General features: G+C 45.9%; 4 protein-coding genes, 1 long non-coding RNA gene and 1 pseudogene across 8 annotated transcripts in view; 3 read left to right on the plus strand and 3 right to left on the minus strand.

Annotated features, from left to right (window-relative positions):
* Positions 1-6,723: 6,723 nt before the first annotated feature.
* LOC142578809 (uncharacterized) lies at positions 6,724-88,715 on the minus strand. Its single transcript, XM_075688401.1, has 13 exons — positions 88,307-88,715; positions 75,288-75,562; positions 71,362-71,781; positions 62,524-62,739; positions 61,538-61,834; positions 60,204-60,439; positions 57,157-57,257; positions 55,276-55,346; positions 24,632-24,739; positions 20,074-20,295; positions 18,979-19,143; positions 15,259-15,502; positions 6,724-9,312 (listed from the first exon to the last, which is right to left on the minus strand). Exons 1-13 carry the CDS (start codon positions 88,371-88,373, stop codon positions 8,042-8,044), a joined length of 3,693 nt encoding a protein of 1,230 aa, XP_075544516.1. The 5' UTR covers positions 88,374-88,715; the 3' UTR covers positions 6,724-8,041.
* A 5,685-nt stretch (positions 88,716-94,400) lies between these two features.
* On the minus strand, positions 94,401-96,276 carry LOC142577885 (uncharacterized; annotated as a pseudogene).
* A 5,691-nt stretch (positions 96,277-101,967) lies between these two features.
* Positions 101,968-129,077, plus strand: LOC142578811 (ATPase family gene 2 protein homolog A-like). 3 transcript variants are annotated; one of them, XM_075688402.1, is made up of 14 exons: positions 101,968-102,317; positions 102,544-102,876; positions 104,014-104,520; positions 106,010-106,139; positions 106,256-106,312; positions 106,930-107,050; positions 108,388-108,522; positions 108,872-108,989; positions 111,461-111,615; positions 112,709-112,918; positions 117,857-117,990; positions 122,688-122,814; positions 123,735-123,899; positions 128,069-129,077. In XM_075688402.1, the coding sequence occupies exons 1-14, from the start codon at positions 102,131-102,133 to the stop codon at positions 128,255-128,257; spliced, it is 2,568 nt and encodes an 855-aa protein (XP_075544517.1). In that variant the 5' UTR covers positions 101,968-102,130; the 3' UTR covers positions 128,258-129,077. The 3 variants fall into 3 exon arrangements, with proteins under 3 accessions (XP_075544517.1, XP_075544519.1, XP_075544520.1); XM_075688405.1 differs by lacking the exon at positions 101,968-102,317 and adding an exon at positions 102,358-102,437; XM_075688404.1 differs by lacking the exon at positions 106,256-106,312.
* Positions 124,500-136,419, minus strand: LOC142578812 (xaa-Pro aminopeptidase 3-like). 2 transcript variants are annotated; one of them, XM_075688406.1, is made up of 5 exons: positions 136,049-136,415; positions 134,683-135,633; positions 132,838-133,079; positions 129,586-129,706; positions 124,500-128,448 (listed from the first exon to the last, which is right to left on the minus strand). In XM_075688406.1, the coding sequence occupies exons 1-5, from the start codon at positions 136,077-136,079 to the stop codon at positions 128,267-128,269; spliced, it is 1,527 nt and encodes a 508-aa protein (XP_075544521.1). In that variant the 5' UTR covers positions 136,080-136,415; the 3' UTR covers positions 124,500-128,266. The 2 variants fall into 2 exon arrangements, with proteins under 2 accessions (XP_075544521.1, XP_075544522.1); XM_075688407.1 differs by lacking the exon at positions 129,586-129,706 and having other exon boundaries at positions 136,049-136,419.
* A 48-nt stretch (positions 136,420-136,467) lies between these two features.
* Positions 136,468-144,179, plus strand: part of LOC142578813 (uncharacterized) — an 87,124-nt gene continuing 79,412 nt past the window's right edge. Inside the window, exon 1 of the mRNA XM_075688408.1 lies at positions 136,468-136,752. The gene's annotated coding sequence lies outside the window, so the exon portion shown is untranslated. The remainder of the gene's footprint in view (positions 136,753-144,179) is intronic.
* Positions 141,499-142,815, plus strand: LOC142578810 (uncharacterized). Its single transcript, XR_012827323.1, has 2 exons — positions 141,499-142,111; positions 142,181-142,815. It is a non-coding gene; the product is annotated as an uncharacterized LOC142578810 (long non-coding RNA).

Below are 144,179 nucleotides of genomic sequence, written 5' to 3' on the forward strand. Positions count from 1 at the left end.
TGTCTGTCTGTCTGTCTGTCTGTCTGTCTGTCTGTCTGTCTGTCTGTCTGTCTGTCTGTCTGTCTGTCTGTCTGTCTGTCTGTCTGTCTGTCTGTCTGTCTGTCTGTCTGTCTGTCTGTCTGTCTGTCTGTCTGTCTGTCTGTCTGTCTGTCTGTCTGTCTGTCTGTCTGTCTGTCTGTCTGTCTGTCTGTCTGTCTGTCTGTCTGTCTGTCTGTCTGTCTGTCTGTCTGTCTGTCTGTCTGTCTGTCTGTCTGTCTGTCTGTCTGTCTGTCTGTCTGTCTGTCTGTCTGTCTGTCTGTCTGTCTGTCTGTCTGTCTGTCTGTCTGTCTGTCTGTCTGTCTGTCTGTCTGTCTGTCTGTCTGTCTGTCTGTCTGTCTGTCTGTCTGTCTGTCTGTCTGTCTGTCTGTCTGTCTGTCTGTCTGTCTGTCTGTCTGTCTGTCTGTCTGTCTGTCTGTCTGTCTGTCTGTCTGTCTGTCTGTCTGTCTGTCTGTCTGTCTGTCTGTCTGTCTGTCTGTCTGTCTGTCTGTCTGTCTGTCTGTCTGTCTGTCTGTCTGTCTGTCTGTCTGTCTGTCTGTCTGTCTGTCTGTCTGTCTGTCTGTCTGTCTGTCTGTCTGTCTGTCTGTCTGTCTGTCTGTCTGTCTGTCTGTCTGTCTGTCTGTCTGTCTGTCTGTCTGTCTGTCTGTCTGTCTGTCTGTCTGTCTGTCTGTCTGTCTGTCTGTCTGTCTGTCTGTCTGTCTGTCTGTCTGTCTGTCTGTCTGTCTGTCTGTCTGTCATTAAACGAAAATTATTCCTTTGTCATCTGATCCCTTTCACGACATAAAATTCAGTTGTCTCATGGCGCGGTGCCGCTGCTATTACATTCCCTTCCGCACTTCTGAATCGTTGCCTTCATAGCTGAATCTTACCATTGTCCCTATTTTATCTTTTCGTGCCACATTTGCATTTTCCCATTGCATGACAGCAAACACTACATTACATTCTGGTTACACTCGTTCCAGATTTTTTTTTTAAGTGCGAAATCCTTAAGTGGTTAATGGGTCAAAAAATACGATATCCGGTGTTATCGAAAAATTTGCCGTCCACCGTCATTGCACCAAAATTTATGGGAGTCGAACCCATGACCTTTAGTGCTAATTAAAGCAAAGTTATTTAGGCACAGGGAATTAAGGTAGTTTATTAAGCCACTCAAACCCAGAGCCTTTGTTGGGATCTACTCGAACCCTCGACCTATGGTGGGACCAAAATTCAATGGCACCAAGATTGTCGATGCCACCATTGATGGTCGAACCCACGATCTTTGGTGTTAATTAAGGCAAAGCTAAGTAAAGCACTCGAAGCTACGACCATTGGTGGGACCACCTAAAATTCAATGGCACCTAAAATTATCGTGGCACCATTGATGGGCGAACCCACGACCTTTGGTATAAAATAAGGAAAAGTTAGTTAAGGCCCTCGAATTCCCGACCTTTGGTGCGAGAAAACATGTAATAGGAAGTAAGAACGCATTCGAATGAGAATGTTAAGTAATTTGATGAATGTAGCGCGCAACATTTTGCCTTCATCCTCTTTAGCGTATCCTAAAGCGTTCAACTTTTTTTTTTTTATCATCGCTCTCCGCCTTTTTCTTTTTCTCTTTTAATGTTGGTAAGGCTTGCTAGATGTATAGGCTGGCCCTAAGAGGTCAGAAAATAGTCTGCTTTCATGGAAAATTCTTACGTTCACACATCGTGAGACCGCGGAAAGTATACGAAATAATATTAAATAGAAGTCAATCTGGTGCGTTTATACCAGGCAAGCTTCACTCAGTAAACCCCAGTAATTGTGATTTGATAGTATGGATGAGAGAAGATGAAGAGAGAAGCTTCGAGTGGCGAAGTCTGTAAAAGCGTTGGAAGTGTTGCCTTACAAAAGTTGTACTCTGCAACCAACGGCGAACAAAAATGTTCTAATTATTAATTATTTGTTTATTATATGACTGATGCATTGATCGCTTGATCGATATGCCAACCGACTGATTTACACAATTATGAATGTCTAAGTTGCGTATATGAGAAAATAACTGTGGATCATATAACATAGACGGTAATCGAAGCTTTGACTTTGTACGTCATCAAGAATGAAACAAATTCTGGTGGCGCCCAACTTTCACCTAGTTCAACGTCAGGTTGGACAGGCCTCTCGGTGTCGTTCGCAATTACGGAATTCTGAAATCGCATGGCCTGCTACATTTTTAAGTTTTGACATTTCGAACACTCGTTAACTCAAGTTTCGCAGAAGAAGAGAAAGATAAAAAAATGAGTAATTACATGCGCTTCTTTCGTCATCACTTCGCTCCGGCTTTGCTGTTGCTAAATAAATGAAGCGACTTAGTAGTCGTACTACAGTGATCACCCTGACAACAGCTCAGACATCTTCGTGCTTAGGTATTGCTCCACGACGTTCTGTACGTAATTAGGCTTTAAAAGTGCAGAAACATTATTATTGCAGAGATGGGTCGTGCTCGCTCAGGGGACTTAGAACGTCCTCTTTCCTCATACTGCGCGCCTCTGGATTAGTAACTAAATTTTAAGGTAAAATATTATTTCTTTTTTCCCTGGGACACAAACTGCAGGATACTTAATGAGCCAGAGATGATTAACCTTTGCTCTAGCAATTTTTGGGAAGCGGCATTTTTGGGCATGTGGTTCAGTGAACGTTCAAAAAAAGCGTCTACGGGATTTCCGCATTGAATTCCTTGATGTAACTTCAGAGCACTGCTTTCTGTGCGACTCTAATTGCCTTGTTGGCTTACATAGTCCTTGGAGCGTCACCATGGCTTCAACGGAACGAGAGTGTTAAGTGTAGCGAAGATCAACGAGGAGCCCGTGACAGTGCCTGCTACCGTTCCAGAGAGGCAGCCGTGAACCAGCAGCAAGTTGAAAGATGTTAAGTAAAACCGGCAGGACAAATTGTAATTGGCAGATGTCAAAAGACTGAAGCTAATCAAGATGTTCAGTGCAGGATGTGAACGGGGGAATACTTCTTCAAGCATATATGCAGAGCTGGACTTCAGAGTGACAGTGGTCCGAAAATCGTTCACGCCGCTTCATAGGTTTACGCTTCGTTATGTTGACGATGCAGCGCTCAACTACGTGCCACAATGATCCGGTCACAAAAGACGACGACAACACGCCCAGCACGCTGACGGTGCTCCAGCGGTGGAATCGGCATCATCAGGCTGACTGAGCGGGCTCGGATAAAATATAATTTGTGGGCACCAGGCACCAGCGTCTGTCTGGTTTCTCTTCTCCCAGAAATTGATGACTCCGGACTTCGCGTCATCGCTCTAAGCTCCGGGTGCCTCAGCCGCTTCGCTGGGCCCATAGCCGCAAGGAGCTTGATGCCCCGGTGTCGAATGACGATTCAGACGCGTCGGCCTGAAATTTCGTGTACCTGTAGCTGGTGATAGGGAGAAGTAAAAATGTTTTGCTGCTAGAGAACAGCAACAGGTCGGCGGTGTAGATGTCCAAAAAAACAAGCGGTCTGGTTTCTATCTTTTTTACTTTGTTAGGTCGCCAACTCACAGACACTCGATCACTCCGCATTTTTTCCCTCCAGTGTACGTTGCCCTATCACGACAATTTTCTAGTCAAACGAAGTGATTAAATATTGTCATGTCTAAGTTCAGGCCCTCAGATTGCGCAGTTTAAAGATATGGAGCGGTAAACTAAAAACGGCAAGTTTTGCGCCCTGTCTCATTTAGGCCCGCCTTACCTTATACGCCTTCAAGAGCACAACTCTTTTAATTAGGCGAGGCTTTCTATGCCTTCTTTTCCGGTATATTGCGCGCCTGCTTGGTCAGTTTCTCGAAAAGTAAACAGGGCCAATTCTTGAGATACTGCCGCTCCAACAGACCGTGTAATAAATACTGGGCAAATCCCGAAAACAGTGTTAACCGCGGGCGCGTGGGTCTAATGGGCCACGTGTCTTGCCGTAGAGGCACGTAATCGCTATACTGCAACAACAGAGAGAGAGAGAGAGAGAGAGCGAGCGAGAGAGCGAGAGCGAGAGAGAGAGAGAGAGAGAGAGAGAGAGAGAGAGAGAGAGAGAGAGAGAGAGAGAGAGAGAGGAAATGGGAAAGGCAGGGAGGTTAACCAGAGGGGAAGATCCGGTTTATTACCCTACGCTGGGGAAAGAGGAGAGGGGGAGGTAAAGTGATAACAAAGTAGAGATAAAGAAAGAAAGGAGCACATACACACAATCACAATCGGTCACTGTCACCGCATACTGTCACCGCACAGCACAGTAACACTTGCTGCACTATAAACATCTGGTCAGGCTACAGCCGCTTGTCCAATTCTGTTGCCCTTGAGAACTGCAACAATGCCCTCGTCGCCCTCTGCTGCGATGGCCTTGCGATGACGGCATTTTAAAATAAGTTCCTCTGTTAGAGGTCTTCGGTCAAAGCGCGCTATCGCGGTTGCAAGCGATCGTCTCTGTAAATTACAGCGAGGACAGTCACAGAGAAGGTGTTGAAGAGTCTCCTCGTTACCACAGACATCACACGAGGCGTCGTCGGTCCATCCGATTCGGAAAGCGAAAGACTTAGTGAACGCCACCCCAAGCCATATTCGACAAAGCAGGGTTGCTTCGCGGCGGCAGAATCTAGCTGGAATGCAAAGACGTAGAGAACAGTCTAGATTGTGCAGCTGGTTGTTGTGAAAACTTGCTGCGTTCCACAAGGAGAACGTGATATCACGGCTGAGCATTCGAAGTTTTCCTGCGGCATCTGTCCTTGATAATGGTATCGGCTCCTCTTCGTCGCCTTGAAGAGCCGACCGAGCAGCGTTATCGGCGTGTTCGTTGCCTATGACGCCGCAGTGACTTGGAAGCCACTGAAACGTCACCTGGTGCCCTTTCTCAGTCAAGGTATGAGTTAATTCTCTAATTTCGATTACCAGTTGTTCGCGTGGTCCACGCCGCAGGGCTGATAGCAAAGACTGCAGTGCTGCCTTCGAGTCACTGAATATTGATCATCTTCGAGGTTGTTCTTGGCTGAGTAGACGAAGTGCAGCGCGGAGAGCTGCAAGTTCCGCAGCCATCGGTGTCGGTGGGTGACATGTCTTGAAGCTGATGGTGGTGGCTTTCGCTGGGAAAACCACGGCTCCAGAGGAACACTGGAGAGTTGCCAATCCATCGGTATACATATGTACGTGGATGGCGTACCTGTCGTGCAAAAAGAGCGGTGTTAGTTGTTTAAGAGCAGGTGATCGGTCGTGCCGGAGCCAGCCCTGCCTGCCACTGACGTCGAGTGCACTTGGCCACGTGGTCAAGTGTGCTGCTTGCCCACGGCGCTATGTGGCTGGTTCTCGCGCTAACGCAGACACTTATGGTGCATTTAGGACATTACATGCACTTTCTTTGTTGTGGAAATACCCGGAAATGTTATAATTACCGCAGCGTGAGATACGGAGATGTAATATCTTAACAGTACATGCTATAGAAAAACAACGTAAATAACGGGACATGAAAGAGCGAATCGCAAACCAAGAACATAAAGTTCACTGCTGTAACTGGAAACACTAACTGCCTTAGTCGAGCTATACCACACCTGACCCATAATGATGAGTTTTTGTATTCTGATATAGATACGGATTCACATTCATCTGAAGTCAACTGGGAGTAAGGCTCCTTGCAAGGCGTTCATATAATAGAGTGAAAGAAATTGGTAAACACGTACGATTTGCTACCTTACGCAGGATCGAGGTGTGAAAATAAAGAAAGGAAAGCGAGCGGTTAGGCTGCTTCATCAGGAGGTGAACATGTAGTCGGAACTGCAGTCGATCACTGAGGTCGGCCGACACGAGAAATTGCAGCGATGCACGTGTCGCTTTCTGAGCTTGCGACGCATGTGGCCACGGTTCGAGGACCTTTGTCCCCGATGACGACGTTGAGTCCATGTGATCTAACGCGGTACGGAGATGAAGGCGGGGGTCGTAGTATATAGCGGGAACAGGCGAGAGTGAGATTATGTGTCGCTTGTGGCGGGGTGCACCATCCATAATGGGCTGTACATTCCTCATTAGGATGTACAACAAAGGTCATGGGGTCTAGTGCCTTAATTAACTCAACTTTAACTCAATGGCCTTAATTAAATTCGCTGTAATTAACACCTAAGCTCGTGGGTGCGACTCCCACCAAAGGTCATGGGTTCGAGTGTGTTAATTAACTATATATTTATTACCTAAGCCTTAATTAACTTCGCCTTAATTAACACCAGAGGCCGTGGGTTCGTAGCCTTAATTAACACTAAAGGTAGTGGGTTCGACTTCCATCAAAAATCGAGGGTCCGTAGCCTTTTTGGGCCATTGTATGGTCATTGTATGAGCCATTTAATGCTTTCGCATTAAAATTCATTTCATGATGATGACAGCGGTCGTCGTCGTAACGAAATAGGCAGACAGACATAATAAATGCAGTTCCGAGCTTTTAACTTCCGTCGATGTATTTGATTAAGGGCCACAATTTTTCTTGTATGCATGTTTTTAAGAACCAGAACAAGAGTTGAGACAACGTTACCTGTCACGAGCTTTAAACGCTTGTTTGAGTCAAACTACTTAGGGTGCCAGATGCACTCTTGGGCTCTTTGTTATTTTCGTATTTGTCTGAAAGTGAATCGAAGTTGTCGCAGGGCGAGTGTTTGCACCGTGGTGAACATGCAGTGGCAAAAAAATAGTCCAGAAACAACATGGGATATTTTATTTTGGCACATGTTCAGCATTTTCGCAGCATAAGGCAAATGTGAATGGTTGAGTTCAACTGTCAAACAAATGAACTTGGCACGATGCATTGTTCTTAGTGTATGCGGAATAATCCGGACTAGCTTACACTAATGCAGGTGAAGGACGCATTACATGTCACTTCTGTTACGCAGAGGCTTTCTTATTTCCCCCCTTTATTTCCAGGTAACTTAAGCGTCATAAGAAAAGTAAGAGTCAAGATAGATAATTGATTGTTTAAGTAGTTTCAAAGCTTCTTATAACACAAATTTCATTACTTCATCTATTGCAGACTTCCAGTAGACGTGCTGGAAATGTTTTTGAAGCAACAGAAGCTCCATCTCTGTCGGACGGTGTAAAGAGTATATATTCACCCATTTAGAAAGGTTGGATATATATTATTGCTAAGATACGCCACGAAATTAAGCATAAGTGCTTAGTATAAATATTTGTTCTGACGCTAAAATCAGCGAGCTTAAATGCACTATACGCGAATCGTTATCTTGGCGAGAGAGAGAGAAAGGATGCATAAAAAAACAGGAAGGTTAACCAGAGGTCGTTCCGGTTGGCTGCCCTGCAGTGGGAGAAGGAGTAGGGGGAGATAAAAAGAGAAAGAGAGCGGAAGGGAGACATCTTGGCAAAGTCAGTTCCGCGGCACTAGGTAAGCTGGAGGAATTTTTACGGAAGAAAACATTGTCATTCACTCGAGCTTACCAGGAAAACTCATATGAGTTTCTCAGAAAAAAAAGGAAAGCTTCTCAGTTAAGAAAAGCTCGTTCCAGCTGGGACCAGGACGAAATTTTTTTCAACTGCGAAGGTTTTTTTTTTTTTTTTCATGGGAAAATGACATGGGTGTTTCTTTGCTCTGTCGGGTGGATGACGATTTTACCTTCCATGAATCATCCATTTATTGCTCGCGTAAATGCGACTGGTGTAATCATTTTGTTTTAAAAACTTGGTACATTGTAAATTTGGCTCATGCGCATGCTGTATACAAAGCCTTGGCTCTGTACAAGTCCATTTTCCTTCACTGTTCTCTTGTTCCTCAGACACTCCTTATGGTGCTATATATATAACTGAGCGGTTTGGTTCATTGCTTTTCCTTCTTTTGCCACGAAAAAAGCACCATAGCCACGACAAAAGCGGATGCTTGTCTACGTAAATAACTCTGGTGGCGACGACCAGCACCGGATGATCCTAGCCGATGCTACAGCCCTAGTGTACATACAGATATTAGCAGCGGTGCGAAATAATGCACCGCTGCTCAGTTCATAGGTAATCAATCACAGTGGACTCACGCCCGCCCTTGAACTGCGCCACCGTGAACCTGCTATATGCCGGTTCTCCAACGGTGTCATTGTTCTGGTCGGGCGCTGTCCCACCGATCGGTCGTGAAGCGGCTGTAAAGGTATCCGACGCTGCAGAGCAACGTTTGCAGAGTGTATTCCAAAAAGAGGAGACGGGGGCGTGATCAGCGGTAGGGAGGACCCGAATGGCGGCGACTGCGCGCTTCCATTGACAGCAGGCAACGGTCCCGACCTCGCAGTCCAGGCTGAGGTGGCTCTCATGAAAGGCTTCTCCGATTGAGACACTCTTGAGCCCCTCTTGAGCACGGTGCTTCCGGGCATTGTGGGTATGGCGCTTCGAGGCCAGCCTTCCCTTCTCTCGGGTGTTGTTGTCGAAGGAGACAGGCTGCTTGGAAGAGCCGGCGGAGTCGCTGGCAACGGAGGAGGTGATTGCAAGTTCGCAGTTGACGGCGGAGTTGCTTGAGGCGGCGGTGTCGCCCTGGGAGGGGGTGTCACCCGAGGTGTTGCTACGGAAGTAGGTGCTGTGACCCGGCATGGTGGAGTTAGCCGTGGAGGTGGTGTCACCCGTGGAGGCGGTGACACCCGTGGAGGCGGTGATGTTATTCTAGGCGGTGGTGACGGCAAGCCGTTACTTTGAGGCGGAGTTGTGGGGACCGCGGTAGAAGTGACGCGAGGTGTTGCCGGTGGCGTCGTCAAGATTATGGGTTGAGGGGAGGTCGGCGTAGGCGACGGCAAAGCGCTCCTTCGGGGTGGGCTGCTGCTGTGGACAAAGCTGGCCTGTGCCGTCGGAGTGGCCGTCGGCACTGCGGGAACTGTCGGCATCGACGACGGTGGAGTGATTCTCCGAATATGCGTCGCAGTCCGGCGAGGGAAGTCAACTGGAGTTGTTGCTTCGGGTACGTCGATTGGTGATGCACTGATCGCAGATGTCGGCGCTGGTGGTGGCGACAGTGTTGCGGGCTTGCTTGACGCCTCGCATCGAGATGCACTCTTCGGAAACGCGTTGAACGGCGTCGTTGTCGTCGTGAAGTCTGTAGCCGTTGTGGAAGGGAGCTTGACCAATGTGCGCCTCGGGGCGTACGAGGGCGCGTCGGCAGCCGGGGAAGAGCTGGCAGCCGCGTCGCGAGGCGTTGCGGTCGAAGGCGCGTGCTCTTTCTCTCGCGAAGGCACTCGCTCGCGAGACGTCGAGTCCTCCGAGAGGTCCGCCGCCCAGCGCCGTCTCGCTTCGCGGCGCGATGCCCGTCGCCCTGCACGAAACGTGAGCGCGAAGAAAGCGTTCTCGTAAGTGGCTTCTGGAACTCGCATTATTGCTCGGACACTGACGCGGACCTTATGCATCATGTATAATTCGGATAATACATACAGCCCTACATCTCTTCAACAGAGCGAAGCTGACAACACACAAGGAATGGGACATAGAAACACCACTAACCAACAGTTTACCACGTCGCATTTTTAAAAAAAAGATACAGCGAAAATAAGATCTACAACTTGTGTTCTTTAATATTGATGAGCTTAGGGCGTAGTGGAAAGTACGAAATGTATAGAGATGTGTCTGCTGTTCTCGCCGCCATCGGAACATTTCATTTATCTTTTTATTATCCTGTCGAGAGGACGATCTACATTCATATATCATGAATGCGTGCCGAACGACCACATTTCCTTCTCGAAGTTGACTTTCTGACGCACGTTCTGTAAAAATTAGAGAAAGTATAACTGCAAAAAAAAGTGCTACAGAAAGAGAAGTGACGACGACAGTTGGACATAACCATAAAAGCCAACTGACCTAGCAAGCCGAGCTTTGCGCGCAGATTTCACGGAGAATATAAAAGCGAGGCCGTTAGCGCACAAAAGTGCTACTGAAAAAGAAGTGACGAGGAGACCGTAAAACCCGCCTGCCTAACGTCAAGAGTGACGACTATACACGACGGCCCAGCAGAACGAGCTGTGTATTTGTGATGCCTATTTCTGTATCTTCTTATATGCGTCTTTTGAGATTGCTATATTATTTCGTCCAGTGCGTCTCTTTTAGGTGCACTCTAATTAGCTTGAAGCGGCTCAACATTAGGACGTCATTCAAGCCGGCTGCTTAAAGTGTGGCCAGCGCTGAAACGCGCCGCAATGACACTGTGCTCTGAAATGACGACATTCTTTGCAACGCCAACCTTGCGGCTATAGTAAGGATCTTACGCTTGCAGCGTTTCGGGCTTGCTGATGAGGCTTCATTCATCCGTTGAACTGGCTCGTTATCATCAAGGGTTCTAGAGGTCTCTGTCAGAGTGCGTAACGGAGGGTGGCATCTTGTGAAATGCGCGCTTTGTTTTGTTGTTTGAGAACTGTTCAAGAACTAGAAAGTAGGTTTCGTCGGAACATGCTATCCCAATATACAGTTAAGACACTGAAACTACCGACTTGGTCTTTCTCGAACCGAATTGTGACCAACGTGACCACCTCTTCTAAATTTTCTGCTCAATATTTGTCCTGGTGACTGCTTTCTATGATAGACGATATGTGTTCGCATTCACCAAGCAAGAACACTAAAGGTAAGAAAAATCATGTGAGTGGCTGTGTCACTTCGAATGTGTCGTTAACTTTTGTTGTCTCCAATCACGCCTTCAAAAGTAGCTTTCGGAGAGTACTCCGCCTGACATACATTGGAATACAGCAACATTAAAAGTAATAAGAACGCAAAAGGATGTAGCGAATGACGGAGAAGCTGCAATTCGTCATAGGCAGAACCCTAATGGTTACGGTCTTACGCTTTAAACACTGTAACTCATTTAAAGGGGCGTACATTTTCCTGTTTTAAAGGCAACCAGATCTTTTTTAACTCTATGAAATGATAATACCCGACGAAATATACTTAAGGAGGGAACTCGTAGTTGACAGATTGTATGGTTGGGCCGCATCCTCGCCGAGCAAGTCCTTCTGCATCCCTAAAGGTGCAGAAGAACCTTGTTAGTGCCACACCGTTTTTCACACGGGTGCTGCTTTAGAGAACTGAAGCTGTGTTTAAGAGTATTTCATAGTAACTGGAACGAGAATAAATATTAAATGTCAAACCCGTGGAGCCTTAAAAATAAACGTACTCACTGTTATAACAAGCAGTTAACGGGACAACTTAAACCTCGAGCGCTGCTTCAAGAACACACTCAGGACAACAAAATAGCAATAAAATAAACAGCGCTCTATGTTTAGCGTTTATAATAGCGCCGTCATTAAGAGCTGGCCTCGTTGGTCCATTCTCATTACAATAACGAGGGAACCTAATGCTGCAGTTCCACCGTTGTAACAAAGAGACCCCGTCATAGGCTTATGAGCCTCTGGGCAGAACAAAACATAAGTCGCCTTCATTCATGAATGGAAGGGAGAGGGGCCAAATGAAGTCAGTGGCTAAACGTGCTTCTCTGTATGTGTGTGTGTTCTTTTTTTGCAGCTGTGTATGAATAAACCTTTCCTCGGACAACGCAAATGTGAAAATACTGCGTGCAGTCACGACACTTTCACTATAAGAGACGCTGAGCTAGCTGGTAACGAGTCAAAAGAATGCTGACGGCGAAAACCACGGGGCGAATTCGTACGCAGCCTCCAACACATTCCCAGTTCGGATTTTTACGTTATGACGACAAAACAAGATCAGGAGGAGGAGGAGGAGGAGGAGGAGGAGGAAGAAGGAAAGAAAGAGGAAGATAGGGAGGCTATAGACCGGCTGGCTACCCTGTGTTGTAGTACAGCGGTAAAGGAAATTAAAGATGACATAAACACACACAAGCAAGGGAAAGGCTTGCGTTTGACCTTGAGGATGCTCGTGAACTACGTGCCTGGAGCTGCACGCAGTCTCATGCTTTCTTAAACGCTCAGCAGGTGGCGTTCAGAATGTTCTGACGCCTGCAAGTCTGCTACGAACACTCTTGTATTGCAAATTGCCTTCTCGCCATTATCAATATAGTTGCAATATTTTTTTTGCTACTCCTCACATTACAGTTGGTTTATTTACCAGTATATTAATATGTAGTCTATGTAATAGCATGGTAGGTTTCGACAACTTAAGAGAAACGTTAAAGAAGGGAGAGAGAAAAAGAAACAAAGGCAAGGTAGGGAGGCTAACGTGGGAAAATTTGATTTGATACTCTCACGGGGGAAAAGGGAAAGGGTGGAGAGAATGTCAGGGTGCCTAACGTTCCGCAGAACTATTACGTCAGAGAAAGGGTAGTTAAAAATATAGGAAGCGCGGAAAAAATAGTTTATACACGGGAATTGGTGCACAACATTGAAGCGGCAAACGTCACTATTGCAGTTTATGGCGCAGGCCCTTAGACCGTAGGAAACGTAACAGAACAAATTCACAGTAAATTCTTGGTAAAATATAGCATCGCATCTGCGTGAATTCGCATATACGTGCATGATGTAAGCACGTATAAGCTTCAACCGAAATAACTGCTAGACGCAGTAAATACACTGAAGTCCTTATACAGATAACTGACCGCAACCCGATTTTGAGAGAGAGGTTACTTTGGGCGTTAGTATTTATACGTATACGTGTAGAACGCAGACATGTCTTTAGCTCGGTTTAGCTCTGCTGCAAAATTTGAATTGAATTGACTGCGTTTTAGAGACAGCATTTAAATATTAATAAAAAACGTTTAAATGTTAAGCTCTAGTGATTGCTTGTGCAACCTTCTTTTAAGACATAAAATTTTGGAAAAGGTGACAGCAAATAATGTAATATAAAAATTTGCAAGATTTTACAATAACATTGTGACTCCGTTATAAAAATAAATATGATAATTCTGTAATCCAAGCAGGACAAAATGATCGCACGAAGAGCAATATTTCAAATGATCAACGTTTGCCCCAGCCTGGAGCCAACGTCTCAACGAGGGGTACTTGTCTTGTCCACTTGTCACAAATTTCACAAGTCTCGTTGTCGATGTGTTGTCTGGGGCTTTCCGCACTCGCCCACTGTTTTCTGTGGTTTGCAGAACACATAACGTCCGCAAAGTTGATATTCGTTTCTCTAAAATACAAAATGTTCTGCGCGTAGGACTTCTGAAAAGCTTACTCAAACGTACTGCCTTGAACGATATGACATACACAATAATAATTCTTACGGTCTTAGGCTTTACGATTGCTTTACGAAGGCTTTGCGATTCGCGTTGCTTTACGGTTAGTCGTTTGCTGAAATAGGTGGTAGCGATGATCGCCTCACGCGCTACTCTAAAACCTCGTTTGCGACAAAAGGCGCCTCGACGAACCAGGCCGCGCTGGTTTCAACTGCAGTTGAAAGAAGCCTCGGTGAGCAACGGTATTGATTCTCATTGTTTCAGTTGATGTGTTACTCCACGGTGATTTCCGGGCGCCAACGCTGGCTTGACATTTACCCCGTCAACCTGTTCCCAAGGCTATAATGTGGCAACGGCGAAGTCATAGGTCCGCACTGACACAGCAGGGGGCGTAGAAAACAAATGGAAAAGACAGAGACGTTAATGAGGAAAGCGTCTAGTCGATGACGCTAGGGGAAGGGGAATAGAAAGGTGGCATAGATAGTGAGGAAGGAAAGATGCGGTGAGTTTGTGCACGCCCGAAAACTGTGCCGCGCAGCCAAAGGCGTTCGGATGGATCAGTCGGCCTCGAGAAGCACAAAATTGCCTCCACTGCCGTGTGGGAGTGACGGAGACCACGGTGTACGGGTGGCACCTGCACGAACAGCGGCCCCGATCATCCAGTCAGCGCAAAGCGCTGGAGAGTGTTTGTGTTTGGGATTGAAATCGAGCGCAGGGGCTCAATAAATGTTCGATGTTCTTTTTGCTGCCGCAGGCGTCGGACGCGGCACTGTCAGTCATTCCAATTAAATGCGGAAGGGAAAAATGCATTAGACCAAGACGTTTCTATTGACCATATAGCATCACTTTCTTTTTATCATTTTCGCACAAGTTTACTTGTTCGTACATGTACGTGCACGGACGTGTACATTTACTTAGCATTTATTTTTTTCGTGAAAGTAATACTTTATTTCCTATAGTCTTCTTTCGTTTCTTTTCTTTCTCTTTTTCTCTTCTAATCGTCGTTCTTTGGTGATAGTGTAGAGTGGCCTTCGTATGAAACCGGTATGTGAAACCGGAGCCATTGATCTATTGTACATTTCGGTACTTTATTTTAGAAAGAAAGCGAAGCTTTCTAACGCGACAGCGTTAAGGGCCCCGTGTCGCAGAAGATCCGGTGCCGGCGTCCACAGCGCTCTCCGTTAGAAAAAAACCATCCCGAACCACAACCATACAGACCCTCCGCGTGCCGCATAGGCGTTACTGAACTAATTTATATTTTTCAAAGTAAAATGCGTCAGAAAATTCGTAAAGTCCGACTTACTCACAACCTACAGACATGATCCTACAGAAATAATTTGACTATACGAGAAAACGTAATTCTGTTACGTGGAAACTCAAAAACAAACCAATTTTTCCGTACTTACGATCCCGACAGCCGCCGGGATCGGCCCACTATCGTTTTCTATCGGGCCCCGTGTCGCAGAATATCGGGTGTCGGCGTCGGCGTCAACTGGGCCCGATAACACTATCGCGTTCCACTCTTAAAGGCGAGGTTTAAGCGTCCTTCAAATTTTTTTTTTCTATTCCTTTTACTTATCGAGTAGGCTGGACTGGAGCAAATGGGCTGGGCCGATTCCGAATACAGTTTTATCAAAGGTGGTGACTTGATGGGACGATCCAGATCCCTGTGCATGATATCGCTCCTCGTAAAATTGGTTTGTAACGCGGGCTCCCGGCAGCGTTGTCTGCAGTTCTAACGGAAAGCCATCGTTTGACTTTGACGCTCGTTCGCCAAATTTGTTGCTTCAATATTTTTTTCATTTTCTTTTTTAACCTTCTTAGCTTTGTCAAATTTCGTGTTATGTTTAAGTTGCTCCCGCACTCAATTACCTTTTGATGCATATTTCCGCAGTGATAACCCGCGAACGCTGCGTTCGCACGTAATCGTCCCCCTTAACGCTTGGTCTACACGACAGCAGTATGTTCTACAAAATGAATAATATAGTAACGAACGAAACAAGACCTCCCCCCCCCGGACCCCCACTTCTTGGCATGCTTGACACCAGGACACGCCACAAAATGAATGACACATAATAACAAGCAGAACAAGCGTCCCTGCTACTGTCGCGACCCCGCCACATGGCGTACCGAGCGAGTCTTCCCTGTCCGAGCCGTGACGAAGGAAGTCGAACAGCTGGTCGTCGCTGGCCATCTCGGATGACGAAGGCCGACTGCGGCGGAAGCTGCGGCGCAGGCTGTTCGAGGGGCTCGCGTCCGGGGAGCTGGCGCTAGTCGTGAACCCGCGCTCGTCCGTGGTGCGAAGTCGCGGCAAGTCTCCGAGGCTTCGTGGCTGGCCGCCCTCGGGTTCGGCGATGGAACGCCTGCGGTTCTCCTGCGACAGCAACGCAGCAGTGTACGTGCCAGGAAAAAGCTACGACAACGGCTTTGATGCTGCGCTTTGCCCTCCCTGCGCCACTTCTAAATATGTGGTCGCACTGAGAAAAGGCGATGGGCTGACTTTGATTCTAGAAAGTGAAGACGTCACCCCTGCAGCAGTCCTGGCGTGCGCATTTGCAGTACAGGCACGAAGAATGAACGCATTCGCAGATACATGCGATGTATATACGCCGACTGTCGCACGAACGCAGTAGACATGAATTCATCATTTATTGTCTGTTTTGTAAAATCTATTGCTTGTACTTGTATATTTTAGTTTAGACCCCCTACAAGCATTTGGCTATGGGTCTAACCGCTTTTGCCTATATTTATGTATTGTAATCAAGAACGTGTAATAAAAGAAAAAGGAAACGACGACAGCAACTGACATCGCTAATAAAAATAAATTTAAAAAATAAAACAAGAACAGAACGAACAAAATGTCGACCCAACCGGACTATCAATCGCGCAAGACGGCACGCACCCAAAGAAGGATAAATCTACACCGCCTACGCATGGAACCCATAAAAGAATTGCGCTATCCTCGCTTTGGTGCGCAACGTATTTCATGCGCATGTCATGCTTAGGCTGCGCGACTGCCTGCTGCGAAGAATTCAGCGTCTTCGTTGTTGTTGTTTACACCCATCAGGCAGGTTTTCTTAGCTCACTAGAGGTATGCGTAAGCAGCGCGTATGTGTGAAAATTCCAAACCGCGTTGATTCGAAGCTCTGGAACTAATTCTCACTGTTTGACAACTTGCCAAGCATAGCATGATCGTTAAACGTTTCAATCCGCGCGAATGCTCTGCCTTGAGATTCAGGCTGTTTACAGAAGTGGACGTGCTTTGCCAGAAAGTTGCGAAGGCGGTCTGCCGCATTGTGGTTTCGTTTATTTGCCCTGATTTTGCAGTGAACGTGCAATCACCTTTCACGCGGATCTCGCTCTCCTTTCACTGCTTTACCGCATGCCACTGAATGAGCCAGGAATGCTGGAAATGCCAGAGGAATTTCTGAACATCGCGTACAAGGGTATAATGGCCGTGCGTTCTCTTTACCATTCCACGCATAATATCAGCAAGTAAGAGCGCGATTTTAAATTTTTCGTAGTATTTTCTTTTTCGCGTAAGGCAGCGCATTACCATTCTTAATATGCTACTTCTGTAGGATGCTGCTGTAAAGCAAAAAGTGAACATATGGAGTGATACGGATTTGCACTACAAAGAACAATACAAATATGCAACGACATTCGAACAGTTACAGCTCTAAAAAAATAAGAATTCGTTATATACTTCAGATACGCAGGCAGATGTGACTGTTCTTTTCAGGTGCTGATTGCTATTACAAATAAAACAATCCTAGGACGTATGCAGGTATGGCTAACGCCAGCAGTGTCTGTGAATAAGCGGGAACACCCATAATCGTGTTTGCTCTGCGCGTCATACAGTGATCGACAGTGACATGCAATGCAATTTGAAATTGACGCGATAAGGTCTCTGAAGCAAGACGAGTAGAATTATATACGGAACGAAGAAAATTCCCAGTCGACGCAACATATACGTTTTCGAAATCTGCGCACATTCCAGCACTATAGGTATCCCTCATGTAACGGCTGTGGGCCAAACTTATAAGTTATTCTTTGTATTTTTTCCATACATTTTTCTTTCTACCCGCCGTAGTTGCTCAGTGGCTAAGGTGTTAAGCATGAGGTCGCGAGATCGAATGCCGGCCACGGCGGCCGCATTTCGATGGGGGCGAAATGCGAAAACACCCGTGTACTGAGATTTAGGGGCACGTTAAAGAACCCCAGGTGGTCGAAATTTCCGCAGTACTCCACTACGGCATGCCTCATAATCAGGAAGTGGTTCTGGCACGTAAAATGCCATAATTTAATTTAATTAATACATTTTTCTCTATGTTTCACGTCCCCCGGCCACTGCACCAGGCGCGCTTATATTACATGAATCTATACGGTAACGGGAAACAGTAACGCCCCTTCGCAGTCTGTCTTCGGAATTATTTCCCATGCAAATGCTTTGGTCAGGCATCGCAGCGGTGGCCGAAAGAGCCCCTTTCAGCCGCTGAAGCGCCAAAGACGTACGACTCCTCTGAATGTCACCGGGTTAGTATCCGTTTTTCGAATCGCGTTGCTATGGGCGGTTTTGGTTTTGTTTCTTTGTTTTGTTTTTATGTTGGTTGGTGAAGAAAGAACAGCATGACAAATAATAACCGACAGTATTTGCTGCCCGTTTAGTCTGCGGAAGTGATCCTTCTTGGCGGCATGTAGCGAATACATGCATATGTTTATCTGCCTGCGATACCGTGCATGTGTGTACGCTATAGATGTGTGGCTGCTGGGATACACCAGTGTTAGGGGATACTTCAGAGATACCCGAGCATTTACTTGGCACTGCAATGTGTGTTTACGACTTCTGCTTTACGCCTCCCGCGCTTTTTACTGAGAGGCCGGGCGGAAAGGGTTCGCGTACTTTTTTCTTTAATTGTGTGTGTATATATATATATATATATATATATATATATATATATATATATATATATATATATATATATATATATATATATATATATATATATATATATATATATATATATATATATTTATTTATTTATTTATTTATTTATTTATATCGTATGTTATCACGTACGTAGTAGGCGCACTTTTTATTGTCGCTGAGTCCGCATTAGTTACTCGCACATGCACTTAAGAAGAAGACGTTTTTTTTTTTCTCATTGCCTTCGTTTATAGGGAAAGAGGTGGGTAATAAAACGAATTTATGGCCTTGGAGTACGCTATACGTTGCGGGTCAAACCAAGATAAACGAGTTGAAAGTGCATATTATTACCGAAACCGACAAGTAACAGAAACATGAGTAAATGACTATAGGTGCCTGATCTGTCGTTAAGTTAGAATACAGGGATGCAGACAGATGGGCGAAGTGGATGGATCCCCAAGGCAGACAACGGAAAACATTGGATCAGATTACACGTTAGATTATGTCTGAGTTTATACATTTATGTAGTTATAGTCTGGATTACGTAAATTAGGAACTGATGGGTTAAAATAAATAGCCTAGATTTATTTATATGCCAGTGAATAAACACAAAACGAGAACTAAACCAGCGATGAACGAGTACAGAAGTCCAGGAGCTGGTTGTGGCAAGGTTTCTGCTACGCAAAAGCGCTTCGCAATTGCCCAGTTGCAGGAACGTTGGAGCAAATCGTGTTGACCCCTCTGCGACAACGAGGCGGGATCGGATGGCTATAGCTACGCAGTTTATTACAGGCGGCGTTGCGTGGCAGTCTGGGCCGGCAATTGTTCCAGCTGTCGGTCTCCTTCGCTGTTCGAGAACGCGCCACCGCATTTCTACGAGTTCAGTGTCGCGTCTCTGGCTACAGGCACAGGTGCGCGCATACCTGATCGGCGGCTCTGAAGCTCCTCCAGAAGGTGGCGATGACGCTGCAGCATTCTTCCAGCTGGAAGCTGACCGGATCCTCGCAGAAGAAGGCGGCGAGGTCGTTTCGCGCTTGCTCTAGGGTGCGCAGGCCGCGCCGGAGACGCTCCAGCTCCCGCTGGGCGAGCTGGAAAAAAAATTAAAAAGAAGCACTGGCACGTTTCGATTAGCGCGCGCAGAACCTTTCGGCAGCTGGTTCGTTCGTGATTATCTTATTATATATATATATATATATATATATATATATATATATATATATATATATATATATATATATATATATATATATATATATATATATATATATATATATATATATATATATATATATATGAGTTGTCGCCTTTCGCTGGTGACGGCTACTCTTCTTCAAGTGGTTATCTATATAAGATATGTAGTATTAGTCTTTATATACGAAAAGAAAGAGTCTTAAATTCCTTGCAGTAGGTAATATTTACATAAAACAAGGATATGTATATGTATTGACATTAAAGGTGGAAGCCTCCTCGCAAAGTTTCATCTCAACCAAAGTCCGCGTATGTCTGAGGTGTACACAAGTTCGTTTCAAACACACGAATGAAAAACTCACCATTACACACTGTAATGTGGAGTCGATATTCGTCGCATGTGCCAGCGCCTTCAAAAAAGCGTTCAGGTGCTTTCATTGCTTTGTCATCGCACTACTTTTTTATGGGCACGGACCTTCGCTACTGATAAAGGCCGATGTGAGTCAAGTAAACGAAGTTTTCTCTTCTTTTTTTTTTTTCAAAGCGCGATCTATATGCGTAATGTGCTTGGAACATTTGAGGAGTACGTGGTACACCTCCTCGTCGTCGTGGCCGCACGAACGTGTTGCGGAGCTGATTCAAAACAAAAAGCGCTTGATGTAAGCATATTCCGAGGCGCAGACGACATAAGAGGGTGTCGATGCGTGTTGGTGCCGCGTATCGATTTGACGCGTTAGGTTTCGCTGAGGATACACCCCTATAGGCGAGACGCGGAACTCGCGTATGCGTCACCAAAGGCAACGGTGCTGCCCTCGCGCGCACCCACGCACCTCGAGCAGCGCTCGCGTGCGCGCCAGGAAGGCCTCGTCGCGGGACGAGGGGCGGCCGGCCGCCCTCGACGCGTCCCCCTGCAGCCGGGCCAGGCGCTCGGCGAGCGCCGAAACGTCGGCTCGCACCTGGTCGGCCGACACGCGACTCGCCGCCTCCAGCGACGGCAGCACCGAGTCGAAGCCCTGCTGGCCGCCGCCCAGGACTTGCACGCGCTCGGCCTCCTGCAAGATCGCCGATACGAAATGCGCACTCGCCAAATACAAACAAAATAAAACAACGTCGATTGGTGTTTCGTCGCCCATACGGATCCTTCGTTCGCAATGAGTGTATGTCGCAAAACATATTTTATATCAATGACGTTCCTTCTTCTCCGGACAGGTTTCCATCGAACACAGCACGAGGCTTCCCACAAGAGTCGGGGAAGACACTTCCTATTTCTGTTCGGTGCACGGTCGCGAGTGAAATAGCATAGGGCGCATTCCTTGCAACATTCGTTCTGTAGTTATGTAGACGCTTCCATGTGCTTCACGACGTGGAAACGATCCGGCATGTTCTTTACCAGTGCCCGCAGTACAGTGTGTAGAGACAATCGCTTTTCGTCGTGCTGAACCAGTTGGACGAACAGCCTCTGTCGGAAAAAATAATTCTGAAACATCTACGCGACTTACCACCGCGTCAGATGGCCGTGCAAGCGCTACTGCGCTTCTTTATATCAGCCGGCGCGTCTGAACGCCTGTGATTGTACGCCTTTTCTGTTGTCTATTCCTGGCGTTCTTTTATCTCTCTTTCATTACCCTTTCTCCAACCCCTACATCATCCACCCCGGTCCAGGGTAGCAAACCGGTAACTCGCCTTTGGGTAACCTCCCTGCCTTTCCTCTCTCTCTCTCTATCCATGTACTCCAGCGTTAAAAGAGAGAAAGAGAAGGAATAAGAGTAAGGTATGGAGGTTAACTAGGCTGTGCCCGGTTGGCTACCTTGCATTGTGGAAAGGGAAACTGAACGATGAGAAAAAGAAAAGTTCGCAGTATGCACGGACATACATGCAGTGAAGCGTACCGCTTCTAGTGAACCGAATAACGCATCGTTCAGTTCATCACGAGCGGTCATAATACGCTGGTGCATATCAAGAAACGCGTCAGCGCTTTTACTGCTTCGCAGACGCACGTTTCCACGGTTGCAGGATCTTCTGTATCAAAGAATCTAATTTCCATAATGTTGTTAAAGTGGCAAGCCTCTCATTTTCGCATGATGGGAAGACACACAGAAGGCTGAGGCAACGTTGAAATATATCGGGTGCTTCTGCGAGAACTCTAAAAAATGTTTAAAGATAGCTTGTGGCTGGTAGCGCAATTCCAATACTTGAGCTGATTACTCAAAGGCGGGTATTATTTGCATGTGAAATCAACGTGCTTAATTGACTGATTATTAACATTCCCCAATCATGTTTTAACTAATTTCCTTACTACATATGTTGCAATTTACAAATTGTAGCCGGTGAAATTGCCAGGCATGTCCACTTGCAAAGAATTCTTTGGATGGCAGCGTCTTCCAGATATAAGCCATCAAACTTGCGGTAAAAATGCACTGTCGTTCTATTTGCTTTTTTAACGAAACGCCGTTTTATACATTAAAGTAGAAAAGTGAATAGGCCGCCAATGTATTTCGCAAAGTTCTAGAATTAATATCTGGAAACTGGTGCCATCCTGAGAATTCGCGCCAAGTGGATCCGCCTCGCAATTTCTCTGGCTATCGTTTGTAAGTTGCAAGGAAGGAAGGAAAAAGCGGAGAAGGAAAGGCAGGGAGATTAACCAGTTTAGCTCAACCGGTTTGCTACCCTACACATGAGAGGAGGATGGGGAGATGAAAGATGGGGACGAGAGAGAGAGAGAGCACACAGCACAGCACACAGATCGTCAGTTACAGTCCGTCACTCTTGCGTGGTACGTGACATCACCGTCACAGCCGCTTGTCCAAGCCCGTCTCTTTCAAAAACCGAAGTAGTCCCTTCGCCGCCTTCAGCTGCGATGTCTTCTGTTGGCGATATGTGAAAACAGTTGCAACTGACAATGGTCTATCGTCAATGAGCGCTAGAACGGACGTCAGGGACTGTCTCTGAACATTATATTCAGGACAGTCGCACAGAATGTGTTCCAGCGTCTCCTCGCAAAGACGTGCATTGCAAAGAGCATTGTCGGCCATTCCAAAGCGAAATGAGTAAGATTTCGTGAATGCCATCCTTAGTCATAAGCGATAAAGCAGAGTGACCTGTCTTCGGCAGAGTCCAGATGTGCACAAAGGAAATTAGTTAAAACTTAATTAGTGTTTTCTTGTAAATGGTTAATTACGCATTTCGATTTCTCTCGAAATTAATGTCCGCCTTTTTGAGTAACCTATCTCAAGGACTAGAATTGTGTTATCTGCTACAGGTGATCTTTAAACATATTTTTTTTGCAGTCTTCTGCAGAAACAACTAGTATAATCGAAACATGAGGTAGCTACACTTTCATGTTGACGACAGGAATCGACACCTCCGTTCCGTCTTAGCTCTACGTTCGCAAACCCCGTTGCATCTCGCATTGACACAGCGGACAGTCATCCCTTAGAAGCTTGTAGTTCCGAGGAGGCCATCGCACGTTTTATCAATGACAAGGCCTTTATTTCGCGAATACAGAAAAACGCCCACATTCGCCTACGATAGTCTCGACAAATATCCACTATTTTTCATGCATAATTGTAAGCCCTGGCCTCGATGGACGTTTGTGCAGCAAAAGTCACGTTGTCCTTTATTTAAAGACGACACGCTTACTCGTTTGAGAGGCTGTGAACGCACGCGGGCGTGACTGCCCTTATTTCTTAAGCTTTCTTTTCCTTTACTTTTCTTTTACCGCCTTTACTTCTCCGCGCTTAGGCTTGAGAAGCGGACTAATTCTGTTTGTTCCTTTCTTTTTTTTTCTTTTTACAACGACGTGTTGAGCTGAGATGAGCCGACCTACAACATTAGTTGTGGCGCAAGAATGGTGACGCATAACAAAAATATTTAGTATTAACGTCAGATGTTCGAAAACAATAGAGAAGGGATGTACGGAGATAGATTATCGGAACGCCGGCAAAGAAAGGCAGGCAGGTGCACAAAAGGCCGGAAATTTCCTGACTGAGAAGCCGGCCTTCTTAAAATAATGTGTGCCTACATGCATAAGGTAGCACAGCAAATTTAGCAGATGAAGCGTGAGCACCTAACTTGTTCTACGACGCGAGCGAGTGTGTTTGTGTTCACATTCTCGAACGTCCTGCACACATGCGGTAATTTGTAACGAACCGAGGTTGCTGCATGCAAGAGTGAACAAACCGTTGCCCACCGCGCATGCTTCGTCAGTCTCGCTTGCTCAGTTTTTTTTATTATTTTATGGCCAGCATTTATTCTTGTCCCTGATATTCAAGCTTCCTGTCTTCCTTGATGAAGCTGTCTTATGACAATTGCCTTATTATATATCTCAAAACATGAAAAATACACAGCTTTAAAGTAGAGGTAGAGGAACATCAACATTTTATAATACGAATCGAATATGAATAGCAAGTATGGAAATTCGAATGCTATATAGGACAATCAAGCGTACTCGCCTATATTTACAGCAGGAATATTTATTTCGGTATACTTAGGCACCAGGCCTGTAATAACCAGTGAAAAAAAAAAACCGCGCATGAAAGGCTGACTAGCTAAAAAAAAAGACATTAAAAAACTGCACGAACAGCCTCTCAACAACTTTATAGGCTTGTTGCAAAGCAACTTTGAAAGAAAGAATGGCTACTGTATGACCAGCTTAAAAAAAACGCCAAGTTCAGAAGATCAGAAGCTGTGAAGAAAAAATGAAAAAGAAGTCGCAGAAGGACTTATGTGCCCTGGACACGTGTAGAAAGGTCCCGTTGCAAGGAAAACATCGCAGGTCATAGTGGTAAAGATTACACAGCTACCTGACTAAACAACCAAAAACATAAAATGAGAGAATACAAGCAAAAATCACAAGTTGTCATGTAGGCTTCTCCCGCAAAATCGAAAACAAAGCTTGTATTACCCATTTTGTTTCTGCACTGCTTTAAAAAAAACACCGTAGTTGTTTAGTGGCTCTTCAGACCATTTGTCGCTGTCACACTTCTGATGATTAGCGATACTTTGTTTAAAAGAAGAATAAAAGTAAGTAACTATGCTTTAACATCGGTTATTGCGAAATATTTGGTTAGTTTAAAATATTCGAAAATACTGAATAGTTACTTTTCCAATACGCGTACGAATACGAATAGGTAGTGTGTAATTTGATTTGTAATCGAAACTTCGAATATTTGCTTACCCGTACTTCAAAGGCTTTCGCACTGAACTGATGATCTCCCTCGTCAGCTTCATGAGCACAAATGTCATTCCTGAATTTCACATGAAGCTTTCTTTTTTTTTTCAGTATCTTAATTCACTACTAAGGCCGCCTAGTAACCACGATTGCCTATAACGCAGAATGTGTTCCCGATGAAACACTGCAAGTCTGCTTCTCCCAGAACGGTCGCTCACCTGTGCCACGTAGTGAAGTAGCCCCACGCCTGGTCGGTTGGAGCGCAGCTCGGCCACTTTAAGCAGCGACATCACCTGGAAGCCAGCCGCGTTACCAGCGTATCCTCCCTGCGTTTCACGTACAAAAACCACACATTTGGCAACAGAGTACAGGGCACACGGAAAACCGTCGATGAGCTCAGTCCAGAGCTGCGCGGTAATTGAGCTGTAATCAAAATGTTTCCGCAAATTGTCCCGTCGCCTTCGAACACATAAACGAGCTATTTGCCATCTGTGGAAGTAGCTTAGTGGCTATGGCGTTACGCTGCTAAACTCGAAGCTGCGGGTTTGATCCCCACCACGGCGGCCGCATTTCAATGGGGGCGAAACGCAAAAACACCCATGTACGCAGATTGAGGTGCTCTGTAAGTAACCCCAGAGTGTCAAAATTGATCCCGAGTTCCCCACTACGGCATGCCTCACAATCATGTCGTGCTTTTGGCACGTAAAAGCCCCAGAATTTATTTTAATCTTTCTTTCTTTCACAAGCTATTTGCCGCCGGTGGTCCGTTGTCAGCGTGGTGGAGTCTAATCACACTGGAAGAAAAGTTTGCACCATTTGTATTTATCGTGTCTTCAAACAATAATCACCATCTATCTTACGTGAATTTCCCTTTCTTAATGGTGATGGTGGTGCTTGTGTAGCAGCAGCAGCAGGAGGGGTCAGCCTGGCATGCTAAGCTTGCAATTGCTCCGCCTGAGCATCTCATACATTTTTATCAAGAGTTTAATGCTGCATGCCTGGTACTTCTAAGTCACAAACAGCATACTCCTATCAACGTGACGAAGTGTTTGTGATACGAAAGTTGCAAGTTCACAGTATTAAAGAAAGGAAATACTCCCTATATAGATGAACGTTATTGTTTGGCTACAAAATAAGCCTCAAAAGGTGCAATCTTTATTTAAACCTCCATTTATTCATCTGAATGCGGATTTATTCCAAATGGACCGACAGGCACATTACTGCAACCCACCTGCACAAAGCTCCTGGGCATGACCGGAAGTATCAGCAAAAAAGCACTTCAGTAATGTGACAAACATAATGCAAAATAGTAAATTTTAAAAAAAGAAGGGAGAATAAGAGAGAGAGAGAGAGAGAGAGAGAGAGAAACGAATATTATGAAATTGATCACCTGTGTTGTGCCAAAAAGTATTATTAATATGCCTCTCTGTACTTCACTTATTTTCCAACCTTACTCACATTGTTCGCTCCCCATGCAATAATGCCTAATTGGGCGCTGTAGGTATCTGTATAAGTAAGTAAACAGCAACACACATACCAATGCTAGAAAAAAAGAATTACCATAATCAAGCCAAAGAAATGACATGTTCTCAAGGACGCAAAGACACCAAAGGTAATCTAAAGAACTGTTATGATCAAACGTAATGTGCAATAAAATGAGAGCGGCAGCGGATGGGATTGCAGAAGCGTTAGCTTATCTGCGGAAGTCAATTACCGGCCTTTGTGGCACTCGATTTGAATTATTTTCATTTGGGTTCGTTGTGACGTCCAGTGCCACTCTCCCCGCGCAGCGTTGAGCCGACTACACTTAAGACCGTTTTCCGAAGCCAAGATTCTTGGACCATGGCCGTTCGCGTCGCTGGCGCAGAAGGCAACGAAAGCGTTTTTACACTACTTGAAGTCGACAGGTCTCTGCGTCCGTTTGTTGACTGTCTAAAAAAAAAACATGTCTTTTAGCAAGCACCAACTAGGCCAACAAGCAGTTTTGTTGACTTGGTGTGCTCCTTCGAGTGAGCGCGTGACTGCAGCTGCTCTCTCTCTCTCTCTCTCTCTTTCGTGTAGGAAGTCTCTCTCCATCTCTAATTTTCTTCTTTTTCTCTTTTCTTTCTTTCTTCTTTTTTCACACAGCATATCAATGCATACGTGGTCAGCATACAAAATTTATATGAGCCATTTCATGGGTACCTTAATCTAACCTTTGCATTTATATCCACAAACTTATGTGGCAAGGCGGCAGCCATGGGCAGCAATGTCTGGGAGAGTTCGCAAAGAAAGCTTCGCCTTTAATAATACACAGGCTCCGTCATCTTAGTTGGGGTAAGTGAGATGTGTGGGTAAGCGCGCTTGCAGAATGACTTTTTCTCATGCGAGGCAGGTGCATGCTTAGACTCAGCATCACCTGAGCCAAGCCCGCCTTCCCAGAGTGAATAAGCCCAGTAAGACGCCACACTGAACCTAACCTTCTGCCGCGATAACAAGCCACACGGCCGTGGTTAAAGAAATTGCGGTGAGCGGCGAAGCTGCTTCTGGAAACGTTGCAAAGCAATATCCTGCATAATACATTTCGTGAAGTACGAGTTGAACACGGTGGCCTTTCACGAATCGAGTGGTAGCTTTGGTGTTTGATGTTGGTCTTAAATATTTAGGGCAGACGTAGTGTTCTTGACTACCCTGCACTGCACAAGTGTTATTTTGGTCGCCCGAATGGACGTTCGTCTAACGCCATTTCATTTTGTTCTATTGCAGAAGCTACTACCTTGAGCGTCCCATGCGAGCTTTACGAGCATTTGTGAGAACGTTTGAGTACCGTTAAACAGATAAAGGTATTTCTTTTTTTCGCATAAGTCAATAGCTGCTTCCTTGTATGCTTTGTACTCCTAGAAGGGAGCACTTGAGAAAACGTTAAAGTCATGGATCTCGCAAGCAAAATACAGTGTTAATGAAGCACTCAGATCTCTACTTCAGGAAGATAAGCACAATTCTAGCAAGAAAAGTCGATGTACCGACGCGCCGTGCCAGCGCATCTACCTGTCAGCACTGTACAATAATTTTCCCGCCAGGAATGGCCGCAAAGCCGCGTCTGGGCAATGCGGCAGAACCCCATTGGGCAGAATTTCGCATATATATATATATATATATATATATATATATATATATATATATATATATATATATATATATATATATCCAAAGGCGCGTTCTTACGACGTAAAGTGATTTAGAACAGTTTCTGAATTTTTTAATCGTCATATATACAGTTTCTTTTCTTGCAGTGTTCTGTCGTCGCAATATTTTTTCTCCTTCCTTCGTTCCTTCCTTATTTCCTTCCATTTCCTTCTTTTTTTTTCTTCATTCTCGTGTTGTAGCCGACGATTCAGGGTGAGTCGTGTTCTCCAAGCCGTTTCCAGTGCAGATTTACTCCGTACGTGCAAATAACAGCGTTTTAGATTAGAGGACGTAAGCAGCTTGCGCGGTCAAGAGCCCGAAGTCTTGCGTTTCTTTTTTTTTATTATTAGAAAGCTTGCCTGCGGTACTGACTGTTGCTGTTTCGCTGTACGCGACCCAAGCGGCATGCGTATGTAAGCGGAACTCAAGCCTCTTTTGTCCTCTAAAGTAAAACTCTTTGTGTTCCAGCTTTAGTAAATATATACGTGCCGAATAATTTATTATCCAGCTTGTTGCTTTTTATCTAAACAGCAAAATCTCCACAAAATTAGATCGATGAGAATTAAGAAACTTTCCGGCAGAACGGAGGCGAGCTTTAAGATAACCATGTTTACGCAGTCGCACGGGTCAACCAACATAACGTAATATCGAATGCTTCATGACATTTCATGAACTAACCCGCCGTGGTTGCTCAGTGGCTATGGTGTTGGGCTGCTGAGCACGAGGTCGCGGGATCGAATCCCGGCCACGGCGGCCGCATTTCGATGGGGGCGAAATGCGAAAACACCCGTGTGCTTAGATTTAGGTGCACGTTAAAGAACCCCAGGTGGTCAAAATTTCCGGAGTCCTCCACTACGGCGTGCCTCATAATCAGAAAGTGGTTTTGGCACGTAAAACCCCAAATATTATATTTCATGAACTGTAAGTTTTATTATTTGCATTACATGGAGCGAGAGTGCAATAGATAAAAAGAAAGCAGGGATGTTAACCAGTCAACAGGCCGGTTGGCTTCCCTACGCTGGTGAAAGCGAAAGGGGAATAGAAATAAGGAAGGGAGAGTGGGAAGGAACGGGCTGAGTGTAAGAAAGTGCGTGAACAGCACTACAATAGAAGGAGGTTCTCCTTGAGCCTTTGAACGATTGGCGAATACGAATACCAGCTTTTTTTATTGACTTGATATGAGGAGACGTTGATGCACAATTTAAGGCGCCGGCTACTTCTTAGCTCTTGAATGGGTCTAGCTTACAACATACTGGGTACAAGACTACACATCAAATAACCTTTCCATACAAGCACCAGGACTTGTCAAGCAACGTTTTCACAGTGACACTATGATGTAAGAAACACATGGTACATACAATATACAAGTTAAATGACTCCACGGTTTTGTGAAAAAAAGTCTGAAAAATACAAATTATACTGTCGCCTAATAGCACAGTCTCTAGTCAGCGGGCGGTACTTACATCTTGTAAATTCATTATCACATATAGTCACAACAGGACAGTTAACATAACATAATCCACAGTGCTATTAAAGCGCTCTTCTGCAAGGACGTTGTTGGCCAAGGACCCAAAAGTTTCTTTAAACTGAAAGGTCTGCAGTCTAATGTAATTAGCGTTGATTTAAGTCGGCGTCTTGGTGTGTCGTGGTGTGGGCAATCTAGAGGAACGTGATGCATATCTTCGTCTACAAATCCACAATCACATTCAGGGTTTCCGCACGGCCAATTCTCTGTAAGAAATGTTTTGTGTAGGCAGTGACTAGCCTTAATCGATGAAAAAGGGTTTCCATAGTTCTATCTAATGACAATGAAAATTTGAATTCAATAAACAGATCAATATGATTCAAATCCGAGCTCTTAGAATTCTGGTCAAACCACGTATTTATACACATTTTAAAGACGTTGTCCTTATAATGCAGCGTAATTCATTATTTGATATCAGGAGTGGAACCACAACATCTTTGAGGTGTGCTTGTCGTGCTGCTTCATCGGCTGCTGTGTTTCCAGGAATGTTACAATGCCCTGGTATCCACTGGAATGCTGTTTCATGATTCGCTCGGCTTGCCTTTGTGAGGTCTTTAAGTGTTTCGTATATTATACTGTTCCTGAATGTTTTCCCTTTTCTGCTGCAGAGTGATGTTAAAGCCGCCTGTGAATCGCTGAAAATTACCCATTTTTGCGCCTCTCTTTAATATAAATTTTATCGCACATAGGATTGCGAATAGTTCAGCCGTTGTGGACGAAGTCGCACGAGATAACTTAAGTGATTCTTGCTTATTGAGGTGCTGTATAATGAATGATGACGTTGAAGAGGTTGCTGTAATGGAGCCGTCTGTATAGACGTGTCTGTATCCTGAATACCGCATATATATCTGATAAAGTGCTAGTTGTTGAGCAGCTTGAATGAACGTGTCTCTTTTTCTGAATATCCCATCTACTGACAATTCGATTTATGGAAGTGTAAGCAGCCATGGAGGATATTCGACGTCTGAGTTCCAAAATTAATCGCAATATATGAAGATTTTCTCGAACTTCTTTACGAACATTGCTTCTATCTCGTTTCATTATGTCTAGACACAATGGGTGGGTGGCTTTTATGCTGTGTTTTAAGACGGAAATAATGTCGGCATGTTTCTGTAGTTCTCATAACTAGAAACGGTGATTGGCGAGCCTCAGCTATTACAAGACAGCTAGAAGTCGCTCGTGGAACTCCTAGACATATGTGTATAGTCCTACAGCTAAAAGTCTTTGAAGTCGCTCTTCTGACGTGTCGGAAAGTCCATGTAAGGTGGGCGCGGAATATGCATTTTTTGTCGTATTAATGCACTGTAAATAGTAAGCATGGACGATACTGATCCGCCCCATGATGTACCTGGAAGTCTGCGAAGTAGAGTCGCTATCGCATTGACCTCGTTTTCGAGTTTTTTTTTTTTTTCATGCGGGACGTGCCCAGGATAGCTGCTTATAAAGTATTATGCCTCGAAATCGATGCTGTGTGACAATCATTAGAGGGTGTCCTTCCAGATTAAGAGTGAAACTTTTTAACTGCCTCCGAGTGAAGGGCAATACAGCTGTCTTTGCGTGTGATAGAACCATTCCTCTCTCTCTCTCTCTCTCTCTCTCTCTCTCTCTCTCTCTCTCTCTCTCTCTCTCTCAGAAATGGGTAATGATATTTATGCTGTCTTGCAATGTCATCTGAAGTAGTTGAGCATTAGACCCAGATGTCCAAATACACACATCAACTGCATACAGCGAAAATTTTAACTGTGATGGCAGCCTTCTTGTTAAATCAGCCATGACGCAGTTAAAAAGGAAGGGCCTGAGTACGCTTCCCTGTGTTACTCCCTGTTTGACAACATGTTCAGCACTCTTTCCTTCACCCATCTGAAAGCATATTTTGCGACCTGATAAAAATTCAGAAATCCATCACAAGGACCTGCCAGACAGGCTAAGTTCCAACATGCTTAGCAGAACATGAACGTGACTAACAGTGTCAAATGCCCTCTTGATGTCTTTGAATACTGCTATAGTCATGTTTCCACGTGCACGCTCGTGCTGCACACAGGTTACTTATCTAATATTGCATCCATTGTGCATCTATATTTTCCAAAACCTACTAAGTAGTTGGACAACACATCCGTTCCATTACACCACCATTGAAGTCGTGCGTCAATCATTTTCTCCATTACTTTGCATAAACAACTTGTCAAATTAACTGGGCGGAAGGATTCAAGGCACCAGGGCGTCTTACCCGGTTTTAATATTGGTATGATTCGAGCGACTTTCCAATAGTCTGGTACAGTTTCTTCTATCCATAAGTTATTATAGATGTCTAAGAGAGCATTTGTACCTGTCGGTCCGAGGTTTCTTGGTATATTGTGCGTAATGCCGTCCGGCCCAGCAGCGTACTTTTGGCGACATGATACAATTGCACATTGAAGCTCGTTTAATGTGAAAGTGTGATCTTATTGAGGATTTTGGGCCCAGTAGCACGCAGTAATTTTTTGCTGAGCTAACACTACTGAAATATCAAATTCTGCCCATTGCGATGAAAAAGGAGGTCTGGAAATAAGCTCACAAAATTCATCTGCAACTATTATCTCACACGTTTCCCGAGCTACAGCGAGAGCACGAAACGAGAAGCTCTGTATTACAGGTTCGCTTAAAGAACGAATTACTAGTAAAATTCGCGGGACAGACGTGTGAGGAGACAACGCGCCGCAGAAATCGCGCCAGCGCCGTCTGCCAAAATTTTCCATTCGTCTGCGCATTACATTGTGTATTTTCTGAGCACTTCTGTATGCTTCTAAACTTCCGCTCCATCGGTACGCTCTTTCGGATCCGCGTCGGATGGCTCTTAGGTGCCATACTATCCGTCAACTGCAGCATAATCTTTTGGAATTGGGACCTTCTTTGTGCATATGTTCACATTATTCTTCAAAGATTCAGTGAATCTTTCCACCATTGTATGTTTATTAATTTGATCCGTTAGGCGGTACTGAGAAGCTTCCCAGCTAGTTAGCCTGCTGTAACGCCTGATATCAGTGCACGCTAGGGTGATTTATAAGGATGGGAAAATTATCACTTCCGCGCGTTTCTATATCTGTCGTCCATCCCACACCATTCACTAGATGATGCGAACCCAGTAACATCTATGCAAGTTGAATAATTATATCCATGAAAGATGTTGGCGACCTATCGTTTAATGTAGTCAAGTTGCATTTAGCTATGGCGCACTCAATAACGTTACCACGTGCATCACAATGATCACTGCCCCGGATAATGTTGTGTGCATTGAAGTCTCCACATATAAGTACATTAGAATGAACTAGTTTGAATATATACACTATTCTACTGAAATCTGGCTTGAAGGTTGTAGATATAGATTGATCACTGTTATACAGAGCTTACGAAAGGATACTTTACATGCAATGATTTCCGGAAAGTCTGAATCACTGGACTGAATTCGATAAGATGGTAAGTCCTTTCTGACGCACAGGAGCACACTGCTTACAGCACCTTGACGAGACGTCTTGCATATCACATAATTAGAGAGGCGAAGATCGTCACTGATTCCCGCCTCTTGAATGCAAAGTATTGGAAAGTTATATTGTGCAAGCAGTTCACGAAAGTCAGCACACTTCCTTCATAGACTGTTGGATCCACTGGAGACATTTTTGTAGCGGTTCTTCATGTGCTACTTGCCGCAGTTTTGGCCCGGATCGTTGACACAACAGGGCTTCCAGACGCAACAAGGCTTTCACTTCTGGTAGGTTGTTTGCTTCCGGCAGAGCAGATATATGATCGCCTTAAGAGCTGCGAAGAGTATTGGCAAAATAAATTGCGTCACTGATGAGGTGGTATGGTCGCTATTATCTGGTGTTACTTCTGCAGTAGGTGTGTAAGGTCGCTGAGAATAATGTGTGCGAATATTGGAGCTTTCTGGTGTATTACTTTCTGCTTGTTGTCGTGTAGGTTTCCGTAGCACTGATGCACAAGACTGGGCGTTTGATTGCGATCCTCTTGATTGGTCTCTCGATTGCACTGTTGGCTGTTCTTTTGAGGAGGAATAGATTGTTGGTTCTCTTGGCTGTGGTGGTTCCGGTGCCCACTGAGGTGAGTGACCTTGCACTGGATGAACAATATCTCAAGGTTTGGGGCGGGTTCCTTGCGTCGCGGTTGTCTTCCATGGATAAGTTCATGTCGATGCATTTGTGCAGCTGCCTTGTTCTAAGGGCAGCCTGAGTAGGAGGCGGCATGGTTCCCCCACAGTTCGCACATGTAGGCTGAACGAGTGACTTGCATTCTTTGTGGTCATGATCTTCTGAGCAGAATTTGCATGTACGTGTGCAGCGGCAGTTTTTCGTGATGTGCTCAAACCGCTGGCAATTATAGCAGCGAAGTGCTAGTCCTAGATATTCCTCGACAGGATGACTGCTGAAACCTAAGTAAATTCTTCCTGGAATAGGGCGATCGTCCCTGAAAGTCAGAATTACTGTGTGAAGTGGATGCAACTTTATTGCTCCATCTTCCTGGCGATAATACTTTATCTGTATGCTTGCCGATATAACTCCTGCATCTTTCAAGAAGTCTAGGAGTTGCTCGTTTCACGTGTACGACTCTGGGATGAAGGGCTTGATTTCCAGGCCGCCTACACTTGCGAGCATCAAAAGGCGTCTTGCGGATGCTAAGGAAGCAACGCTGACACTGAAACTTTCATCTCTGGTAGTGCTGAAAGATTGTGCTTTTTCTTTGGCAGCGGAACTATTTCGGCAGACATTCGGTATCGATTCACTTACCAAAAATAGTACCTTCAGTTGTTGGGCGAAAGACAACCGGAATGCCTTCTGCTCGTTTTTTCTTATAGGTGACCAAAGTAAATGGTGCACCTTCACCCATCTCTTCTTCATCACTTAACTCATAATTCGATGTTGCATCATCGCACTTGCTGTCCTCAAGACGAGGTTTCTTGCTCTCGGCTTGACCGTCAGCCATTATTCCTGAAATCGCCGAAGTTTATTCCGAGTTGTGGAGAACCAGACGTGCCGACTTTATGAAGTTTTGTGACGCCTGCAAAGCCCTTGGCTTTTCATTACGGCCTGTAGTACCATTCATAGGGATTGCCACACTTGGACGAGCATAAGGCTGGTGACGATGTCCTCGGCTTCCGACCCCCGTAGTAGCAGGGTAATAGCCAGGTCCTCAAAAAAGAAACGTCTTATCTGCAAGGCGTCCGGCCGGCTAAAACTGCACCCGAAGTCTCGTTAGTCAGTCGTCGTCAATGCTGACCGTAAATGTACAAAAAGTCTCTGATATATATATATATATATATATATATATATATATATATATATATATATAATGCCATGAGGGGGGCATTGGTATTTAGTTTTCACAGAAACCTGATCACATCCTGCTTCAGAAGCTAAGCTTCTAATCTTTCAGATTTTACTCATGTTACCCTTTCTATGTTACAACATGGACAGGTCTTTTGTTACTTTATGTATTTCTTACTTTCTAAAGTGTTTCTTTTCCTGGTGGTTGACGCGTGTTCAGCTGCATAAAAAGAATAACAAAACAAGCTAACCAGCTTCTCGGCAATGACAGGAAAAATCGGAGAAATGCTACATGCCACAGGCACAACATTCGCAGGCGCTAGGTTGCTGAAAACAAAAGCCGTTTCTCTTTACGCCGTTTTGTTTTCTTTCGATAACATACAGTTAAGCCCCTTCGATAGTAACACGTCGGCAATCGATTGCGGATAACGTTGACGAATTACGTTTTGTCAACACAGAGGAGCTCGCTCAACTGTGCGTACAAGGTAGATTGACAAACACAGTGTGTCGAATAAACCAAGAGGTGAGGCTGTTCCTATTCCTGCAGATGACATTGGCTTTTGCACGGCCGTATACGGTCATCCGTCACAGGAGCAGAACGTGCGAATGCAATGGGGTTGAATGAAGCACACTTTCTTTTTCTCTTTGAAAGCCATTCACCACAGAACGGCTAATTAGGTACGCTCAGCGGTACGGTCTGCCATCATTTTCGTTCTTTTGATGATGATGACGATATCCTCATATTATGGTTCATACTCCCACTGGAGGATTGGCCAAGAATTGCTTGCTGAAACGATTACCTATTCGTTTGATGTTTTACACATTCGACGAAAAAAAAAAGAAAAGGAAACATACAAAAACAAACAAATTACAAGAGAACAATCAAAAAGTTATTCGTTTTGTTGATTTTATGTAACCGCAAACGGCATCACACACGTCCCTGTGGCTGACCTCTATAAGTGACGCACCGAAAGATAGTATGATTCTTGATGATAACATTAACGCTAATTTAGCAAGCGGAAGTTCTGGATGTCTTTTTCTTAACATTTTGTATCGCCGACATACCAAAAATATAGTCATCTAGTGAGTCTGTTTCTTGGCAGTATGGACACAGAGGCGATAGCGTCAGACCAGTCCTGTGTAAATATAGGTTTAATGGAGGGACACGGCAGCGTAATCTCTTTCTTTTGCTTTATTTGACTTTGCCGTCTTCACTACCCATCGTGTTCTTCGTTTTTTTTCCACTCATCGCAGCGCAGAGTAGCCAGGTGAAAGATACTGCTTCGGACGACGAACTTTTATTCCTTCTATTACATACAAACGGTTTCTCTCCCTGCCGATATAAAAATATTTTCAAACAAGATTTCTATCTACAGTGTCAACAGGAACCTTCATAATGGGTGTCAGACCACCACGCAACTGACGAAAAATACGCAGGTATAGCACTGCCTCTCGACTTTGTTGGAATTTGTTGTATGGAGTTAGTTTTTCACCGAAGGAAATCGCTAGAGGGCAGTGGTGAGTTTGTTTAACCGGTGGGAGTCACAAGCCGAGAGGTCAGCCGCCGGCCACAGTCGCAGGTAGCGTGAGATCACAACACCGCATTGGTCCCAGCCAACATCTCAAAGTTGGAACTCACAAAATAGCATAAGACCGGACGCTCCATGGCATTCACTTAATTACGAATGTTAATATTGTACATTAAATGGAGGTTCTGCTTAAAACAAATACGAGGTTGGAAGAATAAGTAAAGTCGTGGTGATTAATAGAGAGAGAGAGAGAGAGACAACTTCATGTAGTCGCCTGCAGAACGACACCATGACTAAATGGCGTCGTGACGCGGGCCCTGACGTCTTCTCAGCGGGTGGTCTCTACTCAACTCCAGCGCGTGTTACTCCCGCGTTTGGTCGCCCTGTGGGGCAACGTTCCGTCGGTTTCGCTCGGCCTTTGTCTTTCAAGAGCCGCCGAGACCTGCTGGACGGCCCAGGTTTGGCTTTCGTGGTCGTAGCATTCCGCCGCAGCCGCGAGTCGCGGAGGAATCGTTGTACTTGTGGAAGCCTCATTGGGGAACTTGGTGCAATCCCATAGGATGTGCGTCAGGGTGGCCCTCTCCCGCTGGCACACGCGGCACACATCACTCACATATAATTTAGGGTATAGATGAGTCATTAATACTGGGGTGGGTAAAGAACCAGTTTGCAATTGTCTGAACAGCACCGCCTCCGCTCGGCTCAGCCCCGGGTGCGGGGGTGGGAAAGTCCTTCGAGCCAGGCGGTGGAACTGGGTAAGTTCGTTGAACGTCGTAATGCGGTCCTTCGCACTACACCACGTTGGACGGTCGGTTGCAGCGGCGCGGTTGGTGAGCGCTCGCGCCACTGCGTGTGCCGTCTCGTTGTGGTTATCGTGCTTCTCGGACGCATCGTTGCCCGCGTGCGCCGGGAACCACTTGATTCTAACACACCGATTCTGTCGTTGCAGGTCAGCCGAGCACAGAACGCGCACAGCCTCACCACACACTTTGCCCTTTGCATAATTCCGCACTGCACTTCGGGAATCGCACAACACCGTCTGGCACCCGGGGTCGGCAATGGTCAGGGCAATGGCCACCTCCTCCGCCTGACACGCCTCGCGGACCCGTAATTAATAACATCTTTCAAAAATGATTCGTGCTGCTAGTACCATATTACACAGGGTTATCGGCACACATATATCGAAATATCGTTATTTAGATATTACTTTATAATTGCTGTAGAGAGAGGGAAAGGCAAATGAAAGACAGGGAGGTTAACCAGAGATTATCTCCGGTTGGCTACCCTGCACCGGGGGAGTGGCAAAGGGATGCAATAGGTGAGAGAAAAAGATTACGAAATGAAAAGCAAACGCACGCACGCGCGCGCAAACACGCGCACACGCACGAACGCACGCACACGCACGCACACGCACGCACACGCACACGCACACGCACATGCACACACACGCACACACACGCACACACACGCACACGCGCACGCACACACACGCACGCACGCACACACGCACACACGCACGCACGCACGCACACAGATACGCGCACGCACACACATACGCACACACACAATACAGAACTGTTTGTGTGGGCGCTGTCATGCAGTCTGCGAAGGCGTTACATAGTGTTACAGTGACAAAGTCCAACTGATACACTCTACGTCACACAGAGTACAGTCACAATAAATGCTTAATGCTCCAAGAAACTGACGCGTGGCTTAGAATCTTTCTCGCGCCGCAGGCAATGACCCTTTGAACGTTCCACTCTGATTTACTATGAAATATCGATGCCATAGGTTTGTCAAAAGTTTTGTACTCGACTGCACGTGATGTTTTATTCCTTATACACTTTTTTTTCTGTCTTTGCTGTTTTTATCTTTCGCATTTCTTATTTCCTGGCCTCATTCTCGATGCTTGTGGCACAACCGGCCCCAAGACGGTTATTGCTTTTAGGCTCGTGTAACTTAAGAAACAACCGTAACAGTCTTTTGGTAGTAAGTTGGTGGGAGAACTAAACGTGAAACAAAAAGACGCTAAATTAAATGCTATGGCTGGATTCAATAAAACTTGTTGAGCTAGTCGGCTCAACAGACATCGCAATGCAGACGAAAACCAGAAAGGAGGGGCACAACCAAGAGTTTGGCACAACCAAGAGTTTGGCACAACCAAGAGTTTGGCACAACCAAGAGTTTGGCACAACCATTGAACTAATTAGATTGCTACGAACTATTTGAAGGTAATGATCTGGACACCTGAATTTAGTTGGACGTCCCCATCAGTGGCCTCTGGCTGATCTGAGGACGACAACGTGCCTTGCTTGATGTTGGCTGGCTTCCATGTTGGCCAGTGCTTGCTAATCCTCGTAATCACACCTTGTAAATAGTTTCCCTACTGTGCTTCCACGTAAAGATATTTCTGCCAGAAACCATTAGTTTTAGCATGTTACCACACCTACGCAGTCAGACAAGAAACAATCGCTTCCGAGGGAACGGACACAGAAAAAGAAGTAATAAAACATGGGCAAAATGATTGCGTCATTGCAACATGCCACACAAGAACCTGTCTTCACTATGCCAAACTGATGCCCCTGACACGCGGGCCCTTCAAAGGCATTTGCACTGTGGGGACGCCTAGCGAAGAGGCGTTCACGCGAGATGGCACACGAGAAAGGAGCATATTCTCTTTGTTTTGGGTCCCTTGCAGAAAAGAGGATGTGCGGACTCCTTCACGGGCCTAAAGGGGTAACCTCGTTCACAGCTATTCAACGATAAAAAACGTAACAGAACAAAATAGCGACTTATTAATTATTTAACATTTGCAAAAAAAACAATTTTATATTAGCGGTTCAACCGTTAGTCTTGCAGTGAATTTTTACTGCAACGATAATGTGGAACCGCTGTGGCCGTTGCCACAATTATGATCGCCGCCGTCGCGCATGTGCTGGCTTCTGGCAGTTCCGTCGCTCTGTGGCTTCGTCCCAATCCGGCTCATACGGGACAGCGGGATTCGCACGGTCCCGATTTTGCCAGCGTTTGGAAGCACCGCGTAGCTTAGTGAAGCTGGACGTTTATTCTATTCAGACCAGCATGTGCTGACAGCTTGCGCACAGTTGCATTGCGGCAGCGCTATAGTGCGCGTTCGCGCAGCGCTCCTTCCAATAGCGGAAGGCAGCACTAAGGTTCTCAAATATTGTTTTGCTTCTTTTTTGCTTCTTTTTGCTTTTTTTTAAGTAGCAACAAGCTTTGAAGGGCCGCCGACGAATCTCATTGGGCGGCGCTCATTTCCGGCCGCCGTATTCTACCCATAACGCCCGCAGTCACTCGCACGCTGCTGCGAGCGAACTTCATGGCTTGCAGGCTGGAGACGCATTGTTGTGAGCAGTGTCTCTGTGCGCGTTTAACTTTAAGTATGTTCCTTGTGCAAAGAATTTTCTGCGGTCGGCGCGACCAGTCTCGAAAATGCCGTGTATATAGGTGCGCCTGGAACCTGGTGAGACGCATCACAGCGCCTTATGCTTTCGGTCGTTCGCATTTCCTATACTCAGTTCCGTGCATAGAAGTCAACGCTGTGGAGGATAGAGAGACTTCTTGCAGTGGCTTCGTTCGCACTTGGATATAGTTCGGTGTTTTTTTTTTTTTTACTGCAATTGTGCGCAACTGTTTTTATATAGGCTCAGTATCGAATGAAAGCCTTCATCCTTAGAAACAAACACATGCGCTGTTTTAGATAATTTTTTTGTTGTTGCTCTTTCCGTTTTTTTTTTCAGCCCGTCACGAGGAGCCTGACGTTTATGCTCGCGCGAGGGAACGCTGTTGACGCACAGCGAAGCATGGACGGAACGAGCGGAGTGACGACAACCTTTCTTGAGCAAAGTTCTTGCGTATCTTCCACAGCGTTGACTGCTGCGTATGGAACGTAGTAAGCGCTTCAGTTTTGACACATTTTCAATCGATTTCAATTTCAATTTATTTTCTGACATAAATACACAATGTGAAATATGTCCACGAGGTAAGGCAAAAGGAAACTCCTATTTCTCCTGACGATGCCTTCACGTCAGACTTACATGTATGACGGCAGGCACAAAATCAACAGAAACATATTGGATACAATAATAATTACAGTACTCATTACTCGTGTATGCAATCCAGAATGAACATATGTGAAAACACTGGAACGCGATTATTTGTGAAAAAGGTTGTAGAATCTCTAACACGACATGTAACAATCATTGAACAAGCATTCCACGGAGCAGCAACACATCAAACTAGGCCATTCAATGTGAACCACGAAGGTATTGCTCAGCATCTTATGTGACATCAGGAAAATCTATTGTAGGTTTGAGGGAGACAGGAGAAGTAGCTTTACTCGTGTTCTTTTTTTTTTTTAACGAGACACAGATACGTTTTTATTGGCGAGTTCGATTAAGGATGCATATGCCTTACACAAGAAATTTGATTATCCATAGTTTTAGTACCCCAGTTAGTTCTTGGTCATGTCCCCGTCAGTTAAATAGTGCGTAGGTTGTATGCTACATCTCTATTTTAATGTTTGTTTGAAAAGGCGGCATAATTATGTTTAACTTCGCAGAAAATCAGTGTGGCTAAGCAAAACTTATCCAACTGTGAAAATGGTAATATATTTAGGTTGTCACACAGGGCGTTTGCTTATGAGAACAGATCAGAAGAAATCATTTTTAGGCATCTTTTTTTGTTGAGAGGAAAGACGTTCGGAATCTATCCTGTTGCACGTTCTCCGGACTATGTGGCAGCATGTTAGGTGAGAGTGGATAAATCAAAAATATAGTTGTTTCCTAATACGTAACGGAAAACATATTTTAGTCTGTATAATAACCAAGAGATCTTAATAATTTAACAAGAATATAATTGATATGCTCAGACCAACTGAGGTCAAACTTGAGAAAGACTCCCAGAAATCGACAAGAGTTTACGGGCGTCAATATAATTGGTGACGCTCAACTTTATCTCCTGATGGAGCGGTTTATTTTTCGGACGAACTAATATATACTGTGTTTTCTTTAGGTTTAAGTTAATCTCATTCACATTAAGCCAGATGTGAGGCTCGTTAAGCTAGGTGTTAGCACGCTGCTCTAATGAGTTAAGATCTCCACCGGAAAGGAAGACGTTAGTATCGTCGGCGTACATAGCAATGGCAGGAGTTAAAGGAATATTGGCGATATTATCAATGTATAAAAGAAAAAGCTAGGACCCGAAATTGATTCTTGTGGGACTCCAAAGTTTATATCCCCCAGACATGGCTAGAATTCGTGAAGCTGTGTATATTGCATTCTACAGTCAAGGTAGCTAGCTCTCTATTAAGAGGAAGCTTTAGCTCGGGCACAACTACGACGCGGCCTATTCAAATACATGTAAAAACGCAAAAACGTTTTTCTGAGATAACCCCAGGACCGATTTTAATGAAATTTGTTGCATTTGAGAGATCAAGTTAAATTCTAGTGACTGTTGGTCCCTGAATTTTTATTTCGGATCTGAATTATGTTAAAAAGATTTTCAAAAATTCGAAAGTTTGAAAAAAAAAACAGAAGCACGAAGTTTACAGATTCATAGCTCTGCATAAAGAACAGATATCTTGGTTCTGTAAACGGCATCCATTAGATATTCAAAGCGGACAAATTCGATACGTCATTTTATATCTTACGTTAATTCGTTACGTTGTTTACAAGGGTTCTGCAATAGCTATATTTCCATATTACATATTTTTTGAGATTCATGTGTAACATATCAATTTTGTCCGCTTTAGATGTGCTGTTAGATGCAATTCACAGAATTATCAATTTTCGTTGCTGAGTTACAGAGTTGTAACCTTGATAGTTTCGTTTACTGAAAATTTTCGATTTTTGCCAATTTTTAATAAAAACATTGACGACCTAAATCAAAAATCCGAAACCAAGTCACTAGACTTTAAGTTTCTTTTTTTAAATGCAACAAACCTTGTCGAATTCGGTGCAGTGGTTGCTGAGGAGAACTAATTCTCCTTTTACATGTATTTAGGTAGGAGCACCCGAGCTAAAGCTTCCTCTTAATGTAAGCGCCAACCCACGGATACCTAACGCCGATTACTTTTGGAGCAAGATTTGGTGTTTGATACAATCAAAGGTTTTTCGGAAATCAAGAAAAATTCCCACTGTGAAAAGTCATTGTTCAAAATTTCTAGGTATGTTTTATTTTATCTGCAGTAGTGAAGATTTCACCGATTTTCCAAACTGAAAGCCACACTGGTGTTCAGAGAAAATATTTTTAACTTGTATGAGTTGATAGAATCGTTTATAAATAGCACGTTCTGCGATTTTAGAGAAAAGCGGCAATACCGATATTGGTCTGTAATTATTGAGGTCATTTTCACTGCCACCTTTAAATACGACTGTAGCTCGTGCAACTTTCATTCGGTCAGGGAACGTGCCAGTCACCAGCATTCTGTTACAGATATAAAGCAGTGGACCAGAAATATACCAGATAGCTGCTTTGACTGATAGAACGCTGATTTAATCGTAACCGGGCGAGCATATGTCGTTCAGTGCGTATACGGTGGATGCTATCTCTTCTTCTGGGATTGGCGCCAAAAACAAGAGAATCACTGTAGGCCGTAGGAATGTATTAAATAGCAGATTTCGAGGCTGGTGCTATCTTCGCGCCTTTAAAGGCATCCGAAGCCAAAAAGTGCATATTAAACTGATTTGCAAGCGTCACGCCAGAGTGGGCTATTCCATTATTGTGTAATTCGGTAGGTATACGTGGTCGTTCAGTTCCTATAATTTTATTAACAGCTCCCCAAAGCAGTTTAGAATTATTAATTAGAGATGAGATTTTATTTTCATAATATGCATTTTTCGCCTTCTTTAAGTTCAAGCTTAATTTGTTCTTATATTTTTTTAAGCTCGACTAAATCTGCCTGATTCTTTGTTTCCAAGAAACGAGAGGACATGCATTTTTCTTTCTTTAATGCGTTTGAACAGTGAGGGTGAGCTCCATTCTTTTCTAGCTTTACTGTGCTTCTTAATCGCAACACGTGGAAACGCATAGTTGTAGTTCTGACTGATATTTTTTTTATAAAGATGTCATAGGCTTTTGAAGGATTCGATTCGCGGTCCAGTTCATCCTATTTAATTTCTCATTAAAGAACAAAAGGAGGTGATGCTATCAGAGTTTATTATCCGACATGTGTAGTTAGTTTTTGAGACTTGTTTTTTTTAAAGGAGAATATAGAAAAAATTGTATGTGATCACTCAATGCAGACTAAAACACTCCCGAGATTATATTTTGAGAATGAACACTTGTGACATACACATAAAGTAAGGTCACAAAGTGTTCAGTAACTCTCGCAAGTTGATCAGCGATACTTTGACACCCATAAGATTGCATTACTTCAATTATATTTGTTTTAACGTTACTATTTGCAAGGAGTTCTATGTTTAAATTGCCAAATACTATTACGTACTCCTGTTGAGAGCGCGCCAAATTCCAAAAAGGACTCAACAAACTCAAAAAATTTTCCTGTCGTGGTCTGCGGGCGACGAAATAGTAAATGAACAGCGACTTTGTAGGTGACATAACAAATATCTTCATAGGCATCATCAACAACAGTGCACCCATGAATAACTTCACGAACCAGGTTCGTTTTTATATGCAGGGCCACGCCGCCCCCACGTTTATTATCACGGAACATAGAAATGTTGCCATATTGAGAAAAGTGCTTGATATCCGTATCGTATCTATAACACATCTCTGTGAAACCAATAATATCAAAACAATACTTTAATTGTTCCAGATTCACCTCGATTTCCTCTGCTTTGTTTTTAAGGCTTTGTGCATTCATATGGTACGAAGAAAGGGGTCGATTAGGAGGATAACTGTTCCTACTTGTTATGTTATTTAAGAGGTCCGCATCATCAAAGTATGACGACATGACTGCTCAAGATTTCAGACATTTCATTATCGCTCTCTACAGTATTTCACGATATTTTAGCTATATCATCTTCTGAAACGATCCTTATCGCGCGGGCGTTCGGTTTCTTTCTTGCAATGATCCTGCCCTCGGAAGACCACACGAAACTATAGTTCCCTTTCTTTGCTTTTGCTTTGGCGAGCCACAGCAATTTCCTGTTCAGAGCAGTCAGTTTATGAAAAAACGGAATGTCGTCTTCAATTTCTTTCAGACTATCGCGTTTTGCAAGCCAGGCCTTCTGGGTAGACAATCTGTGAAAGTGTATTATTATTATGTGCTCGAGACCCGCTTCGAAGTCACCCGAAGTAAATCCAGACAATTCACTGTCACGGACTGGGACCTTTTTCGCAAGCTCCGCGGCAACGACAGCGCACCCGTCCCAAAAGACCTGGAAGATTTGTGCGAGCGAATCAAGAGTGACGCCGAGTCATCCACTAAGAAGATCGTCAGCGACCTGGAGGTAGAAAAGATGGACAGTAGGCTGGCCCATCTGATCGAGGCCAAGCAGGCGCTGCTTCTGAGATGGAAAGGACAAAGGTTTAACCGAAGATTGAGGAAAAAGATCTCCGAGCTTAACAAGGCCATCGAAGATCACTGTCGGACCCTCGGCAAGCAGCAATGGGACGAGGTCTGTGACTCGATCGACGGGCAGATGCGTAACGGCAAGTCCTGGGGAATGCTTAAACATCTCCTCGACGAGGGCAGCACCAGATCCAGTCAGAGACACACGCTCGCCAGAGCCCTTCACGAAGCTACCATATCCTGTTCCGGAGACGAGCTGGTTGCCAAGCTCATGGAGAAATACCTTCCCATAAAGCATGGCGACGAGGAAGACCGGTTTCCCGACTACATCGGACCAGCCCGTCCGGAATTGGACGAAGACTTCACCGTGGGGGAAATTAGGCAAGCCATTTTCGCGCTCAAGGGGAAGTGTGCGCCAGGTGCCGACAGAATCACCAACAAGATGCTGCGGAACCTTGACGACGGTTCGATCGCATACCTCACCGAGAAGATCAATGAGACGTGGAAAAACGGCAGCGTCCCAGAGCAATGGAAGAGCGCCAACGTCGTCCTGATCCCCAAACCCGGCAAGGCTCCGAACGTGGACAACCTCCGACCGATCTCTCTCACCTCCTGCGTTGGGAAAGTGGCGGAGCACGTCGTCCTCAACAGACTAAACAGATATCTCGAAGAGAACAACATCTATACTCACAACATGATTGGCTTTCGTGCCGGCCTCTCGTCGCAGGACGCCATGAAGATGATCAAACATCACATCATCGATGGCAGTACCAGAGACACCAGGGCCCTGCTCGGACTCGACCTGGAGAAAGCGTTTGACAACGCTCTCCACGAATACATTCTGGCCTCCGTGGCCGACCTCAAGCTGGGCCCCAGACTATATAACTACGTCCGTTCGTTCCTGACGGGGAGGAAAGCGAGGCTGCGGATCGGCGACTTCGTCTCCGACGAGGTGCTCCTGGGCGCACGGGGCACGCCGCAAGGCTCGGTCATTTCGCCTGCTCTCTTCAACATCTGCATGATCGGTCTTTTGAGGAATCTGGCCCAAGTTGAAGGAATCAAACACACCATCTACGCAGACGACATCACCATCTGGTGCACCGGCGGTAGCGAAGGGCGAGTGGAAAGCGCCATGCAAGAGGCGGTAGACGTCACGGAGCAGTACCTGCTACCCACCGGACTCAGATGTTCCCCAACCAAATCTGAGCTTCTCCTTTATAGAAAAGAAAAAGGCCGCAGACCCAAGGGCTGGAAACCGGTCTCGGAAAGTGACATTCACCTGTTCACTCGGAGCGGTGACCCGATACCCAGGGTCGACACCATCCGAGTCCTGGGTATGTTCATAGAATCACGCGGCGGCAACGGCACTGCGCTACGCAAGATAATTGCGAAAACCGACAATGCTTTTCGCCTCGTCCGAAGGGTCACGAACAGACATCGTGGCCTCAAGGAGGACAACCTGCTTCGGCTCATCAACGCCTTTGTGCTGTGTCACTTCACCTACACGGTGGCCATGCACAACTGGCTCAGAGCCGAGCGGGAAAAGCTTAATGCCCTCATTAGAAAATTCTTCAAGAGAGCCCTCGGGCTGCCCGTCAGAACGCATACAGAGGACCTCCTTCGGCTCGGCATACACAACACCATGGAGGAGATGGCCGAGGCTCAGGAACGGGCCCAGCTAACTCGGCTGTCCACCACGCCAGCCGGCAGGCGTATCCTCGAGGAGATCGGACACGCACCAACCAAGAACTTGGCTGAAGACACCCAAATCCCCAGAGAAATAGGGGAGAAGATCGTGGTCGCCCCTTTGCCCCGCAACGTTCATCCCGTTCACAACGCAGGTCGTCGCAAGGCAAGAGCATTTAATATACTAAGGCAAATAAACAAAGACAATATCGCAGCAAGCTTCGTTGACGCAGCTGCATACCGAGACGGCAAGGCTTTTGCGGTTTCCGTCATTGACACGCTGGGCAAAGTCATCAACTGTGCTTCCGTCCGGACGACGAACCCAGAGGTGGCCGAGCAAGTGGCCATTGCACTCGCCATGCAAGACGGTCGGAGAGACAGGGTGTATAGCGATTCGAAAGCCGCCATCAGGGCATTCCAGAAAGGCCGGGTAGCCCGGCAGGTAGTTCAAATTCTGAAAGGCGCCAAACAGGGCAACACCTCCATGCACTCGATCGTTTGGTTCCCTGCACACGTCGGGGCGATTGAGGGGGTTCCTCTGAACCTCAACGAGTCTGCCCACGAGGCTGCGCGTGGCTTTACCGACCGCGCTGCCCTCGGATCGGGCGACTCTCTCCCCGGACACAGAGACGCTCCTCTCACACACAACGAAATCACGAAATTCTTTTACTTAGAGAGAAGGGTTTTCCCCCCGCCTCACTCCAAGCTAAGCAGGCCGCAGGCGGTCACACTAAGACTTCTGCAAACGAACTCATACCCAAATCCGGCGTCCCTTAATAGCATATATCCAGAGATTTATCCAAATTGTTCTTGCGTGGCCTGTGGTGAGGTAGCTACGTTGCCTCATATGCTCTGGGAGTGCGGGTCGCTGGGCCCGAAGTTCACCAAGGAAGAGTGGGACGCGCTCCTGCGAAGTCCTGTCTTTGAGGATCAAATCCTGGCCGTCCAGCGCGCCCGCGATCGGGCCGGCAGACTAGATCTGTCAGTCCCGTCGTGGGATTAGCCGGGTGCGCGTTTTATCGCGCTTTGCTGGACCGAATAAAAGTTTATTCACTCACTCACTCACTCACTATTAGTATAACTGGCAGTTTGTCTTTATCTTTGCCAGGAGGGAGACGATGGGAGGTTTCCGTGTTATTCTCAGACAAGAGCGGCAAGTCGAGCCATAGAGCGAGGTCATTAAGTTTTTCAAGAAGGTTATCTTTTTCGGTGTGGGGCAAGCCATGGATCTCCAAATTATAGTGTCTGCTATACTGTTACAGATCGTTCAATTCTTGCTTTAGCTTGGCAATTTCTTGTTTTACTTCGTTGTTTTCGACATCATCGACTTTTTTTTTCGAAGGCTCTCAATGTCCTCACACCCTTGCAGATGCTTCAAATAACTGATCATGCACATCTGAAATGTATTGCGCCGGCTGTTCAATATTTGATAGTTTTCTTTAAAGCCGACAGGTCATCTAGTTCTTGTGGTAAGTATGGCCAAGCTTTTGGTTATTTCACCCAGTTGTTAGCTAAGAGCAGTCAGGAGCGCAGCAGACTGTTTATCGGTGCCAGAACTGCCGCGGGACGCAGATATCGGGCATGCGGGACATTTTAGTTCCTTCATTACTTCTTCATTCTTTCTCTTAATTTTCAATTAAGATTTTCAAATTTGATTTTTAACTTATGATCTTGAATCATGCATATCTGTCGCGGGCGCCTTTTAGCGCGCTGTGCTGGCGCGAAGCGTAGTTTCCACCTTCGGTACAAAGCTTCCTAAGTTGCTATAGCGCGCGTGCGTGATTCGGGCCGCGGTGGCAGCGTGCCGGCAGAAGCGGCGGAGGCTCCTTTCCAAGAGGTTAGGAAGAACATGGCGGCCGACGCCAGCTACCTGTGAGAAGGGGGCTGGAGAGCAGGTAGATGTCAACTTAAGAAAAAAAGCTGAAAATCTAGGGACTTTAAGCAAAACCAGCTCAGCAAAAAGTTGTCCTTACTCTGCTACCGAGTCGATTGAACTTTTGCAGCCAGGCTGAATGCGCGCCGTTGGCGTCTAGCAGATGCGCTTATTCATATGGGCTATCAACGGCAGTTCTCCACGACGCCTGAAAAAGGCCAGTGTGAGTGAAACGGGCCGTGAGCGACGCTCACCTTAAAGCTGTCTAATACTGTGACAAAACTAAAATCGCTTCAACGTCTTTTTTCTTTTGCTTTTTCTTTACTTTAATTTGAACAGGTATACATTATTAGTGTTTCGTCAATCTTAATTTAAAGAAGTCGCGCCATGTGTACGTCGTATGTACGATGCACCGCCTGTGAGAGGCGAAACCTTTTTTGGTCTTTCAGCGTGAAGGAAAGGCGTAAAGTTGCTTCGAAGGACTTTAGTTAGCAATTGATGTATCGCTCACGCATGTCTTACACTTAGAGACAAAGCACCCTTAGATGCGACGCTAAAATACGTGAAAACCGTATTTTGCGATTTCGATTTCGAGTAGGAAAAAGAGAATATGCAACGACAGCATGGCACCACGAAAGATACAGCGATGGTAAGAGACGAGAAGCCGACCTTTATCAGCCCGCTCAGCACACCGATAAGGAGAAAATATAGCAAAAAAGAAACGTGAGAAAACAATGAATATGACGATTATAATTAAGAAGTTCGTGCACACGTCTGTTCACCTGCAAATCGGCGAATTGAAATTTCGCTATCGTAGGTGTTGTGCAAAATCATGTTTAAGCCCACGCCAGATGTCCTAACAGACTTAATTTCTCTATCTCCACATTTGTGCTTTCTCCAGGTCGCTAGTTGCTAGACTAGCGTGTACGATGACTTTACGTAAGAAGAAAGACATATATTACACATATGCGCGCTTTTGTATAGGACACAAATTTCTACATAAGCTGCGATCACAAAAAAAGAAGAAACGCATCATTGCAAAACCGTCAGCATGTGATCTAAATGGAAATGAATCTGGCGAAGGAGGACAATGCGTCTTCCGCAACTCGTGAGACTCAACTCAGCTTACGCTTTAGGTAGGATCATTTCACCTATTCAGCCATTGTTTCTATAGAAAATCATTTTAGAGAGCATTCATTTTATTTTCCTTTTTTTCTGCTCCAAGTTTATGTCTTCGTCCTTCTTTCCAGATAGTGCAAAATTTGCGGATGAAAAGTATTGTCATTCAGCTGGAAATTTTCGGTGAAGGTAAGTGAAGCAATAATCGTTTGCAAAGCTATAGAAGCCCTTTTCGAAGGAGATTCATTGTTTCAGACGTGTTCGCTTCTCTTCAGCGTGTTTCGTCGCGGCGAAATAGAATTCGGCATCCTACTGCCGACGAAACTGGGACATATAAAAAAAAAAGAAACGAAAAGAATTACTTTGCTTAAGATGCTGCATTAAGAAAAGTGACACCTATCAAATCAAAATCGGCGCACTAAGATTGCTTTCAAACGAAAAAAAATGACGTTCTTATAAGTATTTCTTTTTTATGATTACGTTTAAAACAAATCGGGTAAATTGTTGTATAATATACTTTTAAAAAAACAAAAACAAGTAAACAGGCGTATGCGAAGCGTTCTGTATTTTCATTTTGGAGTTTCTCATTCTTTTTTTTTTCATTTTTGTTCGCTACTAGGGAGCTTTAGATTTTGCAAGCTATGTGAAACAAACAGCCGGGCTTACAAAAGAATACCAAAGGAGTACAATAGAACGCAGGCCAGGCGTCGTGCTTTGCGTACGCAAAGGTCCCTTTGGGTACCAAAACTCGTTTGCGTAAGGAAAATCTAAAACCACCTATTCAGTTATTAATCCGTATCTTCTGCCATGACGATCGCCAGGCTCTACAGCTATCCTTTTGTAACAACAATGATTGATTGATTGATTGATTGATTGATTGATTGATTGATTGATTGATTGATTGATTGATTGATTGATTGATTGATTGATTGATTGATTGATTGATTGATTGAGTGAGTGAGTGAGTGAGTGAGTGAGTGAGTGAGTGAGTGAGTGAGTGAGTGAGTGAGTGAGTGAGTGAGTGAGTGAGTGAGTGAGTGAGTGAGTGAGTGAGTGAGTGAGTGAGTGAGTGAGTGTTGGAGCATTCATTCGGCATTCATCCATTTCTATGTTTCTGTCTCCTCCTTTCTGAAGACTAGGCAGGCATCGTGCCCCTTCCGGTCGCAGTTGCCAGCCTGCTCCTCTCTTTCCCTTTCCTGTCAAGTGCATACATGTTTACGAATCAGATAATAATAATAATAATAATAATAATAATAATAATAATAATAATAATAATAATAATAATAATAATAGTGTGAACTTCAAGTTCCCAAATATCTCAGGCACGGTCAGCTTACAGGCTCCGTCTCCGCAGCAGGCAGTGTAAAATGTGTGCTGAGAAACAAATAAGATCATGCACGCCTTAGGTGATCTACTCTGCGAATAAAAAGACTTGTGGTCAGCCTTCATTCAAAACCGAACTCCAGACACGTTCTTAGTTTAAAATAAGGCTAAGGAATAACTTAAAACAAACCATGAAGCTTCATGTTCCTTTCTTTAACCGCTCAAGGCTATAGCATTATCCTCTTTAGCTTGAAAATTTAGAGAGAGAGAGAGAGAGAGAGAGAGAGAGAGAGAGAGAGAGAGAGAAGGAATTGCAGGGAGGTTAATCAGACTGAGTCCAGTTTGCAACCCTACACGTGAGGAGGGGAATGGGGAGTGAAAGAGAGAGAGAAAACATGGGTCTATACCGCACTTTCACATGCACTAAGTTAAGTGTAGGATGTCTACAGTCTTGAGCGATTTCGAACGATTCGCAGGTGGCCGAGAAGCGATACAGGCGCCCCAAGTCAATTCATGACCTTACAGTAGCTCGACGTGTACAGAAGAAAATCCAACGTCGTATGGACAGGCTGGAGGAACAGCGGTGGAAGACTTTCTGCGAATCATTTGACCCCCACAAGCCACTGTCTATCATATGGAGGACGGTGCGCTGCCTTGGCTCGTCTCCACAGCAACGACACCCATTCTCAGCCCTAGCACTCCGTCAAGGACGCTCGCAGGTTGATATACCCGAAGATTTCTGTGTGAATATTGCGGGCAGCGTGGTCACCATCAATAGCGAAATTCCGCGTGAGGTTCCTGCGACACGCTTCCCAGAATTGAATGTGTCCTTCTCACTTGAATATGTAAAATACAGATCGAAATATGGTGCCGGCAGATAACTGAGAGTTCGCTACAATTATAAATGCAGTCAGCTGTATACATGGCTCCGTCATACTTCTGGCACAAAGCAGACACGTTGGCATTAAAAAAGAACATAAAAAGATTCTATATATATATATATATATATATATATATATATATATATATATATATATATATATATATATATATATATATATATATATATATATATATATATATATATATATATATATATATATATATATATATATAGAAACCGAACCGGACGCTCGAGCTCTTCATCTGACGCGTCACTTGAGCGTAATAAAAAGCGCGCGCTTACTGAATTTTCATGAATGAACTCGCTTAACGGAAAGGGCTTTGCTTATTCTATACGCCTATAGGCCGCATTATGCGTCAAGGCGGCAATATATACCGAGATAAGTTCGCACGATCTCTGAATAATGAAGGAGCGGGTACGGTCAAAGAGACTGGCTGCTCCACCGCTTTGCCGGCTCTAAATATCGATTTCATACAGTGACTCCTATTTGCCTTTGTTCGTGCAATGTATAACGCATCGTCGCTGCACTGTCAGAATGAAGAATGAAAACGACTACCAGAGTGAAGCGCAAGCTTCTTCCTGCGCACGACTCTAAGTACTTCCTGGCGAATGAAAGACAACTCGAAAAGAGGCCTTTGTTTGCTCTTTTATTTTTACGACCTGCCGTTGGCAACGCGTGTGTGGCGTTGTGAAACGGGGACGCTCTCCTGTTGCCCGGATGAGTCGTCAACACTGACGACGCTGATAAAATGATAAAAATGTTTGCGCGAAGTTGAGCGCAGAGACACTTTTTCTTTAAGCACGGTATAGACCGTTTTATCGGCGAGAAGGAACGTATCCTCGAACCAGCGCGCCGCGCCGCTCACCACCTCGCACGGGTACGTGCGGATTCCGTAACCGCCCAGCGACAGCTTGGAAAGGTAGCGGTTCAATTGCGAATTAGTGCGACTTTAACGCGTTCTGCCTGGTATTTCTGCGACGTCAGATGACTCAAGGTTGACTGGCTACCACTATGCTGTGCTCGGCTGCAAAAATAAATTACGGAAGCAAGCGTGAAATGCATCTTCATCCGCGGCGACTTTGTGGACACCGCGGCTGCAATAGCAGAAACGTGTCCGCTCTGTATTGCCAGCATAAACAGAAAGGACTTGATGCCATCGCGTGTATGTTCGGAAGGTTTTGTTCCCAGTGAGCGCTCGGCGACGAACTCGGCACCCATGATCAAACTGGGATATGAAAGAAAGGTGCGTATTCGAGTCGGTCAACCATTGCGAATGTTATGAAGTTAACTATTTCTTCGTGCATGTACATTAAACTTATTCTGTACAAACGCGTTCCAAGATTATCATACTTGGCAATTGAGCAACGCTCTGGCGGAAGTTGACCGAGGACGTATTATGAAATAGTACGTGCCGACTAAGAAATGAAGGTGTGTTCTTTTCCATTATATAACCAAAGCCATGCCTACCATGTGCCAGCCGGCCCTAATTCACCTGGGTTCTCCCGTGCTTCCGAATCTCGCCAATCCCGGCCTCGGCGGCCGCATTTCGATGGGGGCGAAATGCGAAAACACCCGTGTGCTTAGATATTTCCGATACGCAGGCAGATGTGACTGTTCTTTTCAGGTGCTGATTGCAATCACAAATAAAACAATCCTAGGACACCGCTCATCACGCGCTGTATTACTGCAGAAAATAAAGTTGCTGTTGCAAAGAGTAGTTCGTTTTTCATCTCTCTTGAGTAGGCGAGGTGCCCTTGCAAGCACAGGGACCATTCGAGACCTCAGAACGCACAAAATATTTCAACGCGTCGCGTGCGTCTGGTTGATATTCGCGGCCACTATCATAAGCTCATTTTATCCATGTTAACAGCCGGCTGTTAACATGGATAAAATGAGCTTATCGAAAGGGCTCTTTTGATCGAGTTATTTTACAGTTCTTTATTTTGTAAAGCTTCATGTCCGGGTGCCAGATAAACAATGTTTAGAAAATCGTACCGCGAAATTTTTAGGAACACGAAATCTAGCAAAACATGTTTCATCGGAGCTACGCGGCTACCTGGATTGGCATGTAAGCTGGTGCGGCACACCGCATGACACATGGAGACACCTCTGATTGTTGTCGGAGGGATACCTTGATAGATTTTAAGGCTAGACATACAATAATAGCAGGTTACATGTAAACGTCACGTATCTAAAATGTTCAGACTTGACTCGCCTCCTATTTCGATCGTGGGCAGAGCTGCGGAGCGCCTCTAGGCCCGTCGCCGTTCGATATTGTGGCTATATCGAAACTAAAAGCTTAGTGAAGACACGCTAAGAAGTTTCTCAATCCAAACAACTTGTGTGTGTTTTCTTTCCACGCCTTTCTTTTTGTCTCCGCTCTTCTTCCCGTATTTACTTCCCCTTTCCCTTCTCCTAGTGCAGGGTAGCAAACTGGAGGCTTTAACTCTGGTTAACCTTCCTGCCTCTCTCTAACTTGCATCTCTCTCTCCCCCCCCTCTCTCTTTCTCTCTCTCTCTCAAACAACTTGTTGACACCTCTCGGGAAAGCGCGAAAACTTGTCCCTCGTCATCAACGGCAAGTTCGCAGTGCACTTTCCAGCGCGATCCCACATACAAGCATGGCGCCAGAAGACAGACGGCGCACTGATCGCAAAATGGCGGCGCCTTCAATAAAGCTGTCTATATATGTGTGGTGTATCTGCTAACCCTGTCGCGTGAGAACGTATACGCTGGGCAGACGGGCCGTTGCGCCAATGTTAGGTTAGAAAAAGAGAAACGTAGGCAGCAAGGACAGATGTTCACCCCAGTGTGTCTACTGTGCGTCGTGTTAACGTCTCCCAATGTATAACAAAACTACTGTACCAGGTAAACGTAAACACGAAGCTAAAATAATAATACTTGAAGCCTATTATATTAAGAAAGCGAACCATTTATCCGCCAGCCAACTTACCGTGACCCTCAGTGATATAAAAACCGAGTTCTTTGTGAGTATGCGCCAACGCATTTGGTTTGGTGACGCATAGGTCGCATATGCGTCACGAAATCAAAGCTCTGGCACTATAGCCCTGTTTGTCGAAACTGATACTTCAGTTTCGCGCACACAATTGATGAACACTGCGGTCTCTCCGTTAGCGATGGGTACTCGCTTTGACTGCGCGAACTGAAAATATATGCAACAATGGCCGCACGTGTATATGCTGTGAAGGCGGGGGACAAAAATTATCGGCACGTCAGGGCTTCGCTCCGCGTGCTCTTTTTTTTTTTCCTTTTCCGTTCGCCGAAGCCTGTAGTACTAAGCTTTCGCAAGATGGGGCGCGAAACGCCTCCGTCTTGCAACTGTACGACTGTACACTGTGTGTACGGCTGTTCGTTCTGTGGCTCTCTGACGACGAACTTTACTGCACGGCATTCTACTGCTGAGCACAGATTTGCAGGTTCGACTGCCAACAGGCATTTGAATCGCAAAACAAAACTCCGTTAGCCGAGAACTTGTTACACTTTAAATAAATACAAGTGGCAGTAATTAAGCCGAAATGTTCCACTAAGGCGTCTAGTCATCAAGGCAGATAATGGTCGCTAAACATAATCGATGGATCATTATCGACCAATAAGTCATTCAATCAATCTTTTTCATTTAAATGTAAATAAACAGAGGAGTTTTCGCCCTTTGGTGGCGACGGCTAGCCCTTTTCACTTGAAGCGATCAATCAATTAATTGGTTATCTTGAAACGGAATGCAGAGCACAAAGAACAATAAGAAAAATCGTGCCGACTGACGCTCGTTAACATGCAGTGGAGGAGACATATTTAAGGACAGGACAGAGGATGTAAATGAGGCTAAGAAATAAAACAGAGTGAATACGATCGATAAAAAGGCGCAGTTGGTTGCGATAAAGACACGAGAGTATGACGTTCGTAATACGTACCGAATTGAGGAAGTTTCCCGCCACCAGAATCATGTAGAGGACTTCATGCAGGGCTTTACAGTCTTGTATTTCTGCGTAGCGAAGCAACAAAGCTGTTCTGTCTCAAAAGCTGAAAGCAAATTCATATTTCGCAATGCATACCCATCGCCGACGCCACAGTTTCGTTTAAAGAGTTTCAGGCTTCGGTATTCGAGCTTATTCAAAAGCTGTTATACACAACTTTTCTTTTTTTTTTTTGTTACAACGTAAGTGTACTTCTGAACGAGCGATAAATGATAAAAGAGTGAACGAATGAGAAGGCGTGAATGTGTCAACGAATGGTAAAAGATTCTCACAGAAAATGCCCTTTTTAAGACCTTGTTCTGAACCTCTGAACTACAGATATATTGGGCGATTTAAATTATGATTTGTGCTTATAATTCCGGTAGTGCAAGTTCGTGCTTAATTGCGCGATGTTGCCCACAGAAGCTTTCTACCTCTTCACAAAGGTGCTCCGTGGTTTTCCTGTGGTATCCGGCTGTAAACAATGAAACCGGACAGGGTTTTATTTTTTCTGAAATCGTGCTGACTGTATTGAAGTCTCAATGTAACGCGCCATTTCTGTGGTATACTCATTGGGTCCCATTTGACTAAGTTTTGTTGCAATAAGTCTGGTCTAGTCTGGCTGATTCCGTTCTTTTCAGTACCGTTCTGTTCCGCGTCGTTACATTTCATTCAGTTCTATTCTAATTGACGTGGCGTAGAGATTCAGGTAGATTATATCACTCCTATTCTCAACGTTCTGGAACATACATACATACATACATACATACATACATACATACATACATACATACATACATACATACATACATACATACATACATACATACATACATACATATACATATACATACATACATACATAGATACATAGATACATACATATACATATACATACATACATACATACATACATACATACATACATACATACATACATACATACATACATACATACATACATACATACATACATACATACATACATACATACATACCCGCCGTGGTTGCTCAGTGGCTATGGTGTTGGGCTGCTGAGCACGAGGTCGCGGGATCGAATCCCTGCCACGGCGGCCGCATTTCGATGGGGGCGAAATGCGAAAACACCCGTGCGCTTAGATATAGGTGCACGTTAAAGAACCCCAGGTGGTCAAAATTTCCGGAGTCCTCCACTACGGCGTGCCTCATAATCAGAAAGTGGTTTTGGCACGTAAAACCCCAAATATTATTATTACATACATACATACTCCCAGAAATAAGGCTCTATACTTAAGTCGAAATTTGCGCGTTTGTAGCGTTGCTAACACAGGCCACTTTCTTTTCATTTCAGTTAAAGTTCTCATAGTCACTGTATTTGGCAAGTGCCGTTATTTGCGGCTGCTGGAACTGAACTGCTCTTTTGACATCGTAATCTATTATCTAGCTTGCCTGCGCAAACAAGGCTCAAGCAGAAATGTGCAGGCAAAACCCAATGATTCAAGTATACTGTGTCCGAAAAACGAGGCTGTGTCACGTGTAATGGCCAGGTCACTGAATGCTTAAGAATATTTTGGCTCGCTGACCTTAATCTGCAGCGGCACACTGAAGAACGTTCTCCTACGCTCCTACTTTCTTCAGCCGATCTTTTCTAGGTGCCTTCTCATTGCAAGATAGATAGCTCGCAGAGGCTGACAGGAAAACTCTGATCCGTTCAGTGCAATCTCTGTTACAGTTGAACTCACTGGGAGATACGTAACCGACACCAGTTTATTAATAACAGGGTTAAGTATTGGGGCATTCATGCATTTCTGAGGAGAAAGCGCCCGTAGAAGTACAAATAGAACTGGGGTGATACCTCACCTTTGGCAGCATTTCTGAGGCAAGTCATGGATGTCTCGAGTGAGGCGACGATTGTGGGGAGTTCTTCTTGGAGAAGCAGGCTTTCCACGCGTAGTCGATAGCTAAAGACGATAAATACGCGAGAAAAAATGAAGATAAGAATAAAAGGAATAGTCATGAGGGTATTCACCGTTTAAGAATTTACCGAATTTCTTAGGCATGACAGTTCTCTTTAGCCTACCAATCCGCATATATATAGTAAAGGACAGCTTCTATGTCTCCTAAACTTCCTATACACCACCGCTTATATGTGGACTCACAGGTGCTGCCTTACTGACTTCTTCCGTAAGTGCCACTGAGTTATTTGCTCGTGATTAATTAACAATTTAATCATTTAATTAATAATAATATGATTGATTGATTGATTGATTGATTGATTGATTGATTGATTGATTGATTGATTGATTGATTGATTGATTGATTGATTGATTGATTGATTGATTGATTGATTGATTGATTGATTGATATGGCCCACACCACTGTGCTAAAATATGCCGAGATGCCCAGCGACACAAAAGGCCCAAATTAGTTTACGGATCTGTGTGGCGCTTGCGGTCCGTCGGCATACTTTTGTCCTGTATTGGTAGTAAAACGCAATGTAGGCCGAATTTCCCGCCTTTCTCTCCTTAATGTTCATCTCTCTCTCTCCCCCACTGTACACGGCAGTAAGGCGCAAACACTTTCCAAGATTCCTGAGGCGACCTTTTCTACTGATAATTCTCGCTTCCGCAAGTACTTGAAATGCTGACTAGCCTATCATTCATCGAGACACCATTGGCGAAGAACAACTGTCTGAGTCTCTAATTATCACGTCAAGTTGGATAATGGTCGTATCTGTTACCATAATCAGCGAACATTTGGACGGCCGAAGTGGGGGGGAGGGGGGTGGAGACAAAGGGAGGAAAGACAGGGAGGTCAGCCAGTGTAAGTACCGGCTAGCTACCCTGTGCTGGGGAAAGGGATAAATGGAATAGAAGGAGAAGAAGAAGAGGGAGAAAAGGAAACCGGAAAATTCACGCAATAACGCGATACTACGCGCTGCAACACTCAAAGACGGTCGCACAATTCGCATGTCCTTAAAAACTTCGGCAAAGCCCTTAATGCCTTCAGTGTCGACGCCCGTCCGGACCCGTATCCTAGAGCTTTTTTCCTCTGTAAAAGCGCGATTGTCCAGTTTTTCGAGCGCGGTCACGAGCACTTTTCTTGGCACTTTGTAACGGGGACAGTTACAAAGGAGTGTGCTCAATCGCCTCCTCGCAGCCGCAATAATGTGCCATATGACACCACAGTCAGACACAAACAGCTTCTGTGCGACGATACTAACCAAAATGTCGAGTTTTCGTTGTCCCAAAGTATATAAGGTCGTGATCAGAATCAAAGCAGATGAAACATTTTTTTCCTTTACTTTTATTGCTGTACTGTCCGAAAGGGGTTGGTAAGTACTGACATATTCCGATTATCCAGTTAGCAGATGTCACCATCACAATATATGCAAGCCGTCGACAGTCTAAGCAATTTGATGGAGAAACGGGAGCGTCTCTCTCTCTCTTTCTCTCTCTCTCTCTCTCTCTCTCTCTATATATATATATATATATATATATATATATATATATATATATATATATACCCCCTTGACATTAAGGTACATTGGTATAACGGTTGTCTTCAGGATGGGAAACGCTCAAAGCCACATAATTTTGTTTTATTCGTCTCTCTCTACCGCAGTCACGCAAAAAACTGTGGCTCATCGTTTCGTCGAACCTGCAGTGAAGCAGTAGAACCAACAAAACTTAGCACGCCGCAGTCGAGCTAGCTGGGGATCATGGAGCATTGCTGGCGCGAAGAAAAGACGGCACGATGCGCTCTCATTTGGGTGCATGGGCTGCACTCAACTCACAGCCTTGTCATGCTTTTGTCTCTCGCTAAAGATCCGTGGAAGGTCACGTTGAATTGAAAAAAAAAAAAACACTTGGAAGAACGGACACGTGGCAGGTCCCCGCTTATTGACACCCTAAGACCCCCTCGCTAGCATCACGCTTCAATGTCACGTGACACTCCGTAAGGCTTTTCCTTGCCCCGTTCTTACACCTCAGATGCAGCTGCATCACTAGGCACACGTTGTGCACACGTTGTGATCGCTCTCTTGGTTAGAACGCCACATGCATACAGACATAACTGGAAGGATTCAGCTTGAAATTTTTTTGGGTGACTTTTCGAATTTAATAATCTATTTTATAACTCATATCTCTGTAACGATGCGTCGCGTAGTTATGACAGCATTGTGGCAATAATTTCGTGCTGCGCCTGCGACCATTCTTCAATGGCGTAAGCGAGCCGTGAGTGCACACCAATCCTAATTAGTTGCAGCGCATCGTGCTTCACCCAAGCTTACTGCACAAAGAATATCATTATTTGCTTATCACGCGCCCTCCTCCCACGAGAAATTGTATTCCCTTTTTTGTTGTCGATGTTCTTCTTCTTTCATGTCGGGTTCTTTGACTCTTGTAATGTTATTGTTTGCGCGGGAATTGGTTATAATATTATACAAAACTGTGGCCGAATTCACAATGCATATCGTTCCTAAGTGCTGTTTGCAATTTGTCCGCCGCCTTCGCTAATAATATGTCCGACATCGCAATTGGTTAGCACCTGGTCTTATGTATAGTTCCAGTGTATTAACATTATGGTGAACACTTTCTGAGAACGCGTGGCTTGTGAGCGCCTTTGACTCTGTAGTGCTGCCCGTGCACGACACTCTCTCTCGTCTTTCTATTCCCTTCTCCCTTCCCCAATAGGCGGTCGTATTATGTTCTTCTCTCTGTGTACGTCTGCAACTAATTCAGCACCATCATCATCATCATCAGCAGCAGCAGCAGCCTGGTTACGTTGCTGGTGTTTAGCGAGCCGGTTCTGGGTGTTCACTGTTCAGTGAACCTTCTTGTGACTGCCTTGCGCGAGGCTTACTCCCCATAAAGAAAAGCGCGGACGGCTGCGCGTGGTCTGCTCACTCTGGGAGGCGCAAGATCCTCGCGAGGAAGGCCTCGGGCGGCGCCAGCTGTCCCGGCTCCCGCTCGAGCAGCGCCGTCTCGAGCGCGGTCGCCGACTCGGGCGCCGGCAGCAGTGCCTGCAGCGCGCGCAGCTTCTCGGCGCCCAGGCTGTCCGCGCCGCCTCCTCCGCGGCCCAGAATGTCGAGGAGCTGCGCCTCGTCCGCCTGGCCGCGTAGTTGCTTCAGAAAGATGCCCACCTGGTGAAGAGTAGAAATAATCAAATCCCGCAGTTTAACGTCCCGTAACAACACGTACTCTGCGAGCGATGGCGCGGTAAAAGGGTTCGCGGATTAATGCTGACCCCCTGGGAGACCTTAACGAGCTTCTAAATCTAAGTGTGTGTGTGTGTGTGTGTGTGTGTGTGTGTGTGTGTGTGTGTGTGTGTGTGTGTGTGTGTGTGTGTGTGTGTGTGTGTGTGTGTGTGTGTGTGTGTGTGTGTGTGTGTGTGTGTGTGTGTGTGTGTGTGTGTGTGTGTGTGTGTGTGTGTGTGTGTGTGTGTGCGTGCGCTTTTGTGTGCATCGCAATGCGACCGCAGCAGCCAGTAATATTTATTTATTTTTTATTTTATTTTCAAATACTGTTGGCCATCTTGGCCGTAACAGTGTGGGTACAGCAGGTTCGCACATAGCGTAAAAAATGTAAACACTTTACAAACGTAAATAGGACATGAAGCAATGAATGTTGGAAATACAATAGAACCAGTGACCTTGTGCCTAGCCGCAGGACGACATAGCTACTGAACAACCACAATGGTGAGTCATCTTAAGAGTCAGTCGAGCGATTAATTAGCTGCTTACACGGTTCAGTAAACGAAAGAACGGTGTTGCGGGAAAATAGGTGGCAAAGTTTGTTTTACGCTCGCAGAGCAGGGACATGGTTACGCGGATAAGCGGCAAAAAAATCCCGCTCGATACAGCGTTACAGGGCCCAGGAACAGACGATGCCACTGCGGGGAGGTTAACGCTTGCAACGGAGTACCCCCCTATCGGTACCTAACACAAACTATCCTTTGCGCTGTTCATTCTTCCAGGTGTGGTTACCTGAGTGCCACTCCCGAATCCTATGCTTCCCCTCCGGCCTCTTCCAGGCATATCACAGTGCATTCACGGCGATGTAACGGAGTAAAGTGTAATTTATGAAAGAGGGACGCATCTTTTGGGCAGACATACTACATCGGCCCAGTTGAGTGTTGGCACTTCCAGCGCACCAACTCGCGTGTTACATCGTGTCAATAATAAACCTAACACAGGTCCATCGTGTGACCCTCGACTGAGAATGCATCTCCGGGTGCCGACCTGCAGGCTCCTCTGTGCGTCGAGTATCCTGAGCGGTGCCTCGTCTCCCGAACGGCCGGACGCAGGGTCACGTGGGCCGCGACCGCCCGCTTCGCTGCCGCTGCCCGCTCCGCCGACTGCCCCGCCAGAGCTGAGGCCGCCTCCGACAGAGCCCGTGGCGTGTGCCGAAGTAGCCGGCTGCGACGGCTGGTGCTGGCAGAAAAGGCCCTCGAGGTGCGCAAAGTCCAGCGGTGACTCGCCTCCGGTGTGGCTTTCGGCGATGCGCCGCCACAAGCTCTTGCGGCCGCCAGCAAGAACCTGCACCCATACAGGACATCGCAGAAATCTGAGTATGGTATGTTTGCCTTCTGATCGCTTTCATGTAACTGAGTGAAGCAGAACTGGTTACTGAATGAGGACTCGCCAGTCCCTCAAATCCAGCTTTATGTGGTTCAAAACACGGCAGTGCTAGTGCGTTTAAATTATGACGTGCCAAGTAAAACAAAATTTTGTGCTAAATAAAGGGCAATAGAAATGCAATGTGAGCGAGCAATTGCCTGCGTAGAATGCATTGACGAAACGGCAGAAAGAAAGGGAGAGCGAGATAGAAAGAGAAGACGTTCAATAACTCGTGTAAATTGAACATAGAAGAAAGCAATGACAGGAATTCGAGTATGTTATGCTACTTCAAATCTACAAAGATTTGTCCCGATCAGTATGTCGCGTAGCGAGCGCCTATGTTATCAGGTATATACATACAACCTTACTCAAGATACAAGCGTAGTCGCTCTCAAGCTCGATGCCATTGTCCGTACACACACGCACACACAGCTTCCTTGTTGCGAGTACCTATACTCGCAGGAAAGAGTTAGCCCGAAGACCCAAGTACGTATCCGTCCAGACCCTCGAGCAAGGGAGCTTGTCTCTCATTTCGCGTGTTCCGAATCGACGGCGTTACCCTTTGGCAAGTAGTTGCCGAGGGTAGACGGCCATGCGGAGATACGCACCTTGTGCGCGGGTATCTTGTTCCAGTTGAGCGTGCGCATCTTGCTTCCCGGTTGCGGCCACGACTGCACCAGGCACGGCGCCGGCTCCGACGGCGGAGGCGCCATCGGAGGCGGCGGTGCAGCCGGCAGCGGTGGCGGCGGTGGCGGAGGAGGTGCCCCCGACGGGCTCGGACCAGGCGGCGATGCGAAGGTGGCCGCTGGTGCCGCCGCTGGCGCCTGCCGTTGGGAGTGGCCAGTTTATTTGGGTCATTGTACAACGTTCTGGCATGAAAACAAAAACGCGATACGGTAAGAGGTCCCGACGTTAAAGAACTGCCGGGAGGCTTTCTATATATGGGTAAAGGTTACACAACGGGAAGTAGTCAAAATAATGAAATTATATTACCTGCATATATATAAATAAATGAGCAGAAAAATCGAGCAATTCGGAATTAGCGAATGCACGGGACCAAAGCTTATCACGCTACTAACACACGCTTAAGGAGCATCTCTTACAGCAAATAGTCAGTAAGTTTGCACTTGATGAAACTTAGAGAGGTTTGCATAGTGACTCGCCTCGCATGTTACGACGGGTGAATGCTGGGACGTGTGAAATGGTGCACACAGGACACGAAACCCTCGCAGAAAACGCAGTCATGTATATTCAAAGCTAATTGCAGTATTTAATTGAAGCCTCTGTCAAGCAGGAGAAAGAGAGATGAAGAGGAAAGACAAGGAGGTTAACCAGATATTATTCTCCGGTTTGCTACCCTACACTGGGGTTGGGAAGTAGGGGTTAGAGAGAGGACAGGAAAGCTCAATCGTACATGGCGGGACGCACAGGTTGAGCCGGTCCGTGGTCTAAGTACTGTACGTCTTGTATCTGAAACCGTGATCACTGGCGTACGTTTCTTGCTTAATATAGGCATTGTAGAGCCACTTAGGAGCATAAATCGTACGCAAGCCACATTAGGTATCCTGACTACTAAATTTTGAATAAACAGAGAGACATAGAGTATGGGGAGAGGAAGGCAGGGATGTCAGACGGAATGACATTCGGTCTGCTACTCTATATACACACGAAAAAGGAGTGGAGGCAACAGAAAGATGATATAGATAAAGAGATAAGAGTTTCGTCATTCGTACTCGTCATATGCTAAACGGACATGGTGAAGACACGTAAGATGACAGCTGTGACGAAGGACGAATAGACGGCAAAACCTCTGACAACAGTTTCCACCGTTTCAAAATATACGAACTGATTACGCTTTATCATTGGACGTTTCTTGGGGCGATAACTTATTGTTCTTCCAGAACACTTGATATGGCCTATTATATTTGTTAATTGTGTGAGTGAAAAGTCCGTTACAAACAGTGCGTCGGTACACCTATGAATTATGCACGCAAGAAAACTGCTCCACGGTAGAGTGTGCATGGTATAGGATACATCATCATTATCAGCCTATGTTTATGTCTACTGCCCCCCTCCCCCCCTCCCCCCTAGGACTTAAGACCTGTCCCAGCGATCTCCAATTTCCCCTGTCTTGCACTAATTGATTCCAACTTGCGCCTGTAAATTTCCTAATTTTATCACCCCATCTAATTGTCTGCCGTCCTCAACTGCACTTCCGTTCCCTTGACACCCACTCTGTAACTCTAATGGTCCACCAATTATCTGCCCTACGCATTGCATGGCTTGCCCAGCTCCATTTTTAATGTAAACTAGAATATTTGCTGTCCCCATTTTCTACCTGATCCACAGCGCCCTCTTCCTGTCTCATAACATTAGGTCTAACTTTTTTCGTTCCATCGCTATTTGTCCTGCTCCTTAACTTTCTCTCGTGCTCTTTTGTTAACTTCCAAGTTCCTGCCCCCTACGTTAGCACTAGTAGAATGCAATGATTGTATACTTTCAGCGACAGTGGTAAGCTCCCAGTCAGGATTTGGTAATGCATGCCGTATACACTCCAACCCATTTTTATTCTTCTATAAATTTTCTTCTCGTGACCGGGGTCCCCTGTGAGTAATTGACCTAGATAAACGTACTCCTGCAGACTCTATATAGAGGCTGACTGGTGATCTTGAATTCTTGTTTTCTTGCGCGAGACTATTAAGTATTACCTCTATCTTCTGCATATCAATCTTTAACCTTACTCTTATATTTTCCCGGTGAAAGTCCTCAATCATTTGTTCCAGTTTATCCCCATGTGTTACCGAACAGGGCAATGTCACCTACGAACCGAACGTTGTTGAGCTATTCGCCATTGATCCTCACTTCTAAGCCTTCTCAGTCTAATGGCTTGAATACTTATCCTAAGCATGCAGTGAACAGCATTGGAAAGATTGTGTCTTCTTGTCTTACCCATTTCTTGAAAGGTTTGCTTTTTTTTTTTTTTACTCTCATTGTGGAGAAGCAAGGTAGCTGTGGAATTTTTGTAGATATTTCCCAAGATATTTAGGTATGCCTTATCAGTAGCGTAGCCAGAAATATTGTTCGAAGAGGGAGGGGGGCTCACGTTGCAATTCGGCCTCCTCCTTAGGAGGAGGCTTTAGCTCGGGCGCTCCTATCTAAGTACATGAAGAAGGAGAATTCGTTTTTCTCGGCAACCACTGCAACCAATTTGACGAGGTTTGTTGCATTTAAAAAAGAAACTTAAATTCTAGTGACTGTTTGTTTAAAGTTTTTTATTTAGGTTGACAATTCTTTGTTAAAAACTGGCGAAAATTGCAAATTTTCAAGAAACGAAACTCCCACGTTTAAAACTCAAACTCAACAATAAAAAATGATATCACAATTCTGTGAATTGCACCTAATAGTGAATCTACAGCGGACGAAATTGATACGTTACACATGAATCTAAAGAAGTTTAGTATTATGGAAAAATGGCTTTTGCAGAACCCTTGTACACAACGTAACTAATTCACGTAAGATACAAACTGGCATACCAAATCTGTCCGCCTTGACTGTTATAGTAGATGCCGTTTACGGAACGGCGATATCTGTTCTTGATGCAGACCTATTAGTTTGTAAACATCGTGCTTCTGTTTTTTTTTTACTTTAGAACTTTTCAAGATATCTTAAATAAAATTCAGGCCCCAAATCGAAATTCCGCTTCTAACAGACACTATAATTTAACTTTCTCTCTCAAATGCAACAAATTTAGTTAGAAGCGATCCAGGGGTTATCTTGGAAAAGCGTTTCTGCGTTTTACATATATCTGAATAGATCTCGTCGAAGTTGGGCCCGAGCTAGAGCTTCCTCTTAAACAATTTGTCGAGGGATCAAATACATGAATAACAACTGCATTGCCATTGCCAAAGATGCTGTAAACGAATTCTTGAACACTACGCACTGTCAAAAGAAGTAAAATAATTAGTTTTTTTATAAAAGAATATACTCTTATGCGCCAAAAATTGTGCCCAAAGTAACGGATATCGATGCTTCCATGTTTTTGTCTATTCAATAAGTAAAGAAAATATCATACGAACTTTACAACTAAATCAGTTCGAAACCAGCAAAGCATTGCATGCCGCTGATATGAAAAATGTAAAGACCATGAAATTACCAAGTTGAGGACAAATATGTTAATGAAACTTCGTCATTCAAGAACCTTGTTTACGTTCTTGCACACATGCGGTCAGTGAAAAATCTCAATGCCGATGTTATTTGCTCCAATGTATTACGCAGGAGCAGCTGTCACCGTTCCAGTATCGTGAGTATTTGCACCGAAATTATAGTCGCAACAGAGAGCACGTATAAAAATCAGGAGTTCTGAAAATATACGAGGGCGAGTCAAATGAAAGTGATCCAATGCGAATATATGACAAACGGAGTACTTTATTTAAAATAAGTCTCCGTGAGCAATCAGACAATTGTCCCATTGACTAACGAATCGTGTGATTCCGGTATCATAAAGCTCCTTGGGTTGCTCCTCCACAAAGTCTGCAACTGACTTTTTCACGTCATCGTCCAACAAGAATCTGGTTGCCTTGAGCTGTTTTTTCAGTTGCCCCAAAATGTAGAAGTCGCAAGGCGGCAGATCTGAGTTGTATGGCGGATATTGCAGCGTTTCCCACTTGAACTTCGCCAGATTTATATTAACCACATCAGCGACGTGGGGACGGGCATTGTCGTGGACCAAGATGACCCCATTCGTCATTTTTCCACGTCGTTTGTTCCTGAGTATGACACGTAGGATCCCGCGTTTCACAATATCGGAAATAATTGATAGTCTGCAATGTTCAAGGTAAATGGCAGCCATACGGCGACTAAGTTCTTTTTAGGAAACACCTTCAGCTGTCAAAAACATCACGGCACCACGCTGCTCGACTTCTGGAGCGTCCATTACGTCACGCAACCATGTTCAACCCAGTGTATGAGAGCATTAAAGAACATTTTTCCTCACAACTGCTTGTCACTTTTGTAAATGAGAGATGCCTGGGTGCTACGCGCATACCTCGCTGATAATCAACCGAACCATTATTGCGCGTGTTGGGTAGACTCACTTTGATCTGACTCGCCCTTGTATATTAAAAATGCGAAGATATATATATATACAGTTTGAAAAAGGGCAGAAAAGTGTCACTGGAAACAAAGTTAGCTGCACGTATACACAAAACCTCGCAACAACATAATTAAATGGACGTATAAGTATCCAATAAATCTACGTATCCAAGAAAAAGTCACCGTGTAGAATGCATCTAATAAAGCAAATAAACAGGTCGCGCAATCAGATTCCAGGAATCCTAGATTCCGCCCCCATTCCATCCACTCGCCCCGATGTATCGCGCGCGACGGAAGGCGGCGCGCTTCCTCCCTACTTTTTTCTTTGCGCACACAAGACTGAGCCACCACCGTCGGCAAACCCATGCTACCGCCTCCCCCCTACGCTTTCACTCGCACATACAGTATGCGGCGCGTGGTCCCGAGGTTATCGCCCTTGGACTTTATACGGAACATGAGGGCGAGGGCCACGGCAGGAATGCGCCGACAGTGTCTGTATAATTGCTATCGCAATAATATAATAAGAGTATCCGGGAAGTGATGCGTCCCGTGGCCCATTGCTTTCCTTTCCGCAAAAGAAGTAACAAAATCGAACTTTCACCAAGCGACCATTCGCTGCGTCACAACTTTTTTTCTTTACTTTTGTAGGGCGGGGGCACCTATATGAAAAAAAAAACGCAAAGGAAAGTGTCTACAGAATTGAATGCCTACTTGGGTCCCTAATGCGGCTATCGAAAGAATATCGAAGAAAACGTGAGACGTTTGGTCCACCTAGAACCATACGCATACTGCTGGTATCCTACACCGGCTAGACAAGACTTTCCGGAGGCGTTGCACTCAAGCGAACGCGGTGCAATCCGTCGAGTCCCCACAGGGATGGCTGCGAGTGACCATTGTTCATTTTTCTCGTCTGCTAGCCAGAAAGCGTCCAAAACTCTGCTAGTCGAAAATCCACTCGGCCAGAGGAAACCGAACGCGCATCGAACTGCGCCGCGCGGTGGTCGGGGCAACACGATAAAAACGCGTGCGCTCTGGCTGGCTCCGGCACCCCGCTGGTAGGGTATCGAGAACAACAAAAATTAAGGAGGTTCAATGTGTCCTCGTGAACGAAAGTCAAAGTAGAAAAAATAAATATGAACGTAAGCTACCTTTGTGGGCTTTAGTGTCTTGACATGGATGCTTTGGAGTAGGTGAAAAGAAATGTTGATATTTTTTGTGTGAGATGGCGGCACAAATGAACCACCACAACGCTTCGTCTCATCGGAGCTCGCTGCGTGCTTTGTCAACTTGTCTGATAGCGTGTTGATTCGGCTTGCCTTGTTGTATGTTCCAATGTACGATTTTAGAAAAGTCAATACACATTTGGCGTCAAATGTTTATAACGGCATTAAACCAACAAAGTTCCGCAGTTGAAAATCGAAAGCACAACATTGGAAATGCCAATGCACGTTTCGTATCAAGAGCTTATGAGAAGGTTTTACCCATAAAGTTTCGGAATTGACATCCATGCGCTCCGTGGATTCCTCGGCCTCCGCGAGATGCCGCGGCGAGCCTGTTAGCCATCAAAACGCCCTTGAATCTTTTTGCTCGGATGGGGCTGCTTGCGTTATGCAAGTCTCGGTGCATGGACGTTGTCGCGAAAGCACGCCCGAGTTCTAAATGTTCGCGGTGAAATGTTTTTTCGAGCGTGAAAAAGACATTCTAGACAAAATTCAGAATGATTTCCGGCACCGGGTGTAGCTTTGGTCGGCGGTGCATGGACAGCACGAAAAAATTTCGGGGGGGGGGGGGGGGGCTGGAGCCCCATAAGCCCCCCCCCCCTGGCTACGCCCCTCTGCCTTATGTACTTCTTGATTACGCCATGACCTCCATGACTGCCGGTATCTCTACTGAATCAAACGCCTTTTATAATTTATGAATGCCACATAGAGAGTTAGATTCTACTCCGGAGATTTCTCAATTGCATGATTGTTGAGATGAACGTGATTCGTTGCAGAATATCTCTTCCTGAAGCCAGTTTGTTCTCTTGGTTGATTGAAGTGTTGCCGTGATTCCATTGGAAATTATCTTGGAAATTATCTTAATTTATCTATACAATACTGAAAGAAAGGGAATTGACCGATAATTCTTCAATTCCTTAACGTCTATCTTCTTCTGGATTAGAATAGCTTTGGCATTCATCCAGCTGTCTGGTACACTTGAAGTCGTGAGGCACTGCGTATAAAATGTAGCAAGCTTTTCAAGAATAGTGTCCCCTCCATCTTCAATTAAATATGTTGTTACTCCATCTTATTCTGCCGATTTTTCCTGGGACATGTCTTGCAAGGCCCCTTTAACTTCATCGCTAGTTATAGAAGGAGCCTTTGTATCCTGTTCATCACTAAAACACATATTTTATGCCGCAATTCAACACACACAAATTTCCCACAGATTTGTAAACAATTTCACACACATTTGTGATTTGTTCACACAGATTTGTGAACAGCCAGCGCATGCGTGTATGTGTATATATATTCATGGGTCACAGCCCAAATTAAACCAGTTGGAAGTACCGCCCGTGCTGTGTTTATGTGTTTTCCTTTTGTGTGTGTTAAATTGCGGCAAAAAATATGTGTTTTAACAAGCCCCAACTAGGCCAACAAGCAGTTCTGTTCATCACTATTTCAAATGAAAGTTGCGTGACTGCTCTGGGTACTGTACAGGTCAGTATATAATTTGCTTCTTTTACTATATCATAGCACTTCATGATGCCAATACACTGCTTATTTTTCTATGACTACATCTTGCCCTGTCCTATGCCAAATTTTCTTCTCACTGATTTTATGCTGCGGCAATTTTTTACTGTTTACTCAAGTTTTCCCACGTTCTAATTTCAAATATCATTTACTTTCTTATTCTTTATGAGCTTTAACAGTCCAATGAATTCTGTTTGATCTCTCAAGCTAGACACTTTGATGTTTTGTCGTTTCTTCATTAGATCCTTTGTTACTTATGAGACCTAGCTTGCTTAGTGGTTGCCCTGATGCCTTATCTCTCACTTCTATTGCTGCTTCGGAAATCAGCCTAAAGTTACGGTTTCATTCATTACCTGTATGTTATCTTCATCTTCCTGGTCTAAAGCAGCATATTTGTTTGCGAGCACCAGCCTGAATTCATCTGCTTTTACCATTACGGCGTCTAGGTTAGCTTGCTTATTCTTGACTAATCCTGCTCTTTCTCTCTTCAGTTTGAGAGAAATCCGAGACCTCAGTAACCTGTGATCACTGCCCTTTACATTACCTAACATTTAACATCCTGCGCTATGCTGGAATCGGCAAAGAGTATGAAATCTATTTAATTTCTTGTTTCTCCATTAGAGTTCTTGCAGCACGGTACATCTTGGGCCCGTGGCCTCGTGCATCTGCTATGTACAATGATGCAAAGGCGTTGCTGCGTTTTTTGAAATACACCAGTTTGTATGACCGCCTGTAACTAACTCAGCGATGAACGCTTGTCTGTGTAACTGTGCGAAGCGTGAACTTCTCTCTTCCATCTCCTTTTTTCAATACCTTTACCCTTTCCCCAGTGCAGGGTAGCCTACCAGGCTCAACCTGGTTAAACTCCCGGTCTTTCCCTTATGACCTCCCCCCCATCTCTCTCTCTCTCTCTCTCTCTCTCTCTCTCTCTCTCTGTCACACGGATTCACGAAATTTTGGAGACGAAATGGTAAAAGAGTATACCTACTGCGAACTTACTGGCAGTAGGTTTGCATACAGTGGTATACATTGCATAATGATTGATGAATTTCGCTTTCGTGATAGCGTTGGTGCAGACGAGTGAACGAGAAAAGCTGTCATTTTGTGCTTTAAAGCAATGGCTTATCTAGAAAAGCTATTCGTCAAGAAGCAGCTTACAAAACGGGAGATTTGATTGGAAAAGCTTCTTTTCTTCTCCTCTCAAGTAACACCGTACTGTAGACAAACCACGCTGCTCTCCTGCTGTCGAGCACAGTGTCCCTGATTTGATTCGAAGCCGCGGGCTCTACACCTATCAGGACAGAACGCAAGAACACCACGGGTAGGTGGGAATGCGGCGCACACTAACTGTCGCCTTACGTAGTAGGGGTGACAGGCTGGGCTTGTTGCTTCTGTAATGTCGGAAGCTTTACGCGGACAAGTGTAGAGAGAGTGAGAGCGAAGGTGGGTAAAATAATTTCGAAGCTTCTCATTACGACGTCCCTGTAACAAAGCTCTAGCTTCGAGACGTCCAAACAGCTCAGTAGCTGAACAGATTCACAGCCATAGGCGAAATCGTCACCACCATCCCAAGCGCGGGTGCTGTCAGATATTCAACGGTTCAGCCTCTGGTTTTCTTGCCTTAATCTCCGCGGGCTTTGGCTCGTGGCAGCGGCAGCTGCAGCACCTCCTGTTGCTTCCGCCGCTGTCGCCGGCCGGCGCGGAAGCTGCGACAGTCGCCGCTGCAGTGGTCTGCGTCACGGCAGCTGTCGTGGCGACGCTCTTCGCGGGCACGGCAGCCGCGGCTGCGGATCCCGTTCCGCACCGGTCCAGGGCCTCGAGGCTGGTCTGGCTGTGTTTGGTCTGTCGCACGGGTGTGTCCCAGGCGTCGTCGGCCAGAAGACGCTGCAGGGCGCGCAGTAGGTACGCCTCGCGTTTGCCGCTGCCGGAGGCCCTCGTCGAGAGGGCCGTCCAGGCCTGCTGCAACGTCTCCGGCCGACCCGACGTAGCCGACGGCCATCCGCTCTCTTCGGGAGGTGGAGACGTCAGGCCCGCAGGAACCTGTGCAAGAAGCACCGACACAGAAATTTCATGATATTGCTTTCTTGTTTTGCTTTTACTTTTCTGCTTTCTTTCTTTTTGTAATCTTTAGCTACTTTTCTTATGTTAAGTTTAGTGAAAGATATAGTTGTAGAGCGGCAATTTGGGCTAGATGGTGGAAGTTCATCTTGTAATACGGGAGTTAACTGCACTATAAACACATGGACAACAGAAGTAGAAGTGGACAGGACTGCACCCAGCTTTTATTTTTTTCCCCCACTTGAGTCCACTTCTACTTCTGTTGTCCGTGTGTTTATAGCGCAGTAACCCCCGTATTACAGGATAAAAGATATAGTTGGTATCACTATTCCTGTTGTTTTTAGGTGTCTCGGATGAAAGAATAAAATTTGGTATAGCTGGAGCATATTCATCTCGATGTTCAGACACCACGATGAATCACGAGCCAGCGACGTTGTCGGTCCTCTAACTTTCGTGTTGTGCTTGGTGACTAAGGCTTGCATGCACGATGAGTTTCAGGTGACTATTCTGTCCTGTTATTCTCAAGTGTTTTTATAGTGTAAATACTGTTTTTTTTCTTTTGTGATATACATTTTGTTATACACTGCTCACTACTGTATCTTACATGCTGCTTCTGTCTTATCTGCCTTGTAGCGGCTACGTGGGCCTCCGTCAAGGTGTTTCTAAAACTTTCAGCCCGGGTAGCCAGACAGAGATATCCGATAAATAAAGCGCACCGAAATCAATTGAATTAAACTAGCTCACTTTCAATAGCTGTTTCTGTCGTTACGTTTCGCAATTATATGTACCAGCACTGCCCGCCTAGATAGTCTTGCAGTTAAAGGGCCTCAAACAAACTGCCCGCATGCAATCGCGCTCTTCAAAGAAAATTTGTATGCGGCCCGCATGGCCCTTATCGAGCTACACGCATGCACTGCCACTTTATCTAATCCATGTTCGATTGCACTTAACCCTGAACGCGCCACAGTGTACCCAAAGCAGAGTGTTTGCGCATCGGCGCGTGGTATGAGTTTGAGACAACTGCTATATACGTTAAGTATACGTGCCTGTCTGAGTCGATAAACATTATGTGTTCGTACCAGTCCATTACAAGCGCCACGCATTTCTTCTTCGGAGCCGGGCAGGTGTATCACAGGGTTTGCAAACAATCGAATAAGTGTCGTCATAGCTCTTGCAGCACCTTAAAGAAGGCTTCTCCACGCGGCAGAAGCACCAACATGTTTGATCTCGCCCTCAAGGAAGCGCGCAATCTTGGGCGCGGGCGCAAAAGTAATATGTGCCCGGAGCACGAGCACTGCCATGCAGTTCATGTATGAGGCAACTGTGCGGCGAAGCGTGCTTGCGGAATTTTGCGTGCCACCTGCTGGAGACGCCTGCCAAATTAAGTTTACGAACCACGGTACCTCACAGAGAAATTACTCAGCCCCCACGCGGTGGAATTTTATGGTGCAAGTGCGGGGGAAGCCTTCCTCGGACGCTGGCCCTGTCCTCATCTCCCAATTCCACAACTCCATTAGCCTTAATAGGCCGATGAGTCACCTCTCTTTTGATAAAGCTGTACCATACCATGCATATTTGGCTTAACTAGTATAGCGGGGCTACACATTCCAATCGTAAAGGCAAATACTAACATGAATTGTAAACACGAATATTTTGGTTCTTTGCAAAGTCTGATTGATTGATTGATTGATTGATTGATCGATCGATCGATCGATCGATCGATTGATTGATTGATTGATTGATTGATTGATTTTGACAAGAAATACACTATGTCACTGCCTTCTCCACAATGTTAAATTGTTAAATGAATGAAAGATGATGACTGATGAAGTGAAACTTTTGAGCTACTAAGCATTTCGCAGCCAATCTAGAGGCAATAACTTGCAATTAGAACGAAAAAAGGCACAATCACTTGCAATTAGAACAAAAAAAGGCACTAAAATGCCATGAAGTATGTCACATTCCTCGTAGTGGGACTGACGGTACCTTGCCGCCTCTTTTTTATTCGTATATATTTTTATATTGACATATCAAAGATGTTTTCTCTGCATTTGCAAGTGAAGCCATAGGGCTGAAGTGCATCGTGGAAGGGTGAACGCGAACGGGTCAATTAAACTGACAAGTCATAATCAAAAGATGTTTCGTTAACGCTGGCTAAATAATGACATCACGGTTCATTCCCACTTGAGAACACAGTTTATCGGAAGTGACAGAGAACCACGTTATTTCATCAACTATCAGCCAGAAAATTTTTTTATAAAATATTTTCTATTGTTCTTCAAGCTTTTCTTCTTTATTTCTTTCTTTCATCCCGGCTTTTTTTTTTATGTCGGCGTATCGCAGACATAAAAAGAAGACATAAGTCGGCGTATCGCTTGCCTACGACAGCAATTTGTAATGCATGTTGTACGTAGGCCCGACAAAAGAGCATTGTATAACAAGCGGTCGCAACTAGCAGTGCCTTTCCTACGCAGTAACTGTCCGCAAAAATGATCGAGTGCCAACGAGTGTCAATTCTTTTTTGGGGAGCCCACAAAGAACTTATTTTCGCCGTACTTTCGTTTTATCTATTTCATGTCACCGCTCGATCCTCCCCCCCCCTCCCCCTAAAGTGTATCTATAGCATGAGTCGTGCCATCTTGCAACATGAAATACAGCCACGAAAATATGTTTGAGCTACATTTGATGTGGTTGTTGATTTAGTGACGATATGTTTAGTGAATGTTGTTCCAGGAAAATAGGGCTGAACGCGCGAGGGCTTTTATGATCAGTGTTCCTGTTTGCATTCTGGACTCACCTCTCTTATCCGCCGGATGTCTTGTAGGCGCCACTCAGTCTCCTTGTCCTTATATTCTCGTTCTCTACTTTAAATGTTATTCTGTGTTTATTATTCATATTTTCCTTTTAATTAAGATCCCTTTCTATTAAGCCATCTTCTATGGCAAGTGATCGAAAGGAGTGGGCTTCCATGGGCGTGGGTGGGCAGGGAAAAGGTTTCTGTAGCTTTGTCTATTTTTTTTCTTTTCATCGGAGCATTGCGTGAGGCAAGGAAAAGTTACAAAAAGTGATTTCGTAACAGGAAGAACAGAACGCAAAATATATTTAGATGGAACATAAGCACACGAAGCGTAAGCCATCATATAGAATAGTTAGCATGGAACAAAATTGTGCGAAATGAAAAAAAAGATAAAAAAAGAAGTACAAATCATTACATTATAATGCGTGGCCTACACTTGTAACGTCTGCGGTAGAGCGAGCGTTATATTATACAGGTACAATGAATATAAAGATACAAGAAAACTGCCCCCCCCCCAAAAAAAAAAAAAAAGAAGACCAAGATACGCTGTAACCAGCAGGCATAAACTGCTTCGAGTTCGTAGTAGCTATGCTTGAGGGAGCTTCTCCCACCCACCTGTCCATTTCTTTACTTTCACACGAGAGGCTAGCTAAGGGGAGGCGGGCAAGATGCACGCTCGATCAGTTCTCACCTGCGACCCTCGGGCCCTGAGCTCGGCGCGCAGCCTGGCCCTGTCGCGTCCGCTGAGCGCCTTGTTGGCGAGCGCCAGCAGCGGCGGCGCCTCGTCGTCGGTGCCGCGCGAGATGGCCAGCGCGAGGGCGGCCAGCCGGGTGCGCTGGGCGCGCAGCGTGGCCAGCTGGTCGAGCGTGGACAGCGCCCGCCGGGTGCCTTCGCCGCCGCGCCCGCACAGCGCCACCAGCAGCTCCCACACCTGGCGCCGCAGGTCGCTGTTGCCGGATGCGGCCGCTGCGACAGGTCGTGGCTCGATCAGGCGGCTGCTGTTAGGGGGACGCTGAAGGCAACGCACTGTGCCGAGACGAAGTGGTAGATATCTCGTTCGCACCTGCCGCGATATATCCGTGGCTGTGGCGTTGTTGCTGCCGAACCTGAAGTTGAGGATTCGACCCCCTCGGCCTCGTCGGCCGCATTTCGATGGGGGCGGTGGGCAAAAAACGCTCCTCCACTTAGCTTTAGGTTAACGTTAAAGAAGCACAGGTGGTCAAAGTTAATCCAGAGTCCTGCGCACTAAGGCGTCCCTCTGTGCCATTTTCTGGGCGTTAAACCTCACAATTTAATTAATCTTTCATTCGCAACTCTTACGCGATCCGTAACCCAAGAATCCGGCACGAGCACAATGACGCGATTCCCCACTTCAGCCCGCATATCTAGTCCATCTTAAAGGGAACCACTAGAGCTGCAATACACTCGTTATCCTAATTGTAAAGCTAGCGTTCTCAAAAGACATTTTACCAAGCTAATAGCGGCGTATCAATTTTTTAAAAATATTTATTTCGTACTTGTGCGCACTTGGTGTGCTCTACGAGATTAAAAAGTATAGGCGTTGTTCGCAGGAGCCAAGCGCGTCTAAGTGTCAACGCGTACTGTTTGTTCTCACTCAGTCTTTATTTGAACAATTACAGGTAACGTCTCATAATTTGGAAAAATCTCGTGTGCGGTGAAGGCCATTAATATATCGTGTTTCTGTGCTAGTGGTAGCGCACCTGCATATATACTATTGAACCATACTTGCGGATGTGTGAAAAAGTTCCTATATACGAGAACCCAGTACTTTCAATAATTTGTTGGTTGTGCACGTAATCTTCATTTATTGCCGCTCAACGGATGCCTGGAGTATAAGTCAAACTGCGTATGTGCAGCTTTTATCTATGGCCACCTATTTCAGTTGTGGAGTAGTATTGTCTGCGGCGAAAGCAAATTTTGTGATTGATTGAATGTTGTCATTCACTGAAATTAATTTCCTTATGTTCCATCTTGTATTCAGTGCTTGCATTCATTGTATTCGGTAGGAGATTTGGCTGTGCGCGAGTAAATATGAACACTCTTTATAGATAGATAACAATGTACCACGTGAGAACGTTCGTTCCAATGACGAAGAAGCGCATCGATACGAATCAGTACATTACGCATAGGTTGGCAGTGTGGGAGAATAATCACTCACACTCACTCACCATAATTTTTCCAGGCCCCGCACTCACTCACGTTCACGCTCACCTCCACTCACACTCACAAGCACCCGCTCACGCTCGAGCTCACCTCCACTCACTCTCACTGGCACTCACTCGCACTCACGTCCATTCATACTCACTGGCACTCACTTGCACTCGCACTCAATTCCGCTCACACTCACTGGCGCTCACTCGCATTCGCACTCAATGCCGCTCACACTCACTGGCGCTCACTCGCATTCGCACTCATCTCCACTCACGCTCACTGGCACTCACTCGCACTCGCACTCACCTCCATTCACACTCACTGGCACTCACTCGCACTCGCGCTCACGTCCATTCACACTCACGTCCATTCACAGTCACTGGCACTCACTTGCACTCGCACTCAATTCCGCTCACGCTCACTGGCGCTCACTCGCATTCGCACTCAATTCCGCTCACACTCACTGGCGCTCACTCGCATTCGCACTCACCTCCATTCACACTCACTGGCACTCACTCGCACTCGCACTCACCTCCATTCACACTCACTGGCACTCACTCGCACTCGCACTCACCTCCATTCACACTCACGTCCATTCACACTTACTGGCGCTCACTCGCATTCGCGCTCAATTCCGCCCACGCTCACTGGTGCTCACTCGCATTCGCACTCAATTCCGCTCACACTCACTGGCGCTCACTCGCACTCGCACTCACGTCCATTCACACTCACTGGCACTCCCTCGCCGCTCGCACTCACGTTCATTCACACTCACTGGCACTCACTTGCACTCGCACTCAATTCCGCTCACACTCACTAGCGCTCACTCGCATTCGCACTCACCTCCACTCACTCTCACTGGCACTCCCTCGCCGCTCGCACTCACGTTCATTCACACTCACTGGCACTCACTTGCACTCGCACTCAATTCCGCTCACACTCACTGGCGCTCACTCGCATTCGCACTCAATTCCGCTCACACTCACTGGCGCTCACTCGCATTCGCACTCACCTCCACTCACTCTCACTGGCACTCCCTCGCCGCTCGCACTCACGTTCATTCACACTCACTGGCACTCACTTGCACTCGCACTCAATTCCGCTCACACTCACTGGCGCTCACTCGCATTCGCACTCAATTCCGCTCACACTCACTGGCGCTCACTCGCATTCGCACTCACCTCCACTCACTCTCACTGGCACTCCCTCGCCGCTCGCACTCACGTTCATTCACACTCACTGGCACTCACTTGCACTCGCACTCAATTCCGCTCACACTCACTGGCGCTCACTCGCATTCGCACTCAATGCCGCTCACACTCACTGGCGCTCACTCGCATTCGCACTCATCTCCACTCACGCTCACTGGCACTCACTCGCACTCGCACTCACCTCCATTCACACTCACTGGCACTCACTCGCACTCGCGCTCACGTCCATTCACACTCACGTCCATTCACAGTCACTGGCACTCACTTGCACTCGCACTCAATTCCGCTCACGCTCACTGACGCTCACTCGCATTCGCACTCAATTCCGCTCACACTCACTGGCGCTCACTCGCATTCGCACTCACCTCCATTCACACTCACTGGCACTCACTCGCACTCGCACTCACCTCCATTCACACTCACTGGCACTCACTCGCACTCGCACTCACCTCCATTCACACTCATGTCCATTCACACTTACTGGCGCTCACTCGCATTCGCGCTCAATTCCGCCCACGCTCACTGGTGCTCACTCGCATTCGCACTCAATTCCGCTCACACTCACTGGCGCTCACTCGCACTCGCACTCACGTCCATTCACACTCACTGGCACTCCCTCGCCGCTCGCACTCACTTGCACTCGCACTCAATTCCGCTCACACTCACTAGCGCTCACTCGCATTCGCACTCACCTCCACTCACTCTCACTGGCACTCCCTCGCCGCTCGCACTCACGTTCATTCACACTCACTGGCACTCACTTGCACTCGCACTCAATTCCGCTCACACTCACTGGCGCTCACTCGCATTCGCACTCAATTCCGCTCACACTCACTGGCGCTCACTCGCATTCGCACTCACCTCCACTCACTCTCACTGGCACTCCCTCGCCGCTCGCACTCACGTTCATTCACACTCACTGGCACTCACTTGCACTCGCACTCAATTCCGCTCACACTCACTGGCGCTCACTCGCATTCGCACTCAATTCCGCTCACACTCACTGGCGCTCACTCGCATTCGCACTCACCTCCACTCACTCTCACTGGCACTCCCTCGCCGCTCGCACTCACGTTCATTCACACTCACTGGCACTCACTTGCACTCGCACTCAATTCCGCTCACACTCACTGGCGCTCACTCGCATTCGCACTCAATTCCGCTCACACTCACTGGCGCTCACTCGCATTCGCACTCACCTCCACTCACTCTCACTGGCACTCCCTCGCCGCTCGCACTCACGTTCATTCACACTCACTGGCACTCACTTGCACTCGCACTCAATTCCGCTCACACTCACTGGCGCTCACTCGCATTCGCACTCAATTCCGCTCACACTCACTGGCGCTCACTCGCATTCGCACTCACCTCCACTCACTCTCACTGGCACTCCCTCGCCGCTCGCACTCAAGTCCATTCACACTCACTGGCACTCACTTGCACTCGCACTCAATTCCGCTCACACTCACTGGCGCTCACTCGCATTCGCACTCAATTCCGCTCACACTCACTGGCGCTCACTCGCATTCGCACTCACCTCCACTCACTCTCACTGGCACTCCCTCGCCGCTCGCACTCACGTTCATTCACACTCACTGGCACTCACTTGCACTCGCACTCAATTCCGCTCACACTCACTAGCGCTCACTCGCATTCGCACTCAATTCCGCTCACACTCACTGGCGCTCACTCGCATTCGCACTCACCTCCACTCACTCTCACTGGCACTCCCTCGCCGCTCGCACTCACGTTCATCCACACTCACTGGCACTCACTTGCACTCGCACTCAATTCCGCTCACACTCACTGGCGCTCACTCGCATTCGCACTCAATTCCGCTCACACTCACTGGCGCTCACTCGCATTCGCACTCACCTCCACTCACTCTCACTGGCACTCCCTCGCCGCTCGCACTCACGTTCATTCACACTCACTGGCACTCACTTGCACTCGCACTCAATTCCGCTCACACTCACTAGCGCTCACTCGCATTCGCACTCAATTCCGCTCACACTCACTGGCGCTCACTCGCATTCGCACTCACCTCCACTCACTCTCACTGGCACTCCCTCGCCGCTCGCACTCACGTTCATTCACACTCACTGGCACTCACTTGCACTAGCACTCAATTCCGCTCACACTCACTAGCGCTCACTCGCATTCGCACTCACCTCCACTCACTCTCACTGGCACTCACTCGCACTCGCACTCACGGCCATTCACACTGACTGGCACTCACTTGCACTCGCACTCAATTCCGCTCACACTCACTAGCGCTCACTCGCATTCGCACTCAATTCCGCTCACACTCACTGGCGCTCACTCGCATTCGCACTCACCTCCACTCACTCTCACTGGCACTCCCTCGCCGCTCGCACTCACGTTCATTCACACTCACTGGCACTCACTTGCACTCGCACTCAATTCCGCTCACACTCACTGGCGCTCACTCGCATTCGCACTCACCTCCACTCACTCTCACTGGCACTCCCTCGCCGCTCGCACTCACGTTCATTCACACTCACTGGCACTCACTTGCACTCGCACTCAATTCCGCTCACACTCACTAGCGCTCACTCGCATTCGCACTCAATTCCGCTCACACTCACTGGCGCTCACTCGCATTCGCACTCACCTCCACTCACTCTCACTGGCACTCCCTCGCCGCTCGCACTCACGTTCATTCACACTCACTGGCACTCACTTGCACTCGCACTCAATTCCGCTCACACTCACTAGCGCTCACTCGCATTCGCACTCACCTCCACTCACTCTCACTGGCACTCACTCGCACTCACGTCCATTCATACTCACTGGCACTCACTTGCACTCGCACTCAATTCCGCTCACACTCACTGGCGCTCACTCGCATTCGCACTCAATGCCGCTCACACTCACTGGCGCTCACTCGCATTCGCACTCATCTCCACTCACGCTCACTGGCACTCACTCGCACTCGCACTCACCTCCATTCACACTCACTGGCACTCACTCGCACTCGCGCTCACGTCCATTCACACTCACGTCCATTCACAGTCACTGGCACTCACTTGCACTCGCACTCAATTCCGCTCACGCTCACTGGCGCTCACTCGCATTCGCACTCAATTCCGCTCACACTCACTGGCGCTCACTCGCATTCGCACTCACCTCCATTCACACTCACTGGCACTCACTCGCACTCGCACTCACCTCCATTCACACTCACTGGCACTCACTCGCACTCGCACTCACCTCCATTCACACTCACGTCCATTCACACTTACTGGCGCTCACTCGCATTCGCGCTCAATTCCGCCCACGCTCACTGGTGCTCACTCGCATTCGCACTCAATTCCGCTCACACTCACTGGCGCTCACTCGCACTCGCACTCACGTCCATTCACACTCACTGGCACTCCCTCGCCGCTCGCACTCACGTTCATTCACACTCACTGGCACTCACTTGCACTCGCACTCAATTCCGCTCACACTCACTAGCGCTCACTCGCATTCGCACTCACCTCCACTCACTCTCACTGGCACTCCCTCGCCGCTCGCACTCACGTTCATTCACACTCACTGGCACTCACTTGCACTCGCACTCAATTCCGCTCACACTCACTAGCGCTCACTCGCATTCGCACTCACCTCCACTCACTCTCACTGGCACTCACTCGCACTCACGTCCATTCATACTCACTGGCACTCACTTGCACTCGCACTCAATTCCGCTCACACTCACTGGCGCTCACTCGCATTCGCACTCAATGCCGCTCACACTCACTGGCGCTCACTCGCATTCGCACTCATCTCCACTCACGCTCACTGGCACTCACTCGCACTCGCACTCACCTCCATTCACACTCACTGGCACTCACTCGCACTCGCGCTCACGTCCATTCACACTCACGTCCATTCACAGTCACTGGCACTCACTTGCACTCGCACTCAATTCCGCTCACGCTCACTGGCGCTCACTCGCATTCGCACTCAATTCCGCTCACACTCACTGGCGCTCACTCGCATTCGCACTCACCTCCATTCACACTCACTGGCACTCACTCGCACTCGCACTCACCTCCATTCACACTCACTGGCACTCACTCGCACTCGCACTCACCTCCATTCACACTCACGTCCATTCACACTTACTGGCGCTCACTCGCATTCGCGCTCAATTCCGCCCACGCTCACTGGTGCTCACTCGCATTCGCACTCAATTCCGCTCACACTCACTGGCGCTCACTCGCACTCGCACTCACGTCCATTCACACTCACTGGCACTCCCTCGCCGCTCGCACTCACGTTCATTCACACTCACTGGCACTCACTTGCACTCGCACTCAATTCCGCTCACACTCACTAGCGCTCACTCGCATTCGCACTCACCTCCACTCACTCTCACTGGCACTCCCTCGCCGCTCGCACTCACGTTCATTCACACTCACTGGCACTCACTTGCACTCGCACTCAATTCCGCTCACACTCACTGGCGCTCACTCGCATTCGCACTCAATTCCGCTCACACTCACTGGCGCTCACTCGCATTCGCACTCACCTCCACTCACTCTCACTGGCACTCCCTCGCCGCTCGCACTCACGTTCATTCACACTCACTGGCACTCACTTGCACTCGCACTCAATTCCGCTCACACTCACTGGCGCTCACTCGCATTCGCACTCAATTCCGCTCACACTCACTGGCGCTCACTCGCATTCGCACTCACCTCCACTCACTCTCACTGGCACTCCCTCGCCGCTCGCACTCACGTTCATTCACACTCACTGGCACTCACTTGCACTCGCACTCAATTCCGCTCACACTCACTGGCGCTCACTCGCATTCGCACTCATCTCCACTCACGCTCACTGGCACTCACTCGCACTCGCACTCACCTCCATTCACACTCACTGGCACTCACTCGCACTCGCGCTCACGTCCATTCACACTCACGTCCATTCACAGTCACTGGCACTCACTTGCACTCGCACTCAATTCCGCTCACGCTCACTGACGCTCACTCGCATTCGCACTCACCTCCATTCACACTCACTGGCACTCACTCGCACTCGCACTCACCTCCATTCACACTCACTGGCACTCACTCGCACTCGCACTCACCTCCATTCACACTCACGTCCATTCACACTTACTGGCGCTCACTCGCATTCGCGCTCAATTCCGCCCACGCTCACTGGTGCTCACTCGCATTCGCACTCAATTCCGCTCACACTCACTGGCGCTCACTCGCACTCGCACTCACGTCCATTCACACTCACTGGCACTCCCTCGCCGCTCGCACTCACTTGCACTCGCACTCAATTCCGCTCACACTCACTAGCGCTCACTCGCATTCGCACTCACCTCCACTCACTCTCACTGGCACTCCCTCGCCGCTCGCACTCACGTTCATTCACACTCACTGGCACTCACTTGCACTCGCACTCAATTCCGCTCATACTCACTGGCGCTCACTCGCATTCGCACTCAATTCCGCTCACACTCACTGGCGCTCACTCGCATTCGCACTCACCTCCACTCACTCTCACTGGCACTCCCTCGCCGCTCGCACTCACGTTCATTCACACTCACTGGCACTCACTTGCACTCGCACTCAATTCCGCTCACACTCACTGGCGCTCACTCGCATTCGCACTCAATTCCGCTCACACTCACTGGCGCTCACTCGCATTCGCACTCACCTCCACTCACTCTCACTGGCACTCCCTCGCCGCTCGCACTCACGTTCATCCACACTCACTGGCACTCACTTGCACTCGCACTCAATTCCGCTCACACTCACTGGCGCTCACTCGCATTCGCACTCAATTCCGCTCACACTCACTGGCGCTCACTCGCATTCGCACTCACCTCCACTCACTCTCACTGGCACTCCCTCGCCGCTCGCACTCACGTTCATTCACACTCACTGGCACTCACTTGCACTCGCACTCAATTCCGCTCACACTCACTGGCGCTCACTCGCATTCGCACTCAATTCCGCTCACACTCACTGGCGCTCACTCGCATTCGCACTCACCTCCACTCACTCTCACTGGCACTCCCTCGCCGCTCGCACTCAAGTCCATTCACACTCACTGGCACTCACTTGCACTCGCACTCAATTCCGCTCACACTCACTGGCGCTCACTCGCATTCGCACTCAATTCCGCTCACACTCACTGGCGCTCACTCGCATTCGCACTCACCTCCACTCACTCTCACTGGCACTCCCTCGCCGCTCGCACTCACGTTCATTCACACTCACTGGCACTCACTTGCACTCGCACTCAATTCCGCTCACACTCACTAGCGCTCACTCGCATTCGCACTCAATTCCGCTCACACTCACTGGCGCTCACTCGCATTCGCACTCACCTCCACTCACTCTCACTGGCACTCCCTCGCCGCTCGCACTCACGTTCATTCACACTCACTGGCACTCACTTGCACTCGCACTCAATTCCGCTCACACTCACTGGCGCTCACTCGCATTCGCACTCAATTCCGCTCACACTCACTGGCGCTCACTCGCATTCGCACTCACCTCCACTCACTCTCACTGGCACTCCCTCGCCGCTCGCACTCACGTTCATTCACACTCACTGGCACTCACTTGCACTCGCACTCAATTCCGCTCACACTCACTAGCGCTCACTCGCATTCGCACTCAATTCCGCTCACACTCACTGGCGCTCACTCGCATTCGCACTCACCTCCACTCACTCTCACTGGCACTCCCTCGCCGCTCGCACTCACGTTCATTCACACTCACTGGCACTCACTTGCACTAGCACTCAATTCCGCTCACACTCACTAGCGCTCACTCGCATTCGCACTCACCTCCACTCACTCTCACTGGCACTCACTCGCACTCGCACTCACGGCCATTCACACTGACTGGCACTCACTTGCACTCGCACTCAATTCCGCTCACACTCACTAGCGCTCACTCGCATTCGCACTCAATTCCGCTCACACTCACTGGCGCTCACTCGCATTCGCACTCACCTCCACTCACTCTCACTGGCACTCCCTCGCCGCTCGCACTCACGTTCATTCACACTCACTGGCACTCACTTGCACTCGCACTCAATTCCGCTCACACTCACTGGCGCTCACTCGCATTCGCACTCACCTCCACTCACTCTCACTGGCACTCCCTCGCCGCTCGCACTCACGTTCATTCACACTCACTGGCACTCACTTGCACTCGCACTCAATTCCGCTCACACTCACTAGCGCTCACTCGCATTCGCACTCAATTCCGCTCACACTCACTGGCGCTCACTCGCATTCGCACTCACCTCCACTCACTCTCACTGGCACTCCCTCGCCGCTCGCACTCACGTTCATTCACACTCACTGGCACTCACTTGCACTCGCACTCAATTCCGCTCACACTCACTAGCGCTCACTCGCATTCGCACTCACCTCCACTCACTCTCACTGGCACTCACTCGCACTCGCACTCACGGCCATTCACACTGACTGGCACTCACTTGCACTCGCACTCAATTCCGTTCACGCTCACTGGTGCTCACTCGCATTCGCACTCACCTCCACTCACGCCTTTGAAATGAGTGCGAGTCAGTGTGAGTGAGTGCACTCATGACTGAGTGCGCCGACCTGTGGCTTTATGCATGCTTACCAGTCCGTCGGCCCGACGGGCTTGCAGTGAGAGAGCCAACTGTTTACAGCAGCTTTCGCCAACATCTAGAAACCTTCGCCTCCTTTGATATTTAGCGTATAGCCGATCGCGAACCAATATGGTAGACTGAACACCGTGTGAAGAGGGCGGTCACCCCTATTTGATTTAGACTATCCCTTCACTCGATGCACAACTTTGTAGGAGTGCGACCGCGACTTCGAGCTTGTGGGGTTTCCGAGTGTTTTCGGAGTTAACACATGAATATGCAGTACATCGACGTGACGCAAGTTCGCCGTGTGGCACAGAGTATAGAGAGGACCGCGCTGGGCGTTAAGTCCTCTCGACGTTGGCCTTGAACACACGCCGCGATGCTCCTGTCAAGATCCATGGTCGCGCCTCGCCGTGCGTATCGAGCGAATTGGGTGGGCCTCACAATCAGAGAGAAAAAAAATAAGCTAAAGCAATGGGATGTTAGCTCGACTCTTTCAATCAGAGAAACTTATTTATGAGGAAGAAATCATATTATTTTAATATTTAGTTTTCTATAATACATTAGGAACACACGCTGAATAAAAAGAGTAAAATTAGTTGGCAGGAACTATAAGCAGATTTTAGGATGTTAATTTGTGTAGCGGCCACCCTGAAGCACTTTCCTCTTTCCCCGTATATAGAACTCTGCAAAAACAGCTATTGCTTCTTTGAAAGGAACGACGAAGACGTCTGCACACTCGTGCTGGCCTTGAGAATAATCGTTTCTTTCGGTGTCTTTCACGCCGCCTTCGCGCACCGCAGTGGCCCAGTGGGGCTACACGGCGTTGCGCTACGGAGCACGAATTCGCGGGTTCGAGTCCCGAACTCAGCGATCGTATTTCGATGGAGTCGGAATGCAAAAGTGCTCGTTAACCGTGCTTCGGGCGCACGCTAAAGAACCCCGGGTGGTAACCAATTTATTCGGGGCAATCCCCTCCGGCGTCTCTCATAACCAATGGCAGTTTGCAGTTTCCGGGACGTTAAATGCCGCACAAATAAAATTTTGACATTCAGCTGCACGAGTCAGTGCACAGCGGTTGTCAAGTTAGCGAAAAAATGTTCTTGTCACTGGCGTCAGGACAGAGCTGAATAGTTACAGCTTCGTCGAATCAGGCGTAATAAGGTTAATACATTGATTGACGGGAGGGAAAACAACTACATAGTGCATTGAGGTGAAATTATGAAGTGGCAATCACTTCTTGCAACCAACACGCTTCACAGAGATAACACCGCACACGGAGCAAGAAATATCACTCCTCGAATTAGACGATCGGTGTAGAGCTCGTATAAGGTATATAGTGGTGCAAGCAGAAGAACGGTCACAAAAAAGACACTGATAAAAACACACGGCGCTATCTTATTATGCCCGCGTTCCTGCTCACGTTACTATAGAATCTCTTATATCAACAAGGTGGCTCGTTTACATCACCGAAGACAGCGTGGTCGTCTCGCCTAACGCATGGAAACCGAGAGAAAACAGCGGTTCATTAATTATTTTCAAAGCTCATAATTATTTCAGAAACATTAAACTGTTTTGACACATTGCACATAACAGGCTCCCAATTTTTACCGAATATTAACGCGTTGTAACGTAGAGTTATCTCGGTACATTGGGAAACAGTGCATAACGGCGGTATAACTCTTTCGAACACTTTATAAAGGAATTTGTTACAAAGGTTGTAATTTATATACCAACATTCACCTTCGCACGCATACTGGCTACAACGACCCCCCCCCCCCCCCCCTGTTTCCATTTTTCAGCAAACTTGGTCTCGGTGGCAGTTCTCCCAGACGACCGGCTAAATTCTGCGCCGTTCGTAAAACACACTTATTATCATAAAGCTCCGGAGAGCTTTCATATGCGTTATTTACTGGAAAGCAGGAAACTATAGTATTCAGTAATTACTTGCAGACATCGTAATTAGACCAGAAACACTAAACTTTCTCCACAGATGCCGGCCCCATTTTCCCTGAATGGAAACTTGGTGCAATGTAGAATTATTGTAAAACACTCGGGAACTGTCTCTGCTTTCTCCGGGAAATTTAGGGAGGGCCCTCCGTAGTCGGCGCGCCTGACCCATACGATTCCCCGCTCGAAAGTAAATCCGGGAACAGCCGAGCGCCTCTATAAAGAACCCCTCTATACAACGAAATGACTTGTATAACGAAGTAATAATTCTGTCCCGGTTGTATTGTGAGCTGTGCTGTGCGCGACCTTTACAAGGACATATAAAAACAAAATGCCTGGCATTCGCCTACTGCGACTCATAGCCCCAACAAGCCCTCGGCGACTTCTGCGCATGCGGCGGCTATAGTAAAAGTATTTGCGGCTCAGTTGGTCAACACAGTCCTGATGGCGTCTCTCATAGTAAAGTTGGTACGACGTTGAGACGCAAAGAAACGTTCTCAGTGATTGAGTCCTCATCTCCCAGATTAACATTTTACGGTAGCTTCGCGAATATTGCACGTCACTGCTGAGCAGAACGTAGCAGTGGTATAAATTGTTCCGGGTAACACCACTATGGCAGCCACTGTACGGACCAGGTGTAGTATACCTTTCGCGCTCAGCAGTGCCTATAGGTTAAGACCGCGAGCGGCCGCTCGAGGCGTTTCCACGACAGCGCGGGGCCGTGCGCGCCGAATGCGCGGCCCGTCTCCCTCACCGGTGGCCAGCGTGCGGGTGTACTCCGGGTGCTCCACCACGTAGTCGAGCCCGATGCGGAGCTCCATCGCGGCGTCGTCGTAGTCTTCGCCGTCGCCGTGCTTCCCTTCCGGGCGCCCAAGCCGGGGTCGCGCGTCTTCGCGAGGCACTTCGCCGCCGCGCGGTGTCCGCGGGGACACACCGCGCCCACCGCAAACGGTCGCCCACGACAAAACCGCTCGAAAGCCCCCGCTCGCGCCGTTGCGCCAAGGCCGCCGCGGGACGCGTCACCGGGGCCTCCGCATATATGGACGCACCCGCCGCCACCGACGCTGTACGCCGGCGCCGGCGGCCGTGCCAGCAGAACCGCGCCAGGAAGAAAACCCACCGACCTGTGCGTGCGCGCGCGCCCAAGCGCGTGGATACAGACGCGTAACCCCGCTGCGACGGCCGTGTACGCTGGCATCGGGGGAAGAGCGAAAGGGCGACAAGACTTCGATGCGTGCGGGCCTGACGCCCTTTCCCGGTCGCTCGACTTCCTCCACGATTGCGCTACACACCGTTGCGACCCTCGGCGGTAGGGCAGCTCGTCGTAATTGCCCCTTCGCGCGCGAGCAATTAGCAGCCGATGCCAATGTCGGCGAATTACGAACCGTGCACACGGTGCCTGTATAGCCTGCATGTATCGCGGGCGATATGGGAGAAAAAGAAAAGATAGTAAAAGACGAGCGGATATAAGTTGCGCGCCTTAACGATGCGGTGAGCCGAGAACAATAATGCGAGCGAAGGTTGCGGTGGAGAGCGTACGGGGCTGTGGCGTCCAACAATGGCTGGAGAAAAATGACTCTGTGACCTTCCGATCGCTTATGCAGCACCTGTTTTGCTCTTTCTTGGAGTCACTCAATGCTACCGGGTAAACTAGCTGCAACTACCGGTGTCCAGTGTGCAGTGTCTACTCAGCTCGCACCAGACATGTGAGCCAGAGGCAGTTTAAGGATGCGACGACCAGCAAATGCGTAAATGCGTATGCAGAAAACCTAGTCCGAGAACTGCCTGATGAATTCGACGTGCGAGGTCAACGCGGGTTTACCACAAGGTAGATAAGGATAAGAAAGAGTCCACTGCAAGGTGCCGCAATGCACTGCTGAGGAAAGCAAGCTCCGTTTCGTGCTTACTCCCCCATTTTAATTGATATTCATGCACTTGACCATACGTATTTGGCGGCGCACTACAACGCCGCCCTTTCCGACATGCACAGGACATCGAGTCAACTGAGGAGCTTCAAGATCGTAAGCAAGTTGCTTCGTTTATCTGGTAGGTACGCCATAGCAATTACAGTGATGAAGCAAGAGAACCGCAAATCACCACATGTGCGTGGTGTTGTGTGCGTTGAAAGAGTCAACCGTGATACTGCAGCATAGCACACCTGTTTCAAGAGATGCTAGCGGGATGAGATTGACCGAATAAAAAAAAAAAGTAATTTGCCTAAATCGAGAAAGCAATTTCACGGGCTCCGTAGAAGCGGCTGATTCTTATTGAATGACAGGAAATTACTGCACAAAAGTTGGTTGTTCCATGCTTTCACTCAGGAACATGTTGCCTCTTCGCAGCATCTGCGGCTGTCCAGCAGCAGAATCGTTTGGAAGCTTGCGTCGGTCTCTCTCTCCTGACAGCACGGGCGTAGTCAGGAATTGGGGGGGAGAGGAGGGGACTCCAAACACAAGAAACACGAGCCCCCCGCCCCACCGAAATTTTGTTGTACCAGAATTCCACCTGCTAAGCCCTAACTCCCCTCCTCACTCCCTCACTCCACATCTCCGTCTCCGGTCAAGTGGCTGTCCTCCCCAACATCCATCACCTTTCCTCCCGAAAAGGATTCCTGGCTACGCCACTGCCCGACACTCCAATAATGTTGCTATTCCATATGTTCGTAAGAAACACATATTCGGCATAAATTCTCGAACCGAATAGAAAAGGTTATTCTATTTGTATTCTAAATAGCCGATATTAACACGCCTCTGTATATAAACGGAAGTTTAACCGCGCGAATAAAACAAGGACACAAAGAAACAAAAAGCCCAGACAAGTATTTGTTTATTCGTGTCCTTGTTTTATTCGCGCTGTTAGACCTCAGTTCTAGATATGAAACAACTAGCCCTCATCAAGATGTTCTTAACGCCCCTATAGTTTTTACCAGGATATCGGAACGATATGTTCTTTGTTCTGGTTTTAGTTTCGTTCCACTGAAAAAAGTACCGCTCCGGTTCTGCTCCGGAGCGAAAAAAAAGAAATAACGACCCGTAATGGTTCATAACGGTTTTAGTTCGCACGCAAGAATGTTCGAAGTGAGGATAAAGGCATAGTATTTATATTCCTCAATAAGTGAATTACGAATTCAGAAGTCATGCTCGGCGCCTTAGCTCACGTCATCGAGTGCACCGAAATGCGAGACCGCCGTTCCGATAAAACGAACTTAAACGAACATACACGGACGATAAATCTTCGGTAACAAAGCGTTGTATCCGTAGGAAACGAAACGATAAGCTCTTCAACGCGCCAGCCCTGGGTTTTGCTACTATGCCGATTAGTGGAGCGCTCGATCGGCTACCGCTCGCCAGCATGAGAAACGCGCTTATGCTGACGTTGCCTGACGTCGACTGCTTCGGATTGCCGACTTTCCCCTTGAACCGAAAACCGATAATGTTTCGGCTTCCCTCCAAAACAAAATAATAAATCGCGTTTCGGGTATACGTTATCGTTCGGGCCAAAAATGTCGTTTTTCTTTGTCGTTTTTGTTTTCGTTCCGTTCCGACACACTGGTTCTTACCATATTCCATCTGTTGTACAGCACGTGCGCGTACATCGGTCATAATGACGGTGGTTGTCAGCAGACGACGCGAATGGTACTTCCGTCGTAGGGACCTCGTTAAGGCGAAAGAATTTAGGTGGATCATACCCCTGATGGCCTGGAAAGCGCGGCGTGCGATGCAGAAAGTCACGTGAGCTCGCCTCGCGCAGACACGCTCTCGTGCCACTGCTCCCGCGTTCGTCATCTTCTTCCACAGCTGGCCCCGATGCCGCTCATCATGCCCCCGCCCCCCTCGCCCCAAATAAAAGAAAAGGCAAAGTTGCGACATAGGTAATTCAGGCATGCACTCAAACTCACGACCTTTGGTGGGAGTCGTACCCACAACCTTTGGTGGGAGAAAACAAGTAATAAGAAGTAACAAAAAGTGGTGCGAGCGAAACACAAAGGACGCGCACACAAGGAAAAGGCGTTAGACACGGACGGAAGTAACAACGCATTCCAATGAGATTTTCAAGTAATTTAATGAATGTCTCTCGAACGTGCAGGCTTTCGCCTTCACCCTCCTTGGCGTACACTAAAGTGACTGTCAATTTTTACGTCAATGCGCTCGCGTACTGCTATTACCACATCCAAGATCTGATGCAATAGGTACACAGCGAGTCACGACAGCAGTACTTCCAGCGGGCATGTTCCGTAACGGATCGAACTTTACGCCCTTCTGCCCATGCGGCGCAGGCTGCATCGACAGCGTCTCGAAAGGAAAGGCGCCCATCCGCATAGCGCAAAACAACATTAGCGAGCGTGGCGCCCTTCCGTCAGACGGCATGGTTTCCGAAACGCGCAGTTGAGTGGCCTGTCTGAGTGGAAATCATGGTACCCCCTAGCATATATTAATTTAAATAAGTTTCTCTGCAATGTTAAGGGTATCACTCGAAATCATGGGCTCGGTTAACATCGAGGGTTGTGCACACGCTTCCGTCTATTGTAGGCGGCGTCCTCGCTGGGTCTCCATTTCGGTTCAGGCACCGGTGGAATCGTTGGAATTCGTTATTTTGTTCACGCACCGCGTAGCCTTGAAGACGAAATCACGGGCCTCGTTCTCCTGACTGTTCTACCCCGGCGGGATGCTGCTTCGCCTCAGTTTGCTCTTCCGTCTGACGAGCTGCTTCGGTTAGCTGCAGGGTGCAGAGTCAATATTCAGTCAGCCTGTGAATTGAACCCCTTCATCGTTCTCCTCCCTTTGTTCCTTTCGCTACCTTTTCCTAATTTCAATGCTCAGTAACTGGTCCGAGCGTAATGATTCAGGCCGACATCTCTCAGTCCTTACGTTTCACCGACACCATTGTTAGATTGTACAGAACTTTGAGGGTCTTACTGCACTATGTACTCGTATGAAGGAGAAGGGCTGTGATTTTGCCTGAGCAAACAAAAATGTTACCCTTCCATTTCCTTTCCTTTTTTTTCTGTAATAGAACTTCGTTTCAATATTTGTCTTGGTAGGCAAATATTACAAGCACTCCGCCCCCGTAGTTACCGTAAAACGCATTTCGGCACATGCTGTTAGGCATTCGCGCCAAGCAAAAGGTCGATGGCGCCAAACACCTACCTTGATACTGAAATCGGTGTCATCATGCGTGCAGCGCCTTCCGCTTGCAGCAAGTTCCGCAATGTGCTCTTTGCTGAAAACCTCGGTCGTGTCTCGTCACCAGTAGGTGCTACGAGATCACTGAAGCGAATGCTACACCCGCTGCCCCGCTACACCCGCTGGCGCTGTTCCCAAAAATGGACTCGTCCTCTTGGTTCTCATTTGACAGAGAGAGAGAGAGAGAGAGAGAGAGAGCAAAGGATAAGTGCGGGGAGGTTAACCGAAACGGAAAATTCGGTTTGCTACACTGCGCTAGGGAACGGGGGAGGGAGAGGTAGAAAGATAAGAAAGAAGAGAAATAAAGGTAGCGCAGACACATGGTGCCAGCCGGTCACGAACACCACACACTCTATCGCAGCACAGGATCATACGCAGCACAACGAACACCAATTCAGGCTACAGCCGCTTGCGCAGGGCTCTAGGCGTTCTGGTGTATATACGGTGTATATACGGTTGTTTCTTACACTTGTAAGAAACAACCGGCCGTATATGTACGCCAGAACGCTCTGCTCGCGCCCGCAGTGCGTCTCTATATGTCCTCACTACACTCGGCCAGGCTGACGAAGATAGTTCCGGCGGTTGTGGAGGCGCGCTAGTGATGGAACTCCATAATGACAAGATTTGGGAATGGAAGTCGTCCAGTGCTCAACCGGCTTCTCTAGGGGTCGGCACTTACTGTTGCGCTCTGTTCGCAGGTGTCGGCGACGATCGCAGTTGGAAAAGCGCGGCAGGCTATCTTGAACACTGAATCTCCGCTTGTCTCACTAAACGGGGTCGGTTGCACTGATCGCGGTCGGTCGCAATGCGTCGGGTTGGTGTATCCGCGACAGCGTCGGTGCGAGTTTCCATGCCGGTGTCCGACACGACTTACGCTTTCGCAGCGTTGCAGCTGTCGGGCCAAAGCTCTCCGATGAGCTCGAACCGGCTGGTCTTGACAAAACATCGCTTGCAGCTGAACCATCGAGAAAGAACTGCCCTATTCTGAAGCCGTACCACAGGCAGAACATGACTGGCCTACGATGTGGGTAGTGAAAGGCGGAGATGCGAGCTGTTCAAGGCACGAAACAAGGAGCAGCTGGGCCTGCACCGAAACCGATGGTCTCTTGCGCGTCTGGTCTCTTGTGTGTCTCTTGCGGTCTCTTGAGATAGTCTCTAGTGCATCTTGCACGTAGAGAGTCGCTTGCGCTTCTTGCAGTCTTTCAGCAGTGAATTAATGCCTTCGCATTCGGCCAAATGATTTCTGTGAAGTCGGCAGATGTGGCACCGACGGTGTCAGCATTATTTTATTTCCAGGATCCGGTGAACAGATTTATTTATTTATTTATTTATTTATTTATTTATTTATTTATTTATTTATTTATTTATTTATTATACATATTTTCAACGCCTAGTAGGCACAACCGAAAGGAGTGGTGAAAATATACAATATTTGCAGTACAGGGTAAAAATAGAAAATCAAACTATAAGGCACTTCGAATTGCGATATTGAAGTTAGTGGTGTCACAAACTGAGACTGCGGAGGCGGGAAGGCAGTTCCATTCAATGGCTGTTCTTAGCAAAAAGGAAGAATGGCACAAGTTAGTTCAACAAGATGGCACTTCAATTTTGTGTTGATGGCCGATGCGAGACGAGATGTAGCTTTGTGTGGTGAAAACATTTTCTTTAAAAGATTTTCTTGGCAAATTTAGTCAAGTGGGGTGAGGTGTTTTCAATGTGAAGAAAGTCGTATACAAAGTTGTGGCGGGGTACACCCATGCTTGTTGGGATGTTGTCGGTATCGTCTGTTAGTTGTGTTTCCATAGTCGGTTCTAAAGCAAGACCCCAGGAGCTCTTGGCCAAATCGACGTGGTCTTGTGCAGTAAATGGCCGAAGAGTTTGGGGCTTCATAGCATTGTGTGGTACGCCGTGCGTGATGTGACACAAGGCTGTGACCATGCGATGGTTTAAGCCAATCGAAGCGAGGCCATAAACTAGCATATCTGAATTGACTGGCTGCACGACCGAAGAGCCCGTCTTTCAAGGAGTACGCAAGCCGTGGGGAGTCACCTTCACAGAGCACTGTAGCGCCTTTGTGTGCACCGGAAAGTTCAAGTAAGTGCCGTGGGGAATGTAAAGGTAAGGACGGTCAACCAGGAAATGTTTTTTTTCCTTGCCATACTTGAGTGATGTCTTTAGCATGCAGTAGCCCCAAGTGGTGACAATCTTGCTGTCATCACTCCGTGGTCCCGAGGAACTCACAAAATCTGCTGAACTCCCTCGAATGAAGACGGATGGTTACTTCCAACACCTGCTTCCCCAGGTGCTGCGGGGGCGTCCGCTGCCTCCTCCGAGGGCATTTCGGCGTCTGCTCGTTTTGGTGCTGCAGGATTTGGGTCTCCGTTATTTGCACGCTTCCGTCCGGTTGGCATTCCATAGAGACTGCGGCCTAGTACGTGCTCCTCGACCGCGTTCTTCGTACCCAAGCCGGCTGCGCCCAAGGCCAATTGCCTGTTGATATAAAGTCGTTGAAAAACTCCTTCGTAGGCGTCCGGTCGGCGGCAAACACGTCTGCGTCGCTTTGCACTCTTTCGGAGGCCTCGTCGTCGTCGTCATCATCATCATCATCAGCCTGGTTACGCCCACTGCAGGGCAAAGGCCTCTCCCATACTTCTCCAACTACCTCGGTCATGTACTACTTGTGGCCATGTTTTCCCTGCAAACTTCTTAATCTCATCCGCCCACCTAACTTTCTGCTGCCCTCTACTACGCTTCCCTTCCCTTGGAATCCATTCCGTAACTCTTAATGACCATCGGTTATCTTCCCTCCTCATTACGTGTCCTCCCCATGCCCATTTCTTTTTGTTGATTTCAACTAAGATATCATTAACTCGCGTTTGTTCCCTCACCCAATATGCCCTTTCCTTATCCCTTAACGTTACACCTATCATTCTTCTTTCCATAGCTCGTTGCGTCGTCCTCAATTTAAGTAGAACCCTTTCCGTAAGCCTCCAGGTTTCGGCCCCGTACGTGAGTACTGGTAAGACACAGCTGTTATAAACTTTTCTCCTGAGGCATAATGGCAATCTCCTGTTCATGATCTGAGAATGCCTGCCAAACGCACCCCAGCCCATTCTTATTCTTCTGATTATTTCAGTCTCATGAGGCCACGAAAGGCATTTTCGGTTGGCAACGGTGGCGTAGAGGTAGAACACCCGTCTCGCGTGCAAGAAGTCCGTGGTTCGAATCCCGGTGCCGCGCAATTTTCCACCGGATTTTAAAAAATAATCCGGGTGTTGATAAAATTGCATAAAACAGGCCTGGAGTGTGGCCTGATCCCGGTGACCAGAACCGGTAACGCACTTCCTCACCAGAGCAGGATTGGCCACCCTGGTGCAGTATTTGGCCACAACCTCCTATATGAACTCAACAATCCAACCCCGGCCTCGTCGTGCCGCTTGGCAATGCAGTCGTCCTCGTCCACAGGGGTGCTTCCTTTGTGGCTTCCGGGGCCCAAGTAGTGGTGTCCTGGAAACAGCGTCACTGCGTAAAGTAACAACATACGGTAGCGGTAGTGACTACATCACCAGCGCCACGCATCAGATCCTAAATTAGACGCGTCTATTTAACCTAACCTGACCTAACCTAACCGTTGCAGTTGTAGTCGAAAAATAAAAGAAGTAATTAAAGAAGTAATATATTCTATGAAAAAGACAGAGACGAAAGTACTTGCGACGTAACCAAAGGTCAGGTAGATCTAGTGTTGTTTTCATGGACGTGACGCTAGAATGACGAGAATAATTTGAGAGAATGAAACAGGCGGCGCGGTTCTGAATGCTTTCAAGGGAAATAGCAAGATTGGCATGAGCAGGGTCCCATATGGGACAAGCATATTCTAATTTTGGACGGACGAGTGTTTTGTATAGAGTATAGCTTTAGTAAGGTGAGTGCTGATGCAAAGTTTCGTCTCAAATAGCCTAACGTTCGGTTAGCATTGTTAGTGACATATGCAACATGCATATTCCATGAAAAGTTGCTAGTAACATAGAGTCCGAAATATTTGTAGGAGTCAACAACCGACAGGGTAGTACCGTTGATAAAATATTGGACTACATCACAAGAGGAGCGCTCGAGGAGACGCGCATACTTTTGCATTTAGTTGTGTTAAGCTGCATTAGCTATTTGTTGACCAGTTGGATACGCTATCCAGGTCGTCCTGTAGCTTACCTGAATCACTAAGGTTAGTTATTTTGCGATAGATGTCAGTATTAAGAAGGGAAAGCTTAAAGATCAGTAAATCGTGAGAAACAGAATCGAAAGCTCTCGAGAAGTCCAGAAATACGCAGTCGCTGTCAATTTTCTGATCCGCGTTATTAAACAAATCGTTCGTAAAAGAAAGGAGCTGCGTTTCACATGAAAAGAATTTTCTAAAGCCATGCTGCGCGTTGTTAAAGAAAGAGTTGGTCTCGAGAAAATTAATAAGATGTGAATAAGTTATATGCTCCAACATTTTATGCTTGGGATGCATGTTAAAGAAATTGGACTGTAATTATTAGCGGAATGGACGTCACCTGATTTATGAACCGGAACCACCTTTCCCACCTTCCAGTTTTAGGGCAGGGAAGAAAGCTGCAAAGACTAGTCAAAAATCTTCAACAAAATAATACATAACAATTCAGTGCATTTTAGCATATTTGAGTTTATGGAGTCAAAGCCACAAGACAGAAGAATTCTTTAGATTGCTGATAAGTTTGCCGACGCCCACGCAGTAAGAAAAAAAAATTGAATCCATATGCGAAGAATTTGCGTGTGATAAGAGTAGCACGGCAGTTGCAAGCGACTGCTGGAAAAATGAGGAGATGGTGTCGTTCAAGATATCACAGCACTCGTGAGGCAAAACAGGCACATCAGACTGAATTAACTGCATGACATCCTTTTTAGTGCTAGTGACAATGGACCAAAACTTTCGAAGGTTAGAAACCAGAAACGCTGGAAGGGTATGGCTCAGGAAAGTTTGTCCGGCATTGACTGATACCGAACAAAGTTCATCGGCAATGTGGCGATAATGGGACCAGTGATCAGGATGATACGTAGCTTTGGCGCGGCGAAACACCCGCATTTTCGTGTTGTGTAGGCGCTTTAGCGAATTATTAAACCACGATGAGCGGGGATTAGAAGGCACCCTGCATTTTTTTTATATTGGTGCAGTCATGGAGGGGTATACCGCTCCATAATCGCAGCTCGACGAAATTAATGGTTGATCCTTAACCGCAGCACCGCAAGATGCTATGACGGGCCCATGATGTCCAGCGGGAAAGGTGGCTGGTGCTCGTGAACTCGAACTTCATTTTTGGCGCCTGTCGTTCTGGGCTGAGCCCCGAGTGTATGAGCCCGGAGGCCTCACGGCAGTTAACCAAAGCGGTGGTCCGCCGAGCGCTTGAGAATTCATCACTTGAATGCATCGTGTCTAGGTGCCGCTTATAATACACGAAGAGGCGCTGGGCGCAAGGAGGGGCACAACAACCACAGCGACACGCTTTTTTATTCCGACAACTGAAATGAAGATTCTGCGCTTTGTGCTGCAATTCTCGCTTGTAATTCGCAACAAGGTTGGATTTTGGGATGCGCATCATTCGCAAAACCCTTGGACGTCGTTGTTGGTCCGGACAATTACTTGCTGATGGTGCAAAATCAGGCCACGTATCTGCAGTGATAGCTTTCTCCGATAGTTCGTTGTTTGTTTTTGTTTTCTGCAACGATGCGGACCAAAAATGTGATGTTGCTTCGAAATATATGAGCGTTACCAATTAAGTCAATGGCTAGCGCGAAAAAGCACATTACTGTACACTGTCAACGAGAAGGCCAAGCTCGCAACGCAGCAATGCTCCATGCAGGAAAGACTGCATCCAGCTGACCGCAACTGCCGCTTCAATCTGATGCGGTGATGGTGAGCTTTGAACGCATTTACTCATGCACAATATAGGACTTCCTGTATGGTGATTTGGTTAAGCATATTAATTACATTCATTAGAGCATGAAGAAATCACAGCTGTAAACACACCGAAGTACACTTAACTGTGGGGGTTTTATCTTCTGCGCTTTACCAGCCGCTGAGCTCGAGATCGCAAGTTTGATCCCAACCGCGGCTGCCGCATTTCGATGGCAGCGAAGTGCAAGAACGCTCGTGAGCTTAGATTTAGGTGCGCGTTAAGGAATTCCAGGTGGTCAAAATTAATGCGGAGTCCGCAGTTACGCTGTTCCCCATAATCACAGTCTGGTTTTAGCACTTATAAATACCCCAGAATTGAATTAATTTTATCCTTTGCACTTTCCCGACAGTATCAGGGTCGACCGATTGATCGATTAACCTTCCGTTTAAGCGAATAATGCATTAATCGCGGTTAATCGCGCGAGGTTAAAAGCACAATCAGTCAAAGGCGTCCGCGTCGACGTTTCGGATTCTACTGTTCAACAGCAGGGAATTGAGAACAACTAATTTTTTAATGTTACGACTAAGACGGCGCCTGTAGGTGTATATTGGCCTCGAGCTCCACCACTGGAAAAGCTGGCGCCACCGTCGGCGTGACGTGCTAGGAGGGATCACGTGGACATAGCGGCCGCGTCGGCTGCTTCGGGTGCGCCGAAGCGAGCTGAAAACGAGAGTTTAAATTCCCTCGTGCGCTGCGGTCCTCATTTAGTGGCGAGATTTTCCCGCTTCGAGGGTCTCCTTTACAACGCTTGAAAGCACTACAATAGGTAGTGGCTGCCTTTGAAGGCGCACAACATGGTAGGCTACTGCTCGGTGCCGTAATGCCGGACGCACGCAACGGAGCACGGTGTCAGCGTGTCAGCCTTATTCACACGTAGCCGCAGGACAAGAAGCTGTGTGAAGCTTGGCTCGCGAAACATAAAACCCGCAAACAGTCATCGGCTACAACTCGGGTATGCAGCAAGCACAGACGCGAGGAAGATTTCTGCTACGGCGCCCGGTCTGCGATGTTCTCAAAACGCGCACTGAGGCGCTCGCCCGAGTCCGCTGCCTGGCTTATGTCATGACGGTTTGGTCTATAAACTTGTCGATGCTATAGAAACTGGCAAGTTCAGTGGAGTGAAAAGGTAGCGGTAAGAAGCACATTTAAAAAAAGCATGGCATATGGTCATGTTTGTGTTATGAATTAATACACTGGATTACAAAAAAGGAGCAGCGGGGAATTGCACGCTGAGAACACGGATAAACATACAGTGCGACGCAACTCGAGAAATAGTACTGAAAGGTCAAAGAATTTAGAAGAAAAAAAAGATTGAATCGTCACGACGGCACATCACAGTCCCCGTAGGCGTCGAAGTCTCTACGATCAAATTATTTTTGAACAGCTCTGATAGCGCCCACGCAACAATGGTTGCTTGTATACTGTCAAATGCTCATATTCTGCGGCCTAAAGCTCATAGCACGGTGCGAAAACGCGCGCGCGGTGAAAGTGAAACAGCGCGCGGACAAGCGTGCAGACGCGCAGTCGGCGCGATCGCTGCATTGAGGCTTCATTCTATTACGCTCCATTTAGTTATACAAACACTATAAGAACATATTTCAGATAGTTTGCTCTGAGCGTTTACCTACCTTTCACGCAAGAAGCCAGTTCGGGAGACTCCATCGCGGCGACCGCGCGCAGTGGCGTTCACTGTACGTATTCGGTAAAGAGATAGCGTCTGTAAACGGTTGTGTGCTTTCAGTTTGCCCAATATTATTATTTAGACAGTAAGAAACTTCTCTCGTTTCGAAAGTACTTACAGAAATGTCCGGGAGAGCTCGCGCGTGGTGTTTTCAGTGAGCGCTGACAGCAAAACCTATGAGGAGCGCGCCACGTGATCCCTCATACTACGCCAGCGAGGCGCTTCCGATAGATGGCGACTCAGTAACTCCTCGCCGCCAATAGGTCCCGCATCACAGAATCCACCCATGCGCCTTTCCCTCGAGCCATATTAGAAAAGAAAGATCCAACGCCATGCGATCACCTGTTCAGCGCAAGTTAGCAGGGGAACTACCTTCCACCCCAGAACGTTAACAAGTTTGTTTGCCTCCGCAGGAGAACCTTTGACTGCGTCCGAGTTGGCTTGATATGCAGACGACGCGCATGGCTGTCGGCTTTCCTCATCGCGACAGCATTGTGACCGAGCGCGCTCCCGGTGCTCGAGTGAACGCTGTTCATTTGTGTCTTTCTGCGCATGACACAAGACCAGTTTATATTAGCAAGCGAATGGATTTACGTCCCAACTAGCCACCGGACTTGTTCAAATGGACTCATTGACCACGCCTAAGGGCCGGCTCTAAAGCGGGGCGAGAGGAGGTGGCCATTTCCCCAATATTTCCTCCTCCAACCACCACCCCTTACAGAAATATCCTGGCACCTCGCCGCTTTCTCTGCCACGCTTCCACTCATTTTTAACTTTATGCGGGAGGCAGGACTTCTCAATCACGCGTATAGCTAATTTTTGATGCCGAAGGGAAAACTAACGCTAAAAAAAAAAAAAGCGAATGTTAAGTGCATTTACACTGCCTACAAAGCTACGGGCCTTAGTTCGTGTAATAGGTGTAATAGTTTAGTGTAATAGAATATGGATATTCTAGTACACTACAGTAATAGAAATAATTTGCTATCGCTGTCAACGCTTCGCCTTTCGGGCGAAACTGTTAGTTTCTGTACATAAATCACTTTTTTTTTTTGCTCACATACGGGTTTATAAGTTCGTCTAATTATTGTCAAATACATTAAAAATTTCGGTTAATCGGGTTAAATGTTTTAGTCGTTGCTCAGCCATACTGGCCATACGCCAGTCATTATTCGTTTACGGGACAGGGCAGCCCAAAGACCTGGACGCTACTTTCGCTTCTGCAAAATAAACAATTCAACACGCCTGACGCGGGACTCCAGGTAACGGATATATTTCATAGTAGTTTAGAGTGCTCGAGAGGGCAAAATACTGGTCCCAAACCACGACCTCTCGATCAAACAGCGCCCTTTGAGTCTCCATCGAATGACCGTGCTCATGCTTAATTTGAAACACGCGGTACTTCGTATCCCTGGTAATTTAGCGCCATCTGTACTTGAAGCACGTCTTCTGTTTTAGATCCTGAGATTTGTTACTTTTGCGTACATCTCGAAGGACTTGTTTTACCCGTTTTTTAAAACTTATTATTATTTTCACGTCTTGTGTTCGTCTATATAATATTACCGCTTATTAAAACGTCTTCCCGCTCATCTGCACACACGGCATCACATGGGTTGTGCGCACGTGTTGGTGGAGTCCTTCGTTTCGTTTTGTGTATAATGTCGGGTAATGATCCAGAAGGGAAGCAAAATCATCGAGTTCTTGGCTTGCTCAATACGTCCAGTTTGCCGTCAGGAAGCGTGTAAATCATGCCGCCCAAAGGAAAAAGCACGAAGTCTGACTTTCTGCAGTGTGGTGCCTGTGGTGTGATAGTAGCATCTAAAGATGCTGCGTTGCATGAGCGGGTGTGCTCACGATGCAAATTTGAGGGCGATAAGTTAGATCACGACTTCATACACGACGGCGTTTTGCACGGGACTCTTCAAGATTATCAAGGTAACAAGATTATCTACTCTACTGAGTTTTAGAGCTCTGTTGCAACTGTACAAGCTAGTGCCGTCTTTACAAGAGGGGACGTTTCACCAAGCTTGCATGCATTACTGTGGTGTACCGTTGGTATGTAATTGGAGCTCTGAATTCCATCTTGTCGTTTCCAGATGGCTAAAAAAATCGTGTTTGATCTTTGCCAAACATTTGCTCATTTGCTTACTCTTTTCTTCAGGTGATGATACGATTACACTGCCTGAGTGGATGAAGTGTCAGCTGTTATATCTCCATCCGTCGTGCATGAAGACGTGTAACACGGGGATCAAGGATGTCGTGGAAGTCTCCCTGGAGGGCCAAACAAATCTGCTTATTGCGTGGCCTTCAACCAATGTCGGTCTCACATGTGTAGCCATGTCCAAGCGCTACAGAACAAGCAAGTCCAAAGCAGTGACTGTAAAAAGGCACTGCGGCTCAATTGTTGCCGCCAGCAGTGTTACAATGATTTCCCCTCAGAACGCAATCAAAGAAAGCGACCCAAGCCTCCAGAAATGCCTTTTACAACAAAACAGTAAGTGTTGCTTAGTGTATTGCTAAGTAAGCGTATTGGTCGTCTACATAAACTCTGGAAAAAGTGACCTTTCACTTCTTGTTTTATTTTTTTATGAGAGACAAGAAATGGCTGAGGAGGTGCGAAAAACAGCAGCTTCACAACTGAATTCAGCCTATCAAATACAGTTTAACATGACATGTATGCAGGCAGTGTAGAATAATACGAAACACACGCACACAAACAAACACAAAATAATAATTACAAGGTTAAATCATCGACAAGCTGCAACATGTTTGCAGCGACACAGCAGCTCTTAGTTAAATGTAAACATAAGGAAGTCTTCTACTTAAAGGCAACGAAAGCAACCGTGATGCCTGTGTGCACAAACCAAATGCCTGTTTATACAGGAGGCTTGTCGTTGAGCTTATTAGGGCTCAGTTGTCTTAGTGTCCATTTTTCTCGTGTATTGGAAACATGTAGTGGTGTTTTTTGTTGTAACTTGCACTAGCAGTGCAAAAACAAGGGTGCCCGGACAAGGGAAATACACCATCACAGTATGATGGTGAAGACGCAGAAAGGGGTCTGATGTATCATATATATAGCTCGACAGTGTTACCACTTGGGCTTCGTAATACATTGTAGATTTACTAACAGTACAAAAACAAGGCTGAAATTAAGGGAGACACCGTGTCAGTATATCCAAAATGCATTACCAGCAAGTGTAGGTCTTAACACTGTTGCCTTGAAATGGTGAAGCTGTTCATGAAATATGAATCTAAATAGATCTGGAGACATGAAATTAGAAAAGTGTTCTAAGAAAAGGGTAGATCTTACTGCTGTTTTAGGTTGACACTTTGTGTGCACAATGTTGTTTGTCACAAAAAGTTACTATGTTACTCTTGTTCATGAAGTAGGGAACAGCATTTCAATTGTGCTAGACACATTGGCAGGCTTTCATTTTTAGTGGCACTTGTTTGCATAATTTGTGTTCTTAACCTACACTTCTTGAAATGTGGCTGTTTATCTAAAGCAAGCATGCAGTATATCTGAATGATGTCATCTCACAGATTTGTGCCACACTATTTATGCCTGTATGTTGTCATAACAGGACTGTCTTAAGACTTCTCCAATATATTATTTCTTTTTCTGTTGCAGTGGGAATTTTTGTGAAGCCAGGGTCCCTGCTTCAGTGCTGCTTTTATGGCCAAATACTGAACTTTGAAGTGCTTGAAACACGAGGCGAAGATGGTTCTTTATTAGAGAATCCATCTCGGTGCTTTATGTCTCATAATGACAACAGCTTAGGTGAAAGTATGAAAAGGCTTGCAATATGTGAAGAATTAAGTGGTGACAGTAGTTTTAAGGCAACCTTCGCTTCGCCTCATTCAAGGACGCCTGCCAAAACAGGTTCATGGTCAATTCACAGTCCCATTGCCTTCAGTACACCAAAGTCAGTATTGCACTGTCGTGAAAGTGCGAAAGCAACCTTTCATCGAATCAGATCAAGCACAGATATTGTCATAAGGTCAGCAGCTGAACAGGCTGGTGAGGTGCCTACGTGTACTGGCTACAACCACATTGGAGGCCTCGACAAAGAGATTCAGCAACTTCGAGAACTTTTTGAAGTGCCTCTCAAGCATCCTGGGACATTTACTCGATTCGGTGAGCCACACTTGTAGCAACAAAAACACTGTGTGTGCATTGCTTGCTGCAGATTTCTGTCCTTTCCTTTACTTTGCATTTAAAGGGACACTAAAGGCAAGTACTAAGTCGACTGCTTAAATACCATTGCAGAAACCTCACAACGCTTGTTTCATTTCTAAATTCAAATCTCGCGCCACTCAACCAGGGGAGTGGTGACGTTACATACGCTATCACCGCCCTTTGCTGCCGTCGATGAGCAAAATGGCGCCCGACAGACGGCGGCACCGAGCCTAGACAGAGCTGTGGATTCACTGCTGCAGCTGCTTTTTGGTCAAGTGGCGTAGACCGTACGGGCATCCCGCGACATCACATGGAAGTTGAATTGTCTGCTACCTGCAGTTTGTGGAAGTTTCGCGACTCGGCAAAAACAGCGCAGCACTATGCGATCAGGAAAGTATTGAAACGCGAAAGTCTGGGCGGCGCAGAATCAAGCAAGAACGAAGCCTTTCGACTGCCCGCGTCATTGTCAACAGAAATTTCAACAAGTTCTTTTTTCTAAACATGAAATGGAACTGGACAAGTAGCATTTTATTCATCTGATAATACAATATGAGTGTGTTTTTGCACTGAGTAGTTGAGTACTAGTGACATAATTTAACTCTGGAGTGCTTTCATCCTCGGGTAAGTGCTTGAATGTCCCAAGGGAGTCTCTAATCATGTCCTGCATTTACCTCAATTTCTCGATTATTACGGATCTGTTCGTGATAATATTGATGCCTTAGAGATTCTCAAGCACTAATCTGTCACTTTAGATTGACTTAGTATTTGCCTTTAGTGTCCCTTTAAGGAAAAGCATTTTTTTCACATATTGTGCACTTGATTGTGCTCCCATTTCTGCAGTGCAAGGTGTGTTGGTATTTTAATCAAAACTCCAATGTATTATTATTATTATTATTATTATTATTATTATTATTATTATTATTATTATTATTATTATTATTATTATTAAGCTTGTGGGATGCTGTCTACATTGCTGTTTTAATTAAAGTTGAGTGACAACTGCCCAGAATTGCAGAAATTTTGTTGTTGTTAACTGACACGAGAAACAGCTTCATTACTTTGCTTTGATTTAAAAGTTGCACCAACCAGCTATTACTACTGACTCTCTGCGACACCATGAATTGTGCTATTTCTTCGTTTTTATTTTTTCCCCTCGTGTGGGAATAGATGTGTGCTGTCTTAATAATGCACACTTAAGTTGCTTCCACCTCATTATTGTAGTTTGCATTCTTGTGGTCAAATTTACACAGAATTTTACTTTTTATTGTATTAAATTAACATGATGCTAATGAATGTGTTGCTGAGATGCAGTTGCAATTATTAGTTGTCATTGGAAACGGCTACAAATTTTTCAAAGTGGCATTGCATTAAGTAATGCACAATAGCATAATTATTCATGATCTCCTCTCTCGTACTGTCTCATGAAATGTTGTCATGTACTACACAGGGTTGAAGCCACCAAGAGGTGCACTTCTCTTTGGTCCCCCAGGCACTGGAAAAACTATGCTTGCACGAGCAGTTGCAGTAGAGTCAAAAGCAGCACTTGTTGTTATCGATGGTCCCCAGATTTTCAGCAAGTAAGTCCTTGCTTTTAGTTACATATTTTTTTTTTGTCTTGATAGTTCTACATAACTGTGCTTAGTGAGCTTGAGAAATGCTTTCTTTTCATTGATATGTTTATTCACAAATTCAGGTACTATGGAGAAACTGAGGCCACACTAAAAAGCTTATTCAGGGATGCTTCTGAGAGGTATGGTGTTGCAAGATACTTTCAAGGTTATTTCTAAGAGGTGGGGACTAGATATTTACTGGATTTACTGTACACATTGCTTTTGTTTGTTTGTTTTTCAGTTCTAAATGTTGTAGCTTTGTTTTTTGTAGAAGCCATTGCTTATATGTATGTCTTTTGTACTTGCCTTCGTTCAGGTATTTGATGGCACAAAACAAACACATAGAGGGAACACACAAGACAAAATGGGTAACTGGTGGCAATCCTGTCAAATGTCTTGTTTCTCCATATGTGTTCTTGCGCCGTTGAATTCCTGATTATGAGTCACAAACTAGTTCAGAGCAAGATTCTGACCTACTTGCTTGCTTTTCTGTGTTATTTTTTATTGCTTGTTTTAAATGTAAGTTAGATCACGTACAAGCGAATGTAATGACATACCCTGCACAGAATCTAGTAGATTGGCAGCACTTGTGTATGTTTGATATCACTGGTGGTGCACCATGCATAAAAATTTCATTGCTGTTTGATCCTGTAGCATGCTTAATGCATGCACCTTGGCTATACTAGTAATGCATTGCATCTATTTGCGAAAATGTTACTCGTGTGCAAAACCAAGCATTCTTTTTATCATCTTGCAGAGCACCAAGCATTGTGTTCATAGATGAGATTGACGCATTATGTCCCAAACGTGAGTCTGGGATGTCCAATCAAGAGGCAAGGGCAGTGGCCACCCTGGTGTCCCTCATCGATTCATTGCCGGTAACGCTGCGGTCATATAACTTTAGCACCATTTGTTATCTAGTGTGCTACACTTTGGACGCTGTTGCCATGACACAGGCCCGGATTGCCTGGCACTATTCATGACATTAGGTTGCTGGTAGGGATGTGATAATATTCAAAAATTTCGAATATGATAGAACATTATATCTTTAATATTTGATTTGATTCGAAAACTAGGTATTTGAAAATTTTCGAAAATTCGATTGGATACAAATATCCGAATACTGCTGTATGCTGTACTGCTGTTTGCTGTGCGACAGCAAACATGGTTCTCAGCGTTTATTTCTATCTAATCTAAGAAAGTGTTTACGAGCAGAAAACAGTGCTAAACAACAGGATGAATGAGGTCTGTTTTCCTCTCTTCAACCTGTTGTTTAGCGCTGTTTCCTGCACGTAATCATGAATCAACCAGCCCAAATGCGTACCCTTCTAAGTAAATGTATAATTTCATGCTGCTGGCGAAATTTTTCCTGTAATAAAAGCTTAGCCACTGGACACCTAAGCATTGCAGGAAAGCCAGCCTCAATAGCAAGGTGCACGGGTTTGCGAACAGTGAAAGTATACTTTTTGAAGGTTCCACCCCCAATACTGAGCTTATTACTTGACAGTAAATACGATGAGTGACGTCTGGTACAGGGTCAAATGCCTTTGAGTTTACGGGAAATTGATGTGGTATAATAAGGCACAGGCTGGCGACAACAGACTAGCGGAAATTGCTCAATTTTCCAAATATAACATGAGCCAAGTACACAATTTCTTAGTGTATATGCTTACTACCTAAATCTTTTTTTTATCAATGACAATGTAATTGCAATGTTACAACATGTTAAAATAAATGAACTTGCTAATAAATGCCTGTGCATACCATTATTTGATTCAATATTTGATGCTAAGTATTTGTATTCAATTCATATTCGAAAATTATGACATTCGCACACCCCTAGTTGCTGGTGCTATTGGGTTGCTGCTAGTGCTTTCACCTTCCCAAAAGCCAGCCGTAAGCCAAATTTAGAAATTCGCTGTACTGACCAAAATTTGACAAGGAAACAAGAAGGAAGAACAAAATGAAACAAGATAGAGTACCTATATAGATGCCTCCACAAGTTAACTTTCTTATTTATTACAGCTTAGACTTACCATGTTATTACTGAGTGTAAGAGCATAATATTACCTTTCTTTCCACACGTAACATCTTTACTATATTGGCATCATTATCATGTGATAATCTCATGCTAGAAGCCACTTTCAGTATCAGAAACTTTGTGAACATTGTTACCACTTCGATTGCCATAAGAATGTCTCATGTTTTCTTCCAGCTTGTTGAGGACAAGTGGGTTTTAGTGCTGGGTGCCACTAACAGACCCAACTTTGTTGACCCATCCCTGCGCCAGCCCGGTCGTCTTGACAGAGAAATTGAAATCGGCGTTCCCACTGCACATGGACGGCAGCAGGTAACGTGAAAGGTGGAAGCTGACCAATACTGGCTAGACTTCCAACTTTCAGAAGTGGAGCAAATTCTAGCCCCTGCATATGCATTTACATACATAGTACAGTTACAGAACACTTTCTGAACCACATAGTTCCTTTTTGTTAAAATAGGTGCATCGAGTAGTTCAGTTTCATCACAAAACCATATACAGCCTAAAACCGTTACAGCATCAATGCAATTTCCTTTTTCTTCATTCATATTAGACCCTGCTGTAAATGACCGTGAAATTACTATATATGTATGCATAATGTTCTTAGTTGAACAGCAAGCTAAGCAAACATACCTTTGATTCATTTGTTGGTTATTTGCAGATTCTTCAGAAAATATTGAGTAATGTCAACCACTCACTCAGCAATGAAGACATCACAGAAATAGCAGATGTCGCCCACGGTCTCACTGGAGCAGATTTAGCAGCTGTTTGTGCTGATGGTAAGCATGTGTGGCCATCCCTCTGTGCTAGCTCTAGAGGCTTCATCAAAAAGTTGGCGGATGCTTCTTTTCTTTCTTCTCAGTATAACCTAAATCAAACTCAACTTGTCAGAACGTTAAACAACTACAGACGGCAATTTTTCATTGGAGCAAGACAGTCATGAAAGAATATTGTTAGCATTTTTTGTACCAATAGAAATTGCATAAATGTTATTGGAATAACCAAAACAATACTTTAATAACTAAAGAGAGCTTAAAAAAATGTGCAGATCCCACTTCATGCTGTGGAAAGTGATATTAACGAAACTTTCATTGGTGTTTGTAAAAAATGCTGCCTTTTTTAGTGACTATTTGCATGTAACCAAGTTAAACACATTTTCACCAGGAAACACCTTGCTGAACATAAATTTGTGGCTCTCAAACATGCGGATTCCATGCATGACGATGTACTGATGATGATGGAATGACGACAGTAGCATGATGACGCTGAAATGACAACAACAGCATGATAATGGTGACCTGATGACAACGAGATGATAATGCTGGAAGAATTATGACAGAATGTTGATGATGGCATAACAAACCTGGAATGATGGGATGATCAAACTGGAATGACAACAATGGAACACCATGACGGCCACAGTATGACTACGAAGGCGTGATGACAATGGAATGATAATGATGAAATGGTGACACTGTAAAGGCGACGGCACCATGACCTAACTATGATGACTATGTGACAATGAAGGAATGGTCACAATGAAATGAAAGTGATAAAATTATGACAACAGCATGACAATGACGGCATGTTTTCGGAGCTTATGTTTGTGCTACATACATGACCTGCTGTTCCGTGCAACATCAGTTTGCACTGTATCTGGTGCCTGTTCCAGTCAATCATGCAAGACAACAGCCAGCATCCACAAAGTGGGTGGAAGAGGCAAAGAAATCTTCGCTTTGAAACTGTCATTGTTCCACTTTCGAAGGCCATCCTTTTCTGTGCGTAAAAAGTAACCATAAAGCATTGTTGGCAAACAGGCTTCCAACTTCAGTCTGCTCTACTGATAGTATAAATGGGCTGTGAAGGCTCTTAAGAACATTGCACTCCAGGTTTCAACAGGAACTCTGCTACCATCTTCTGGTGAACCAATTTCAAAAATTTCTTCCTAGAGTGCTTTCATTCATGTGGGATGAACTGTCAGAGAAAGCTGCTGCAGGTACTGCTATCACTTTGGCCTGGCATATCAAAGCTGCAAATTTGCTAATTATTCTTGTCATTAGCTCTATTGCAGTTCTACTTCAAATCATGACTATTTAAACACATTACAGGCTGTGTTGGTACAGAAACACCTTGTTGTGACTAAGTCATCAGGACAGGAACTTCATTATAAGCAATATTTCAATAAAAGCAGAGACACACTACATATTCATAGTAGAACAGAATATGCAGTCCAACAGTACGGGAGCTTGTAAAATGTGTACTGAAACATATAATCAAGTCATCAAGACAGGAACTGCACTTCATTATAAGTGGTATTTCATCGAAAGTGGAGGCAGTTCAAAGAGTCGTAGTAGAACAGAACATGCACTTCAGTTATGCAGGGGCAGGGGCAGTTGTGCACCGGCTGTCGAATCTATACAGAAACACATCTATTCTCGATAGTGGATGAACCTACTGACGTCCCTGAACAGCTGCCTCATCTGTTGGTTATCATGGTGTGTTAAAGTCAGACCCAAGGAGCTGTCGCCATCTGGTGGGGTGAACCACCCGATGATCTTTGCCTCTCCAGCTTGATACGAAGTAACTCAAAAGGTTACCACGTATGCTCCATTGTGTGGATCTCCTGTGTCACACTTCACACCAATTGTACTCCGGCACTTTTTTTCTTCAATTAATCTGGTCTAAGATGCATGCAGTGCCGTCGAGACCCCAAGAAACTTTGGATAAAGTGATTTTCTTGTAACGAGGGCTTAATGTACGTATACAACCTTTGATGATGAGCAGCACCTGTCCACAATACAGGAAAGTTACGATAATGCCCAACTCGGGTGCTGTAGGTATTTGTAATAAATAAATAAATAAATTGTAATGAAAGGTTAGAAAGGTTACATTGTTTCTTGGATTGTTAAATTATTGTAAATTTCAAGTGCTTGCTCATTTGACATTATTTATTTATTTATTTATTTATAAGTACGCCACAGGTTCCAATAGGAACATTGAGTGATAAGGGAAGAATTACAGCAAAATTATATAAAGCACAAACAGAAATAAATGAACATTGTTAATGACTGTAAGTATTCTGTACAAAACTTAACACACAACCTTACAGTAAGTGAATGTACGAATTTACAAATTTTCGTGGACTGTTTCATTGTTAGTGATGGAGACAAGGCTATCAGGAAGATCATTCCAGAGTTCAATGGCTGTTCATCATCTGTTTCCGCCGCTTTATGTTCTTTACTGCTTGCAGCTGCCCTGCGTGCTCTTGAAAGAAACATCGCTAGCAAGAACATCAGTGATGCCGCCTTGTCCCAAGTTGTGCAGTTGACAAAAGCAGACATGGCTACGGCACTGCGTCATACCAAGCCAAGTGCAATGCGCGAGGTTGCTTTGGAGATTCCCAAGGTGAGTGCAGTTGTGATTAGGAAGTGGCAGTGCCAGCGGGCCTCCGAGTAGTTAGGGAACACCAAGAGATGGTGCAAGTGTTGGGTGGGGGCTGTAGTTGCTGGATGAAGCACAAAAGTGGCGTCACTGGGACTGGTGGGTGGGGTGTATGTTGTGTAGTGGTGGGTGAAAAGAGCCCTGAAGCCATGCGTGGAGTTGGATAATAAAGAGTAACTGAAGCATAGACTCGTCAATCCTGGCAAGTGGGGGCATGCCCAAAATTAACTTAGACGCAGTGGGCGTGCCTGAAGGATTGCTTCACCACCTACTTGGACAGATGACAAGCGTTCACTTGAATTACCACTCTTTATTGTCACGCTCCATGTGTTACTCCACTGCTCTCTCTGTATGCCACTCCACAACACAGACCACACCCACCAGTCCCAGTGCCACCATGCCGTGCTTCGTCCAGAAACTACAGCCCCTTGTGTAACACATGGGCCATCTTTAGGCATTCTCAGCATTCACTACTCTACTGGCGCCACCATTCCCTCATACAGTAAAGGTGTTCAAAGCACTGTAGTTTGAAACTGCAGTCTTGTCTCTAAAGCTTAGGATGGCCGCCATTTGCTACAGGGTTTGTCTTTATGCAACATGCACATCAGTTCTGTTTTCTGCAAGATCACTGCATTTTGCTTATGGCGTCAGCTGTTAAAAAAATTTGCACTTGTGCTGAAAAAAAGCCACTGAAACACAGTGGGTGATTACGTGTTTGTTAGCACCAGCCAGCTGTAGTAAGTTCAACTTTTTCAATGCTGAAGTGTTTTGTAGCCATTTCCCAGGAAGAGGTAAAATCTTTAACAGAGCTCCCATAACTGCTGACCAAGTTGGACACATTTGGCATTGCATTTTTATCAAATCTCTTATGTGCATTATGTGTTGAAATTGTGTCAGTGGTTATGTTATAGTAATGCCAGGACAAATTTTAGATTAAATGTATTGCCCTTTCTTCGTTTTGGCACTTATTGCTGTTGCGTAAGTCCTCCTCACTCTTATGTGGTAATGTTAGTTAGACCACTTTAGAAGGCTTAAAGTCTATCTATTTCCTTTTCAGGTGCGCTGGAGCGATATTGGAGGAATGAAGGAGGTTAAGCTAAAACTGCAGCAGGTTGTGGAATGGCCGTGGAAACACAGGGACGCCTTCATCCGTCTTGGGGTGACGCCTCCATCTGGAGTGCTACTGTATGGTCCACCTGGCTGCTCAAAGACCATGATAGCCAAAGCATTGGCCACGGAGAGTGGCCTCAACTTCATTGCAATCAAGGCAAGATTTCATACAGTATTGAATCTAACAGTGAATATAGAAAGATTACTATATTTTTCTGCATATAACCTGCACCCCCAATTACAACAGTCTGGAAAGAAAAAAAAAAAAACACACAAATCAGATCCGTGCGTATGACCAATGGAAATAACAGCTTTAACAATGCTCAAATCTTTGTAAAAACAGTATCCATTTGCGGATGTGTGACTTGTCCTCATCGTATCTTCGGCCAACGGCTTTGTTCCTGATCTATTTGGCGACACTGATAATCTTCAGCTTCTGCTGCACTGTACAGGACTGTCGCCGAGCGCAGCTCATCGTGATCCGAGTTCTGGTTTGCTGGCGCCATGTGCACTTATTCACCAACTACCGTATTTACTCGAAAATAGGTTGGGCACGAATCTAGGGTGAGCTTTATATATTGAACTAGCCGAGAAAGAAAAACAAATTAAATCAGATATAGGTTCAACAACAACTTTTTAGGCAAACAAAAAACTCTGAACATGACACATCTTTACAGCAAGTTTGGCCACTAAATTTCACTAGCCAATGCCACAAGCATCATCCTCGTTTGAACTGCCAGAGAAGTTGTTCTAGTGGGATGCTTCGCAGCTGTCCTTGGCACCCCAAATGGCGTCGTCCTTGGTGCTGTAGAGTGCGTTGAATATGCTGCATTTCTGAAAGCCAGCCTGGATAGCGTCCAGGCTGGCCTTATGGCAGGTACAACGATGGACTTCCCTTAGCTCAATACTTTTGCTAGTTTTGCTCACGAATATACAGGTTGAGATTCTCTGGTCACAAGTATAGGTCGATAGCTTAATTTGGTTAACTGTTCAATAAAAAAAAATGTGAATCCTACTCACTGCGGAAATCAGTGTAAACAAAGCTTTCTGTGATGTTCGCTTTGATTGACAATAATTAGTGGTAATGTTGATGGCCAATGTTTAATTTCTTCAGCATTCAGTGCAATACTAGAGTGGTGTGTTGTTGTTAAACGTTACCTTGCATGCGCCACTGCTGTTTGTCTGCGTAGTAAACAGAACATACAGCGAGACGTGTTTGTTTGAGGCGGTATGCATCATTATACATAACCTCTGAGAAGGTTAGCATTGTCATTGCCTCACACAGCACATCACATAACCTTTAAACTTTAATTAAATTATGGGGCTGTATCTGCCAAAACCACAGTTGAATTATGAGGCACGCTTTAGTGGCGGACTGCGGATTAATTTTGACCCCCTGAGGTTCTTTAATGTGTACCTAAATCTAAGTGTGCAAGCACTTTTGTATTTCGCCCCTGTCAAAATGCAGCTGCCGCACTCAGGATGGAACCCACGACTTCGAGTAATGCCGTAGCAGCAAAGCTACCACAGCGGGCATAGAAGTGTTGATTTGACTTGCTGCCGTTTCTATTGTGTCACCTAAAGGCAATGGTGCTTTAATGCGGCTTTGCGCCTGCACAACAACCCACCGTGGTTGCTTAGTGGCTATAGTGTTGGGCTGCTAAGCATGAGCTTGCAGGATCAAATTCCGGCCACGGCGGCCGCATTTCGATGGTGGCGAAATCCGAAAACACCCGTGCACTTAGATTTAGGTGCAAATTAACGAAGCCCAGATGGTCCAAATTTCTGGAGTCCCCCACTCCAGCATGCCTCAAAATCAGATTGTGGTTTTGGCACGTAAGACCCCATAATTTAATTTAATTAACCTGCACAACATGCATGAGTTGTCTGCTTGACAAATTTGCATGATGTTTATTTTTCAGAAGTAGCAGAAAAGAACCGTACCATACCTTCAACTTAAATTTATCCAGCTTGTCTACAATCACTGTTGTATCTAGAAGTAGCGTTTCCTTGCATTCTTACCTCGCCTTTTCCCTCTCCCGTCCTCCCACCATGTGTGGTAGCTACGAGTGAAGAGTGACAATGCTGTTAATCACTTGTTTCGTGACTGTGTCGATTCTACCCATTCTCTGCCTCCTCTTGCTGCCTCCCCTCTACCATTATAAACCAACTCCACTTTGTGCTGTTGCCTGTTAGTACAAAGGTGAGCGCTGCAGTTTCTGCAATGCTTTGTGGGGGGTCACGGATAATTGCAGCCATCGAGAGGGCATTGTGGCAACGCCCAGGGAGCTCCAGAGGGCATTGTGGCAATGCAATGGAAAAGTTCAACCGAGTTTCTTGTGTCGCCTTTTCTCTATGCAATGTTCCTGCAAAGAATATGCATGCTCCAAACCATCTCCCAACACGGAATGAAAAACAGCGACAGCTGCAGCAGTGGAAAAGTCGAAGGAAGAGGCAAAGAAAGCTTTGCTTTAATAAGGTCGACCTATATTTGAGTAAATGTGGTAGTAAATGCAAAATAGCGACCCATGAAGACGAGAGTGAATGAGCATGAAAGAGAGGAGGGAGCTAGAAGATAACGAAACTTTGGATGGCGAAAAGCTTTGCCTTGAGGGGTGGCTTCTGGCAACACGGTGTGCTCTGCCACAAAGCTGCACCTTGAGGCAATATTCATGCTACCGGGAAGCCACACCTCAAGACAAAATTTGCATGTAACTTGCACACTGACTTTACTGTTATATTTCGTGACTCATCGGTGCATGTTAGACATGCAAAAATGTAGTATATTTAAGCATGGTGCTGCGCAAAGGAAACATGGGCGAGAAGAGTGCAAGGACGGGCACTGACTCGCGACTGGATTTTTTGTCAGAAGAACACGCATGTCTGTATCTTCATGTCTGCAAAACCATAGCCTAAGCACATGTTAGAAACCTGCTTTCATTCTGGTACAATCTGATCAAAGTATCACTGTCACAATAATCACCCTTGTTCCTTATGAAAAAAGCCTGAGCGAGCTCACGTGCCATCTGGTCACGACTGCATCTCAAAATTTTTTTTTCTTGCCAGAAAAGACCGGCACGGATTATCACATGTAGCCAAAGGGTATGTATTGCAGTGCAAGGGCAAATTATACCCTTTTCCGGTCTTTATGGAGAGCTGGTGCTCCCTTAGTTGTTCGCTTATGCGTCGGCTCATTTGACCGACGTAAACCTTCCCACATGTCACAGGGATTTCATATGGGTAACGGATACCTGGCAATATGTCTGGCTATGGGAAATTAGCACCTTTCTCATGAAGTGCTTAAAGTCGTTGGCGATACAAGACCCTTTTATGATAAAGAACTGAGGTGATATGGTTTCGTTCCTACAGGGCTTTTCATCGTTGAGTTACGCTGTCTTGTTTGACATAGAACATCTGTTCTTTTCTATACCTCATGAAGGCCTGTTTTGTACCGTTAGGTCTTATACTGAAAGTATGGTGTCGTTGGTTTCTAGAACACCAGTGGTCTGTCCCTGGACAATTTTATGACACTCCTTGAATTCTATCTCGAGTCAACTTATGTAACAATTGACAGCCAGGTCCTTGTTCAACCTGATGGTGTATGCATTGGCTCTTGTGCGATACCTGTGATGACTGGTAGTTTCTTGGCCAGCATTGATCATGATCTGGTGTTCTATTTGGACAAGATAGTTCTCAAGGTTTTTAGATACGTCGATGACTATCTAGCTCTTCGTAAAGAACAACCTGGCTTGACACACGCGGACTGCATGCAAAACATTTCAGCAATCTTTAAACGACACGGGAGGGGTCTAACCTTCACCTATGAATTACCTGACCAGAATAGAGTTCAGTTTTAGATATTAACCTGACTTTAACACCAGATCACACGTGATGGATGTACTCGCCACACATCCGAAAAGACCTGTTGTATGAATCTGCGCATTCCAAGACAGTAATACGGGCCATTGATAGGTTCTGCTTGAAGGGAGCCTTGGACAAGTCAAGCCTGAACAATCAGGTTGGTAGGTTGCTGAAAACTGGTTTCATTATTTCAGTCATGGTTGCTGTGGCAGAAGAGCTCCAGCAGAGATTGAAGGCTAGAGCACCCCAGGAAGGTCACAGTCGAGAAAAAGAAAAGAAAGATCAGACCGGCGGTTGTCCACTATATTCATAGAAGGCCTCACAACCTGAAGAATGTAGCCAATCACTACGATGTGTAGGTAGTACTGTATTTTCGGTCCCACACAAGTTAGCCTCACTGTGCCTCCGAATCACCTCCAGAGAAAGGAGCGTGCGAGACTGCACAAAGCTTCACATCATTCAGTACATAAGGTGCTTGGCTGGAGTTGTAAACGAAATTCGCCTGACCTGTGGGAAGGTTTACATCGGTCAAACGGTCCGATGTGTAAATGAACGACTAAAGGAGCACTGGCTTTCGGTAAAGACCGGAAAAGGGCCTAATTTGCCCTTGCACTGCAGCACATGCCCAGTGGCTACACGTGATAATCCGCGCTGGCCTTTGCTGGCAAGAACAAAAATTTTGAGACGCAGTCATGGCCAGATGGCACGTGAGCTTGCTGAGGCCTTTTTAATAACAAACAAGGGTAATGACTGTGTCAGTGATACCTTGATCAGATTGTATCAGAATGAAAGCAGCTTTATAGCATGCACGTAAGCGATGATTTTTCAAACGTGAAGATATAAATATGCATGTTCTTCTGAATAAAACCCAGTTGCGAGTCTGCGCCTGTCCTTGTGCTCTTCTCGTCCATGTTTGCATTGCACAGCACCTTTCTTAACAATGTATGACCGACTCACCCAACAGCATGCACCATAGTATGTTTGGTTGAAGATACCACAGAATTCTAATTTGAGAACCTCAGGATGTTTCAGCAAGCCACATTACAGTGAAGACACGCCGAGTCAGAAATTAAAAGAAATTCTTGTGACTGTCATCCAAAAGTATTTTGAAATGGTACCGTGCACTGAAAGGACAAATTGCATGCTTCGCTATTTCATTTTACGCTACCTTTGCCCTGGTTCAAGTCTCAGGACACTACATATTCTTTTGTAACAGCATTGATGTGTCTTGCAGGGACCAGAACTGTTCAGCAAGTGGGTTGGTGACTCTGAGCGGGCTGTTCGAGATCTCTTCCGCAAGGCCAGAGCAGCATCACCTTGTATCATATTTTTTGATGAGATTGATGCCTTGGCTGTGCACAGGGGAAGGTGAGCTCTACACTGATCTCTTGCTCTGTTTTGACTGTTTTGGACAACATCCTGATGGGGCATTGTGTCAGCTGTGCAAAATGCCCTTGCAGTGAGTTTCATGCGTGTTGCATGTACAGTACAATCCACTCTTAATGTGAAGTGACCACCTAATCGGTATTCAAACTAACTTAACTTGAATTTATCATCAACTTCATGAGAAAGTGTTTCTCATGTAACACACTAGGTGCACCTATAAAGTAAGGAGTTTGCAGATGTATGCTAATCCAAACAGCTAATACATCAAACACAGTGAAGTTGTACGAGGGATGCAGTAAGGCTAAGTGCTGGGCAAGTTGGTACATATTGAACAAGGAATTAAACCAGCAAACTAAACGTATACAGAGTGACAAGAAAAGCACAGGATGATGCTGGACTGTTAACTGACTTTATTATTTACAGAAACCTGCAGGGTTCACACAAAGTGCAAGCGCCAGCATGAGACACCGTAAAACCGCACTACTTCTTCTCCTTCCTCTTCTTCTTCCTTTTTCACTGCATTCCGTTTCGCCTAGTTTACTGCCACCTGCAGATGCCCACATTTCCACACCTTATGCTCGACATTCATGCATGTGTCTTTTCGAGTTATAGGTGTCAAGAAAACTGATTTCGATCTCATTTTCTATCACTCAAGGCGTTACCATGAATCCGTAGGCGTGCAGTTACTTCGTTCACAGGTTGGTGCTGGCAAGCCAGCAATACTACCGTGCGTGCACCTCTTTGCGAGACGTGAGAAGACTGATAGAATCTCATCTAGCAATTAAACAACTAATTACTGCAAGTTTCTCACTCGCTTCATTTTTCTGAAAGGCATGCATGAGGTGGCTTGCCAGCACTTGCAGGGCATGCCTCGTTTTTCCTGTGATTGCATGTCCCTGGAGCCAAATTCAATGACAACCCACTTCATTTTACATTCTTGTGGCACTTCGTCATTGATTTAATGTGGCTCGAAGGCTCCTGCACCATTATCCTTGCTGGGATTGCACCCTCAACGTAACGCAAAATAAACATGGAAAATGAAATGAAACATGGCAAAATACAGGCCTGTTTGGTCAAACCTACTTAAGATATAAAAATAAGTTGTGTTACTTTTATTACATCTGTAAAAAAATTAATTACACTAGTCTATCCAATAAAGTATGTATAGCATCGGAAACATAAAAAATTTTTTTTTGTTGGTTTTATGTCACCTAAAAAATTATTTCCTTGCATTTTCTTGAAATAAGTCTGAAGAATTCAAATCTGCGATAAAGAAATGTGACCCTGGAGGAATGCATTTGTCAAAAATATGTGACCTTTAAAGGGTTAATCAGTCCTATAATATTAACTTCATGTTTCCTTTGACAGTGAAATGTACTGTAATCTGCCCGGTAGCATACCATAAAATGCCTGGTCACATGAAACCACCCTTCACACTTTTCATAGTACCACAAAAATGTTGTTACGTAGTGGCCTGGACCAGGATACAAAGCATTGATGCTGGAGTTTTATTTGATAGTTCCTATAATTTCTTGGTTAGATATCTAAAAAAAAGGACATACCAGCAGCAATAATCACTGCTAGTGGCTCAAGCAAGCTGGCCTGTTTGCGGTTTTTACAAGAGCAGAGTTTGGACTGCACCATTCTCTTGATGTTAAGGTAGCAACACATGCTTGTTTCTACACTTTATACCTGATCCACAACATGGATTTTGTTGTGCTCTAATGTACACTTCCACGGCTTTAAGTGATGTGTGGCTCTATTGCAAGTCAAATGCAGCCTCAGTTTGTTTCCTGTTCCAGTTGTAATGTTCCCAAGCCATTCCATGACCCATAACTGGATCTTCTGCAACACACCTAAGGGTTGCAGCTTTCACTGCACACTTCCACGGCTTCAATTGATGTGAGGCTTTAGTGAAAGTCAGATGCAGCTTCAGTTTGTTTCCTTTTCCAATTGTATGTTGGCAAGCCATCCATGACCCATCACTGAATCTTCAACACACCAAGGCATTGCAATTCTTGACAGCTTTTGTCAAAAGTACCATCTCTTTGCATATATTATGCATAAAAAGTTCAGCCCAAGCAATTGAAGCCAGTTAAAGTTAAGTTGAAGTATGTACAAGGTTGATAGACATAACTTCTGCCTCATGGTGCTCCACTAATTTTCATAAAGCCACGTTTCATTTCTGTGGAGAGCAGTGATGACTGAGCGCACAAAAGTGTTTCTCTAGATTTACGTCGTGCAGATGATTGCATGAGTTTATTTATGCAAAGCTTTTATGTTAAATATGGTTATATATTTGCATAAGCAATATGTGCGAGTTTCTTTTTCTTTCTCCGGCAGTTTTGACTGGAAGCACAGGCTGTGTGCGGTGGTGGGTTACATGTGTGAAATTATGGTATGCACCACACTTTGGAAGCCATGTTGTGTGCCTACTATTGCTGCCTTAGTGATTCAAATCTGTGTAAAGCAGCCATGAGACTTGTGCCTCGAGGTTTGGAGGAATGAGTTACAATATAAGAACCACTTCAGTTCTTCAATTTAGCCTTCAATTGGGCCAGTGTAATGTAAAACTATTCCAAATCGGCCATTAGCCCTCCCTAATAGGTCAAAATGGCTCAGGCTCAGGACCTCTGTGCGTGGCGCTCGCCCATATGGGCTGGACTCGAACCATTCTGACCTATCTTGGAGGGCTAATGGCCGATTTAGAATAAAAACAGATTGGAATAGTTTTACGTTATACAACAGAAGAACAGCTACTTAAACTTACCATCTTTTACGATGTATAACTAGCAGTCTTCTTTTTTTTCCAAAATTTTTGCCAGTGCATCTTGTGCAACGGTGCAACTTACGTTTGCGTGAAACCATGTGTGCTGGTGCGACCAATGTGTGCGTTTTGTGTGTGCGTGTGTGTGTGTATGAGTACAAGAAACCGTGTGCAGCAGCATTCTGAAAGAAATTGAGTCTTAATTGTATTACTAGTGGAGCGGCCATTGGTACAGATGTTAGCTCCTAAGGCTCGATATGTAGGCAGTGCTGCTAGTGTCGCTGTATAGGAGCATATACAGGGACTCTAAGTATGGCAGCAGCCGTAGGGTAGCAGCATTGAAGGCCACCAGCGTGATACGGGCACCTTCAAGAAGGTCACACTATATTTTGCTATTTTAGTTTAGTTTTTTTATTGTGATAACAATTATATGGGCACTCCAGGCGCATTTCTGCTGTCACCGTGAGGTTCCGTGTAAAGTCCAAGGTGATAAAATCATCGCTGCACACTGTGTGAGCGAAAGTGTGCGAGGGTGAGCCGGCGATCGCGGTTCAATCTCGCGCACCCAAGCAAGGAAAGTGGGGAGGAAGCGCACCGTCATCTGTCCAGTGCAATGATCCAGGGGAAGGGTAGGGAGGGGGGGGGGGTGCATTCTATCCGGGTGGGTTCACATGGCCGCCCAGGTCACAGTATCTTGAAAACCGTCTGTGAGAGGGACAAGAGTCCACGATGCGCTGTGTTTTCACGGCTTAGTTTGCATTGATGTGAAACCGCGAGTTTCTGCAGACATAGAGTGACATGTGTTCATGTTTACTTGCGTGTGCAGGATGCCATGCTTGTTAATTTATTTAATATGTATTTGTTTACAAGTTTACACGGCCAATAAAACTACTATCACTACTTCATATAGCTAGCTGTCCACTAATTTTCTATCGCAGTCGGTGCTTCGCCTTTTGGGTGAAACTACAACTTTTTTTTAAGAAAAGGTGCCCACAACACTGACGCAATAAATAACTAAAGGGTGCCTCAATTTTTTGCTGTTTCGTTGTGTTGGCTGAGATATACCTATTACAATAAGCACCACTTAGTTACCATCATCATCAGTTGTCTGCACGAGAAGTCTCACTGTTTCGAGCTTCCAGTAGCTTTTTCTAGGCACTGCAGAGGCAATGCCTGCAGATGTGCCTACAACATAGCGTAAAAGTTATTCAGAGGCCAGCAATGATTATCCTTCAATGCCGCTGGCCAAACTGACCTTTTAGTTTTTGACAGTGTGTCAGACAACCAGAGCTTTAATAGTTTCAGGTGAACTGCAGTAAATGTTGGTTTACTGTGCCTAAAAGGAGTGTTGGCTTAAGATTTTTCTCTGCTAGAATTTGCAGCTCAAAAATTTTCTTTACGGAAATTTAGTGCCCTGAAATGGGTAAGTTCGGCATTTCACAATGAGTGTACATGCGTGCATTGTTTCATTATGCCAACCAAGGTAAAATTGGTGCGTCTTATATACCATTGCGACTTATATACCAATTTCTTTTTTTTAATTGCGGAAAGTAGGGGTTGCGACTTACACAAAAGTGCGACCTCTAACCCCGAAAATACAGTAAATCTTCAATGTGGCCAGAATACAGAAAGGCCCACATACTTAAATTTGGAGGTGGTTCAGAAATCTCCAGGTGGCCAAAATTTGGTGCTCTCTACTGTGTTTCTCGCACCCCAGGTGCTACTTTGAGACATTCAGTTAAATGAATGAATCAATCAATCACATCATACATGCAGCAAGTTTTACAATATCCAGTATTTGTAGGCTTGTGTTCCAGACTGGTGCTTGCTAAAGTTAAAATTTGTTTCATAAAGTTTATTTATTGTCACTATATTTCAGCAATTAAGCCTAATGTTGTTGACTTTCGTGCAGCACAAGTGGCAGCAGCAATGTTGGGGATCGTGTCATTGCCCAGCTGCTGACAGAAATGGATGGCATAGAGAAACTGCAAGATGTTATCTTAGTCGCAGCTACAAACCGTCCAGACATGATTGACCAGGTATTTGACTTGGCACTCTGCAGGACCACTGTCCTTTATTCCCTGCCTTCCCTTATTTATTCCCTGTGTCAACCGTTGTGGTCAACAGCTTTCATCATTTTCAAAGTTAAAACAGGACTGATAAGCTCAAATAATCTGGTGCAACATAAGGATAGAGGTAAGCAACGCTAGGTTTGTTAGATTCAGAAGAGGTGCACAGCACAAACAAAAAGGTGCAGGTGGCCATTTATGGTGTGCCGAGCTGCACCCACTTACTGCAAGGTTCAAGGATGCACTGCACCGTGGCGGCAACTTGCCTTGCACCCCTTCAATAGAGCACGAGGGTGTAGGGTGCACCACAGCACCTCGGGGAATTGAAGGCTCAGGTGCAGTGTACCGTTAATAGGTGCAGAAGGTGCAGAGAAACTTGTCTGAATCGAATAAACCTGATATGTCAAGAGTGTAATTCTTTTGTTACCACTGGTTTTCAAGAAAATTAATACTTTGTGTGAGATGTACCACTACATCACCAGATTTACTGCTACATCATCATCTTGCCTTCACTTTTCATCTTGTATTGCCACATCATCAGCAATCCAAGATGAAAAGTGAAGGCGAGAAACCACCATGTGTTGTCAAGCCTGCATCTACGTGTTAAGAAAACAAATTACACTTTTATGAGAACGAACCTGAGAAATACTCTCTCCATCTACTTATATGGAGGTGCTGATGTGAGTGTGCACTTGTGCAACCTGGTCAAACAAGTTATTTTTCAGAATTGTAGAATACCGGTAGACAATATGAACACATTTTAAAAGGTGTTGCACCACTAAGCTTTTGTTGCTTCTGAGGAGGCAATGAACCATTTATCGATTTGCAGAAACCAGACACTTTTTTTTTTCCATTTCTCATGCTGGTGCAACTCACAACCTTCTCCTCAGGCCCTTATGCGACCGGGAAGGTTGGACAGCATTGTGTATGTGCCACTGCCCGACATTGAGACACGAAAGGAAATTCTGCACCTGAACCTTTCAAAGAAGCCTCTGGGAGATGATGTTGATCTTGAAAACCTGGCACGTAAAACTGATGGTTACTCTGGAGCAGAGGTAAGCACGCCACTTATGTCATGCATCTCATCCTTGGGCAGAGAATGTACATACAGTATGTCCCTGCTACCGTGCACCAAACTTTAATAAAAAGAAAAAAAAGGTACCTTCTATGCTAATGAAACCAACTGCTATATGTTGTTTAGCAGCAGCCTGAAGAAGCGTTCAGTATTTTTTGTGTTGCACCTTATAACTATTAATTATCACTTTAATTTTATACATACGGCAGACATGTCAACATGATGTTTTAGACATTCAAAAATATCAAATTCGGTTGTTTGCAGTGCACTATCACTTGCGTGGCATTTTTTTCTGCATTCAAGGAATTACACCAAATTTTTTTTTTTAATTGTGCAGAAATGATCAAACAAGCTCATGTGCAACAGCCCTTACCCCCTTCTCGCAACTCTGTTGTGCTAAAGCATGCATCCTTTCCTTCGGCGCCTTTGTGTCAGACTACTGTCAACCACAAAAATGGATGAAAGAGGCAAAGAAAGCTATTCGCTTTAAAAAGTCGTCCAGACGTCCCGCTTACACGCCATGGCGGGGTGCGCTTTTAGGACAAGGGTAGAATAAGGCACACAGATAAACAAACGAGAGTGCTTCTAACAACTGATGTTTATTGAAACATTCCATGTTCAAATAGGTGTATACAGTAGAACCTCGTTCATACATTTTGAAAGAAGCCGTGAGAAAGAATGTGTGATCCAAAATAACCAAAAAATTTGACAGACTCAACTATTGTTATCATTGACGTAATGCGAAGCGTCGGGCAGATCGTTGTGGCACGAGATGCTGATGCACGTTGAGCTGGTCGTGCTCCTGCGGCCCTAGAGGCGTTTTGTTGTCTTCCTATTGCGTGGTGTTTTAAGATGGCGATGGGAAACCGAAACGAAATCTAGCTGGTAGGCGACACTGGTGCCGGTGAAGCGAAACGTGATGGCAACTTTGCACCGCCTGAAGCATGGAATGGCGGTGCGTTTGGAATATGGCTTACTAAATGTTTGCAGTATGCTACGAATGGCACTACGCTCTACGCTGTAAAACAGATAGGCAAAGATGCTCATCGCAATAGGTTTGGTGGCATGCTGTGAATGCGGCACGCTGGTACCGGAATAAGAACTGTGCACGCCATCACTTTCACAAGAGATGGACAGCTATACACTGGTCTCGATCGCACATGTAGCGCCTTTTCTTGTTCACGTGGGATCTAACGGCCAGAAAACGTGTACGATCGCAGTCTGCAGCAGGAAACGGTGGAGCATTTCAGTTATTGCCTTATTAAAAGCGTGCGCTACGCTTCTGACGCGCCTGGCACGTTTTCTTGTTTACACGGGATCTAGCAGCTGGGAAACGTGTCATACGGTCGCAGTTTGGCAACATACTGAACACTGGTGCCAGATAATTGTGTTTTACAGGAACATATGAACCTGTCAAAATTGAGTAACTCTATTCGATCATTTCTTGCATTCTCGATTGCAAACGTTGGCGCCGGAAAAACGTACTTAACGGGAACATATCAATGCGGTGCTACTGTACAGTTAAACATCAGTATAACCAAGTCAGTAAAATCGGCAGTTTGCTTCGTTACGTCGAAATCTTGTTATATTAAAATTGGACCTTTTATGCAGGTAAGCACCGTCTCCAATGGATTTTTCTTACACGAAAGGGGTCACAAAAAAAGTTTTCCGAGTTATCGGGCTATCGGAGAAAGCAAGTTGGAATAAGAAAAAAAATTCATTTTATTGAATTTGAGGGTCGACGACTAAAGAAACGAATTCATGCGGTGCCGAAGATATGTGCTCATTGGTGGTACAAAGCGAAGCCAGCCATGCTTTCGTGTCCATTCTGCCCCCACGGCCGGTAGTGTCACCCACAGTGGGACAGCGCTAGCATGAAAAGTGGCAGCAGTAGGCAGCGAATGTTTCATCTGCCCCTCGCTTCAATACGTCCCCGAAACTTGAGATTACGCAACCTCCAGTACTAAACGCGAGGAAAGGCAACAGATGATGCCACACCATTGTGGCATGCCCACTCTTTGCACACATGGCAGATTATCTCTAAGATAGGGCATGCGGGCTGCTTCATCATGCTATCAGCAGCCATGCGCAGTTTGAAGTTTTCAAATGTGTGTTCTGAAAGATATTGTGTAAGAGGTGCACTTTTTTATCACAATCTTAACAATGTGCGGCCTTTACACTGGGGCCATACTCAGGTCCAATTTGACTGCACACTCATAATACAGCCATCTTCAGTGCCCTCAATGGTGTTAGATATGGCTGTGACATCAATGCTTCTCACAACGATGTCCGAAGACGGTGCATAGAATCCAAGAGCATGCAGACAAGCTGCATTAACCTTCTCTTCAGTTGTGTGGTCAGCACTTTTTTTTTTTTTTTAAGCCTTTGGGTTGCATAGCCGACGATACAGTTCTTACATGAGTGCAGCCCATACTCAAATATATATGGTGGTGTAGACATAACTACCATAAGCATAAAAGTTAATAATCATAATTAGGAACAAGAAAAATTAATGCTTCTTCGCGTTGCTGCTAACAACATATGGTTGTTTTCATCTACATAAAAGGCTTCACTTCTTTCCAAAACTTGATGCATTATAGCTGGGGCACCCATTATATACAAAACTAGGGTCTAAAAAGGTTCTGGAGTTTTGCATACCAAAACTACGATCCTATAAGTCGCCTTGAAAAAGGCAAGTCCACTTGTCTAAATGTTGGCTCCCACTTTGACTTTGCTCTCGTTTTGTTCATCGATCCGATTATGAGTCACTGTAGATTAATTTTGACAACCTGCTGGTCTTAATGTGCACCCAGTACATGAATGTGTTTGCATTCTGTCCCCATTAGCTGTTGTGACCGAGGTCGAACCCATGATCTCGTGCTCAGCAACACAACGCCATAGCCACTGAGCTACCACAGCAGGTAACAGTGGTCTGAAAAATTGCGTGAGGGATGCATAGTCGCAACAAGTAATGAGCACAAGGTACCCAGATAATGATAATAATTTAGAGATGTAAGAACGTTAAGTGATGAGGCCAGACGTACGAGATATGTTCTGTTCTGCCGAGATTTCAGTGTTTCTTTATGGAATGTTCTAAAAGCAGCTGGGTGTTGAAATTTTTTGAAAAAACAAAATAGAGAAAGCTGTGATGCGGCCTTCATTGTGCATCAGGCCCAGTGGAATTTTCGTTTTTCTTTTCCTTTTGTAGTTAAGGACATTTATACACTAACTACTTATTATAGTTTACTTCTTGTGTGTAAAACAATTAGTTGTGAGGACTTGTCAGTCATGTCATGTTATACCAAGTGCTGTATGACACTACTGTAAGAAGTCCTTGGAAGGTGTGCTTACTCATGTGAAAGTAGGCTGGTTTTTTTTTTACTTATTATTTTGTTCAGATGACAATGCTAGAGCTGTTCACATAGCTCCAACACAAAGGAGATACAGTATGGTTATTTGAGGGGTGAAACAATGCCATTTTTATTCTTTTGCAAGAATGCAGTACTTTAAAAGGCGCACCATGAGGACACACAGAAGCAGTGTGTTCAAATGTGAAGACATAGTACTATAAAATTAATCTCATTGCTAGCTGCAGCACTGCATAAAGCTTTCATGGCAGCATTTGGCACTAAATGTCTGATTAACTTGCAGACGTTGAAAGAGTGCCACCATACTCAAGCTTTCTGCCACACATACTGGAATACACTGTGATGTTGCACAACAGAAAGCATAAAAGCACGCCTTTGAGCACACTTATTTTATGCTTGATGCAAATTTCTGCCAACAGCTAAATAACTAGTTATGATACTGTAAATTACTCTGGCTTGCTGCCTACGTGCCCTAAATTATATGGTAGCAGCCAGGGACACTGTCAGTGCAACTATAGAAAAATCCCTGCTCAGGGTGTTGGTGGAAGATGTAGTGCAGTACTTGTCATGTTATCCACTGACAGTTGCTGTTGCAGCTCCCCATGTTTCTGCACCCTCCTTTTGAACTTTTTGCAGTGCTGAAATTTCCTGTTTCCCTCTTTGACAACACTTTTCTTTTGTAACTAAGGGAGAGTTTTGTTGTGTTTGTCAAAGGCCTAAAAAATGGCGCACTGGCACTGATGACTGTTCGGTGAGTAAATATGAACCCGTCACTGAACAGGTTGTGGCTGTCTGCCAGGAGGCGGCACTGCGTGCTCTGGAAGAAGACATAAATGCCACGTGCATCGAGGGTTGGCACCTGGAGGCAGCGCTGAAGCTGGTCCAGCCACGCATCTCACCAGAGTCTATTCAATTCTACGAGTCCTACTGGGCATCTTCTCAGAGCAGGCACACATCAAAAGAGTCATGAGTGCGGTGCTCATCTCTTGACCTCTGAAGGAAAACCACTGGAAAGTTTCTCTAGCAGGTCTGGTTCACGTGCACAACTCTCGGTCAGCACTTCCGGTCCATTGCTGGTCATAAGTACATCATCCTCTATGCGCATGCCCACTCCACGAAATTTCTCGGCAACTTTAGTGTTGCTGTCGGGTATGTAGATACCTGAAAAACAAACGTGGCGCATAAAAGAAGTGTAAGATTTGTGCAACCTTTAGAAGCTATACAGGCAACACAGTTCACAGGAAGATGAAGGATTGAAGTGATTAAGAGCAGTCTACAGGGCCAATGTTCCGACAAACGAATTTGTGCTCGTCAGGGCCGCCCTGACGATACCTTGTCGACATGTTGGCTCCATCCAGCGACATACCTCGTTCTACCACTGTGTATAGCATTAGATGCCATATGTCATGCACAGCAAATAGTTGTCAGTATTGTTCAGCTTTTCACCTCTCTGGCTGGTTTGCTGGCACAGTGTAGCAAGGGCTCTATACTACATTTATTTTTTAATCTCCAATTAAGAAGCTGAAATACTTTCAATAAAAATGGTGTGGGAGAAGGGGTTTTGAAGCAGAGACAGAAAGTAAACAGGGCCAGCATTCAGCATAAGGACCACTGTACACTGAAAAGCATAAAATGTCCTCAGTGTGTTGTCACTTAAAAACAAAATACTAAGAGTTCATCACACTTGTAAAATATATGTTCTGTGTTGACTTTTCACCACCAACATTTTAAACATTTAGGCAAGGATTTCTAACTATACTTCATAACATTAAAGGTCATTGTTTACACCATTTGTTTTGGTTTTAAACACTATCTAAAGTTGCAAGTTCAAAAGCTTTGAACCTACATATCAAAGCCTTGGCTAGATGTGGTGTTCGGCTACTCTTAGAAGTGCAGACAACATTTAAGTGCGGCACACTTCTGCTGCCACGCTCTGACCATGTCAATGTTGGTTTCACAACATTGATGGCAGTGAGGAATGCTAAAATATTTCATGCTCCAAGTATGGTAAAACGGCAGGAACAAATGCCTGCTAAGTACAAAAAGGTTCATGTAAAAAAATTCACAGCTACATGTTTGACCTTGTCAAGGAGACTGCCATTAGGATGCTTTTGAGTAAAAACAAAACATCTCTTCTATAATGCTGATTATACAAATGTAGTGCCCGATTTATACCCTGCAGATGTTATTTAATATGAAACCCACAAATTTGAGGATGCTTGCCAAACATTATGCTGTTAGTCACTTTAACAGATGTATGCTGTATAGATGCAACAATAAACTTGGAGCATGACTGACCTGGCTCCACCGTAAGCACTGAACCTGGAGCAAGACGCAGGCTGCGAGGGATCAGGGGTGTATCATGGACATCCATACCCAAGTAGTGTCCGACGTGGTGTGGGCAGAGTTTATGGGCTTCCTACACAGAGAAGGCACAGTCACAGTGCAAAATGTTGCTCAAGAGATGTGGCTAAGTGTCTGGTACAACTTTGCTATAGCACATCTAGAATGGCAGCCCACATTTTCAGTCCAATAACTGTAGGCACTGCCAACCATACACTATTGTGGCCATAATGACAACTTGCCAAGTTATCAAAAGCAACCCTCAGATTCAGGGTTCACTTAGTCCCAGAACTGCTTGCAAAGGAAAAGTCTGACAATAAATGCTGAGTGGAATATCTTGAGCTAAGCAAATGCAATGAAACATATTGCTGCAGCACCCACCCAATACATGACAACTTTGCTGTGTATGCTGTAGCCTAGAGGATGCCTACACAAAAACCTACTCTACCCTCAGTGTAGTTGATAACATCGTTTGTGACATCTAGGGTTGCCAAGGGACCTAATTATTGTGCCACTGTTCCCAATTTGATGCCACTAGGCAATTAAATCACCACATCAGGGTTATAAATCTGGCCACTTCCTTCTACAAAAGTATCTAAGCATGTTACTTGTGCTGGCAAGTCATTCTTAACATTACTAACTTAACATTACTAAATACACTTTGAAATGGTCTCACCTTTATAGGGGCCTCAAACCACTTTTATCGAAGTCAAGGAATGCACTTGAAGTTAAAATAGACTATTCCAGAGATACTTTGCTGCAAGAACTACTTCAGTGCATTCAGCAATAGCAGACTTATTGACACTGATGTTTGTACTTCACTTACACTGTGAAGGCTACACCGGTGGGCATGCCCACAACGTTCTACCTACTGAATGTCACTGTGGCGCGCAGTTTTTTTTTTTTTTTTGATGTTCATGTAGAAGCCATTACTTGTGATTTCGGCGCCTATAACGTGCCAGACGTGGATGTCCTCAGCGAGCCACGCGTGCTCAGCCATAGGATATTGCAGCACCCCGCGGAGGCCGTGGTATCTAAGCTAAACAACAGACTGCAGCTACATGAAACTGCAGTGTGTATGCGCAGCGTTTGCTTTGTGCACAACAGGGCTTGAGTGTGCGCTCGCGCTTGTATGCTCCAGTCTTGCCATGCTATGTGGTGCGGACCAGCTTTGTCCTGCACCAGCTTGACAGACGGATAGTAGCCACATCCAACTTGCACATTTCGAAGTGCTATCAATAGCTCAATACGAAGCGAGGTCTGCCAAGGAATCTAACCAGGAGTGCTCAGGAGAGTGTGCGTGCTGGCAAGCATGCATGTGGTTTTGCCTTAAGTTTCACGTGGTTCAAGGCTAGCTGAGTGTTCAGAAATAGTTGAAATTAGCGAGACCTGACAGCTACACTGATAAGCATGGTGGCCACAGTTTAATTCCTACGCGGGTGGCCACGCCCAAGCGTTGAGCAGACGCTTGGCCGTGGCCAAGCATGGCCAGCTTCTTCCAGTAGCGGAATAATGAAATTCAAAAGCAGATTCTTGCTTAACATTAGCCTGTTTATTAAACTGTGTCAACAAATATACACAGTAATAGTAAGAAGCACACTGATCCAAACACCCTTCTTAATAGATATCAGCTAGTGGCCAATAGCAGCAGCATTAATAAACAAATTAAGACAGTAAGAAATAAAGCGTCCAAAAAAGAGTGAGAAGCAGGCTTCTACTGAAAAGCAAGCATTTGAGAAAAAAGTGACTTCGCTCTCAGCTTGCGAGCTCCCCACACAACTGCAAAATTTGGCTTAGGCGTTCACAGTAGTTTATGCTATCTGAAGACTCGTGTTTTTTCACCAAAACTGGAATGGTTCAGAACCCCTTTTACCCCTTCCGTACCATGCTATTATCTCAAATTATGACCAAAATTGGACAAATTATTTTTAGACTTAGTTGCAAGATGTTCCACTTCCTCCACCAGAATAAATTTACTCCTGCTTTAACTGCCCCATAGATTGTGTACTGCCATCTACCAGAATCGGGATAAAGCACTCAGATGAAACCAAATCGTCCATGGCATTGTTATAATAAGCATGCAGTCAACGAGCAAAGCTCATTCTTGGCCGTTTTTACCAGAAACACATGGATGAACTCTGCCAGCAAATCCATGGCATGGAAGGGGGGGTTGAGGAAGCACAGGCATTGCATTTTTAGCTTGTTAAATGAAGGTCCGAATGCTTTATTATCCAATAAATACTGGCAAGCACTAGAATGCTCTAAATAATTTACTGTAATACTTGTCTTTACCAGTCAGTCTTGGTACTGGTACCCAGGAAGTGTATGCATCATCACATCATAATAAATATGCTGGCTCACTCAGTTCCTGCAAGTACTGTAGTTTATCCTTATTGCTACATCAGCAAATTTTGCACCGTGTCCTGACATCACAATAATGTTAATGACTCCAGATCTGGCATTTTGTGAACAATGTCGGTATGACTTTAAAATATCTTGCAAATTTCTATCTGTGAGAAGCATGTGGAAGGATTCCTACAACTTCAAAAATATGTGCAAGTACTTGTTTAAGACTTATGTGTTGCAACAGCTACTGCAACAAGTTTCAGTAAGAGTGTTTGTTCTATAAAATACGATGCCTTATGGGTCACCAGCAGAATGTCACACAATAGTGAAAATAATGAGGCTGTTCGAAGACATGTCACATAACGATATTTCAAAGAATCTGACAAGTCTGTGCAATTCATTCAATATGATTATTGCTGCCAGTAGCACCTAGGTCATGCCGGGTGATGGATCTAATAGCTTTCAACACTATTAGTTATCTGTGCAACATCTATGCTACACTGTGATAAACATTGATTTATGTTCACACAATGTTAAGGCACATTTCGTACAGTACTGCAGAGGAAGCTACTATATTTACACTATGTAAATGAGCAGAGAAAAGCTAAACAAGAAACGTGAAAGTTATCTGCATGTGATAAACTTCGCACATATGTTTAGAAATGTTCATAGATGGTGAGAAGTGTTGGTAAATCGCAACATGTTTCTACAATTAAGGTTTACCACTTTTCATTTTAACCAGAAAAGTAATACCAGACAGCATTTATAGCTTTGCAAAACAGATGCCAGATCAAAAAAGTACTCGTGCAGTAACTTAATACAGTCTTTTACAGGGTCATATAAGCGAATGGTTGCTCTTACCTGCACAAGCTCAGTGTCTGAAATGCGAGGCGACAGAATGCCGGCTTCTCGTAGCCGATGTCCAAGTTGGGCACACATGACGTGAAACAGGGCATCAAGTGACATTGGCCCCTCCAATTTTTGTAGCAGTAGCTGCTGGACATCCCAAAGCAGTTCGTATAACTCCCGCTGGCCAGACTCAAACTGGCCATTTACAGGCCATGTTCGTGTCAAGTCGCTGGTATAACCATGAAGCTCACACCCTGCACAGACAATACCTTGTTATTTTTCATGTGCCTAAGGCTCTTTCTTAACATGACTCTATCACCGGGATGCTAGGGCTCTTTATGTTGATTAATCTGGCACATGCAGAACTTTGAAGGAAGACACCAACCCAGACTGTGAATTTAATTGCACTGCGACACCAACAGGTCCTCTCATTTCTTTCAACCACTTGTTATAATGCAGTATATTTTGTGTGCCAACCATATTGTGTAGAGCCCAGCAATACTTTATTCTTTAGCTGCCAAAGACAAACAAAATACATACCGTGCTGGCCAAAGTTAAAGCGGAAATGCTATCACCGCTCTGTGGTAAATTTAGAAGCACCTGGCATAGCAGGCGACTTGCGGAATGCTGTCCTGGTTCCTCTGTATTACCACGTATTACTTACTGCAGCGAGTGCTTCAGCAACAGCTGCGACCAGTGCATCCACCCAAAGTGTGAGCTGGTTGCCTGTTTGTTTTGCCCATCAGAGGAGCAGATGTCCAGGGGCCCAAGCTGTGCCATCTGCCAGTCACCTTTAAACCAAGCCACCAGTCACCTTTAAGCCAAGCCTGCAAGCTTAGTTTAAAGAATTTGGGCCTCACTGTGACAATTTGTCCCATTAGCTTCTTCAGCACACATGCACCTTGTTGCTCTAGCTAGCTCCATGTACCAAGGCTTGTGTAAAGCAATGTCATGCGTCATATAGTCTTTTTTAAATGAGTTACTCTCTACAATGAGCCATCCAGCAGTGACTGCATGGGTCTTCAGATGTTTTCTCTTCTCTAACTTGTCATTCAAAGCTGATGCAGCTGTCAGTAGCATGGCAATTATGAGAGCAAGAAAATGGAGCTGTATGCAAGCTGCACCTGGGAGGCGATATTTGTTGCTTGAGTAGCTGTGATAGACAGTACGCCACTAGTGCTCTAGCAGCTATTCACCAAAACATACATGTATTTATAGGGGGGAAGGATATCAGGGCCCAAATTTAGCCGGACATGCACAACAGTCTCGGGTGATCAGGTGATGACTGGCAAATGACACAATGATCTTTCTCTTTTCTATTATTACTACTACTATGCCGCTGCTGTGGCCTATTAAGCCTGCTTGCCCTGTTATGCAGCCGCAGGTGTTAAGAAAAGTAGTCGTCACTGAAGCTGGAATTAATGGCCTCCAGATGGATTTGCTGAGTTGCACTGAAACAGTGCAGTGACAATAAAGCCTACGATTACTTACCTCTCTGCTCTTACACGAGTGTGTTAACAGATTTTTGCATAAAATTTCTGCATATCAAAACAGAGTTTATTTACTAGAGGAAAGATTAAATTCCTTCAGATAAAAGTCCATAACACACTTGGACATGCATATGTGTATTGTCATTAGAACAAGGTGACAATAGTATAGTGTGTTTAGTGTAAATGTGGTGCCTTGGTACCCACATTTGTATGAAACAGAACTTCTACAATGGAAGGATGTAACGTAAGTGAACTAGTAAATGGCAGCATCTTGCTTCATTCAACACTGGATCCAGAACAGTTTTATTATGTGATTCTGTACCACATGCCCAGTTAGCAATTCATGCTAACCATGTGTTACACTTACCTCCATCCATTAGCACAAGTTCACCACCTAGAACTTGCTGGTCGTTGGCCACATAGTGAATGATGTTTGCTCGTGTACCTCCTGCAACAACCGGTGGATAGGCGAGTCGCTGCGCACCACGTATACGACATTCAAACTCCATTTTTGAATGCAACTGTGCCTCTGTCACTCCTGCATGAGACGCTCGCATCACTTCCATCATGGCTTCACAGGCTACCTTACAGGTCTGCTTCATCAGCTGCTGTTCCGCCTCAGACTTTATGAGCCGTAGCTTTTGTATAAACAAACGAGGGGACTCTACTGCCACATTGCTCTTGTTGCTGTCGGCAAGCCGCCTGAGGATATTGCTTGCTTCAGGTCGGCTAGGTGCATTGTCGTACCAGAGGGTCGTAGGATACTTTGCTTTCAGCAGCTTGCCAACATAACTTTCAAGCTCTCCTATTTCGTAAGCTACGTCTACACCCAGAAGATCTACAGCACCATGGGGACCAGCACACGGTCCGTCCCAAAGCTCAGCATGTGCATCTCGTTGTGGAACAAACATCACCGACTTCGGTTCTTGCTGATTCGCGCTTGTGTGAATCACCAAGGCACTGTCAGGCTCTTGGAAGCCAGTTAGGTACAAGAAGTCGGAGTTCTGACGAAATGGGTAGGGGATCTTGTCGGACATGTATGCCTTTGTAGCAGAGAGGACGACAACTGCGTGGTTTTTTGTAGTCCTGGTTCCCGGAGACCCAGAGACCGCACACAATTGCAGAATGTCATCGATGAGCTTTTGCCGCCTGTCGGCGAACTCTTGCCGCGTCAGGCCAGGTGTAAGCTCGCCTTCGCGAAGTAGGTGCGGGTGTGTGGCGGCCGTGGGCTGCCCGTACAGTCGCGGCTGTCGCGAGCCGCACTCGGGCTTTGCCGCCGTTGTCTGACACAGGCGGTAGCCCGCTGCCGTGGCTCGGCCTGGGAATTGAAGCAGCACGCTATTAAGTTTCTGAACAGCTGTTTTTTCGAGTTAAAAGCCGGAATACGTGATTTTTTTGGAACGGTAACAACATGTACAGAGAACGTTCGTACGGCGGCCTTTTTCTGAGCAGCGTGCATTGAGCTTAGCTGGCGCGCCAAGCAAACCTCAATTCAAACAGACTAATGCTGCTGTCGCACGCGCAGTTTCATCTATATCGAACTTTTCGAGCAAGATCAAAACACGGAGCAGGTAAAAGTCGAGCGTCCTTAAATACATGTCGCAGCGCTAGATCTAAATTGAATATATATTGACGCAAGCTTTCGATGCCCAAGCACACTCTAGGAAGTGTATGTGACAGGAATACAGGTCCGCCAATGGACAGAAAGGCACCTCTGACCCAAGAATACTCACAGGGCAGTCGCGATGTAGCGCTGTACCACATGATCAAAGTTGCGGGACACTTCTCTCCAGAGATAAATCGTCGAAGGCAGATAAGCTTAGAAGGAACCTGACAATAGCGTCAGAAACCTGAGGCACAGCTCCAAACTGAAACGACGAATTTTACGACAGCATGTTTGGACACAAAAGGAGCGAAAGTGGACGGAAACTGCATCGTACATTAGCACTGATGACAAACTTCTTAACTTGTGTCGCGCACTCTGCGGGTGATAGCAAGAAAATTTGGAACTTGTAAACTGCAGTTCATAAACGGGTCGCTGTTTCAATACTTCTTTGTTTACTCTTCATAGCAAAGCAGTCGCGGCAGACCTCAGCTGGCGCTCACGACGCACCGTATGCCACCTAGGCTTTTTACAACCAACCATTTTATAACAAGTGGGGCTAGAGGGCGCTAGCGAACTTCTGAAATACCCATCAGTTGGCTCGGGGTTCAAACATGGTTCAAACGTGTCGCCCCAACCAGCGAGTTGCGCAGCGCTGGATCAAGTGCTCAGTTGGTGTGGACGCTTGGCTCTATCCATGAGCGTTCAGTGGCGGGTGAGTCGAAGGCTCGTCTGGTGTCGATCCATGAATCTAGAGGCCGTGCTCGCGGCAGGACAACTTCTTTTGGTCGTGCCCCTGAAATAGGATCACGGTGACAACGGATTCGGCATCAGGTAATTTGCTGCCTTAATTTTTTTGCTGATTAAGATTCTATGAGCAATATTTCTTCTAGTCACGTGCGATGTTCCTGTCCCCGTGGCGGACGTCCCGCTGCCGAAGAAACGGCTCCGCGTCTCATTAAATAATTTTCTTTCGTGCTGACTCTTAAACTGGCATTTAAATTTTAATGCAATAATCTTTTTTTTTTTGCATTTCATGATACTGCAAATAATATTTTTAAGTACTTCGTTAATTCTCGTGTGGTCAGAAACAAAAGGATATTTATTTGAAACGACCGTAAAATATTTGCATGTTTGATTTTACTTTGCCTACTTTGCCCATCAAGGTAAATGTAATGTAAATGTAAAGGTAAAAGATTTGATTATTTCTAGTTGGGTCACTCTTGTTACTGCGTTCCTACTTCAAAAAGCCGCGAAATCTATTTCCTATTCCACTGCTTAAATACTAGTGGATTGGCCTACGTAGAATGTTTAAGCGACATGTATAAGTTAGTGGATTTTGATATAGTTCGAACGGAGAAGGAATTAGGTGAAAATCAGCAGGACTTTTTGAGGGGTAAACGCAATCTGCATGGGATGCCTGTGAAGACAAACAAACAAGGGTTACGATGATCTAATCACAGTGTCAGCCCGCGTGCCACGCTTTCACTTGCTGCAATGAAGAAAACAGCGCTATAAGATCTTGTGCTCAATGTCGCCTCTGTGTTTGAGCAACTGTACTTTGAGGGCCGATGAGTGGAATCGCGCTGTAATCGCGGTATGGTCGTATAACTGACCGTTTCTGTGTTTCGTAGGCGCAAAAAATGAGCCTTCATTGATGGATCCGTCTCACGGATCTCTTCGACTACAGTGGTACTGGTACTGGTATGATTAGGTACACTCTGATACCGTGAGTTAGTAATATTATTATTTTTGTTATTTTCATCCAAACGAAGTTACTGCGGCTCTTTGATATCGCTTTATTTCGAGCTGCTGGTTCATTGCGTGTATTTTGGCGATTTGTCGTCTTCCGTGCCATCATCCACGATTAGGAGAGACCGGTGCACTGTAAAAGCACGATAATGCTGTAATGGTGTTCTCATTGAATGTTGAGTCACGTTTATGATGTATGATTTTCTCTTCCGAGTGAGACCGTTCGTCAATACTGCGGGAACTGGCACGTAATGCGACCGACAGTTCCCGCTTCACCGCGGTGGTCAAAGGCTGCGATGCCTGCCATCCCGATGCCGCATGCCTCCCCTATCTGCAAAGAAACGTGGGAGCTACGTTGAACTGACTGTGAGTGTAAAATATCTTTAAAATACTAAAGTGCGCTGCAATTTTAAGCAGTCTTACTGCACGTGACACATAAAAAGCAAAAAAAATAAAAGGAAAATTCTCATGCTTCTACATCTCTAAAAAGAAAAAAAAATCACTTATCCGTTCATCATGTTTTTTTTTTTTTTCTTCTTAGAAGACGCAAAAGTACTGGCGCAACGATACCCCGCCCTTCGTGAGTGAAACTTAAGGAGGCTCACCTGTACAAGGAAGCAGTGTAGCCGTGCTGCAATTCATTGGCTTCTTAGGAAAGCATGATGATGACAAAATGTATTTATTAAGGTGTTGCAACTTAACGCATTTTCGAAGTGCGCGCACCTTTTATCGCCTCATCTGGCGATCCTTCGGCTTCGGACTATCTCTACTAACACGTGCTCCTTTCTATCTTCCTGCCACTCGGCTACTTATAAATACGCTCTACACCTTTGAATAAACGTTCATTTTGTTCTACTGACTACGCTGAGGCTTCACTGGTCTGGCGTTATTGCGAGCACGCCATGGCTATGCTACAGTGGCGACGAAGATGGACATCATGCAGTGAAAGTCGACGCTGAACCGGAACCCACGCAGAACCGAGAAACCAAGGTCATCATGGCTCACCAACTTCCCGACTTCGAAGAAGGCAAAGATAAGTGGAAGCCGTACCTTATTAAAGTAGAAGCATACTTCGAAGCGAATGCGATTGAAGACTCGACTAAGAAAAGAGCATTGCTTGTTGCTGCGTTAAATACGCATACGATCCAAGTGCTGGCAGGGAAGGTGGCTCCACGCAAGCCAAATGCATTGACGTATGAAGAAGTCGTCGAAGTTTTGAGTGAGCACTACAGTCCCAAAAGACACGAAATCACCGAAAGCTACAAGTTCTTCAGTCGTTGTCAAGCGGAGGGCGAGCCTGTTAATGAATTCCTGGTAGACATTCGCCGAATAGCTGACAATTGCAATTTTGGCAGTGCTTTGGATCGCATGCTTCGAGATCGCATTGTTTGTGGAATACGGTCAGGTGCCCTGCAGAAGCAGCTACTGGCACAGCGAGAATTAACGCTACAAGACGCTGAAGCGATGGCCCTTGCAGCTGAGGCTGCGGATAGTGATGTAAAAGAGATGATCGGACCGGCAACGACACCCGTGTTAAAAGTACAGGCGTATCGGAAAGAAACTCTAGTGGATGAGAGGAGGGCTGCCACACGTCAAGAATGCGCAAGGTGCGGTAGTACAAAACATAATGACGCGTGTTGCTCCTGGTCTAACGCTCGCTGTTACCGCTGTGGACGACGTGGTCACCTTGCAAGGAAATGTCGAAGTCGCGGGGCTAGAGAACAAGGCACGGCAAGGACAGCCCAAACTAACACCCTCTTGGGGACGGAAGCCTCAGCCGACAAGGAATCCGAAGCCACCCACATTTGGACTTTGGTATCCCAACGAAAAAGCTGTCTGGAACCGCCGATCCGCCGAACGTTTGATTGGTGCGGTGTGCAGCTGAGCATGGAAGTTGATACCGGGTCGCCCGTTTGTGTCATCCCGCGTGAACTATATTATAAGCACCGTGAGCAATGGCCGAAACTGAAACCGTCCAGTCTCAATTTATCTTGCTACACAGGACGCCTTCCAGTACTTGGGGAGCTTGCGCTCCAGGTTTGTCATAAAGGGGTGACAGTGGAGTGTGCGCTGACAGTCTTGGACTGTGCGGGACCAAGCCTCTGCGGTCGCGATTTAATCCAGCGGCTGAACAGCGCAGGTGCTCCAGTGGTTAGTTTTGTAGAGAACTCGGCGGCAACAAATGACTCGAGCGAATCCAGCGTGAACAGCATATTCAATGACTACAACGACGTGTTCTCCGAGGAACTGGGGCTAATCAAGGGTCCTCCAGCCAGCCTGCACATGAAGGAAGGCGCCGTACCCAAGTTCTGCAAGGCCAGACCCATTCCATACGCGCTACGCGAGCGAGTGTCACTCGAGCTAGACCGTTTAGTTTCTGTGGGCGTGCTGTCGCCGGTGGCACACTCTGAATGGGCAACGCCCATAGTCGTAGTGCTTAAGAAAGACGGCGCAGTAAGAATCTGCGGCGATTTCAAGGCCACAGTAAATCCAGCGTGTGCAACTGAGCAATACCCATTGCCAATCATTGAGGATATGTTTGCCCGATTACACGATGGGGACTATTTCAGCACTTTGGATTTACGGGATGCATACAATCAAGTGGCGCTAAACGATAACGCGAAGAAAGTTTGCGTCATTAATACGCCAAAAGGGCTATTTTGCTACAATCGACTTCCTTTCGGTATAGCCTCAGCGCCCGCAATATTCCAAAGGAAAATGGATGAGGTATTGGCTGGCCTTCCAGGAGCACAGGCTTATCTTGACGATGTGCTCATTTCCGAAAAAGCGAGTGACGGCGGCGAAAGGCTGAAAAACGTCTTACAGCGCTTCCGAGAGCGCGGTGTAAAGCTAAGGTTCGATAAATGCAACTTGCGCAGCCCAGCAGTAACTTATCTAGGCCATCGGATCGATCGTGATGGGCTTCATCCGACAGAAAAAAACCTTGACGCTATCATGAAGGCACCGAACCCCTGTAATGTCAGTGAGCTTCGTTCATTCTTGGGTATGATTACTTTTTACGCGCGGTTTCTGCCGAACATGTCAACCACACTTGGCCCATTGTATCAACTGCTTGAAAAGAACGCACGCTGGCAATGGAAACAGCCGCAAGAGCACGCGTTTGATCTTGCCAAGCAAAGCCTTAAAACAGCCAAGGTTCTAGTTCATTTCGACCCTTCGAAGGAACTTAAACTTGAGTGTGACGCGTCTCCGTACGGTGTGGGAGCTGTCTTGTTTCACACGACCGGTAACGTTCACAGGCCCATTGGGTTCCGCTCGCCAACATTAACGCAGGCGGAGCGCAACTATTCGCAGCTCGAGCGAGAGGCACTGGCACTGGTATTCGGCGTCACGAAATTCCGCGACTACCTTCTAGGTCGGGAATTTACCTTAGTGACTGACCACCAGCCATTGTTGGGCCTGCTGAAATCGGACAAGCAGACGCCCACAATGGCCGCCGCACGGATACAACGTTGGGCACTCCACCTGGGGGCCTACCGCTACCGGCTACAGTATGCACCAGGACGACAGATGCTGAACGCTGACGCCCTCAGCCGACTTCCGCAAAGATCTTCGGAATCTGACGATGACGGTGAGCCGCCCGAATATGTGCTGTCGCTAAACCAGCTGAACAATGGCACCATAACAACGCGTGAGCTGAAAGCATTAACGGCTTTTGACCCTGTCCTGGTCGAGGTCAAACGGTACATATTACATGGGTGGCCCAGAAACGCAAACGGAATGGCCCGGGCCGTACTGCCGTTTTTTGACCGCAAGCTCGAATTATCCGTAGCACATGAACTGGTGTACTGGGGCAATAGGGTCATAATACCGACCGAAGCTAGGGAGCGAGTGCTGCATCTTCTACATGAAACGCACCAGGGTTCACCGGCAATGAAATCTGTCGCTCGTTCTTTGTTCTGGTGGCCAGGCCTCGACAAAAATATTGAAGACGTGTCTGCACAATGCCAGTACTGTGTGCAAAATCTGCCGATGCCAACTGCAGCTCCCGTCGTTAACTGGCCTGAAACAGGCGAAAGGTGGTCCCGTATTCACATTGACTACGCGGGTCCGATCTGCGGAAAAATGATACTCGTAGTAGTCGACGCACACACCAAATGGCTCGAAGCAATACCTTTGTCACATGCCTCAACGCAGACTACCATTGACTGTCTGCGTGGCATTTTCAGCAGGTTTGGAATACCGCGCACGATCGTTTCTGACAACGGGACCCCATTTGCCAGTCAAGACTTCGCGTTGTTCGTGGCAAACAACAACATTGTGCACCTTCGATGCGCTCCATACCATCCCCAGTCTAATGGTGCGGCGGAAAGGGCAGTGCGAACGATAAAAGATGGTCTTCGAAAAATGACGAAAGGGAAACTGGAAGAGAACCTAGTACGGTTGCTATTTAACTACCGGAGGACTCCGCGAAAATCGGGTAAATCCCCAGCAGAGCTCCTTTTGGGCTATCAAATACGCTCACGCTTGGACACATGCTTTCCTCCAGCACTTGCAGGGCCAAAAGAGGACCAAGATGACTGGCTGCCGCTACCTGCAAGTGAAGTGTATACCCGCAATTACGGTGTGGGGAGCAAGTGGACGCCCGGTCATGTGAAGGCGACGTCGGGAGCGAGAATGGTGACCGTGGAAACATCAGACGGAGTCATCCAGCGGCACGTGGACCAGGTCCGCCCTCGACAGGAAGTACCAGGCGTCAAACCGACAGTAACTACAACCACCACACATCGCAGTGAGCCGGACCAAGCAACACAACTACAGCATCCAGAAACGGTGAATCCGGATGAAGGCATAACCGCTCGGCGCATTCCAAATGGCACCCGTTCTCCAGACTTTGCGGCACCAGATATTCCAGTGGCCCCGTTGCATACAGGTGTCGCCCAACAAACTCTGAGACGCTCAACGAGAGAACGCAAGCCAGTGCAACGCTTTCATTTCTGAGGAGGAAGGAATGTTGCAACTTAACGCATTTTCGAAGTGCGCGCACCTTTTATCGCCTCATCTGGCGATCCTTCGGGTTCGGACTATCTCTACTAACACGTGCTCCTTTCTATCTTCCTGCCACTCGGCTACTTATAAATACGCTCTACACCTTTGAATAAACGTTCATTTTGTTCTACTGACTACGCTGAGGCTTCACTGGTCTGGCGTTATTGCGAGCACGCCATGGCTATGCTACATAAGGGATGGCGCGAAGGCCTATACTGGGGAATAGGAAGAGGAGGAAAGCATAACAAGATACTCTTGCTCAAGACCACCCCTTTGAGCTGGCTTGTATGTTTATTTGCGCTTTATTGAAAATAACATGAAATCACTAAGCTTTTAAGGCCCGTTAACTTCCATTATCCTGAAAAAAAACTACAACGCGCCTTGTCACGACCGTATAAAGCCAATAGACAATTAAGACAAGGAAAGCATAGGGTGGGCCTCCGCCATTGTAAGGTGCGCCACCATAACTGTGTGCTCTATGTTTCTCTGCGTAAAAAACTTACTTCATTATTTGGGATAGATAATTTCTTTATTTTTTTTAGCACGTTTTGAACATGTCTGACTTCGCTTTCCGAGATACGTGACTGAGCGTCTACGAGAGTGTTTATCACGGTCAAGGTTTGTTACTCACGCGTTGAAAATTATTGTCGCCTGATGACTTGTCCGACATGAGATCCAGACGCCGAGCCTACCTTTTCAGCTGCCGCGGGAAATTGAACTGCAGCACATTGACACTGTCTCTTACACATCTTCATGATGCTATAGCCAGACATAGGATTGCAAAATGTCAGAATAAATTGTATGCACACTATTTATTTGTAATTTTTAGCGCAATTGACTCGAAATTGCTTGTTAGTATTATTTATTTATTTATTTATTTATTTATTTATTTATTTATTTATTTATTTATCGTCACGTCCTTTGTCAACCCCACACTGGTTGTCTGTAGTGACTGTGCTTCGGGACGTATAAATTGTATCGAATTTGGTTATGTTAACTTTTTATGCGTTTGAGTGCAGGTTTACGTTCTGTGGCTTGCGCTCATGAGCGATCTACTTCTTGCGTAAATTACGGTACGACTTGTAAACGCCTGATTAGCTGAACGACGCCACGCGAATCACCAATGTAATCACCAATCAATGTAATTTTAGAGCCGGTCTCCTGGAGAGGCGCTGCATGACTAGGTAGTGTTCTCACCATTTTCGGTAGACCTTCTTGTTGGCTTGTTAGAATGGTCTTTCAGAAGTCAGGCATTCACGAGACCCTTACGATAAATAGCAGCAAGCGCTGTCGAATTTTTTGTTATCCTGCGAAGCGTGCCTAACTGTTAGACATAACTTTTAGGTGGGACAGCCTAACCTAATAAACGAAGGAAAAGTGGGACGCTGGGGCGGTAGTGAGCCCAATTATCGCCAATTCGTGATATTTTTCCTTTGTTCATTCATTCATTCATTCATTCATTCATTCATTCATTCATTCATTCATTCATTCATTCATTT

The sequence above is a fragment of the Dermacentor variabilis genome, chromosome 4 (assembly GCF_050947875.1).
Source record: "Dermacentor variabilis isolate Ectoservices chromosome 4, ASM5094787v1, whole genome shotgun sequence".
NCBI classification, from domain to species: domain Eukaryota; kingdom Metazoa; phylum Arthropoda; class Arachnida; order Ixodida; family Ixodidae; genus Dermacentor; species Dermacentor variabilis.

What these genes read in the sequence shown, in the direction of transcription:
- LOC142578809 (XM_075688401.1), bottom strand. Translation starts at nt 88,373, where the DNA reads ATGGAGCTCCGCATCGGGCTCGACTACGTGGTGGAGCACCCGGAGTAC. An exon ending in AGGATCTTGCGCCTCCCAGA is followed by an intron (nt 57,258 to 60,203) that starts GTGAGCAGACCA and finishes TATCGTCTTTAG; the next exon opens with CTATCGACTACGCGTGGAAA. An exon ending in GCTTCAGAGCCGCCGATCAG is followed by an intron (nt 15,503 to 18,978) that starts GTATGCGCGCAC and finishes TTGCTGTCGCAG; the next exon opens with GAGAACCGCAGGCGTTCCAT.
- LOC142578811 (XM_075688402.1), top strand. Translation starts at nt 102,131, where the DNA reads ATGCCGCCCAAAGGAAAAAGCACGAAGTCTGACTTTCTGCAGTGTGGT. An exon ending in GACTCTTCAAGATTATCAAG is followed by an intron (nt 102,318 to 102,543) that starts GTAACAAGATTA and finishes TCTTTTCTTCAG; the next exon opens with GTGATGATACGATTACACTG. An exon ending in TGGGACATTTACTCGATTCG is followed by an intron (nt 104,521 to 106,009) that starts GTGAGCCACACT and finishes TGTACTACACAG; the next exon opens with GGTTGAAGCCACCAAGAGGT.
- LOC142578812 (XM_075688406.1), bottom strand. Translation starts at nt 136,079, where the DNA reads ATGTGGTACAGCGCTACATCGCGACTGCCCT. An exon ending in CGCTACATCGCGACTGCCCT is followed by an intron (nt 135,634 to 136,048) that starts GTGAGTATTCTT and finishes TTCAATTCCCAG; the next exon opens with GCCGAGCCACGGCAGCGGGC. An exon ending in AGTGCTTACGGTGGAGCCAG is followed by an intron (nt 128,449 to 129,585) that starts GTCAGTCATGCT and finishes TTTGTTTTTCAG; the next exon opens with GTATCTACATACCCGACAGC.